Source organism: Papio anubis, chromosome 18 (assembly GCF_008728515.1).
Source record: "Papio anubis isolate 15944 chromosome 18, Panubis1.0, whole genome shotgun sequence".
NCBI lineage: Eukaryota > Metazoa > Chordata > Mammalia > Primates > Cercopithecidae > Papio > Papio anubis.
In genome coordinates, this window is record NC_044993.1 from 37,182,273 (window position 1) to 37,326,451 (window position 144,179).

Here is a 144,179-nt window from a genome sequence, read left to right on the forward strand (position 1 = left end):
TGTACTTATCCAATTTTGAAATGTTTGTTTTCAGTTTATGGACAATGATATTGGTACTCCGTATGTAATAGTACCCCAAGTTTCTTTTTGAAATTAAGTAAAAGATGTATGGGCCATTTAAAGATATAAAGCAAATAATGGCAACTCTTATAAAAGTGATAAGCAAAAGATGGAAGTTTGGGAAATAGTATAGAATGTTCTACTATTGTAGTCATATTGACAAAAGTTCATGCATACTTTAAAATCCACTTGCATCTGAGGCACACATTTTCTGCAGATTGTAAAATAAAGTATATAGCGCTGGGATTTGCCATACTTGAAATGATCAACGGTTCTAAAGCGTATATGTCTCTGAATATATAAACCTAAGATGATCAAACCAACGTGAACACTATGAGCATCTGTGACTTTCATTTTTGAAGGAAAGAGACAGGGGAAAGAAAGAAAAAGTTATTAAAACTTTTGACACCTTTGAGTTGGTTAAGACAATTTGGAACATTAGTTTTTGACTGTGTAACTCCTGACATCCACACGTCATGGACATTCTCTCTAATTTTTAAATAACCATCCAAAGGTAAGTATTATTAACGCAATAATGAATGAAAGGAGTGGCTTAGAGAAGTTAAGCAACTTGTCCACAAACATATAGTTTGTAAGTGGCAGAGTTGGGATTTAATCCTGAACTTCACTAATTGCATATGGTTGTGACTTCATCAGTTTTCCGTTTTTTTTTTTTTTTTTCCCTCCCTCCTTTAATTTCTAGGAAGATTAAAAGAAGGAAAAGAATCTAGTCTTTTATATTTACCCTCATATTCACCATTTCTGCTACTCTTCATGCCTTCCTATAGATCTGAGCTTTTATATGGATCATGTCCATTAAGCCTGAAGAATTTCCTTTAGTATTTTCTGAAGTACGGGTTTGTTACTTGACCAACTCTCTCAGCTTTCAATTATATGACAGTGTTTTTATTTCATTGTAATTTTTCAAGAATATATTTTGCTGCATATCAAATTCTGGTTTGACAGTGTTTTTCTTTCAGCATTCTGAAGATGTTAATGTATTGTTTCCTGGCTACCACTGTTTTTCATAAGAAGTTGGCTAACATTAATATCACCATTTCTCTGGATATAATGTGTCATTTTTCTCCAACTGTTTCAGTAAGTTCATTTTTAAAACCTTTTCATTTTCAGGAGTTTCAGTAAGATTTTCTAGTTGTGGTTTCTCTGTATTCATCCTGTGTGGGATTTGTTGAGTTTCTTAGATCTGTTTTTCATGAAATTTAGGAAATTTTATGCCATTACTTTAAAAAAAAAATTCTGCATCATTCTCAGTCTCTCCTTTCTTTTTGGTAGTCCAGTCACACATAGTGCTGGGATTTGCCATACTTGAAATGATCAATGGTTCTAAAGCTTATATGTCTGTGAATATACAAACCTAAGATGATCAAACCATTTGTGTCACGTCACACTGTTGCTATTTTCCCAAAGGTTACTGAAGCGCTATTATTTTTCTCAATTTTAAAAATACGTGATGTTCTTGAATTATTGCGTTTGCTATTTTTAAAGGTCAGTGACCATGCTTCCTTTATTATCTGTGTTGTCCAGCCCATCCACTGAATTTCAGATATTGCCATTTTCAGTTACAGAATTTCCATTTAGTTCTCTTTGTAGCTTCAATATCTCCAGAACCCCTGTGAGGTTCCCTTTCTGGTTATTCAGTAAGATCATATTTTAATTTAAGTCTTTGAGCATATTTATAATTGCCTATTTAAAGTCCTTACCTGTTATTCCAACATCTGAGTTTTCTCAGTGTCTGTTTCTATTAATGGCCTTCTTCTTAATTATGGGTGACATTTTCCTGTGTCTTGAGGGGATTTCCACATCTGTTTTTAAAAATTTTATCGCTGAACATAGTAGTTGATATATTGTATGCTACCTTCCTTTACAGACTGTTGAGTTTTGTCCTGGCAATCAACTTACTGTGTGATCTTGAGTATGTCCATCACTCTCAGTGCCATAACAATTGCTCTCTGCAAGGCCTTGTGAGGTTTTGCCTCGCTCAGTACAGTCTAGCTTTTGACCAAGCACACAGAGTTTCTCCGTACAAACTTCTGGAGCACTCCTCTTTGTGAAGGAGCTTCCTCTCCAGAACTCTGTTCAGCAAGTGTCAGCTGCTTCTTTCGTCTCAAATTCTAGTCTTTGTGTCCTCATCTCGGCAAGACCATCATGTTTGGCTTGAATTTTCCTGTGCTAGGATCAGGAAAAATGTGCCCATAGGAAAGCACAGTAAACATGGGATTCACTCATTTATATTCTTTATTCTTTACATTCTTATGCTATGTATTGTTCAATGTTTAAAAATAGTTGTCTTACATATACTATTCAATTTTATAGCCATTTATGGTGGGCAGACAAGCCCAGTACTGGTTTACTCTATCAACAAAAGCAGAATCTCCTCTTTATTCCTTCCTTCTTTTCTCTGCTATTTTTCCTCTTCCTCTCTTAGTTTTCTTTCTTATTCAAAGAGGTTGATGTTGCCAAAAGCCTTATATTTATCATCTTTTGTACTTTCTGAGACATGTCATCATCACATTTCCATCTTCCAATGCTTCTATTGATGGCATTCCCACTACCCTGACTTATTTAATATTGATCAAATAAAAACATATTAAGTTTTTATGTGGGCCGGTCACTGTGCTGAATGGTGGAGATGCCAAGATAAATCACAGTATCTGCCTTCAAAGAGTTCATGGTCTAGTGAAAGTGAGGCATAGAAATAATTAGTCACGTTATGCACATGTACCCTACAACTTAAAGTATAATAATAATAAATTAATTAAAAAAAAAGAAATAAAAAAAGAAATAATTAGATGTGGGTGGGATAATTGCTATCACAGGAACAGGTAAAATATGTTATGGAAGAAACTAACTGTAATAGGGACAGAATCAGAGACCTCTTCTTAGACAGGGAGTGTTGGAAAACAGTTCTGAAAAAGTAGTAGGAGATAAACAAGAGACAGAGAAGGTATCCCAGGCAGAGGATGTCATGTGCAGAAGCATGGTGGCATGACAAAGCATGCTGTGACAGGGCAGTCACAGTTAGTTACAGGGTCTTATACTTTTGTGGAAAAACAACAGGTCACTGGGTTGGAAAAGCAGACTTAGCCTCATTTTGAAGAACCTTTACACAAAGCCTCAGTACAATTATATAAATATAAATACTTATATTTTTCTGCTCTGGTGGTATGTTTCAGATAAACCAGAATTTCTCTCTCTATCCCATGCTGGCTTGCTAAATAAAAAAAAAATCTGCTGGTCTTACCTTAGGATTAAAACTCGACAAGTGTAAATTAGATATCCATATGGGAAAAAATGTATTTACCCTTATCTCACATCATACAAAAAATTAATCCCAGATAGATTGCAGGCATACGAATGGCAACATAATACAACTTTTACAGAAAAGTAGGATAAAGTATTTATAACCTTGGAATAGGCAGAGGTTTCTTAAACAGGACACAAAAATTGCTAACCCTGAAAGAAAGACAATTGGTAAATTGGAGTTTATTAAAGATGGAAAATGTCAGTCCATCAAAAGACACAATAAAGTGAAAAGGCCACCTCCAAAATATGTATATCCATAAGACTCATATAAAAATACACTTAAAACTCCTACAAATCAATACAGAAGAGAAAGATAAACTAATGGAAAAGTAAGCAAAACACTTGAACAGATAATTCAGAAAAGAAGGGATCCAAATGACCAATAAACATATGAAAATATGATACATTTCACTAGTCATCCAGGATACACTGATTAAAATTACAATGCGGTATCATCTATACACCAATCATATGGCTCAACTGGCTCAAGTGGAAAAAACAAAAAAATGCCAAGAGTTTGTGAAACCATGTGTCAGCTGGAACACTGCTAGTTAGAGTGTAAATGGATACAACCACTTTGGAGAACTGTTGGGCAATATCTACTAAAGCTGAATTTACATATATTCTATAACACAGAAGTTCCACTTTTGCATATACATATGTTCAAGAGAAATTCATACACGTAGTTCATACCAAAGATATGTACCAAAGTGTTTACAGGAGCACAATCTGTAAGAGCCAAAAAGTAGAAACTCCTCAAATGCCCATCCACAGCCACATAGATAAATAAATGGATATGGTCATACAGTGGATAAATAATGGATATGGTCACACAATGGATGAATAAATGGTATGGCCACACAATGGATAAATAAATGGGTGTGGTCGCATGATGGATAAATAAATGGTATGGTCACAAAATGGGATAGTATGCACTGAGTATGAATCATCCACAATCACATGCAGCAATATGAATGAATCTCATAAGCATAGGATGAAAAGAAGATACCATAGAAATATACATACTGTTTGATTCAAATTTCTATAGAATATAATAAAATGAAGCATAAAGAAGGGGAGGGGGAAATCTGTGTTGTTGGTTATGATCTACTTTTTTTTTTTTTTTTTTTGAGGCAGGATCTCTCTTTTGTCCAGGCTGGAGTGCAGTGGTGTGATCATAGCTCACTGCAGCCTTGAACTCCTGGGCTCCAGTGATCCTCCTGCCTTAGCCTCCTGAGTAGTTGGGACAGGTATATGCCACCATGCCTGGCTTACTTTCTTTTTACAGAGATGGGGTCTTGCAGTGTTGCCCAGGCTGGTCTGGAACTCATGGCCTCAAGCCATCCCTCCACCTCAACCTCCCACAGTGCTTGGATTATAGACATGAGCCCCTGCACCTAGTCATAGTCTATTATTTTTTATCTGGGTGCTGATTAGACAGATGTGTTCAGTTTGTAATAAGTTGTTGAGTTGTATACATATGATTTAGGTGTGTATATGTGTACATATCATATCCTTCTGTCTCTCTCTCTCTCTTTATTTATCTATTTATCAGATTATATTTTCTTTAAATTGGTTGGTGGCAGAACCGGCGAAGATTAATCTCTTGGTTTCTACTGATTGAATTGAGCTGAATGAGAATTTTACGGTTATGACTGCTCTTCTGTCTTGAGTGAATGATCCAGTTTATATTTTCTACAGCCCCTGTAAGTGCCATTATAAGAACCAGAGTGGCTTGCAGTGGGCTTGGCATCTGTCCCAGCTTCTCTCTTCAAGTGGAAGGTGTAATCTGAATTGCCAGCAAACATATCTTGGAAACAAGATTGTTCTTTGGCTAAGACCAATGAGCTTGAGAGCTGCTCAGCTCTGCAGAGGGCTTACTAGATGCACACAGACTTAGAGAGCTGTCATGTGGAGAAGAACTGGCTCAGATCTCCCTTTTCTTAGCGTTTTTAACTCTAGAAGGGTCCAAAGTTCCCCTCAAGAACTCCAGAGAAGTTTGGCTCTAGGTGCTGCCTCTCTTGAAGAATAATTATTCCAAAGGACGCAATTTGGAGAATTCTTCCCTAAGTTTATTTAGATCTGCCGATGACTTAAGCCATCTTTACAAAGCCATGGTCTATAGCTTTACAGGCTGTACTGGGCACAATTTTAGAGGACATCATTCATGGTGCAATCTGCCCTACAGTAAGTAGTGATCCTGGTTTTGTACCACATATTCTGTTTTCCAAGTAAATTGTAGTTCTTTTGAGGGCAGAGAATGTATTGCTCGTCTCCTCTTTCTACTCCTAGTACAAGACGAGCTTTCTTTGCACAATGTGGAAGCTCCTTTTGGACTTATCTTAAAAGATGATGGCTTCTCCAGTATACCAGAGCAGGTTGAATTGTGATGGAGGCAGATATTTTTGTACGTTTTTATTCTATGCCTCTCTTCCAATCTACTGCATGAATTATCCCATGACATTGCTATGGTTTGAATACCTGTGTCCCCTTAAATTTCATATGTTGAAATCCTAAGCCCAAAGGTGACGGTATTAGGAGGTGGGGTCTTTTGGAGGTGTTTAGGTCATGAAGGGGAAGGCCTTACGAATGGGATTAATGTCCTTACAAAAGAGATCCCTTGCCTTTTACTATGTGAGGTTAGAGTGAAGATGAGCCTCTGTGAGGAATGGGCCTTCACCAGACACTGAATCTGCCAGCACCTTGATCTTGGACTTTCCATCCTTCAGAGCTGTGAGAAATAAATTTCTGTTATTTATGGGCCACCTGGTTTATGGTATTTTGTTATAGCAGCCCAAATGGACTAAGACAGATACCTTTTCCTTTTTACCGTAATCAAAAGAAATGTTTGCATCAGCCATTTACACCTTAGTCTGAATTGACTCCTCTCTCCTAGAGGTATTTGTATCTTAAGGTTTATATTCTGTTATGAAAATAAAGCTTTTTCTAAAGTTATTTCAGGCACTGGTGAGTCAAGAGGGGGCCACATTTGGGGACACTGCCCCCACTTGCCAATCATAAGCAAGTTGCCAATTTTATCTGTGATTAGGCTTAGACGTGCAGAGGACATCTATTGTTTTTGCAGTTCTGCTTCCTTTTACCCTTCTTCTGCAAGCATACCCTGATCTTCCTTCCTTTACTTTTAGCCCATGTACCAGGATAGAGCTCCATGCCTGGTCATGAATTGAGCACATCACCAAGGCCAGTCTACAAATAAGATTCTTTTGGTCATAGCAATTGGTTCAGGGATGATTTTATCAAAGTCAATGGAAAACAATAAAAGCCAATGAGACATGATAAAGTTTATACTGGGAACCTTGGGAGAATTATGGGACCCTAACATTAAAGCAGAGAAGATATAGGGTCTGAAACAACTGGTACCATCTTGCTCCTAGGTGGAAACAAAGGATGAAGCCAATACAGCAAGGTACAGTTGGAAGAGAGAGAGAAACTGAATCTTCGTGACACATTTTCCTCTCCCCTACTGCTTGGATGTTTCTGTAGAAAGGTTTGAGCAGAAGATCTAAGACAGTGTTTTCCAAATGGTGAGTTATAGTTGTGAAATACATTCAACAGGGTATCACCAGCATTTAACAAATGAAGCAGAATGGAGAAGAATAACTGAGTTACAATGAAATGTATGTGTTGTTGAGGGTCAAAAAATATTTCAAAGCCACTGCTAGTAAGTGATAAATTTTGGTAGTCTTTTCTTGTATGTAAAACAGTTATTCACCAAAAAAATTCAGAAGAACTTGAAAGATAATAAATAACACATTTCTCATATACATATATATATATATATATAACCATGCTGCTACTATAGCCAGCCTTACCCCTAGTCTACAAAATCTAACTGAAATATTAGCCTAAAAAGGTGCTCCTGGCTTGTGGGATTTATGATTCCCCTACCTATTTGGCCTAGGGATGCATTCAGTTCATGATTGTTAAGGAAAAAAAAAAAAGAAAGAAAAGAAAAAAAATTGGAAAGACCTATCCAACTTCAGAACACAAGTGATACCTCTGGTGGAGATATAGGGGCTGACTTTTCTTTGGGTCTACAAATATTTCATCCCTAATGCTACTGCAGGAGCAGTACCATTTCCTCAGAAAAATCCAGAAGAAAGTTAATTAACTCTTGTGCATCAACACACATGTTCACACGTCCAGTCAACACAAGAGGGAAGATGGATAGAGTGAAAGAATGCCTCTGGCATGCTTGTAAAGCATGTGGTTTGTGGCTGAGTGGCTTCAATCACAGAAAAGTGTGGTCATTTGTCCTGAAATCTCCATCAGCAAGCCTTCATTGCTATTACCAACTGAATCTACCCAGATGGACACTGTTAAAGCGAACTAAATATGGCCTGAGAAGGACTCCCTACTTCTGTATTTGAGTCCTTGTGGACGAACCGTAACCTAAATAGGCAGACAAAATTGAAAACTTAACTTAGCCGTATGCATCTGTAATAATAGCTGAGTGTTGGCCAATCCTAGCAGCCATACTTCAACAACTCATAGACTGCTGAGGGTTCAAAGTGCGTTCAAATAAGGCAAATGCTGAACTGTAACTCATCTGTTTTGGTACCTCACTTCTGATTCCTGTATGTCACTTTATCTTTCTTGTCTATAAATTTTTTCTGACCATGAGGCATCCTTGGAGTCTCTCTGAATCTGCTGTGATTCTGGAAGCTTCCTGATTTGTGAATCTTTTTTTTTCCCTCAATTAAGCTCCATCAAATTTAACTTGTCCGAAGATTTCTTTTAACAATCTGAATGGCTGCCCCTGAAACCTCTCCTAGGAAAAGGTCACCACCCACCTAGAGACCAAGCCAAGAGTCTTCTGAGAGCTTCTCCATGTTCCTGTGTATGCAGTCCACCTTCGAGTTCCACATATTGGGGTGAATTCTTATAGGGGAGGGTAATGGGACCCCAAAGTATTAAAGAATTACCCCCTCAAGAGGATGTTAGGCTCAGAAGTATATACATGACTGAAAGAAGGGGGGTTTTGAAAGAAATACAAACAAATGAAAAACTCTGGGTGACATTGTCTTCTGTCTTGTCTGTGTAATGAGTGGAGGACTGGAGGATGGGAAAAGGGGCTATTTTTCTAGTTCCTCATTGAAAACTTCATAACACCAGCTCCTAAATACAAAGGTACAAAGTAGGAAGGAGTAAAAGGCATTTTGAAATAATTGGCAAGGAGCCCAAAGAATCAAATAATATTATTACAAAATCCTTCTCCAAGTCTAAGCAATATCCTGGCAGGGCCTGCGTGCTGCAGCTCTGTTTGTTCTGTAGTTGTTTTATTATGTATTTTTATAGGTTATTTTTTCCCTTTCTCTCCTGTTGATGGAGGGTACTTAGCTATTTATGGGTCTACTTTAAGGTGATGTTTTAGATTTTGTGCTCAGAATTCTCAGTGATTAGGGGTGAATGGGGCAAGAAGAACAGGTCACTAGTATGAACCTGTTGTGGGGCAGACTAGGGTCAGGCGACAGGAGGGTGCAGCTTCTGGTAGCATCTCTTGAGCCTGGTCAGTGCACACACATTATGTCACCCTACCCAGCTGCTTAAATGCTTTGGTGGTTCCCCACTGGTTCAGGATCTATACCCAAGGCCTTAGTACAGCCTATATGGTCCCCTGGGATCTGGCCCCACCTCTCTTGGCCACCTGACCCCATTGTTCCCATCTTCTCCCATGCTGCAGCCACTCTTGTCTTCTTTCAGTTTCTAAAAGCAGTCATGAGTCCTCCTACGTCAGGGGTGTGTATATGCTGCTGTCATTGCCTGGAACACTTCCTCTGACCTCATCAGATGGGATGAGTTTCCCATTCTATGGCCTCATAACTCCATTTCATAGCCCTTGGTTTCAGTTTGAGTTTCTCCAAAAGCAGAACCAAGACCAAGATGTGCGAGGCAACCCCAGCAACTGTGGAGACGGAGTGGTAGAAAAAGGCTGGGAAGGAAGGAAAGACAATAAGTAGTGTGTTGATGTGTGACTTACTGGTGTGGGCAGCTGGGTTAATTCCCCCTAGGCACCCTCTGAGCCACTCTAGAATAGAGGGCAGGGACTACCTGCCTATTTGGAAATAAAGTTGTATTGGAACACAGTCACATCCACTTGTTCATGTATTGCCAGGAGTATACAGTTGTGACAGAAACCATACAGCCTGCAAAGTCTAAAATATTTATTTCTGGCCCTTTAAGAAAAAGTTGGCTGAATCCTGTTCTGGAACATATCTCAGAATTGTCCTACCAAGAGGCAAGGAAGCCAGGGTATTTATCTACTCACTTCCTTCTCTTGTTGACTGCAAGCAGTTCCTGGGGCTATTGTTTCCCAGCACCTCTGAATGAATGGTTGGTAGTAGACATGGAAACTGAGACTCAGGGAGGTTATGTACTTTTGCTAAGATAAAAGAGATCTGTACCTAGACCTTTTAACTACAAACCTTGTGCATTTTCCTTTTTAGAAGACAAACTACGATGAATTGCCCAATGTGTATGAATGATGAATCAGGAAGGAGAAGGCTAATAAGGGGTTAAATCATCATGAAGGAGTGGGTCAGGTTGAATAAATGATCTTGTGCAGAAAGAAAAAAATCTAAGGGATCTATTGAATTGAATTTTCAGGAAAGACAGGAGGAGGCAGATGCAACTGCACAGAAGATAGACTGGACGGAGCACTATGTTCGTGGGGTCCTGGGGTGAGTCATCTCCAGAAAGCAGAAAAGGTATGCAATGAAGGTTGGATAGGTCAGGGAAGTCTGGCCACGGTGGGTCTTGCTTGTGAGACAGCACTGGGTGTTCATCTGAAGAATCAAAGTATCACTCTAGGAAAGTACTGCCCTTAGCTTGCTTTTTCAGCAGAGCTGGGATTCTACTGCGGTGGGCCACCTGGACAGGTGTGTATAAGAGGTACAACAGCAACAGACTCTAACCTACCCGCAAACTCATGCATCTTGATGACTCTGTGTAAATTACTGATTTGCACTGTGGTTCTGTAAATGGCAAAATGAGTCCTATAGGAGGAGAGTTAGGCAAACTTTGATTGATAACACCTTACATTTTTTGGGTGCTTATCCCACTGCCTCTTCCTCAATATGCTAATAATAATACTATATTAGTAATAATACTAGTATAATAGTAATAGGTAATACTTACCTAGTACTTTCTATGTGCCAGGCACTGTCTAAATACTTCATATGAATTAAATTGTACTTACAACCATCTCATGAGGTAGACATTGCTATTATCATTATTTTACTAAGGAAATGAAGTCACTAAGGGGTTAGAACTTAGTCCAAGGTCAAACAGCTTGCAACTGCTGGAGCCAGGATTCAAACCTAAGGAGTCTAAGGGCAGACTTAAGCTGCTCCAAATACCATAGAGACCAGTATTTCCTTCCGAAGGCTTCGTTTGGGTCATCACTTTAAGTAATGATGTTAATCATCGTAAAGTCATAAGGCGTTGTATTTTTGAGTCAGGCCCAGTGCCCTATGCTCCATATGAATGATCTTATTGTGTGTCCACAGCAGCCCTGAGAAGTCAGAGCTCTTTTCACCTCCATTGTATAGAGGAGGGAACTGAGGTTTAGAGAAGTTAAATAACTTGCTCAAGGTCAAAGTGTTTAAGTGGTGGAACCCAGGTGAAAATCCAGGTCTGCTCCTCTCCAACTTGCCTGCCATAGGTTACTGTAACACACTACCCTGAATGGATGGGGGTGAAACCTATAGGCATTGGTTTGGGTTCTCTGATTGCACCCTTTAGTGTATTAGGAAGTGCTAAGTCTATAACTTCCAGGCATAAAAATTCTCATGAAACAACTTTCCCTTGGGGAAGATTTTACCTGCAATAGCATTTTCTGCCAACACATGAAGGTGGTTGGGAATCCTTGGGTAACTAATGTTGGGACCAAAGGAACAGGGAATAGAATTACCAGAAGTCATTGTCATAACTAGGGAGCAACATGGATCATTCCAACAAACATCCTTCCCCAGTCCTACCGGCACAGATATCTCAATCCTAGAGAGAGTTTTAGGGAGCCCCTGTTTCAGTTTAGATTACCCCAGAAGTGTCTTTGAGCAGATTTAAGTGCAAGTAGTTCATTTGGGAGGTACAGAGGACACTAGTGGGGTAGTGGAGAAGTGGTACAGGGAAGACAAGGCAGCCAATAAAACGTGCATTGTTCATAAGCTAGCACAGTGGGTGGCTAGAGTCTAGCTCTAGAAGGAAATATTGAGAAACAGTGTACAACACAGGACTCAGAATTATCCCACTCAAGGGGCCAGGAAGCTGGCATGTTTATATGCCAACTCTCAAGACTCATTGATTGAGGTCTTCTTCTGGGTTAAATCCCTAGCACTTCTGGTCTGCTCTGCAGGGAAAATACAGCCTTCTGTAGACCCAGAAAAGATCTTCAGAGAGGCAAACCCTGGGAGTTGGAAGTTAGCTAGCAAATAGCTAGGGGCAGGTGATTCTCTGACAGTATCTGTGGTATCCTTTAGCTATGGCTGAAGACAAATGCTATTTCAATACTTCGGAGAGGAGCAGACCTAGTTTTTCACCTGGGTTCCACCACTTAAACACTTTGACCTTGAGTAAGTTATTTAATTTCTCTAAACCTCAGTTCCCTCCTCTACACAATGGAGGTGAAAAGAGTTCTGACTTCTCAGGGTTGCTGTGGACACACAATGAGGTCACTCACATGGAGCACAGAGCACTAGGCCTGACTCAAAAATACAGTGCCTTATGACTTTATGATCATTAACATCTTTACTTAAAGTGACGATCCAAGCGGAGACTTCAGAAGGAAATGCTGGTCTCTATGGAGTTTGGAGCAACTCAACACTCGCCAAACAATGTAGAGCTGTCAAAAGAATTCAAACTGCATGAGGCACCTACAAGCATTTTCTTCTTTTTCCTCCCCTAAAAGGTCAAACATATGCTTGGAGTGGGACATTTCCTTCAATCACTTTCAAAATAACAATTTGTTGGAACATTTGTATTAACCTTGAAACTTGTCCAATCTGCTGAGAAATAAGAAGCTACACTGCTATGTATGATAATAAAGTCCCCAACAAACCTGGCCAACAAATGACACATGAACCCTCTCTTTGCACATAATTAAATGATTTTTTAAATGCCAAATGTGATCGGCACACAGAGCTTGTCCTCCCAAGGGGGAGTGTTCATATGGCAAACTGCCACAAGAGGATGGACTGCTTTGCTTTAATGAAGAGGTAACCGCAACAATGTTTTCCTCATTAGCCATGAGTCAGGTGTGGACCATCATGTGGGAGGGTGATGGGTCCAAGAGCTAAAGGCCCAAAGGGGCCAAGTGCAGTGGCTCATGCCTGTAATTGCAACATTTTGTGGGGACGAGGCAGGAGGATCCCTTGAGTCTAGGAGTTTGAGACCAGCCAAGGCAAACAAACAAAAAAACCAAAATTAAATCAGGCGTGGTGGTGTGTGCCTATGATCCCAGCTACTGGGGAGGCCAAGGTGGGAGGGCACTTGAGCCTGGGAGGTCAAGGCTACAGTGAGCTACGATTGCACCACTGCACTCCAGCCTGGGTGACAGAGTGTGATCCTGTCTCGAAAAATTAAAAAATAAAAGATAAAGACACAGAAAGACCACCTGCAGGGAGACATTTCATTGGCAAAGACCTTATGTTCTCAATTAATCAGGTGTGAGAAGTTGGTTGCCTTGGACTTGGTCCCCTGGGAACAGATTTGTATGTTGAAGGCTGGTAGGGGAGTGTTCCTAGACGACATTCTTGTAAGGAAGTAGGGAAGACAACATCAGGCAAAAGGGGAAACCGATCTCCAATATGGCTACAACTGGTGCCTCTGTCATCTTATGGGGAGTTCTGGAGCTGAGATGGTCCTTCAGGGGTGTCCCACATTGTGGCAAGGCAGCATCAACCAATATCTTTTTAAATTTGTTTTTTAATATGTTGTCATTACATTTTGCCAAAGTAGGAGAATAGAATGTACTTTATTTAACAGCTTTTAGCTACATTATAACTTGCAGACATCCAGAAACAAGCTATGTGTGCCTCTACCTGTCATCCTGCCCTGGGACCTACAAATGTTGGAGGAAGTGTCAAGGAAGGTGCCCAATCTCAGAAGCTTTGAATTCACATGTGTGATTACCTGTGTGGAGTTAGCAAAAGCAAGGAAAGAAAGTTCTGCCATTTTCTGACTACGTGATTTTTGTCTGCCAAAAGTGGGCACTGTTTTTATGACCCTCTTTCTCAGACACAGAAACGGAGGATCAGAGTGCTTTATTCTCTTGTTCAAACCATGCAGCTATTGGTAAGTGGTAGAGCCAGGACTGAATTTAGACAAACTGATCCTGGCGCCTGTACACTGAATGACTCTGTGTCCAAGGCTGAGCAGGAATTTGGTCAATTCTGAAGATGCTTGCACTGGGTCTACCTCTCTACTTTCTGAAATTCTGTTAAATTTTAAGGCGCAAACATCACCTCCTCCATGAAGCCTTTTCTGATTTTCTTCAGCCGTATTATTTTCCTCCACTTTGCTTGTCTTTCTCAGATATAAGCTTATGTACCCTGACTAGTATTAAAATTACTTTATGTGTATCTCATCTCCCTCCAGGACTTGCATATAATTTCCTTGATGTCAGTGAACCTGCCATATTCCCACATCTGTGTCACTTTATATTAGTTTTTTCTTGCACCATGACAAATTCTCACAATTTTATCAGTTTAAAACAACACAGAATGAGAGAAAACATTTGCAAACTACACATCTAACAGGAGACACATATCTGGAATATACAAGGAACACAAACAACAGAAAAAAATAATTTCATTAAAAATAGGCAAAGGACATGAGTAGATATTTCTCAAAAAACATACAAATGGCCAACAGATACATGAAAATAGTTCTCAACATCACTAATCATCAGGGAAATGCAAATTAAAACCACAATGAGATATCCTCTTACCCCAGTTAGAATGGCTATTACTAAAAAGACAAAAAATAACAGATGTTAGTAAGGATGTGGAGAAAAGGAAATTCCACTTGGTTAACGAGAATGTAAATTAGTACAACCTTTATGGAAAACAGTATGGAGATTTCTCAAGAAAGTAAAAATAGAACTATTACACAATCCAGCAAGCTCACTACTAGGTATGTATCCAAAGGAAAAGAAATCAGTCTATCAAAGGGATGCATGCACTTCCTTTTTTATTCACAATAACAAAAATATCATCCATCAACAGATGAATGGACAAACAAAATATGGTAGACGTATACAATGGAATACTATGTGGCCATAAAAATGAATGCAATCCCTCATTTGAAGAAACTTGGATGGAATGGGGAGATATTATGTTAAGTGAAATAAGCCAGGTACAGAAAGACAAATATTGCATGTTTTCACTCATATATGGCAGCTAAAAACATTGATTGTGTGGAGATAAAGATTGTGTGGCGATAGAGGGTGAAATGATAGATACGAGACCATGAAAGAGGTTGGTTAATGAATACAAACATACAATTAGACAGAGGGAATAAGTTATAATGTTTGGTAGCATTGTAGGGTGAATATAGTTAACAACAATGTATTGCGTTTTTCAAAATAGCTAGAAGAGGAGACTTGAATGTATCCAACACATAGAAATGATAAATATTTGAGTGATAGATACCTCAAATACCCTAAATAAAATTACACATTCTTTGCATGTAACAAAATTTCACATGTACCCCATACATATATACAAATATAATATATCAGAAATAAGTAAAGGGTAAATCTAAATAATAAAAATAAAAGGTAAAAAAATAAAACAACACAAAGTTATTATCTCATAGTTTCTATGGGTCAGACGTCTGGGCTCAGAGTCCTCTTCCAAATTTGTTAGCTGGCTGAATTCATTTCCTTGCATTTGTGGGCCTAAGGTTCCCAAGTTCCTGCTAGTTGTTGGCCAGGAACTGCTCTCAGCTCCTAGAGTCTGCCCACAGTTCCTTGCCACGTGGCTCCCATAAGCAGTTCACAGCACGGATGTTTGCTTTATTCCCAGAGAGCTGGAGTGCAGCTCTTTGACTTTCTTTTCTGCAACCTGCTGAAGAAAATTTGATTTTAAAGCATTCACTTGGTTAGGTCAGGCCCCCAGGAAAATCTCCCTTTTGCCATAAAATTTGTGATATAGTTATATTCACAGGTTCAACAGGGATTTTACAAGGATGAGGGCCCTTGGGGATCTTATAATTCTCCTACCATACTATCTACCACCTGAAATGTATCCTGTGAAAGTTTGCAATGTAGTGAGTGATTCCTCATTTAATTTTCCTGGTTGATTGCACATGACATGGAAGCAAAGTGGCATATAAGCAAAGAATAACCCAGGAACCCTGCATTCTTTCAGTCTTGGAGATAAAAGAAGGAACTTACCTCAAAGGGGGCAGATGTGATTTTGGTCACTCTTACACCTCGAATTCAATGTTTCCACCAAGTAAGTACACAGCTGAGGGGATGCAATATGATTTTTACGTGTTGCATAGGCATGATAACAAATAATTTTGAAGCACAGGGTGAAAAATGTATTCTCTTCTAAATTCTTTCCCTGTGCCTCATATTACATTGAGAATAAAGCCTCAGTTTGGTGCCACTATTTCTTTTAACACCTCCTACATTTGGGAATCTCCCTTCTAACAAAGAGAAGGATGGCTCAGGCTCAGAGACTTATAAAGATAACATTAACAAGGTAGCACTGAATAGCATTTTTATTTATATTGTGCCCATTTTTAGCTCTTTTTAAATTATGGCCATGATACCAACTTTTACTTATAATACTGGTAAAGGTGCTGGTAAAGTATTTGCTTATTAAACTTTTAATTAATGAAAGAAGTCAACATTAATTTAAATACAATTTTTATGTAAATAATAGTATGGGTGGTTTATGGATATGGCAAAAGTCATTGATGTCAGATGTGAATGATGGAAGTTGGGAAAGGATGCTCTAATCCAGGGATAACACTGGCTGCAGTACCTGTGCTGGGGCTAAACCTGCAGGTGAGAGTTAAAGGGAGGCTCGATTGCTAGCACTTGGGAAAAGAGTGGGATGAGGCCTTATGAATAGCCTGGGAACTTGGAGCCTGGCTTCTTATCTTAGCTCAGCCATTTACCAGCTGTGTGACTTTGTGCAAGTTTGAGCATTCACTTTCCTGTCTGTACTTGTAGGGTGCTCATTGAGAAATAAGGAGTTTGGATCTCACGGTCTCCAGTGTTCCTTTGAACCATGACGTTTTATGATTCTGTGAATGAGGCAGGCCATAATAGTCATTTTGACCCAACTTTAATATGTTGTTACAAAAAAAAAAAAAAACCCTCTTCATAGCCGATCATGTAAAGCAGAGTTTTTCAACCTCTGCACTATTGACATTGGGGGCTCAATAATTATTTGTTGTGGGAGCTGTCCTGTATATTGTAGGATGTTTAGCAGCAACCGTGGACTCCACTTGCACATAACAGTAGCAGCCCACCCACGGTGGCAACCAAAAATGCCTCCAGATATTGCCAAATATCTCCTAATGGGCAAAATTGCCCTGGTTGGAGATCACCGGTTTAGTGAAAACTCACCTGTTGTTGTGTGGTATCTGTTCCCTGTTCCATTGGTTCTAATGCTACTCAAACCACCAGCAGTTCTTTTAGTCTGCCAGTTGCCTTTGATGTGGCAATAGAAGACACTAGGCCACTAGGTTTATCAATTGATTCATTGATTAATTCACTCATGAATCATTTATTTTGCATGTACATATTGAACACCAGGTGTACAATGGCAAACAAGAACTTTCAAGAACCCACAGCTGGCCACTATTGATTTATGCAGCATTTCTTGAAAAACATATTAATCTATTACTTGTGTGCCTATTGTACATCTAACACATATTTCTTGCATTTCTAGTTTTTATCAAGCACTGAGATGAAATACTGACACAATAAACAGAACACACATGCTACCTGCCTATAAGAAGATTCCAGTGTGCAAGGCATTCTGCTAGACATTGGTTGGCACTCGACTGTAGTGAAAAAATATGAATATGATGGATTGAACACTACTTCAAGTAGGCTTCAACGCAGCGAGGACAATCAGGTGCACATCTAATTGAGTCTTTAGGAAGACAAGAAATGGAGAGATTCCTTCTAGAGAGGAGAGAACTCTGCATACTCTGGCTGGTGAGAGTGACAGACATTTATGAATGCATTTGAACTAATTAATTAAATACAACATTTGTAAAGTGTTACTATATACCCCTTTGAGAGATGAAAAAACTTCTTCAGAAGGTTAAAGAAGTTGTCTAAGTTTATCTAGCGGAACGCAGTAAATGAAGGGAGGGGTAGGGGAAGGAATTGAAATCCAGGCCTATCTATCAGGCACCAAAGCCCCATGAATGTGTTTACATTGACAGCCAGATACTAAAGGGTGTGGGGAAATTTCTCAGAGAAAAACAGATAGAAGTTATAGAGCTGTGAGGAAGCAACATCAGTAACTAAACATCTACAGACAATCATCACTCAGAAGGCTGCGTAAGAGTAAACGTATGACTCTTCCTGGTTTCAGGAGTCTAGGCTTTCCAAAAAATCCAGTCCAGTGGGAAAGACATGACGTGGCTGAGATGGATGGAATATGAGGTGGCCACAGCAGAAAAGTTGAGCATAATTTGAAAGAAGGAAAATTTGTGGCCAAATTCAAGGTGAGCTGCATGGGACTTAGTATTCTCTTGCTTTAGTTGTGTTAGATCTTTGAAACTCTCTTTATGAAACCTATTAAAGTAAACTTTTTCTCATTCTTACTTTTTTAGTCTTGGTTTTTTCCCAAAATTTACTTGGAAAAGAAATCCAAATCTCAAAGACTTTGCCCATTACCGGAGAAAGAAATCTCTGCAAGCTCTTTACTAGTCTTACTACTGAGTGAACTGTCTTACCACAGAGGTCATTTTACACATTTGGCTGAGGAGCAGGGGAATATCTTCAGTACATGCTGTACATAAGTAACGCATGTGTTTCCACGACACGATTTTATGTCTATTTGCAGCCCTTCCCCAGTGATTTGTGATTTTTTTCATAAATAATACAAAATCTGAGAGCAAATGAAGTAATTTTTACCTTGTTCCATCAAAGGATTTCTGTTGAAGTTAGTCCTACTCTTTTTTATTTTGCTAATGGTCTTTAAATATCTTGAGAGACTAGTTATGTCTAGCCACAAATGCCATAATGCCAAAAAGAAATTACCCAAGAATCCTATTGCAGTGTGGATCTTTAAAATGTAATCAGGTAGAACATTTGGAAGAGATGGTATTATAGCTGCATTGTTACAAATTGTCAACTTTTCAATCTTTGAGAATTGAACCTTTGGAAAACTCACTGTACTTACTTTGATGGTTTCCAAAGAACAATAACTACCAACACTGATGTGGATTTCTTTTGGAAAAAAGGAAAACAATTAATCAAAATGGGTGTGTCTGTGTCTCTACTAGATTATAGGCTCAATGAGGTCAGGGAGAGAGACTTTAGTATCTCTCATAGCACCTGGCATAGTGACTTGTATTATGGAGTGCTGGTGCTGCCTGGGTACCTGTATTTAAGAGATGCAGTGATTTTCCAACCAGTTGCGAAACATTTGGTAGTTTGAAATTAGCCATAGTAGGAATATTTACTTCGTAGAAGTTGACAAACACTACCAACCAGGGTTTTTGTGTGTGAGTGTGTATGTGTGTATGCGTTTGTATGTGCACTTGGTTTGTTTTGTTTTGAGAGCTGGTTTACCAACACACTGAAGCATATAATCCAGTACCCAGGAACTGTTTGCTCATTTACAATTTAGAAGCCTCCATTTTGGGGAAATAACAACAATGAAATCCTAAACTAATGGTCAATTTAGTTAGAATTTTTTTCTTTGTTGCCTAGAACTCACTCTGGACCTCACTTCTCCCTCAATAAATTCGTTTCATAGTATGTGTGAAGAGACTAGGATAGAGAATTATCACAATTTTCCAAACATAAAAAATACTTGTCATATAGTGTATGTCTATGCAAAGAAAGCGTTTCCAACTTTACTGTATATTGTACTCTGTTCACACTGTCTTTCCTCTTCAGAATTAATACTATGATACATCCCTCATTGTAATTAATACTCTGATTCTATTTTGGAACTCAACAGTGCACAAATCACTTTCCCAGGAACCAAAGGATGCTTAGCATGACTAAGAACTAGTTTATGCTGTTTGATATTCCTTATCTGGCAGGAAGAAGAGAAGATAGCATTTGAGAGAATCTGGGTATGGCCACTCTATCTTATTACCGTGATGTGTGGAGTCAATATCCATAGGAAGTGATAGGTCAGAGCCAGGGTCACCTCTTAGAGCTAGAACAAAAAGCCTGAGACAAGGTGTAAAATTAAGTAAGGTATAGATCAGGGAGTGTCAATGCAAGAAGAGATTTGGTGGGGATGGTGGGGAGCTAGACCCAGTAATTCTAGAACTGAAGTCTGGGCAATGAGATAATTCCAGTATTGAGCTGTAGGCATGGGAATGGCAACTGTTCCAGTCCTGGTGACTGTGGGCACGGGCGTGTTGAGACCATGAAAAAGGACATTAGTAAAACCTATGACTGCAAGGGGCTTGCAGCTGACTTGAAGAGCCGTTAAATATGCAGGAAAATGGATCTTACAATGAAGTCAGAAGAAGAAAGTGTTAAGTATGTGGCAAGGATTGAAATGCAGCACATCTCTGGATTAATGACTTCAAGGATGAGGTAGGATTTTAAATGGTCTTCAAAAGATGGGTAGAAAAAGGCAGCAGGTGAAAATGGTTTGAGTCAGCACAAGTGAGGAAAATGCTTAATGTGATATTGGTAGATGAGGATGGTACCTGACCGACTGGAGTACAGGAATATTTACCATGGCTACATTTGGGTAGTTACCGATTTTGGTTAATAGGGTCACCAAAACGTTGATTTTTATTAAGAATTAAAATACCATAACATTTTTAATGTTAAAAGAACATAAAAACATATACTGGAGAATGAAACTGGATTCAACAAAACTGTATTATCTGAAGTCCTTAAATGTGTACACTTCATAGTGATCAACATTTTTTGTACACTTTACACATTTCTGAAGACTAAAGTGGAAGATACCAAGATAAACCATACATGGTTTTGCCTTAAAAGGGTAGGGGAGACAGCTAATATATGGGTGATGACAACACAATGAAAATCATAAATGCTTTTAAGAGGAATATGGATAAAGTGCTGTAGACATTATTTTTAAAATTCTTTAAATTGTCACATAATAATTATACATATTTATGGGGTATACAGTGATGTTGCAATACATATGATGTATAGTGATCAGATTAGGGAGATTAGCATGTCCATAATCTCAAACATTTATCATTTCTTTGTGCTGAGAACATTCAATATCCTCCTTCTAGCTACTTGAAGCTATGTATTATTGTTAACTCTAGTCATCCTACAGTGCTATTAGACACTGAAACATATTCCTCCTATCCAGTTGTAATTGTGCATCCTTTAATCAATCTCTCCTTATCCCTCCTCTTCCCCTACTCTTCCAAGCCTCTAGTATCATCTATTCTTTTTTAGTTCTACAAGATCAACTTTTTTAAAGCTTCTATATATGAGTGAGAACATGCAATGTTCAACTTTCTGTTCCTAGCTCATTTCATGTAATGTAATGTCCTCTAGTTACATCTATGTTGCCACAAATGGCAAGATTTTATTCTTATTTTATGGCTGAATAGTATTCCATTGTGTATATACAGCACAGTTTTTTTTTTTTATCCATTCATCTGCTGGACACCTAGGTTGATTCTGTATTTTGGCTGTTGTGAATAGTGATGCATGCAATAAACATGGGGGTGCAGGTATCTCTTCTAAGTACTGATTTCCTTTCCTTTGGATAAATGCCCAGTAATGGAATTGCTGGATCATATGGTAATTCTATCTGTAGATTTTTGAGGAACCTCCATACTATTCTTCATAGTGGCTAAACTAATTTACATTCCTACCAACAGTGTATTAGAGTTCCCTTTCTCTGCATTTTCTCCAGCACTTGTTATTTTTTGTCTTTTTGATAATAGCCATCCTAACTGGGGTGAAATGATACTTCATTGTGGTTTTGATTTGCATTTCCCTGATGATTAGTTATGTTGAGCATTTTTTTCATGTATTTGTTGGACATTTGTATGTCTTCTTTGGGAAGTGCCTATTCAGATAATTTACCCATTTTTAAATTTTATCGTTTGTTTTTATACTGTTGAGATGTTTGAGTTTCTTGTATATTCTGGCTACTAATCCCTGGTCAGATGAATAGTTTGCAAATGTCTTCCCCCATTCTGTAGGTTGTCTTTTTACTCTGCTGATTGTTACATTTGCTGTGCAGACACTTTTTGGTTTGATACAATCTCATTTGTTTATTTTTGCTTTTCTTCACTGGGCTTTTGAGGTCTTAGTCATAATTTTTTCCCCAGACCATGTCCTGAAGCATTTCCCTCATGGTTTCTTCTAGTAGTTTTATGCTTTTGGGTCTTAGGCTTAAGTATTTGATCCATTTTGAGTTGATTTTTGTATAGGGTGAAAGGTAGAGGTCTAGTTTCATTCTTCCGCATGTAAATATCCAGTTTTTCCAGCACCATTTATTGAAGAGTATCCTTTCTTCAGCATATGTTCTTGGTGCCTTTGTCAAGAAATCAGTTGGCTGTAGAAAGGTGAATTAATTTTGGGGTTCTCTATTCTGTTCCATTGGCATAAGTTACTGTTTTTATGCTAGTATCATACTGTTTTGGTTACTACAGTTCTGTAGTAATTTTGAAGTCTAGTAGTGTGATGACTCCAGCTTTTTTGTTTTTGCTCAGGATTGCCTTGGCTATTTGGGATCTTTTCTGGTTCTATACAAATTTTAGAATTTTTTCCCACTTCTCTGAAGAATGTCATTGCTATTTTGATAGGGCTTTCATTGAATCTGTAGATTGCTTTGGGTAATATGATCATTTTAACAATATTAATTCTTCCAGTCTATGTTTTTCCATTTGTTTGTATCCTTTTCAATTTCTTTCATCAGTGTTTTGTAGTTCCACTTGTAAAGGTCTTTCACCTCCTTGGTTAAATTTATTCCTATATCTTTTATTATTTTTGAAGCTATTATAAATCAGATTAACTTCTTGATATCTTTTTCATCTAGTTCATTGTTTGTGTATACAAATGCTACTGATTTTTGTATGTTGATTTTGTACGTGGCAACTTAACTGAATTCATTTATCAGTTCTAAGATTTTTTGGTACAGTCTTTAGTTTTTCTTTATACATAAGATGATGTCATCTACAATCAAGGAAAATTTGACTTCTCCTTTCCAATTTGGATGCCCTTTATTTCTTTCTTTTGCCCAATTGCCCTGGCTAGAACTTCCAGTACTATGTTGAATAGAAGTGATATTCTTGTCTTGTTCCAGTTCTTAGAGGACTTTTAACTTTTCCCCATTCAATATGATGTTAGCTGTGGGTTTGTCATATACGGTCTTTACTATGTTGAAGTACTTTACTTCTATACCTGATTTATTGGGAATTTTTATCACAAAGGATGTCAAATTTTATCAAAAGCTTTTTCTGCATGTATTGAGATGCATATGGGTTTTATCCTTCATTCTATTTATGTAATGTAAGATGTTTATTATATGTTCAGGCATCCCTGCATTCCTATGATATTCCACTCAATCTTGAACTATTATCTTGTGTTGACAGATTTGGTTTGCTAGTGTTGAAGATTTCTGGATCTATGTTCATTAGGGATGTCGAAGTTTAGTTTTCTATTTTGTTGTGGGCTTGTCTGGTTTTGGTATTGGGTATGTTAGCCCAGTGAAATGGTTGGAAAGTATTCCTTTCACTTAAGTTTTCTGAAATATTTTGAGAAGATTGGTATTAATTTTTCCTTAAAGTTTCAGTAGAATTTAGTGACAAAACCATTGGTTCTGGACTTTTCTTTTTTGGGAGACTTTTTATTACTTATTCAATCTCATGACTTGTTATTGTTCAGCTCAGGTTTTCTATTTCTTCTTGATTCAATCTTGGTAGGTTGTATGTGTCTAGGAAATTTATCCATTTCTTCTAGCTTTTCAAATTTATTGGCATATAGTTCATCATTGTTGTCTACATAATACTTTGTATTTCTGTGGTATCCATTGTGACATCTTCTTTTTCATTTTTTGTTTCATTTATTTAGCTCTTCTCTTCTTATCTTTTCCAAAAACCATTTTTTGTGTGTTTTTGATTTTTTGTATTTTTTTTTAGTTTCAATTTCATTTATTTATCTCCTGATCTTTATTATTTCTTGACTCCTACTAGTTTTTGGTTTAATTTTTCTTGCTTCTCTAGTTCCTTGAGATGTATCATTAGGTTGTTTATTAGAAATTTTTCTAGGTTTTTTTTTTTTAACGTAGGCATTTGTTACTATAAACTTGCCTCTTAATACTGCTTTTGCTGAGTCCCATAGGTTTTGCTATGTTATGTTTCTATTTTCATTTGTTTCTAGAAATTTTTTAATTTTATTTTTAATTTATTCCTCCACCCACTAGTCATTCAGAAGTACGTTGTTTAATGTTCAAGTATTTTTAGTTATATATATTCCTCTTGTTATTTGTTTCTAGTTTTATTACATTCTGGTTTGAGAAGATACTTGATATAATTTTGATTTTGAAAAACTTTTTGAGACTTGTTTTGTGTCCTAACATATGACCAATTCTGGAGAATGTTCTACGTGCTAATGAAAATAATGTGTATTCTGCAACTGTTGGGTGAAATTTTCTATAAATATCTGTTAGGTACATTTGATCGATAGTACAGTTTAAATTCAATGTTTCTTTGTTGATTTCTGTCTAGATGATCTGTTCAAAGCTGAGAATAGGATGCTTTGTTGAATAGGATGCTAAAGTCTTCAGCTATTATTGTATTAGGGTCTGTATCTGCCTTTAGATCTAGTAATATTTGCTTTATATATCTGGGTGCTCCAATGTTAGATGCATATATATTTAAATTTGTTATAGTCTCTTGTCTAATCAATCCCATTATTATTATATAATGTCCTTCTTTGTTCATTTTTACAGATGTTGACTTAAAGTCTGTTTTGTGTGATATAGATATAGTTACTCCTGCTTGCTTTTGGTTTTCATGTGCATGACATAACTGTTCCATCTCTTTACTTTCAGCCCATCTGTGTCTTTACAGACTAGGTGAGTTTCTGATAGGCAGCATATAGTTAGGTCTTGTTTATTTGTCCATTCAGCCAGTCTACATATTTTAAATGAGAAATTTAATTCATTTACATTTAGGGTTATCACTGATAGGTGAAGACTTATTCTTGTCATTCTATTCATTTATTCCTGATTGTTTTGTATATCCTTTGTTCCTTACTTCCCCCCTTATTTTTTATTTTTATAATGGGGTGGGGATTTTGTAGTGAAAAGATTTGATTCCTTTCTCTTTCTCCTTTGTACATGGGATCTATCAGGGAGTTTTATAGTTTTACATTCTCTCATGATGATGGTTATCATCTTTTCACTTCCAGATGTAAGACTCTTCTGAAAATTTCTAAGAAGGCCAATTTAATGGTGATAAATTTCTTTATTTTTTTATTGTGAAAGATTTTATTTCTCTTTAATTTCTAGAGGACAGCTTTGCTGGCTATAATATTCTTGGTTGGTAGCTTTTTTATTTCTTCCTTCAGTACTTTAAAGATATCATTCCCTTCTCTCCTGGCCTGTAAGGTTTCTGCTGAGAAATCTGCTATTAGTCTAATGGAGATTCCCTCATATATGACTTGATACTTTTCTTTTGCTGCTTTGAGAATTCTTTGTCTTTGACTTTTTTTTTTTTTTTTTGAGACAGGGTCTCACTTTGTCACCCGGGCTGGAGTGCAGTGGTGCTATCTCAGGTCACTACAACTTTGACCTCCTGGGCTCTAGCGATCTTCCCACCTCAGTCTCTCAAGTATCTGGGACTACAGGCATGCCCCACCATGTCCAGATAATTTTTTGTGCTTTTTGTAGAGACAGGGTTTTGCCATGTTGCCCAGGCTGGTCTCAAACTCTCGAGCTCAAGCAATCTGCCTGCCTTGGCCTCCCAAAATGCTAGGATTACATGCATGAGCCACCACACCTGGCTGTCTTTGACTTTTGACAATTTGACTATAATGTGCCTCAGAAAGAACCTGGTTTGGTTCAATCTATTCAGAGTTCTTTGAGAATCCTGAACCTGGATATCCGTCTCTCTCCCCAAACTTCGGAAGTTTTAAGCTAATATTTCCTTAAATATATTTTCTATCCCTTTTCCCTTCTCTTTTCCTTCTGCAACACCCATAATGTGAATATTTGTTTGCTTAATGGTATGCCATACATCCTGTATGTTTTCTTTCTTTATTCTTTTTTAAGTATTCTTTTTTCCTTTTTTTTTTTTTTTTAATCTGCCTGTGTTATTTCAAAGACCTGTCTTCAAGTTTAGAACTTTTTTCTTCTGCTTGGTCTAGCTGTTGTTGAAGCTCTCAATTTTATATTTTATTTCATTCTTTGAATTCTTCAGCTCTAAGGGTTCTGTTTGACTCTTTTTAAAAATGATATCTATCTCTTTATTGAATATCTCATTCAAATCATGAATTGTTTTCCTTATTTTGTTGAATTGACTGTATTATAGATAGACTTGTATCTCACTAAATTTTCTTAAGATTATTATTTTGAATTCTTTTTCTGGCATTTTATATATTTCCTCATGATTGGGGAATTATACTGGGGAATTATTGTGCTCCTTTGGAGGTGTCATTTTTCTTTGTTTTTTCATGTTTGATGTGCCGCTACCTTGGTTACTGTGCATCTGGTGTAAAATTACCTCTTTCAATTTATAGAGTAGGTTTCATAGGGAAATACTTATTTGTATAAATGGGTCTTGTGGCATCAGTTTGGTGAGGTTTGTCAGCTTTGGTTCCAGGTGGATGCAGTAATGTAGTCTTCATGTTGTTTCTTCAGCTGCAATTCATGCTACTGACATTTGCAAGTGTCTTAGTGGCCTAGGCTGAGAGAATTTGTGGCAATGATGGTGTGGGTTCATGAGGGTTAGGCTTGCCAGGCTATTTCTCAGGTTGGAGGTACATGTGTATACACAGTGGGTTGGCCAACTTGGAGCTGGGGTTGGGGAGCTGGGGTTATTATTCTGAACAGAACCATGCATGTACACGTGGTTGCTCAGTAGGCCTGGGGGCATGCCTGCCAGGAGGGGCCCTTGGGGCTGTTTCTCAGGCCTAGGACATGGGCACATACCTGCTCAGTTGTATGTTTCTTAGGCTTGAGACATGGGCACACAGCTGCTCAGCTGCTCAGGGCTGTGTTTGGCAGGGTGGGCTAAGGGGTTGTTTCTCAGGCCCAGAACATCAGCTGTCATGGGTACATGTCTTCTGGGGGTGGTCCTTGGGGCTCTTTCTCAGACCTCAGACGGGGCTGCATAACTGCTTGGCTGACATGAGATGTGTCTGCTGGGGTGGCCCATGGGGATGCTCAATCCTGGGACATGAGTGCAAAGCTGCTCAGCCTGACTTGGGGGCTGTGCCTGCTAGGGGTGGCCCACAGGGCTGTTTTTCTGGCATGGGACATGGGCTCACAGCTGCTCAGCCAGTGTGGGGCTGGCCCATTGGGGGCAGCCTGTGAGGACTGTTTGTCAGTCTGAGGATGCAGGCACACAGCTGCTTGGCTGGCCTGGGACAAGTCTGCCAGGAGCCGCCCACATAGCTGGTTCTTTGCTGCTTGCAGTTGTGGGGCCATTGGGCAGGCCAGGGGCATATCTGCAAGGAGTGGGACACCACAGAGCTATTTCCAAGGTCCTGGACATGGGAACATAGCTGTTCTACTGGTCTGGGAGCCTGTTGGTGGCTTGAAGGCTTGGGGGCCTCTCTAGCTTGAGAGAGGACATATAGCAGTTTGGCCCACTCAAGCGCAGGTTAGGCCTGGCACTGTCAGACTGTTCCTCTAGCTGGAACTGAGAGTGTCTGAAGTTGGTTTTCCTGTGGTGCGGGACCAGAGCCACAGCCAATCCTGGGCCCAGGCTTTGTGCTATGGGGCTTGTGGTGTTCAGCCACCAGTGTGGATTTGGCCGAATAAAGATGAAACCTCAGCACTGGAGAGGTAAAGTGGCTATTGTCCCCCAGAGGAGGGCACACTCCAGAGTGGGCTCTGGTCTCAAGAGAGTGATGTGCGGCAGGAGCTTGGCTCACAGAAGGTGGGTCGTGAGTGGGGAGTGTGCGCACCTTGCGCTCCTAATCTGGGACAATGCAGCCGCAACAATTCGTGGCAGTTCTTCAGACTGGGCTGAGGGCTTGTGAGGACTGTGGGATTCTCCTGTATTAAGGACTGTAGTGTTTGCAGTGGCAATGGGGGCTGGTAGAGTTCTTCTGCTTACCTTTTCCCTGCCATGGGAAGTCACTCCTGACTCTGGGCAGTTCCAATCCAGGTGGGAAAGATGGGTCTGCAGAAGCTGGGTGTCTTCACACTGCCCTCCTAGACTTCTCATCACCAAAGGGGGCTCTCTACTCCCCCACCCACTGCACTCCAATGCTCTCCCTTTAACAGTCCAGTCAAATCATATCTGTTTATTTGTTGCTTTGGTCTTTCTTTTGGTGAGCACCAGGCATCTTTAGTCAGTCATCTTGCTGACATCATTCTCAGTTATGCACTGTAGACATCATAAGAAGGAAGAGATTATCTGTGACCAGCAGGAATCAGAGATGTTTCATGGAGAAGAAGAATTTGTAATATTTATTCAGCTTAAAAGTCATCTCCAAAGAGAGGCTTTCCTCTGCCACCTTAGAATCTAAAGTAGGTCTTTTCTACCAAAACATGGCAAAAGTTTTTGCCATGGGGAAAAATCCAAAAAGAATGCAACATTAAGGGTCTTCCATGGCCAAGAGCTGTGTCTGGAGGTTACCACCAGCATTCTATATCCATACATATTGGTTGGTTTTATTGCATTAATCCATTCATTAAATATTTTCTGAAAGCCTTGTGCCAGTTGCAGCTCCAGGAGCTGGGGATAAAAGTGATTAACAAAACAGACAATGTCCAGGCACTCATGGAGTATATGTTCTGTGAGAAGACAGACATCAATCAAATAACCATATGAATACACAGTGTCAAACTGACAATTACTACAAGGAAAAGGAGCTATGAGAACATGGAGCTGTGATATCTGGCCAGGACTAGGGGCCCAGGAAGCCTTTGCAGATAACTAACCACAGTAAAAGAGTGAGTAGGACTTTATGTAGCAGTAAAAGACAGTGGGCAGAAGTTTTAGGCAGAGAGAACAACAAACACAAAAGCAGTGAAATTAGAAAGTCAGTGTGGTCAGTGCACAAGGAATGCGAGAGTGTGGGATCTACAAAAAACACACATCTGGCACCATATTTGGTGTAAGATTGAATGCTTTCAACCTAACATCAGGACTAAGACAAAGATCTCTGTTCTGGCCATTTCTATTCAACATTATACTGGTTCTAGCAAGAACAAGTGAGTAAGAAAAATAAATAAAGGGCATCATATTTGGAAATGAAAAAGTAAAGATATCTTCATTTGCAGATGACATTATATTCAACACAGAAATTCTAAGGAATCCACAAAAAACTTTTAGAAATAATGCACAAATTCAGGGAGATTGAAAGACATAAAATGAAGATATGAAAATCAGTTTTGATTTTCTAGAAATGAACAATCTGAAAGTGAAATTAAGAAAACAATTCAATTTATAATGGCATCAAAATAATAAAATACTTAAGAATAAATTAAACAAAAATATAAGAATTGTACATGGGAAACTACAAAGTATTATCAAAAGAAATTTAAAGACATCTAAATAGATGGAAAGATATCCCATGTTTATGAATTGGACTATTTAATGTTGTTAAGGATGGCAACACTCCCCCAATGTGATCCATAGATTCAATGCAATCTCACCAATATTCCAGCTGCCTATTTTGCAGAAATTGAGAAGCTGATTTTAAAATTCATATGGAAATTCAAGGGGCCCAGAATAGCCAAAACGAGCTTGAAAAAGAAAGAGTACGTTGGAGGACTCACGATTCCACATTTCAAAACTTACTGCCAAGCTTCAGTAATCACAGCAGTGTAGTACTATCATAAGGATAAACATGTAGGTGAGTGGAATAGCATTAAAAGTCTAACAACAAATTCTTATATTATGGTCAGTTACCTTTTAATAATCTTTTCCAAAAAATGGTGCTAAATTAAAAATGGATGAATGATATTAATAGATATTTCCCCAAAAAAGGTACAAAAATGGTCAAAACGCCCATGAAAAGATGCTAAACATCATTTTTGACTAGGAAAATGCAAAGCAAAAGTGGTATCTCATATGTCATTCACATTCATTAGGATGGCTAAAATTTAAAAGTCAGACAATGACAAATATTGGTAAGAATGTAGAGAAATCAGATTTTCTGGTGGTGGGATTGTAAAATGGTGCAGCTGCAGTGGAAAATGGTTTGGAAATTCTTCAAAAAGTTAAAAATAGAGTTACCATGTGATCTAGCGACTTTATTCTTAGGTATTTAACCAAGAGAAATGAAAGTATGTGTCCACACAAAAACTTATACATAAATATTCATAACAGCCTTATTCAAAACAGACAAAAAGTAGAAACAGCCCAAATGCTCATCAACTGAATGAATAGATTAAGAAAATGTGTGTGGCCATAAAATGGAATATTATTTGCAATAAACAGGAAGGAAGTACTGATACATTCTAGAGCATTAATAATCCTTGAACCATTATATAACTGAAAGAAGCCAGACACATATTATATGCTTTCATTTATAGGAAATGTCTAGTACAGGCAAATTAATACAGACAAAAGTAGATTAGTGATTGTCATGGGTTGGAGGGAGGGTGGAATAAAGAGTAACTGCTAATAGGTATAGAGTTTCTTTCTGGGGTAATGAAAATACTCTAGAATTAGACGGTGGCGTTAGCTTCACAACTCTGTGAACATTCTAAAAACGCCGAGTTGTGCTTCAAATTGTGAAATTTTTGGTTGTGAATAGTAGAGGGAAGCAGATAATGAAGAGTTTATTAGTGGGTACAAATATACGGTTTGATAAAAGAAAGACCTAGTGTTAGATCAACAGGGTGACTATTGTTAACAATAATCTATTGTACATTTAAAAATAGCTAGAAGAGAATAATTTGAATGTTTCTAGCATAAAGAAAAGACAAGTATTTAATGTGATATCCCAAGTATACTGAGCTGAGCTTTACAAATTATATAAATGTATTACATTATTATGTATACCTCAAAATTATGTACATCTATCAGGCATCAATAAAAAATAAATAAATACATTTACAAAATGGCAGTAGAAAGCCAGTCTAATGTAATAGTCCTGGTGAGAGACGATGGTGGCATGGAAATAGGGTGACTGTGAAAATAAAGAGAAATGAGACATATGATGGAAAGCTATTCACAGGAATTTCTACTCACTGTCACACCACCCTGTACCAACCTAGCCTAAGCCCCAGCTGTGGTGAGTGGATCTAGAATTGATGGTGGAGTGGGTTTTATTCTGGCAGGCTTTTTTCTCCAGCAGGTAACTGAGCAGATCATAATATGAAGCTGATACGAAGCTGAAGCTAAGCAGTCTCGGTGACATCGAAGGTTGATGCACAGCACAGTTGCTTTATTTAAGGTAATTTGGACATTGATTCAACACCAATAAGGCCAGGGTTTTGTTAGTATCCCCCTCCAACTCTCCGCTAAAATATGTCCCTTCCTCCTTCATGTCCTTATTTCACTCAACATGACTTGACTAAACAGCTAATGGTGTTCACTGACTGAGGCTGTGCTTCTCTTCAATCAGTGAGCGTGGTACAAACATTGTGTCATTTAATCTCATAATACCTCATCAGTTCAGTATCATTATTATCTCAGTTTTATAGATGAGTACACAGAAAATCAGAGGTTTAACTAACATGCTTAAGATCTCCTAACCAGTTAAGTGGTGACGTTAGAATTTTTACCCAAGTCTGTTTGCTAAATGTATGCTCTTCATCATTACATCTACATAGGACCAGCTACATAACTTGTAGCACCCAGTGCAAAATGAAAATGTAAATCCACTTGTTAAGACATTATGAAGAATTTCAAGGGGATATCATAGCACTAAACAGAGTTGGGACCTTCTGAGGTCCCTGTGTGACTGCATAGATTGTACACCTCTGAAGCCAGCCCTGCTTCCATATTTTCCAGTTTACCTAATGATAAGAATTACCTTGGGAAGGTGCATTGATTTTACAGATTTCTATGTCTTTCTCCAGGATAATCCAATAGAGGGGATTGGGGTGGAGCTCTAGAATCCCTTCCTTTTTTTCTTTTTATTAGAAATAGAGTCTTGCTATGCCACCTAGGCTGGAGTGCGTAGCACAATCATGGCTCACTGCAGACTTGAACTCCTGGGCTCAAGCAATCTTCCCATCTTACTTAGCTTTCCAAATAGCTGAGACTGCAGGTCTGGCTAATTAATTTTTTTTTTTTTTTTTTTTTTTTTTTTTTTTTTTTGTAGAGATGAGGGGGTTCTCGTTCTCGCTATGTTGCACAGGCTGGTCTTGAACTCTTGGCCTCAAGTGATCCTCCCACCTTGGCCTCCCAAAGTGCTAGGATTACAAGCGTGAACCACCACCCCTGCCCAGGAATCTGTGCTTTTAACAGGTGTCTTCAGTAATTCTTATTGCAAGCAAATTGGGGAAATTGCAATATGCCGTACATCCTGGCTGTTTTGGAGGACTTGTTTCATGCATAGCACTGTGCTAGGCACTGTATATGTGTGTGTGTGTGTGTGTATGTGTGTGTGTGTGTGTGTGTGTGTGTGGTGGGCAGGGGGGAGATGGTGGTGTTGTCAGGGAATTCAAATGTATACATTATGTGGGACAATCATTTTCCAAATTTGCCCTCTCTGACACCTCCAAAACCAGGAACGGGGCTCCTTTATTCCCCTGCGATTGGAACTGCTTGAATTTTAAAGCACTGCACAATTTATTCAGAGGAAGTCTTTCAAGAAGGAGTGGGAGCTAGGCCACAGGATTCTAATCTTGAATATTCAGGGAAAGCAGCATGTCCTATTCAACACGGCTGATCAATAATGAGTGCATTCACACTCTAAATGTGTGCATTATGTACAGATACAAAATATACAATGCCCCCAAAACGGGGAAAGACATTTCTGATTGAATTTTTTTGTTTGGGTTTATAAAAATAACTTGTGGTGCATCAATTACTCTCCATTTCCATGGATACAGGCAATACTTTATTATGTAACTCTACAGCTGTGCCGGTTTTTAATATAAAACCCAGATTTTTTCATCTATTTCTCTTTCATAGTTACTGAACTGAGATAATAACATCTTTTACCTATGAATGTATTCAATTCCCCTTTTTTTTCAGCATCCTGCAAACTATTATTGATTAGAATTTCATTTTGTGGCTTTTGTAATAAAATCTGCAGTAAATGTTACCATTGCAGGCAGTGGAAGGGCGGAGTGGGGGAAGGTCATTCTTTATGTATATTGTGTGTAAATATGTATGTATAAAAAATGCCGTTTGTGTGTGCACATTCTTCCAAGTCTAACAAGTGAACGCCTGGGCATTGTACTGACTTCCAATTTGCTCTAGGGCAGTTTTCAAATGCCTGTTTACAAAATGTTGAGAAAATATTCCTCTACACTTTTTTTTAAAGACCCCATCACCCATTTTTTTGTGAACAGAACTTTATTTCTGCAGTTCCACAATTTGCAATTCAGTGCCATTGTTTTCACCATCCTGGTGATGCTCAAAGTTGATTGATATCTTGTTCTTTCAGGGTCTCCCTACACAGAAATGGCTTCCCATCATCCTAGTGGGGATTGGAGCAGAGAGTGAGGGGGAAAGGAAAAAAATGACGTGGGATGAAAATCTGAGACAGGCCTAAAAGGGGCAGATTAGGGAAATGGAGCTGGAGGGGATTTGAGGGGCTATAGAAAGGGATTCTGCCTCTGCAAATTATCAACTATTAGGAATTCTTCTGCTAGCAATTCAAATCCTTTGTGTAAACAGGGTTAATCTCCAGGCCTGGAATGAGCCTGGAGGCTCCAAAAACTCCCTGGAATTTTATGAAAAATAACTGCACGTATGTGTGTCTGTGCACTTTTGTAGGTAGATTTGAGGGTGATGACCTAGCTTACAACAATTCTCAGAGAGGTCATTCCCCCTTTTGATGACAAAGCCAGCAAAGACGTGGGGGCATAGCTAAGCCAGTCATCACCATCCTGATCACAGTTCTTGACCTGAGGGATGAGCACCTGACTCCAGCGGGGCCAGTTAGAATCCTTCCCTGGGACATTTCCAACTCCACTTGGAGGAAAGAACATGCTTCCCACTCTAGTTGATGGTGTGAGGATTCAGCCATGCCTCTATGCCATGTGGAAAAGCACGTCTGTAATAGGAGGGAAGTAAGCTGTCAATCAGAAAAAAGCAGAGATGAGAATGAGTGCCAGGGAGCGAGAACATAAGAGATTGCTGACAGCACTCCACTGATTGGGTTACCCCTTGGACCAGCTCCACCCATGCCCTTTCTAAATTTGCATATTTGATTCACTAAACAGCCCTTTTTGGCAAAAGCTAATTCCACTTGGTACCTATCACCACAGCCAACAGAATCTTGATAAAACATAATCCACAGCTTTTATCAGATTTGTGTGACCGCCAGATGGGGTGAAAACAGCCATGTAAGACCTCCTCTCCCAGTAGTTATCTTAAATTGTCACAGCCTCTGGGAGGGATGGCTCAGAAAATGGTAAACCCTGGTACGATTGGGAAGGAGTTGATTAGGTACTTTCTCCATTGATAAAAGATCCTAGGAATGAAAGTGGGGGCCTCCAGTGATCCACTTACTTCACAATTTTGCATGGAATAATCCCTGGGTTGATAGTGCTGACTTTGAGTAGGCACTTATTAAGGACCACTACATGCACAGTTACTGTCAGATGCAAAAGACTGAGGCTATGACCCATGCCTCCAACTTATATGAGGTTGAGGCTCAGAGAATATTTTCCAGGTATGTTGCAAGTAGGAGTGTGAGATGAGGTACAGCAAAGAGTTCATGTGTGAAGGAGGAGGTGGAGCAACTAGCAAAGCCACCAGAATTATTGCTGGAATATTAATTAAATTATTTAATTGATTAATTCAAGATCTCATCATGGAATAGGACGGTAATAGAACATCATGAAATGCTCAGCATTGGGTCTTTCCCCATATTTGTGTGGTCTTCCTTCTCAGGAGGCATCAAATGCACAGGAATTCTGCTTCAGTGACTTTTCTTTTTAGGGGGCCTCCATGTCTCAGTCTTCCCTGTCTATCGAATGGTCATAATCATTTCAGTCCCACCTACTTCACTGAGGTGTCATGAGGACCTAATGAGATCTTTAAATGTTGTTCAAATGCCCCAAGTAGCTACATCTATATCTGAACTAGTGTGTCTTGGCTCTGGGAGAGAGACATTCCCATATAGAAGTCCATGCGTCCTTTCTACCTGTGGGAGACATCATCAATCGATCTTAGCACTCTTTTCTGCCTCAACTTGCTTGAGCTCAACCTCTCCGGCTCAACTTTAGAGTCTTTTTCAACACAACACTCCATGCAGCCTCTGCCACTGATAAGAACTGGCATGTAAAATGCTATTTGCAGTCCCTGACCTGGGTTCTCAAATGACCGGTATTAGGGTGGCAGGTTGGGGATGAATTTTCTAACTAATTATGAAGGAAAGATGAAGATATCATGATGTGTTTGAAAAGAACCAAATGGCGTGACTGTTAGGCAAACATAAACAGGAATTTAGGAGTTAGGAGAAGGGCTTGCCATTTTAGTTATTTAAACATCTATGGTATCACTAAAAACAGAAAAGAGGAGTGTTAGCTAAAATCAGCCTAATTACTTCTCCCCAGGCACCCTAGGCTGTGATCCTAGAACTGAACAGTCTGATGAGTCAATACAGGGCACAGAGTAGGTAAGTCATTATTACTTTTTGCTCCTGGGGATATAAGACAGTGATGTAAGAATAACCTGATGAACAGGGAACAGACACAAATTAGCAAATTTACTTAAAAGTAAGGTTCGAGTAGTAGAAGATGAGAGCATTTGCATTCTTATTGGCATGTTTATCCAGAAGTGAGCAACCACATGCAAAACGATAATTCATCTACCGCTGATTAAAAGACACAAGTGGCCTCTGGGCAGGGACTAGAAGCTTTAGCCAAACATAATTCAGAGACCCACAGCTGCTGCATTGCCTCGGGCTCTCCCCATATAGCCAGCGCCTTCTCAGAATACTCTGGACAGAACTAATTTCCTGATTTCCACAGTGACTGATAGGCCACTGAAGACTCCCTCTAAGGCTTGTCTCAATCTTAGGGATGCTTACCCCCAGGGGTCACACCCCTACTAGGGCTATGGTCAACTGAGTCAGGGCTGGATTTCTCACCCACCCTGGGCCAATCGGATTTTCTTTCCCCACATTCAGTATTAAATGACTGAATCTCTATCAGGTGTCACTAGACTTAGCAGGTCATTTAGATGTGAGGGATAACAGTCCAAGCTTGCAGGTGGAGCAGAGATGCTTTTCTGAACAAAGGGGTTGGGGAGAGAGTTGGCTGTGCTTTCTCAAGATAAAGCCCCTTTAATTTCATCTAGCTTAATTGGGCCTCTGTTCTCTGCAAGCAAACTTGCCTTGAACCAAACTGCTTCCCCAAATCTGGAATGTGTACCCCTGGGGTGCACAAGCTGATATTTAGGCAGCAGGAGAGATGATTTTTACACGGTGCATAGCTGCAGCCTTTTAAAACGTTATCATCGATATCCATTCTGAGAAAGAAATTCCCTTTCAGTCCTTTTGATTATCTCAGTTTGGTGCTTGTCTTTAACACCTAAGACTTGCTAATTTCCTATTTCAACAAAGAGAGGATAGGGCTTAGGTTAAGAGCCTTCAGCAATCAACATTATCTTGCTAGACTGGAATAATATTATTTTGCATTTATTTTTAGGTTGTCTTTTTTATGGTAGTTATCTTACTTTTTTCATTTCCCTCATTCTGACCCACAGAATCCGTGAGAGATATTAAAATGATCATTGTTGTTTAAAGCCACTACGTTTAGGGTGGTTTGTTATATGGCAATAGAGAATGGGAAGAAAATCCATACCAGATAATTAAATAGAGGGGAATTAATACAGAGAATCAGTTTTTAAAAAGCTGTGTTACCGGAAAGGGGTCCCAATCCCGACTCCAACTGAGGGTTGTTGGATCTCAGGTGAGAAAGAATTTGGCGCGAGTCCATAGAGTAAAGTGAAAGCAAGTTTATTTAAAAAAGTAAAGGAATAAAAGAATGGCTACTCCATAGGCACAGCAGCAGACTGAGATGCTGGTTGGCCATTTTTATGGTTATTTCTTGATGATATGTCAAACAAAGGGTGGATTATTCATGAGTTTTCTGGGAAAGGGATGGGCACTTCCCAGAACTGAGGGTTCTTCCCCTTTTTAGACCATACAGGGTAACTTCCTGATGTTGCCATGGCAGTGTAAACTGTCATGGCTGGTGGGAGTGTCTTTAACATGCTAATGCATTATAATTAATGTGTAATGAGCATTAAGGATGACCAGAGGTCAGTCTCATTGCCATCTTGGTTTCGGTGGGTTTTGAACGGCTTCTTTTCTGCAAACTGTTTGATCAGAAAGTTCTTTATGATTTCTATTTTGTGCCAACCTCCTGTATCATTCTGTGACTTAGAATGTGTAACCTCCTGGGAATGCAGCCCGGTAGATCTTAGCTTTATTTTACCCAGCCCCTATTTAAGATGGACTTGCTCTAGTTGGAACACCTTGGACAATTAGAAGAGTGCAAAGAGCAAACAGGAGATGGTGAGGCAACCCAGATTTAGCAATGGCAAGGAGGCATTACCGCTCATAGGACTGGAGGGACAAAGAGAGCAGGAGGTGTTACAAGTGTCCAGGAACTAGAGTCACCTGTGAGAGCTGGAGTCATGGTAGGGACTGCCTGGTGGGAGCTGGAATCCAAGAGATGATGTAGCCACTGCCAAAGAGAGATAGGGGCATATCAATAGTTTAGCTCTACCCCTTGTCCCACTCTTTAACCTCCTGTTGGGGCTCCTACCAAAAGCCTGTTGCTATGGAGCCTGGGCATCATAATTGACAGGGGCCAGTCCCCTGGGATACAGAAGAGGGCAAGGCCAGGGCGGGCAAAGGATTGAAGAGCAAATGAGGCAAGTGACCAACCAGTACACAGGACCATGTGACACAAAGCAAGGCAAAGTACTTCCCAGAATGACTGTGACCAGAATGGCTGGGCACAGAATTGAGGATATGAAAGGCATGTGGGGTTTCATAAATTGCCCTTCAGCCAGTTCAGATGGCACCTGCTCAATAGCCATGCCTGATTCCTGGAGATCGGACTTAATTCTTTCCACACAATGCTACTGTTCTAGTAACAATCAGGGCTCTTTTCAGTGGCAAGTGGCCCACTTTTTAAAAATATCCAAGGTAAAAAGGCTTCAGGCAGAGATGGAAGCAGATGTTCAACGATGTCATCAGGTAACTGTATTTGTCCATCTTTTAACTCTGCTCTCCTGTATTGTTTTTATTTTCAAACAAAAGCTCCTCATGTAGGAACAACACACCTACCAGAAACTCCAACTTTGCATCCATTGGCTGCATAACCCCAGTGAAAACTCAACGCCTCTTCCATAGGAACTTCAATAGTTCCAGCCAAAGTGCTGGAGTTGAGTTTCATTGTCCTGGCTTGGGTCAAGTGTCCATGCCTGAGCTGACCACTAGGGCCAGGAGAGTGGAGATGTTCTGATTGTTCAGACCTGGAACATGTGCCCAGCTCTGCAGCCAGAGCATGAAGTAGGGTGGTGTAGGAGTCAGCCTCATCTGAGTGGAAAGGCATTTCATCTAAAGAAAGTAAGGTTTTTGTTTCCAGAAAAGGGGATGCTGGGCAGGTACAAATAATAGACATCTTCCCTAATCCCTTCAGCACTTCTGTTACCAGCCATGCTCAAGTTTCCCTTTGGTCTTGACTGGTCAAACTGGTCAAACTAGTTCTGACGACACACATCTCCATATCCCCACAATGTCTGACATGGTGCCAGGGACATAGTAAGTGCTCAGTAAACATTTGTGGAATTGAATTGGGTGCAAGTGATTGGAGTCTGCATTCATTTCTCGGGTGCAATGGGCATTTCCATATCCTGAGGATGCAGGTTGTATTTCTCATACTTTCCCTAGGGTGGGTAGTGGGCAGAGGAGAGGGAAGCAGCAGTGGCCCAAGTGCAGCCTCCCTCCCACCTCCTGCTGCCTGATCTCTTGGGAACCCTGGCCAAACCAGCTGAGAGCTCATCTCCATTTGCTACAAATTAGAAAACTAGCATTTTCCCTTCAGTTGGCCTGAGGCACAGTCTTTCCCTTCCAATCTGAATTGCATATAAGTCCCATTTCTTCCTGTTGGACGTTTAAGAACAATCTGACACTTCAGTTGTTTGTTCTTTTCTTTCAGATTTACAGGAGAAAACACATTTTAGAGCCCTGTTTGGTATTCTAGCCCCTTTTATAAAGTTCCTTCAGCATTGCACCGCAAAACTGAAGTTCTTCAATTACTCTGCACAAATTAGCTTCAGACTCAATTTTTGCACAGGGCCACCACGTAAGCCCGGACTCCTTCAGTTACTGGCCTCTAGACCAGCCTCCCACTAAGCAGAACCATTATGGAGTCTGTTTATAACAGCGCCATTAAAAATGAAGAGCTGTCAAGAATCCCTTATAATGATGTTGGAAACCGTATTCGCAAAGATTTTTTAATGACTAGATGGTTTTTAAAAGGCAATAGAACACTTTTAATGAACCCTAATGTAATAAATCAATCACAGTTTCTCTGACTTGACTACACTGTCTTTCTATTTCTTGCAACTTATGGAAAACCACACCATTAATTCTTTCTTAATTTCCCTATCCCGCACCATACTCCTGCAAAACTCAAGCGAACATCTAGGTAAAGCATATTTATATTTTGAGAGATCTAGGTTTGCCATGAACATTGTTTACCAAACTCAATCTTGAAGTTACCTATTGGAACATGGGCTCTTTTAAATTTTATTTTTGGTGTTTGCTCTTTTGAGGGTCTAGTATTAACTAGAACATCCTAATCATAGGCAAAAGAAACTAAGTCCAACTAACTTAAGAAGAGAAAATTTATTGGAAGGATATCAGAAGCTCACAGAATTGTTGAGAGCTTTGAGCTTGATTAGAAATGGACAGGAACCAGGACAACTCTGAAGGGCTGGAAAGTAGGAATTACAGAAAGTATCTTGTAGAACACAGTGGCCAGAAACTACTACCACCTCCACCCACGAAAATACCTCTCTCCTGGTTTCACTCTCTCCTGACAGATCATGAGATTGGTTGAGTTTAAGTCATGTTCCCTGGTGGCTCCCTGGCTGTGCTGAGGTGGGGAGAGGAAAGATAGGGTCTTTTTGGCCTCCATCATGGGAAATGAGCACCTTATTTGCTATCCCATCCAGGTGACATACAATGGGCAAGGTAATTTCCCAAAAGGAAATCATGGAACCTCTCAAAAGTGATATTAATGAAAGGAATGTCAGCTGCTATACTAGACAATAACCTCAATTTTCTGTATTGGCTTAACACAGCACAAGTTTATTTCCAACTTACATAATAGTCCATTTTGGTTGTTTCTAATTAGAAGGTTTACTTTCAAGGGGTAATTCAGGGATCTAGGTTCTTTTGTCTGATACCTCTGCATCTTAACATGTAGCTCCCAAACTTACACTATAGGTCTTCTATATTCCTGGGGTAAAGAGTTTTTTGTTTTTGTTTCTAGAGACAAGGCCTTGTTCTGTTGCTCAGGCTGGAGTACAGTGGCACAGTCGTAGCTCACTGAAACCTTGAAAGCCTGGGTCAAGTGATCCTCCTGCCTTGGTCTCCCGAATAGCTGAGACATAAGCAAGGTGCATGGCATCATGCCTGGCTAATTGTTTTTTTTTTTTTTTTTTTTTTTTTTAATTTTTTGTAGAGATGGGGTCTCTGTATATTGCCTAGGCTGGTCTTAAACTTCTGGCTCAAGTGACCCTCTCACCTTGGCCTCCTAAAGCGCTGGGATTACAGGCATGAGCCATTGCACCCAGCATTTCTGCCTCTTTTTAATGCGTTACATCTGGAAGTGGTGGGTATCACTTCTGTTCACATTCCATTGGCTAGAACTCACATGATCCCTCTTGAATTGCCAAGGAAGTGAGAAATACAACTCCTCTTGGGACAGCTGTTTCCTAGTAATTCTCTGCATCATGGAATGGGAAGCAGGAACCTTTGGAGGATGGAGACTAACCTTTGCTGCAGCAGAGGAAATGGGAGATGGAGATGGATTGACAGAACCTCCAATGGATAAAGGTCCACTGTGGAGTTTGGGAAGGTAATGGACTTCCCCAATTTGAGCACAGGTAATTCCAGGAGAGAGAATTTTTCTGGTTTTGCCAATATATATTTCCCCCCTTCAACGGGATTCTGATGCAAAAGTTCCCAGTGAGACTGGAAAGGTATTGTTATTCCCAATTTTGCACCTGAAAATTTGAGGATTAGGGTTGGTGAGGGCTAGCATTTAGCTCTTTTGACACCTCAGAAAGTTCCCCTTTTACTACACAACCCTGTATCCGCAGCATTTTGACATCTTGTTGCTTCCTTGAGCAGAGCAAAACAGAAAGTTCCATACCGGCACTGGAACCAGAATGAAATCCCATTCCCCACTCTAACGGAAAAGACTGCTGCGTATTTGTAATATCTTAAAGTAAAACAAACTCTTCTTCATTTTCCTCTCCACACAGCTCCCCTTTAACTCCGCTCCCCCATTCAGCTCTCTATTTGGGCTTGTTTCATGAATTTATTCTTTTCCCCAGAGACAAAACTTCCTTAGAACAACAACAATTTTAAAACAAAGATCTTAGTTGTTATGCAAACACAGTTTCATTTCCACAAAAGAGCATTTCACAAAAAGAAAAATAAATGCACATTTTAAAATGTCAGTTAAAGAAATGGAAAACCAAACCGAACCAATAAAAAAAAAAAACCAATGTAAACCTGCCAGGGAGAATACACAGTATAATGCCATGTTGCCCAAAGAGCGATTTTTCCAATGTCGTTGAGGTGAGTGAAAGAGACTGGCCCATGAGCAGGAACATTCTGACAATTTAAAACACGTGTGTATGTGTGTATGTGTGTTTGTGTATGTATCTACATCTATGTCTATTACTATAATAGTGTGTGCATGTGTACACACATTGTAGATACACTGTGATATATATATATATAATATGAAAATACATATCATTTAAATCAGTGCAGTATATTGGATAGAATGGTAGGCTAGGAACGGAGTAAACAGAGTAAGTCAGAGTGATGAAGTTGTCTCAGCCACCACCACCATTACCCCATCTTCTAATTTCTTGCTTCTATATCATGGACTTTTAATGGTAACTCCACTTAAATACATTATTAAGCAAAGTAGTAAGCTGGAGATGTAATTCTGGTAAGTGCCATGCCATTTCATGGTGCGATGGAGAAGGTCATTATTCCTGTGGCTGCAGTGTGCCTGAGTGGTGTGTGTGCTGACTTTCAGGTTGGTAGAACTGGGTTCATGTCTCAGCTATGCCTGTGATTGTGTGCACAGATCTTTATTTTTCAGGGACTCAGTTTCTCCTACCATAAAATGAAGGAGTTAGAGGAGGTGATTTTAGCATCACCTTCCAGCTCTGAATTTGTTCCCTGATTCCCAGTTTCAGAAAGTTGTGGCAAAGCAAGTATGTTGTTCTTTTCCCAAATCACAGTTTGTGGCTAATTATATATCTCCCCGTTTCCTCTTGCCATAAATTTTCATTTCAACTCAGTAAGTTGTAGACCTTCGTCAACACTGGTGCAGGAACGAGTGGACATGTCTTGTTAGATTCGCTCGCTCCTGCTTCTGCCTGCTTCCTAGATCCACAGATCCACAGGATGGAAATCCTGCATTACCTGTCCTGTCTCTCACTCTACAAAAGAAGGAACGGAGGTGATAGAACGGCTCAGATACAGAAAGCTTCAGCATGGGATGGGGTTTCCCACATTACTTACTGAGCCTGTTAGTGTACAGTAGAGGATATGGAGGTGCCTCAGTCTCCACCACCATCACCCCATCTCCTAACACAGTTGGCTGCCTCCACCTCCCCTGGGGGTGAAGCTGCATTTCAGCATGACCTCCATTGTCCTTGTCTTTGCTCTACCCCCAGTGCTCAGTCTAACCAGTTTGGACCCACGGAATACAGAGAGTGGAATGCATGTCAGAAGTGTGGAGGAGTAAACACTTTGTGAAGCAAACTATCCAATGAGAGAAAAGAGATGGGAAAAAGTCTGCAAATAAACCCCTCCCTCTTCCTTCTTCCCACAGACAAGTTGCAAGTTGCAGGGGTTCCATAGTTTCTTGAGAGATGTCCTGCTTGACCAAGCAATGGGTTGTGTTTCTTGCAAGGCTGTGGCCAGCTCAGTAAAGCACCTTCTTGTATTTTTTTTCTTCTTTCCTCCCTGATGCTTATCTCTTTTTCCTCACTCTTGATGTCCTGGTGTTTTGTGCTCCAGTAAAGCCCCAGCCCATAAGCTTTGCCTCAGGCCATTCTCCAGGAAACTATGCTAGGACACCACCTGTCAGCAGCATCTTCCCCAATACTGGACGCTACCACTGGTGTTTGGGAGATGGTTTTAGACGCCACAGCAGGTGCAACGTTGAATCTGATGGCGAAGATGTTACTTCTGTCTCAATTTGCTTTCAATCTTCTTAATTGCCCCATGGAGAAAGTTTCTGTTTAGAGCTGTTTTGTCTTACATAATTCTATACCACTCTTAATAAATTCCTCTTCCACAAACAGACATCTGATCTCAGGAGGAAAGCTTTCAGTGAAAATCATAAGCACATATCATTTAATCACATTGTTTCATTTCCAGTTTATTTATTTTGTGCTTAGCTTCTCTTTAGGGGGGTACTCATTTTCTAGTTATAAGTGATACACATCTTTCTTTCAAATAAATTTGACTACAAAAAGTCAATTAAAAATAACTAACCAAATAACACAGAGAGGTGATCACGAATAGTACAGAAATATGCACATGGTGTATAGGACAGGGATGTGGTCTAACCCGTGAAGGTGAAATGTGATCAGCCAGAATTTGGGAAACTGCTTTAGAGCAAAGGATTTTTCTTCATGCTTTAGGAACAACAACAATCTGCCTCAGCCTTCACTTCCAAATCCGTTTTGTTCCTTGCTAGCCTTTCCCTGAGATCTTCACACACTCTAAGTGGCCCCTTTCCTCCCCAGGGTACAGACATCCCCTAGTCTTCAAGCAGATTTTGGCAACTGTGTTTTATACAGTGCAACAGTGAGATTCGCACTTCCCGCTGTCTAGAACTACAGGCACTGAAATAATTAACAAGATTGCCAGAGAACAAATAGGCCCCCACAGCCACCCCTGAGTTTTCTCCCTTTATTCACATGTTCCCCTACCACTCTGAACCCTAGCAGTTTCTCTGAAGTTGGTCTGGTTGCTAGTGTGGCCCCAGTCTTACCATCTCAGCTTACACTGCAAGGCCTACTGCAATCCATTCTTCATCTTTACTCCAGTTTAATAGACCCAGTGTTGGCCCCAAAGATGCCATTGTATTCCCATAATCTTTATTGCTCCACCATTGTTTGAGGTGGTAATTGATCACCTCTTAGTCTTTGCATACAGCTTTGTAGCATAGTTTGGATATTTGTTCCTACCCAAATCTCATGTTGAATTGTAATCCCCAATATTGCAAGTGGGCTGGTGGAAGGCATTCGGGTTGGGGGGGCAGACCCCTCATGGCTTGGTGCTGTCCTTGCAATAGTGAGTAAGTTCTCTCGAGAGCTGCTTGTTGTAAACTATGGCATCCCCCCACCCACCCAACTTTCTCTCTCGCTTCTGCCTTTGCCATGTAACATGCCTTCACCCACTTCCCCTTCCATCATGAGTAAAAGCTCCCTGAGGCCTCCCTAGAAGCTGAACCAATTACTGTCACATGCTTGCACAGTCTTCAGAACCATAAGCCAATTAACCCTCTTTTCTTTATAAGTTACCCAGACTCAGATACTTCTTTATAGCAATGCAAGAATAGCCTTACGCACTCTGAAGGCCATCTTCAAACCCTCCTTCCTGCCAGACTGCTTTCCCTAGACTTCTCCTATCTAAAAATTATGTAGATTCTGCTGAATCCTTCCCTCCCTTCCTGTGGCTCATTGCTCTAGTCCACCCCTGCTATCTGCCATTTCTCTAGGTTCTTTCCCTTCCCTCCCTCTCTCACTCTAGACCTCTCTCACCTGGTTTTCTTCTTTCAGGTTATTTGGGCCTCTTTTTAGGCTTACCCATTGTCCTGAAAACATGATGTTTGTATGCCACCTTTCTTCCATAATTCATGGAGAGAGGATTCTCAGGGCTTAGAAAATGCCATTGCAAAGGCCCTTCCCCTATACCCCATCACTTCTTTCTCCTGCACCCGTGCCTTGATCCAGATGCAGAGCTCCTCTTTGTGATTCAGGACAAAAAGATGTGTCCCCTGAACAACTCCCCCTCTGCCAGACCTGGAGAGGACTGTGGCCAGCAGGGTAGTGCAGTCTTACCTTCTGCTACTGCACACTGGGACTAAGGGGCCAGAGGCCTCACCAGACCAAAGGCCTAACTGGGACCCAACTCAGAAGGAGCTCATGTGATCCACAGACGGATGCCCACGAAGAACCATAGGCCGCATTCATATGTCTGAGGTGCCCAAGAGAGTCCTCAGGACATACAACGCCTATCCTATGGCCCCCAGTTCCTTTTTTGAGAAAGAAGTCAAAAAAGAAAAGGAAAGAAATAAAGGAAAGGAAAGAAAAGGAAAAGAAAAGATGACAGAAAGGAAGGGGAAGAAAGAAAATAAAAAGTAAAGGAGGCTTCGGCCTTGTGCTTCTCATGGGAAATGCAGGTCTCATGCAACATAATAGAGAGCTTTGGCTCTATCAGCCATTGCATCTAGCACCCTGGATTGACAGAACACAGCATCCAACTCCACTCTAAATCCAAGGGGAAATGACCTTGGTTGCAATTTGCTGAGGCCTCTGTGGAAGTTGCAACAACAACTCTGAACTCCAGGATTGGAAAGAATGAAGTCTTCCTGCCCTGGGATGGGCTCCCCATAAATCTGAGGACAAGAGCTGAGGGTACCTCTTCCCCGATATTCACATACCAAAGAACCTGGAAGGAAAGAGCCATTTTTCTATACCCTTCTTTTAATGTGGGCCCAGCACTACATCCTAGAAGCCTTCCTGGATAACCTTAGCTCATACTGAGTTTCCTTTTTCTAGGAATGGTACAACTCCTAATCTAATTATACACCATCCTGTCTTTCTTTCAGGGACATTGCCTTGTTTTTCTTTCAGCTCTGCCCTCAAATATGCATGTTTCTCAGAAATGCACATAGTAGGTGCTTAATAAAGACTATCTGTTGAGTAAACAAGTGAGAGAAGAACTGTGATCTAGGTAGGAAATACTGTGGAATTCTTTGGAATTCTTTGGAAATTTTCATCTACACCATTTATTTAGCTGTATACTCCCTGGTAAGACTAATTCTTTGACCTTGAGTTTTCTCTTCTGTAAAATCAGGATAATACCTACCTTACAGGGAAGTTAAAAAACTTACAAGTGTGGTATGCAGAATAATACCTTCCCTACAAAGATGTCCATATCCTAATCCCTGGAATTTGGGAATATGTTATGTTACATAACAAAGAAAGGGGAATTAAACATGCAGATGGCATTAAGGATGCTAATCAGTTAACCTTAAAACAGGGAGATTATCCTGAATTATCTGGGTGGGCCCAATGTAATCATGAGGATCTTTAGAAAGGGAAAAGTGAGACAGAAGAGAACCAGAGAGATGGCACTACAGGAAGGTGCTATAAGACTGAGATTGTTGGCTTTGAAGATGGAAGAATTAGGCCACAAGCCAAGGGATGTGGGCGTCATGGAAATTAGAAAAGACTGGGAAATGCAGCTTGGATGACACCTTGCTTTCAGCCCAGTGAGACCCATTTTGGACTTCCAGGCTCCAGAGTTGTAGGAGAATAAAGTTGTGTTGCTGTAAGCCTCTGAGTAGGGTCAATCACAGCTCATTGTTGCCTTGGATTCTGGGCTCAAGCAATCCTCCCACCATCATCCTCCCACACAATTTGGATGACAGGTGCACACTACTATGCCCAGTTAATTTTTTTTTTGAGAGATGGGGTCTTGCTATATTGCCCAGACTGGTCTTGAACTCCTGAGCTCAAATGATCCTCCCACCTCAGCCTCCCAAAGTGTTGGGATTACAGGTGTGAGCCACTGCACTTGGCTGTTTCTTACTTCTTTTGCATTCTCCTCAGCCCCTAACGGGTTACTGGGGACACACCAATCTCAAAGAAGTTTCTAGACTCAGATTGATTTTTACATTTGGGCATTGATTCTGGCAGGAAACATGGGAAAGAGATTCAGTGTAGAAAGGGGGCAAACGGGTTATAAAAGGCAAATCAGCTTTTTCCTGAAATATGGGTTTAGTGAGTGTAGGTTACCTTCAAAGGCATATAATACAGAAGCCAGGTTTAAATATACCCAAAGAAAAATAAATCGTGTACCCAAAAACACCTGCACTTCATGTTCATCACGACAGTATTCCCAATAGCAAAGGCATGGAATCAACCCAGGTGCCCATCGACAGTGGATTGGATAAGGAAAATGTGGTACATATGCACCATGGAATACTATACAGCCATAGAAAAGAACAAAATCATATTGTTTGCAGCAACATGAATGCAGCTGGAGGCCATTTTCCTAAGCAAATTGATGCAGAAACAGAAAACCAAATATTGTATATTCTCACTTATAAGTGAGAGCTAAACACTGGGAACACATGAACATAAAGATGGGAACGAAAGACACTGAGGATAGATGGGGAGAGAAGGAAGGGGGAAAAGGCTGAAAAACTACCTATTGGGTACTTTCCTCACTACGTGGGTTATGGATTCATTCATATACCAAACTTCAGTATCATACAGCATACCTTTGTATAACAAACTTGCACATGTACCCCTGATTTTAAAAAGCTGAAAAACATTACTGCAAAAAATAATAATAATACAAAATAAACACCACTGTGCCCTGAGACTCCAGGCAAAAATGTTTGGGGAAGACATGGGGGAAAGACCTTTCACTCTTTTCCACGAAACACAAGAGGCCATCTCTCTGGGTGAGAGATGCTATTCATCAGGGGGAAAACGTGCATTATGAGCAAGCCCGTTTCTATTTACCAACAATGTTTGCAGAGGCATCAGTTTGAAGTCACCAGTGTGTCCAAAGGGCTGGGCCCTGGCAAAGGCTATGACAGTGAAAGCCATTGCAGAGCAGGATTTTGCAAATTTTCTTCATGTATTTGGCTCCACCCGGAACTCCAGGTTCCAAATAATAAAATCTTGGTTATGGGGATACTGCTGATCAATTGATCAGTATGATACTGCTGCAAATCATTGAATGTCTTCCTTCATTTTTAGAAGAAAGGAAAAAATTCTATTTCAGTTCTGCATGCATGGGGTAAGAAACCCAGTGGTCACTTTCTTTTTCTTTCCAGCTCTCTCTCATTCTCTTAAATAAGGAGAAAGGCTATATTTTTCCATGGATTAAGTCCAACACAGAGAAAACTGTCACTGTGAAAACAATAGAATTTATCTCCACTGATATAGCTTGACACTGGGACAAGTGCCTGAATTGTTGCCATAGCAATAAATGTGTCGGACTTATGCATGCGTTTTCTGCTATAGGATTTTGATTAATGGCATTGACTAAATGGTGTGAAGGGGGAGAGGCCATTCAGAAGGCCCAAGGAGAGAGAGCCAGGCTGCACAGGACTTGCTTTGGCCCACTCTGGAGGGGTGTTGCATAGTGTTGGCTAGAAACCAGTTAAACAAGGTGCAGAATCTCTTCTGTGGAGCAGAATCCACTTGCCAGCAGTGTCTTGTGGCAGGGGCTTGGGAGGTGGGTTCAAGACACTGAGGCCAGAGCTTGATCAGAGCCAGGAAGCCATTGAAATCTTACAGGTATGGGTGCTTCCTATATGCCAGGCACTGATCCAAGGACTTCGTGTCTCAACTTATTTAATCCTTACATAACTCTATGAGTTGGATATTACTGTTTTTTTCTGATAAGAAAACTGAAGCACAGAGAAGTTCATTAGCTTTTAAAAAGTCACACAGCTAGTTGGTGACATAACCAGGATTTAAACCCAGTCAGCCTGGTTTCCGAAGGCAAGCTTAACCACTACACTGTGATTTCCTCTAGGAACAAATACTGCCCTCTTGACCTTGCTCATAAATGCTGGCAATGAGGGTGGAAGATAAGAGAGAGACAGAATGGCTCGGTGAAAAATTCCTCACCCCCGGAAAATCAACTCAAAGCCCACACAGCTCTCTGAGGGGAGGCAGCGTATCTTCCTCACTGCCGGCATTATGGGCACCCATTAAGTGTCTGGGCCTGCAGTGTGCTTCCTGGAATTCTGTACTGAATCCTTCACATTCATCAAGAAGCAGACTGGTGGGATGGTCAGAGCAAGGCCTGGGAGGCAGGAAGGCTTGAAACCTGGCTGACGGCTGTCGACGTGACCTTAGGCTGTTCACGTGACCTCTCTAGGCCTCCATTTCCTCATCTGCAAAATGGGTATAATAGCATGACCTTGCCTATGGTTGTGGGGATTAAATCAGATGATGTATTGTGACCATCGAACACAGTGACTGGCACATAGTAAGTCCTAAAATTAAGTTAGTTTTTTAAAAGACTCATTTTTACTAATTTGCCTGGTGTTCAGAAGACCTTTTCAGTCTGCAGATTCAGACTTTCCTTTAGCTCAAACAAGTTTTCTATTAATATTTTTTTTGATTTTTTTGTTTCTGCTTCCTCTATTCTTTCCTTTTTGATCTTCCTTTTACTTTTAAACTGCACCTCCTGAGGGTGCCCGCTCATCATTCTTCTCTTTTGTTTTCACTTTCAAACCCTTTGTTCTCTTTGGAGATGAGGCTGCTTTTGTCAAGTTTGTCTTCTACTTCACTCACTGGGTATTTTTCTTTGTTATTCATTATATTGTTCATGCCTTTGAAATTATTTCTAATTTTAGATTATTCCTTTTTGACTAGTCTAATTTCACAGATTCAAAAATAGTTTTGAAATCACTACTCAGAATTCTTTTAACTTTTTCTTTTCAATTTTTCAACAATAAATCTATATAGGAAAGGCTGCTTCTCCAAAATGTTCCTATTCTGTTGGACCTCTATGTTACTGATCTGATTTCATTCATTTATTCATTTGCTCCCTCAAGAGTAGTTTACTGTGTGTCTGTTACATGTCCACATCATTCGTCATGTCATGGGCATAAGCCCTCTGAAGGAAAATACAGCAAACTAAGGGAAACTGAGAGTGACAGGGGTAACTATTTTATGGGAAGTGGTCAGGGAAGGTCTCTGCACAGGCAACATTTGAGCAGACACTTGAAAAAAGTAAGGGAGTGAGAGATGTGGCTATTGGGAGGAAGAATATTCCATGTGGAGGGACAGCCAGTACAAAGACCCTGCTGTGTTTGCAGAAGCAAAGCTGTTTGCTGTGGAAGACAGCTCAAGTAGAAAACTCCAAGAGATGGTTTTCACCTGGGTACCTCTTGCTCTCTCATGATTTGCCTGCCCTATAGATGATTGTTTTTAGGGTTTTTTTTAAATTCCCAGAAATAAAATTCTTTCCAAAGAGGGGAAATTCCCATGATCTCTCCTACAATAAGATTCTATTTGAACTCTAGCAGAAATCCTTTGAGTTTGGCATGTGGGGGTCGTCTGTCCTACTTTCAGGGACTGTCACTGAAATGCTAATGGCCTGAAAAGGGGACTGTACCCCCTACCCCACTGCAAGACAGCAGGGATGGCAAAGGCATGATACAAATGCCTTGATTTCGGGGAAGATGGCACATATTGATTATAGTACTCTTTCCTGCTGAGACAAGATGCCACTTCAGAAACAATCTCAACAGCCTCAGTCAGTCAAGGTTGGCACCCAACATGAAACCTTTTGGCCATCCTTGATGATGATTTCTGATGATACACCTATAAATTAAATTTTTGTATTAGGTTGAGCCACAAGAAATTGCTGATAGACAATTTGTTTAACCTCAAAAATGGCCATTTTATATGGCTCAATTTAACGCGTCGAATTAAGTACAACTCTGTTCAATGGACCCTTGCTGGCAAATCTTTTGCTAAGCAAAGTTCCCTTTGTCTTCTCAGAACACTTAAGCCATAATATAAACTCACTTTTCATGTATTGAATTTTCTTGCAGTGGGACTCACCTGTATTCATTAATTTGCTAACACATCTACCACAGCAGCAGCTCCATTTCTGGACCTTGTCTAATTTTTTTCACCTTCTGAGACCATGAGGTGGCTGAACCTAAAATAAGGAGCCCCTGGGCCAGGTGCGGTGGCTCACACCTCTAATGCCAGCACTTTGGGTGGCCGAGGTGGGTGGATCACAAGGTCAGGAGTTTGAGACCAACCTGGCCTATGTGGTAAAACCTCATCTCTGCTAAAAATACAAAAATTAGCCAGGCATGGTGGCACACGCCTGTAATGCCAGCTACTCGGGAAGCTGAGGCAGGAGAATCGCTTGAACCCAGGAGGCAGAGGTTGCAGTGAGTCGAGATTGTCCCACTGCACTCCAGCCTGGGTGACAGAAAAAAAAGGAGCCCCTAACAGACATACCAATAGACCATAGCTTTCTCCCCTAGCGTCCATGTAGTTTCTGTGTTATTGTTCTCCTTTATTCACTCTCTTCCCTGTAGGAGGTTTATACTTTCCCCACCCACTGCCATGTGATTTGCAGTACTCCCTAAAGAAGTGTACTTTTCTGCCCTCTTGACCTCAAACTTGGTCATATGACTGACTTTTGTCAGTGGAATGTGACACACAATATCTGTGTGCAGTAGCTTTAAAAGACTTTGCACGGTTCATTCAGAGTGCTCTTTTCCCTGAGCCATGAGACCTGCATCTCAGGTTGCAGAAAACATGTGGAGCAGAGGTATAGAGCCTTCACTTTGCTGCAGCAACAAATAAAGTGAGTGAGAAATGGACCTCCATAAGGCACTGAAAGGTTGGGGAATATTTGTTACTGTAGCCTTACCTAGCCAAAGCTGACTGATACACCTTGCCAGCATTCAATACTATGTTAAGAAATAATTTTCCCCAGGGACTTGCCATGGATAAGGGTCATATAGCAGTAGAGCTTGCTGGAGAGTATGTTGGTTTTCATATATTGATATGAAGGCCATGGATGGTCCCCCTTTTCTAAACATAACATATGATGGATGTGTCAGAAACCTTTAGAAGAATGTATCCAAACCACAGAAGGATCACAGATGCTTTGCAAGAAAAAAAAAAAGAGGTTTAAGGTTCAAATAAGCTTGGAAACACAGGATTTGATAAAGTTAAACCGGTTTCTTTCCAGCAAGACTTCTCAGAGCCTTTAATCTGCTATCATGCATTGTGAAACTCCAAGAAAAGAGGGTACATATAAATTTACTGTTTTCCAAAATTGTTTGATCATAGAGAATTTCATGGGCTTAACACTCTGCAGAAAAGTTGGCAAATGTTGCCTCTGGCGGCAGCAGAATTTTGCATATTTCTCTTGTATTTCCCGTCTCTTCTAACCATATTTTACACTGCTTGTCGTCTTCTTCCCCTCATTTGTCTTCTCTTCTCTTCACCCACCTGTTCTTCTGCCTCTACCTGCTCTTCCACATCCTCTCATTACTCTACCTTTGCTTCCAATTTCTCCTTCTCTTTTCCTCCCTCTTTTCTTTCTTCTCACCTCTCCTCCCTTTCCTATTGTTCCCTTCTCCCCTCTTTTCACTTTCCTCATCCCTTTTCTCTTGCTGTCTTTGGCTTTTCAAGAAGCCAGTGAGTTTTCTTGGACTGGATGACCCAAGGGGATGTCCTGCCTGATTGACAGGTGTCATTCTTGAACAGGAAAGCCAGTGATGGTGCTGCCTGCTCTTCCCAGGTGTGGTGTCAATTTTAGAGTGATGGGCTTTAACATCGCATCAGCCTCCTTAAGGGCTGATCCTTTGTTCTAGATTCAGACAAAGCAGCACAGTCGGCCTTAAAAGGAAAAAAAAAAAGCTGTTTCATTTTGTATTGGAAAAATACAATGTGACATCTGGAGAATAAATTGTTCAGTCAGCCAGAAATACGCCTTGTAAAAATTGCTTAGGTTTCTGTAACAAGATTATTTACTGCGAGTGTTCACCTATAATACAGCACACTTTTGAAATGGACCTTTTATGAAACACATCAAGAACTGTAGAAATGTATTCAGTGCATTAATCTACAACACTGCACACTTTACCACACTTTTAGAGCAGATTTCAAAACTCAGACCATCTAATGAGATAGAAAAAAGTTATTCTCGTCCTGTATTCATTCCAGTCATGTTCTACACTGAGCCCTTGGGATATTTAACATAATGCAATAGGTTTTTCAACATACACACACCCACACACACACTCACACACACTGTCACACACACTCTCATGCACAAACAAAATATATGACTGTTCAGATGAGTATTCAGTTTAGAATGCACCAGGCCCATATTTCAACAGCCCACGTGCAAGGCAAAGGCTCGCTATTTCAGATACCAGAACTTTATAAATATTTAAAGAACTTGATTTAATCCAAATGAGAGATCGCTCAGGTGCTGTCAGTTACTTACATAACTCCTTCTTTTCTGATCAGGGGGTGACAGTTTGGATAGCGATCTCCTGGAAATTTGAGGATCTGACTCCGTTGGAGTCTGGCAACTGGGATCAGGCCTGAGGTAGCTAAAGCAGGTGGATTGTGGAGAAGTGGGTCAGGTGGGGGAGGCAGAGAAAAGACTGCTGCTTTTCTGACCTTGGCTCTTTTTTATGTATTCTGATGACAGCAATAAATTCTTCTAGCTGGGCAGCTCAGAATATGTGATTCAAGCCCTTCTACCTCAAGGTCAACTCAACTGTCCCTTTGGTTCAGTGGATATCAGCTCTAGAAGACAGAGAACAGAGACCCTGCAAACTGGTCCTCCACCAATCCAATGAGAGGCCCAGACTCTCCACAAAATTCATCTTGGCCTCTTGACCTTAATGTTGTTGCTGGGAGAGCTAACCTGAAGGAAAGGAGCTAGCACAGAAATTCAGGAGAGAAGAAATAGAACCATCCCCAAATTCTCTCTCTAGCATCAAAGATAGACTAATTTCTCTGCTACCACTTCCCATCCTCTTGTCATTACCATACTACAAAAGTTGCATATACTCAAGGTAGGGCTAGTGGCAGTTGTGCATCTTCTGCACCTTGGAGGATGGAGTGCTGGAGACGGCTTGCCTAGCCCTGCTTCCTAAGTCTCTCTCTCTCTCTCTCTTTGAAACAGGGTCTCGCTCTGTCACCCAGGCTGGAGTGCAGTGGCATGATCATAGCTCACTGCAGCCTCAATCTCCTGGGCTCAACTGATCCTCCCAACTCAGCCTCCTAAGTAGCTAGGACTACTAGGCCTGGCCAAATATTTTTTCTTTTCTTTTTTTTTTTGTGCAGAGACAGTCTTGCTGTGCTGGTGCCGACCTCCTGGCTTCAAGCAATCCTCAGCCCTGAGGGTCTCTTCTCTTCTTTAATTTATTAATTTTTATTTTAACAGTTTTGGGGGGTACAGGCGGTTTTTGGTTACATAATTAAGTTCTTCACTGCTGATTTCTGAGATTTTAGGGCACCCATCACCTGAGCAGTGTATCCAATATGTAGTCTTTTATCCCTCAACTCCCTTCCCTGCTGAGTCCCCAAAGTACATTATGACATTCTTATACCTTTGCATGCTTATAAATTAGCTCCCAATTATAAGTGAGAACATATGATCTTTGATTTTCCTTTTCTGAGTTATTTCACTTAGAATAATGGCCTCCAACTTCATCCAATAATATCTGAGAAAGGTATTATTTCTTTCCTTTTTATCACTGTATATAGACCACGTTTTCTTTATCCGCTTGTTGGTTGATGGGCACTTAGGCTGGTTCCATATTTTGGCAATTGGGAATTGTGCTGCTATAAACATGCACATGCAAGTGTCTTTTTCATATAATGACTTACTTTCCTTTGGGTAGATTCACAGTAGTGGGAGTGCTGGATCAAATGGTAATTCTACTTTTGGTTCTTTAAGAAATCTCCATACTGTTTTCCATGGTAGTAGTACTAGTTTATGTTCCAGAATAAAAGTGTTCTGAGAGCCTCTTCTTAATGGACTTCAGCATTTTCCATTTTTGTTTTTCTGAGTCTCACACTCTGGGAAACTACCAGCGTCCTTGAGAAACTTTCTTCTTCTCGTTGCTTCCATCCTTTCATGGAAATGTTATCTTCACTCTTTGTGGTCCAACTCAAGACACTTGTCCTCCTTCAAACCTTCCATGATCCTCTGGCTCCCCCTAATTTTTCATTTTTTGCTTTTTTTGAGGCAAGGTCTTGCTCAGTGTGTTGCCAAAATTGGAGTGCAGTGGTGTTTCCTATCATAGCGCACTATAGCCTTGACCTCCTTCAAGTGATCCTTCCACGTAAGCCTCCCGAGTAGCTGGGATCACTGGTACACAACCATGGCTGGCTAATCTTTAGTTTTCATAGAGACTGGGTCTCTCTGTGCTGCCCAGGCTTATCTTGAGCTGCTGGGTGCAAGTGATCCTCTATCCTTGAGCAACCGAAGTGCTGGGATTACAGGAATGAGCCACCACAACTGGTCTTCATTATTGATCCTCTCATGTAATCTATTGGACTGTGCAGTCTAGAAATCAATCAGACATACCCTTACCTTATTTTTTCTAGCACATTTTTTCCTGTAGGTTAAGCGGAGGCATAGGGGATAGAAAGACAAGTGCACCAAGAAGAATCAAACTGAGATTCTAATTTTCCCTCCCTTGCCATTTTTATTCATCTTGTGAACCTTGGGCAAGCACCTTAACCATTCTGAGCCTCAATTTCCTCACCTATCAAAAGGAGGCATTTCTTATATTGCTTGTCTCATCAAATAGTTATTAGTATTAAGTGAATTAATTGAGTGAGAACAATTCACAAACTGAAAATTCTGGAATGTATGCGAGTATCAAAAATACTTAGCTGCTTGTCTTACATTTGCTTTTATTTCCCCCACAGAAGCTAGAAAATGGTTGAACACACAGTAGGAAATCAACAAATATTTGTTAATTAGAATGTCTGTTCATTCTTCATACCCCAGGGCACCCTTCACCTGTTCTGGCTTCTGGAAGGTGTACGAAGATACACAGAGCAGGCCCTAATCAGGATGGAAAGGATTTGATGACTGCATCTGTACTTTTCACAAAGATTCAGAGAGGTGGGTTTAGGTTTTCCTTTACAATTTTCTAAGAGCCTAAGTTGAAAGCTTTGTTATGGAAGATTCTCTGGAAAGATTCTGGATGGGGCTTAAAATTAAAACTTTAACACAAACTCTGAGATGATCTTTTCCTTTCTTTCAGGAACAGAGAATACTAACAAATTAGGACCACTGTTTGATAAGCCAGATGTTATTTCCTGTAAGGTTGTGACAAGTCTGTGCTACAGGAAAGTGAGAAACATCGAACATTTTTGGGAGAGCCTGTCTCAGTCTGTTTCGTGTTGCTGTAACAGAATACATGAGACTGGGGAATTTATGAAGAACAGAAATTTATTGGCTTACAGGTCTGGAGGCTGGGAAGTTCAAGATCAAGGTACTGGCATCTTGTAAGGGCCTTCTTGTTTTGTCATAACCTAGCAGAAGGCATCACATGGGCTCAAGAGAGGTGGGGAGGAGGCTGAACTCATCCTTCTATAAGGAACCCACTCCTGCAATAAAGGTATTAATCCCTTCATGAGAGCAGAGCCCTTGCGATCTCATCACCTCTTAAAGGTCTCACCTCCCAACACTTCTGCATTGAGGACCAAATTTCCAACACACAAACTTTGGGGACACATTCAAACCATAGCAGAGCCCATTTGATTAAAAATTCAGTTGACTTACTCCTTGGTTTTGTATTTCTCCACAGATGACCCCTCCTTTGTGTTCTGAAGAGGGCAATGGATTTCACTGTGGACAACCTTATTTTCCTTCATTGCACTGGTGGTTTGGGAGAGAAATTTGGTTAAAAGGCCTTAACACTGGCCCTGAGGCTCAGAGTCACTCAGATGCTTGAAGATTTCATCTTTAGGCAGATGCTGAAATGTGTGTTGCGTCTGCATGTGGTTTGGCTATTAATATTTGGAGTAGTCAGGTGAATCCTTTCAGTCAATCTCAGCTGGTAGTTCTAGAATCTGCATCTCATTGTGGTATAAAAGAAATAATGTGCAGGCTGATCCAGAGAGAAGAGATAGCCTCAGGATTGCCATCCCCCATGGGAGATCCTGGGTTCTGCACCCTGGCTGAAGCAACTGTTTCCTCTTTTTCCCATGAACTGGCACATCTCTAAACATAAACTAATGTGGGGGAAGCTGCAGGCTCCAAACTGAAGCCCCATTCATAGAGTTCACTCCATTTTCCTTAAAATGATGTCACAAGGGGTTTGAGAAAATCATATCTTAACATGAGCCACATTCATTGGTGAAAATTTCCCCTAAAATTTTTTTTAAGGCATTCATTGAAAGGCTTGTAGTTTTAAGGTTTTGTAATAATAACTATGGGAGAAATAGAAGCAAGTAAGATGTGATCCTCTTTTCAAATGACTCACCATCTGCAGGGGGAGATAGCTGTACAAATTAAATGAAGGCTCTAGACTAACTGTTGTAAGTGTAGTAATACACGTGCAAGTGAAGTTCACTCAAAGAGCAGAGAGGAAGGGATATGGGAGGGCTGAGGGGTCTAAGAAAGCTTCTTGGAGGAGGAAGACAATCTAATGAGGACTATCCATGGTGATGAAACCAATAGCTTCAGCCATTACATTTTAGCCATGGTTTCAGCACCAGATTGATCAATGAGGCATTTGAGGAGTATTTGGCAAGCCAAGTTGGAAAAAAGGTCCTAGAGATGGGGTGTGTTCATGATATTTAGAAAAAGGAGTGGCAGGCACAGTGGCTCATGCCTGTAATCTCAGCGCTGTGGGAGGTCAAGTCAGGAGGATTGCTTGAGCCCAGAAGTTTGAGACCAGCCTGGGCAACAATGTGAGACTCTGTCTCTACAAAATAATAATAATAATAATAATAATGATGATAGTAAAAATAAAAAGTAATGTGGCATAGTGGTGCATGCCTGTAGCTACTCAGGAGGCTGAGCTGGGAAGATTTCTTGAGCCTAGGAGGCGGAGGCTGCTGTAAGCTGTGTTCACACCACTGCACTCCAGCCCGGATAACAGAATGAGACTCCGTCTCAAAAGAAAACAAAAGACAGGTGACTTGTTTCAGTAATATTAATACTTGAGAATTTTTCTCCTCTCCTCCTTCATATCTCCTTAGTCTTTATAATTCCTGGTGGCCACTAGCAGTTGGGGACTCTGATTTAGGTACTGTCAAAACTATCTGGGTTTCAAGTAACAGAAGCCAAATTAAGAAAGCTCAAGCAAAAAAATATAGATTTACTAAGAATATGAATGTCTCATGGAACCCAGGGTGAGGAATATATTTGAGTCTCAGGAGGAAACTGCTCTCAAAAACTGGGAAAGCAACTAGGAGTCCAGGCAGTGCTCCCACTCATCTCTGCTTCTCTCTGAGCATCTATGACTCTTCTCTTTACACAGCAATTCTTTCTGCTTCTTAGTCTATATAAAAGATACAATTGTTCCAGAGTGTCTAAGCTTTTACCATGTCCTTCAAAATCTCCCATTCACAGAGACTATGTGGTTATCTCTGAGTTCCTATTTTATTCACATTGCTGGTAAAGAGAATCGGTTTAAACTAACTTAAGCCATGTGTCTTGTCTCTCTTTGGTCCAATACATTTTGCCTATAGGGTGGCTGTCAAGATCCTATCTTTGTGGGCAGACATGATGTTCTTAAAACATAAAAGGATTGCTCAAAGCCTGGCCAGATCACCCCCTGCCACCCTCAGGTCTCAAAATAATATGCCATCTACCCCATCCTAAGCTCCTGTTCTGCAGGTGAATCACAAATCATCAGTTTAAGGAAAGCTCAGTTGTAGGAAGAAATAAAAAGAAAAAAAGAAGTCTGCTGATTTGGGATGCCATCCTTTAAGAAAACAGTGATATAAGCCTTCCTTTTTAATAAACTCAGCTTTCACCACATTGAAGTTGTGTTTCTGGTTGTTCCTGCTGTGCATAAAAGGCTATTTTGCTTGGTATCAATAACTTCATTTTCTACCAGTCTTATTATCCTGCCTTACAGATGTTTATATGATGCTTCTGAACAAGGCAGGTTCAGGAAGGCCCTAGTAAGTCCAAACTCTTGATATTACACACAAGGCCATTTAAACTCTGACTCCTGCCTACTTCTTCTGCCTGAACTATTACCACACATCCTCTTTCAATGAATGTTCCGGGCTTTTATAACTGCTTCTAATCCCTGAAAGAGTGCATGGTGTTTGTGACTCCATGCCTCTGAATATCCTGTTTCCTCTTTCTGAAGCCTCCTTCCCGTCTGAGTCTCCTTCCCATCTGGACCTCCTTCCGATTAACTCCTATTCACCTGTTAAGAGCCTGGCTTACATATACCACTCCTTCCCTCACTTCCAGAAAGCTCTCCCTGAGAATGAGACTTTCTTTCTTTTCTGTCTGTCTTCTGCACTAAAATGAGATGATGAAGTGGCTTAACTCAACACAAAGCAGTGCTCCGAGGCTGGATACCTCCTTGCATGGCACCATCTTCCATTCTTCTCTTTTTATTTACTCACAAGTTATTCCCATATGCTAGACAATACTCCGAGCTCCCTTAGAGTATCTCTGTTCTGTTTATCTTCATATTTATTCCTCAGCAAACACACATCTTTGTGCAACAAAGTGGTATAGCTTGGAGATTAAGCACAAGTCCTCTCATGCCAGATGAACATGCTGGGGTTCAAATCTCAGCTTGTCCAATCCTTAGCTGTAACCCTGGGCGATATCCTACCCTCTACATGCCAGTTTGTATGACTATAAAATGATTATAATCATAAGACTTACCTGTAAGTGTTCTAATGTGGTGATTTAGCAAGGTAATGCATGTAATATAGTAAGCCTCAACAAATGTTGGGTACCATGCAAAAGCCTTCTGAGCAGAATTTCTCTTTTACTTGATGATTTAGAAGACACTCTGTTTCAACAACCAAAAATGTCTCATGCATCTTGAGGTCCTTTACTAAAGACACTGATAAAATATTACTCAGTAGATGGGCTAAAGCGCTGGTTGCCAGAAGGTTCTGATTAATTAGAGAGTCTTTCTCTTACTACGTTTTTTAAAGGCTTTGATTCCATTGCCCTTTTCCTAGATGGAGAAGAAATGAAAATCCAAGCAGCTTTGATTTTGCATCTGGGGATCTCCTTCGACCACCATGAGACTGTTGGATGACATGTATACCTGGAGCTCAGGCGTCCCACTCCCTGCTTGCCAGTCAAACCTCTGCCCAGTTCATCCCAGAAAAATGCTCATCTCAGAACAATAGAGGAGCTTTTGCAACGTTCTAGAACTCTCAATTTTTCAAGCAGAACTCAGGACAGAGGGAAATAACCTATTATTCTGAAAGACAAAACAGAGGTTAGGAGAGGAAATCTGCCCTGCTCAACACACACATATGTTTATGAGCTATAGGAATTTTGGATTTTTTTTTTTTTAAATACACCTATTTTCTAAGTCTGTGGTGACGGCTCTTCTTTCCAGATCTTACTGAGGGCTGTTCTCTAGGTGTCCCTACATCCTAAAAGGTACAAGAACTGAAGGCTTGCAGCTCCCCTGCCTCCCTTCTCATCCACTTTCTTTTGCTTTCTCACCAGTCCCTCAGGCACTTGGTCTTTGTTTCTTCTATTTTTTCATCTCAGTTCTCTCTGCATTTCTTCTCTCTGTATCTCCTCTCCCCAACCCTCTCTTTTCCTCTTTCCTTCCTCCTACCTCCTTCTCCCTCGTTTATTCAATAGGCATGTTCATTCCTGGTCATATTCTATTCTCAATTTTAGGAGTTGAGATGCATTTTCAGTTCCACAAAACCAGCCCCGAGGGCTGTGTTCATCATGCGTGAGCACAGCTTTTGTGGTCAGGCACATGCCCAGAGGGATGCTGGCACTGGAACACAGCAGAGCAGCCTCTTCCCTTCTCTTTAGAATTTGGACAATGTTGCTCCATCCAGAAAAGCCTGCATTTCCAGAGCTGCCACTTTCAGCCCTAGCCAACTGACTCTTTGAGCTCTTTATTTGGAAATCATGTCTTGTGGCTTCTCCAACAGTCTGTTTTGAAAGAAAGAAAAAGAAAAAAGAAAGAAAGACAAAAAGAGAGAAAGAGGGTAAGAGACAGAAGGAGAGAAAGAGAGAAAGAAAGAAAGAAAGAAAGAAAAGAAAGAAAGAAGAAGAAAGAAAAAGAAAAGAAAGAGAGAGAGAAAGGAAGAAAGAAAGAAAGGTCTGATTGCCACCTTCTGATTACTGACCAGGAAACACAATAGATCTATAAGATGAGGCAAATAACTATTTTAAATCTGTTGCCACTTTTCTAAATATTAGCATTAGGATTAAACAGAAATTTTTCATGCTCACTCCCCCCCCCACCAAAAAAAGAATACTAGGTTTAGGATCAAAGAGAGTTGATTTTGACATTCATGATAGTGTTTAAAAAAATATTTCAATTTGGAGAAAATGAGATAGGGGATAACTGGGTACAGAAGAGAATTTTTTTTTTTTTTTTTTTTGTGAAAGGGGGTTGGGTCTGAAGCTGTGCATGTCAGAGAATTTACCCAGGGGGATGGCAAACCTGCGACAGAGTCAATTTAGTTACAAGATCAAAATCTCTTGACTCACAGGAGACAGTGTTAAAAGGTTGGGAACAGCTACAGATCTGTTAAAATCATGCTTTTGCAGCAAAATCAGATTCTGAGTTGCTTTACAGGCTCTCCATTTATAAAGCCCCTTTCAAGCTGGCAGTTTTTTGGTCCAAGCAGTCAGGATGTTTAGGAAGCTGTTGAACCAAGGCATTGACTGCACACAATCCTCCTCCTCTATCCCTGCCCCAACTCCCAGCCCCTACCTAGGTCAGGTTCAGCTGCTTAAAACACAAAAGGAAAAAGTAAAGGCCCAGGCAAGGACTGATTTCCTGGTGCTTATAGAATGAGAGGTTGCAAAACTAATGCCCAGTGCTCCCTTGTTAATGTTAATAGCAAACAAGTTAACAATAGCTAATGAACACTTACTGTGTGCCAGATATTGTATCAAATATTTACAGACAAGAGTGGGCAAACTATGGCCCATGGACCAAATCTAATCCACTGCTCCTTTTTGTGCAGCCGGCATGCTCAGAATTGTTTTGACATATTTTTAAATAATTTCTAAAAATTCAGAAAAAGAATATCTTATGACTCATAAAAATTACATGATAATCAAATCACAATGTCCATAAGTAAAGTTTCATTGGAACACATTTATGTTCATTCATCCATTCAATGAACTGTGTTCATCTCTACCTATTATTTATGGCTGCTGTGGGCTACGAAGGCAGGAGTAAGCAATTGTAGCAGAAATCTTATGACCTACAAAGCCTAAAATATTTACTGTCTGGACTTTTACAGAAAAAGCTTACCAACCCCTATTTATGTACAACACCTCATTCTTACAAATGCCTTCGAAAGTAGGGACTATGATTATCCCCATGGCTGCAGGTGGAGAGGAAATGGGGGCTAGAGAAGTCACTGCACCTTAAGTACTTTGCTTAATTTCCTCCTTGAAAAGTCTCTTTTAATGAGACTATTTTAAAAGGAAGAACTTCCTTAGGTGCTAGGAAGTAGTGAAAAGTGACTGGACAAAGTCAAAATCCACAAGAGTTTTAGTCTACAATGAAAGTCCATGGTAACTACAGCTAATGTAAATCTTCAAAGTCATAAACACTTTTTGATTTATTTAACAAGTACATGTATGGAACTTAGTATGTGGCAGGTACTCTTCTCAGTGCTTGGCAAATATTAACTAATTTCATTCTCTCAGCATCCGTATGAAATAAATCCTATTACTACCTCCATTTTATGGAAGGGGAAACAGGCACACAGGTGTTTGTAGGTAACCAGCAGTCACATAACTAGTCAGTGGAGAGACAGGATTTGCACTTGGTTGAACTTGGTTGGAATGCCATTGCTCTGCACCAATGTACTATGCTGTTTCCTCCTCTCAGCCTATCATTGGATCATTACAGCAATCCTGGGAGCAGAAGGCTGCTCATTATTCCCACTTAACAGATATGGAAACTGAGGACCTATGAGGTAAATGAGAGGCCCAGGAATGAACACCTATTTAGTTGCAAAGCCATCCCCTGCTTACTTCACTCCACACCACTTTCTTCTTGCTGTTTGCCTTGAAGCCACTTTTTCTTTCAGTTTTTTGCACCTGAGATTCCTTTTGCCTGCAGCACTTCCCCTTCACTTTTCATGTGCTCAGTTCCTTTTCAACTCTCATATTAGACAGTCTAACCAAAAATAGGTCCTGCTTCCTCAACGAATAGATTTTCAAATAGCAGTGTTTCTTTCTCTTGCATGCAGAAGTGTGGGTTAAAGGCTGTTAGGCAGCTACACGGTCATGAAGGACCAGGCTGCTTCTTCAACATGGCTTCTGACTTGAAGTCCAGAAATGTTGCTGTAGCTCCTGCCATCACATCTGACTTCCAACCAATTAGAAGGAAGAAAAGAAAGTAGAACAACCCCCACTTTTACTCATATCCTGTTGGCTAGGATTTAGTCAGATGACCACAGCTATCTGCAAAAGAGTCTGAGGGAATCTAATCTTTTTTTGTTTTGTTTTGTTTTTTAAGACTTTATATCAGCTAAAAAGTAGAGTTCTGGTGGTGAATGAGAAAGAGAGGATGGGCACGATACGACAATTCTCACAGAACTTTGTATTTTTCCTTTATCACACTTCTCCAAATTGTAATTAGATATTTATTTGTGTGGTTATTACTCAATGTCTTTCTCACTGGACCAAAACTATGACCTTCTGACTAATTTCTGCTGTGTCCCCAGCACTTAGCAGAGAGCCTGGCACATTGCAGCTGATCAGTAAGTATTTTTTAAATGGCTGCTGTATTAATCAGGGTTTTCCAGAGAGACAGAACCAATAGGATGGATGAATGGATGGATGGATAGATAAGTGCATAGATAGATAGATAGATAGATAGATAGATAGATAGATAGATAGATAGATGATAGATTAGATGGATAGATAAATTATAGATTAGATAATAAATAATAGATGAATAGGTAGATGTACAGATAGATGAATAGATAGACGAATAGATAGATGAACAGATAAATGGATGGATGGATATATAGATGAATAGATAATTAGATGGATAGGTTAGACAGGCAGACACATAGATGATACATAGATAGATAGATAGATAGATAGATAGATAGATAGACAGATAGACTCTATCATGACGAACAGACAGATGGGTAGCTTACAGGTTGTAGACAGAGAGACACAGATAAGGTGTGATGCATAGATAGATAGATAGATCTATTGCATTTAAATAGACAGATGCATGGACAGGGTTAGACAGATAGAGAGATGATAGATAGGTAGATGTATAGATAGATAGATAGATCTATCAGATTTAGTCAGATAGATGGGCAGAAGGATAAAATAGGACAGATAGAGAGATGATAGATAGGTAGATGTATAGATAGTTAGAAAGATAGATAGAGATACAGATGTGGCTACCAAGATAGAGCTAGAGATAGAGATAGATATGTGAGAGGGGATTTATTAGGGGAATTGGCTCACATGATTATGGAGGCTGAGAAGACTCACCATAAGTCATCTGGAGACCCACGGGAGCCAGTGCCAGCTCCAGAATCCAAAGTCGAGAGAATCTGAAGCTCTGATGTCCAAGGACAGGAGTAGAAGGGTATTCTGGCTCCAGAAGAGAGAGAGCATTCGCTTTTCCTCTGCTTTTTTGTTCTGTCCAGGCCCTCAGCTCATTAGATGGTGCCCACTCGCATAGGATGAGGGTGGATCTTCCTTACTCAGTCCACTGATTCAAATGTGTTTCTTCTGGAAACACCCCCACAGACACAACCAGAAAAAAAATGCTTTACCAGCTATCTGGGTATACCTTAATCCAGTCAAATTGAGACCTAAAATTAACAATCACAGACGCCAAGCAGAGTTGAGATGCCAGAGGCTTATCCTATTTCCCCAGCTTTAAGCCAAGGCATAGGCAAATATCACCTTATCCTTGTGGAGTTACAAGGTAAGAGAATTCCCATGGAGTATAAAGGTGAGCACTCCTCTCCTGAACCCCTGGGTAAAGTTGTTTCATCTGGCCAGTAATTGCCCACTTGGCGGGAGAGACATCCAATAAGAATGTGATGCCTGCCTGTACAGATCTACAGCGGTGGCCTACCTTGGTAGCAAGGCGGCTGGTTTCCTGTGTGTAACCCTCTGCCCAAGTCATGCTTGACAGTTTCATTTCGTGATCCCCAGACAATAGGGAGTGTAACCATAAGTCCATTATATGGGCACAATTAGCACCAATCCTCCTAGTTTTGAGTAAGATCTCTGCTAGCCAAGGTCATTTTTCTAGCTTTCTCATAGAGGAATACCTTTTAGAGCCAAAAATAATTTTCATTCTGCAGAATGTTAATTAGAGGCATCATTTGTCAACTGCTCTTATGTGCCTGGAGCGTCCAGTTCCTGGAACACACATGATCTCAGAGCCCTCAACAGATATGAGATTGCCAGTGTAGCCAGTGGAAGAAACAAGGTTATCTTTTCACTAAATCATTTCTTTTTTTCTCTTGGGCTCTCGGGAAGGGTATATTTTTAAGATATTCCTTTTGATGAGAGGATGGAAGTGTGTGTGACAAGATCTGGTCAGTGGAGTGTGGGTAGGAATGACATTTGCTACCTCCAGGCCTGGCTTTTTCTTTTTCTCCATCTTCCCCTTCCTTGGCATGAAGGCCATGGGTGAAGATGGTCAGGCTGTAATACGGAAGAAGCCTATACCCTTTGTACGTACCTCCCTGGGTCTCTATGCTTGAGACATCTCAAATGCACCTTTTCAGATTCTCAAGGTCTCACTTGGACAATGCTCCAGCCACTGCTATGGTTGCCAGCTCTCCATGAGAATTCAGTCATGGAACTCTTATGTACACCAGGGTTTCAGTGGTGTTGGTGAACATATGGATGACAGACATGGGGACAGGTAGGAAAGCCTCATTGGGGTAAAGTTTTGATCCATGGGGATGGGAGCCAATGGAATAAATGCTTCACCCTTATTCTACAAGACACATAGTCTTATGGCCCATTTTATGATTTTTTTGAGTCCGCAGGACCACACAGCCCACTGCCCTCAGTGGCAGACAATGCAACAAGGCATCCTTGTGCTCACGTTTCCTCTACCTGCTATACTCTCCTTGCTTTCACTCTTGTTCCATGATACCATACTTCCTAACAAAGCACTTCCACATAAGCCTTTGCCTCTTCTCACTGTGGGACCCTGTTTAAGACTACTGGGTAGAAAACTGTCTGGTAGAGCCACCCAACCAGGAACATCAATACTGAATTTTGTGTAAGTGAGAAATTAATTTTAATTGTATTAAGCTATCAAAATATGGAGTTTGTTTGTCACAGCAGCTAATGCTAATTACCCTAATAGATTATTCTCCTTTTACAGATAAGAGAGCTGAGTTCAAGGAATTGAAATAACGTTTGCATAGTCACACAGTTATGTTGGAGCAGGGAGTTCAAATTAAGGTCTGCTAGCTTGTAGTGATTTGTGGTAAATCACAATTTTCATGATCCATTTACAAAATGGTAATCTTTTGGAGGATGATTTCTTCATCTTTCTATCTCCCTCCCTCCAACTCCATCTCATTCAAAGGCTCAGGCCTGTATCTGCTTAGCTGAGCTGAGTCCAGAAAGTACTTGTATAAGCAGCCTTCCCCTTTCCATCAACGAATGTCCATTGATATACTTGGCTGCTTTTAAAAAAAATAGGTTGGGTAGGGGGAAAGACTTCCTTTGAGGACTACAGAAATAAGTGAGTGTGGCTTTGAAGGGGTGTTAATTCCTAATTTGCCATATTAACATTGTTCAGACAACAATCGTTATTTATTATGTGATAAAAATGTTCTTTATTTGACACATTCAGAAAAATAGCAAAAAGAAAGAAAACTATAATATCAGGGGTTAAATGAATTATTCAAAATGAGAAGGAAAGTATTGCCTTTCCACTCCTTACAAACTCCAGCATGATCAGATTCACCTTCCAAAGAAAAGCATTGTTAAAAGTATGGAGCAAAGTCATTCCTCTATCTATCTATCTACCCCTTATCTGCCCATCCATTTATCTATCTATTCACATATACAATTTTGAGCAATTTGTTCAACTACATGCATTTGAAGACAATATTTGGATGTTACTCAAAATGGCTAAATCTTTTTCTGTTAATTTTATATCATTAAAATGTTTCAATTACCATATATTCATTAATGTATTCAACAAATATTTAGTGATCACTGTCTATGTGCCTGGGGTTTTCTTAGTGGTGAACAAAACAAAGTTTCTACTCTAGTGAATCATACAATAAAAATTTATATTATGATGTAATATTCCATCATATAGATGTACCAGATTTTACTTAACCAATTCCCCAAAGATGGACATTCTAAATTGTTTCAATTTTATCTACTGTTACAAAAAAATACTGTAATGAGAACATTTGCATATTTACTTTACATATGCTGCTGTTAGTTTTGTAGAGTAGAATCCTGTTAGCTTTGTAGAGTAGAATCCCAGAAATAGAATTATTAGATCACATGCAACATTTTAATAGATACTGGTAAAATACCCTCCACAATATTGTACCAACGTTTTAATACAGCATGAATCTGCTCTCCTCTCCCTACTCTTTCCTGCACTTAATGTTACCAATGTTGGTTTCTGGTTTTTGGCCCATCTGGTTAGTGAAAAAAATACCATTTTGTCTTGTACATTTATTTAATATTAGTGGAACTGAGCATCATTTGACATGCTTGTTGATAAAGGTTTTTCTTCTGTAAGTGGTTGCCGATAGCATCTGTCCCTGTGTCTGTTTATTTTTCCTTATGAATAAATATCGAGCTCTTACCGTTGTGAAAGTGACAGGTATATTCCCTCAGGGAGCTTCCAATTCAGCTGGGAAGATAGACCTTGACCAATGGTAAAAGAGACCCAGGACGCATCCTACGAACGTGTGGTACCAGGTTCTATGGGAGCACATAACAGTCTTGGGTGAAAGTGAGCAGGAAAGGCTTCATGGTAAAGGAGATGTTTCACAGTAGGAGGAACTGGCCACATGGAGGTAGAGACAGGAATTAAATTACAGAATGAAGAAGCACTAAGCAGGAAGGCGATTAGGAGTCTCTGGTTTGGCTTTATTATTTTACATATTTATGTAAATGTAATTAATTGCTTGTATCCACCGACTGATGAGAAACAGGTGATATTAGGATTATAATAGCAATTGTTACTTTAAAATAATAGTAACTAACATTTTTGAATATTTGGTTTATTCTAGATAATCTTATGAGCAATTTACATATTTTCTCATTTAATCCCTTCTCCATCTCTTGCACTAGCCACTCTTATTAGTCCCATTTAACTGATCAGGAAATTGAGGCACAGCTAGGAAGTAGTGGGGCCTATTATTTGTACTTGTACAGCAAGTATTCCCTGCAGTTAGCAAATTTCTATTTATGTTATATTCCCCTTGGTGTCCACTTTAAAACGTGGGCCATCATTATGCTTCCATCACAAAATTGCTGTGTGATATTGAGACCATTACTCTGAGCTTTAGATTCCTCTTCTGTAAAATAAATTTAATGATACTTAACATTGATAGATGACTTTTTGCGTGGGTCAGGGGGGAAGTTGAGTTATACTTCAGTTAAAAAAAAACAAGCTTCTAGCAACAAAGTGTTATTTATTTCTCACTCATGTTACATCTTGATTGGGCTGGGAGCTCTGTTCCCTGTCTCCTTTCTCCAGGACTCCCTGCCTCCTTGCTCCAGCATGGCACATGTGTCTAGAATCTCTGCAGCAGAGGCAGGGGTCCCTTTCTTCCATTCAGCAGTGTTACATACTCTTCCTCTTTCATTGGCCAAGGCAAGTCACGTGGTCGTAACTGAGCTCCAGCAGGCAGAGAATTGCAGTCCTGTCCTGGACAGGAAAGAAGAGGAAAAGAACTGTTTATGAACTACCATAATCCACGTGCCAGTTTCTGTTCTACCTGCTTTACTGTAACAATCCACTTACTTGCCAATAATCCTGTGTAGTAACTATGATTGCTATCCCCATTTTAAAGATGAAGTGTCTGAACTCCCATGTTCTCTGAAGCCCCATTCACAAGAGCCAAGATATGGAATCAACCTAACTGCCCATCAGTGAATGAATGGACAAAGAAAATGTTACATATAAACACAGTGGAATACTATTTGGCCATAAAAAAGAATGAACTGTCGTTTGCAGCAAGATGGATGGAACTAGAGATCAATGTGTTAAGTGAAATAAGAAAGGCAAAGAAAGACAAATACCATATTTGTTAGAGAGTAGAGTGATGGTTATCAGAGGCATAGAAGGGTAGTGCAGAGGGTGGATGAGAAGCTGGTTAACGAATACAAACATACAGTTAAACAGGAGGAATAACTTCTAGTATTATAATATTAATATACTACATATTACTAATGTAATATAGTATATCTAGTATTCTATAGAATAGTAGAGAAATTATAGTTAATAATAATTTATTGCATGTTTCAAAATAACTAGAAGAGAAAAATTGTACTGTTTCCAACACAAACAAATGATAAATGTTTGAGGTAATGGATATCTTGATTTGATCATTCTGGATTGTATACAGGTATGAAAATATCACATGCACCCCCAAAATATGTACAACTATTATATATCATTTTTTAAGATGAGGAAATTGAGGGAAAGAAAGATTGAATCACTTGCCCGAGGTCACTTGGCTAGAAAGTGGTAGATCAAGTTTCTACCCAAGACACAGTCTCCAGATCCCATACTCTTAAACCACTCTATAAGGTATTTACCTTAAGGTATTTAACTCTATAAGGTATTTACCTTATAGAGTTATTGTGAGAATAATAGATTAGATGGGACTTGGAAAATGTAACTTACCATAAGGGAGCATTAGCATTATCATTGTTGCTGCTGGTCCCTCAGTGCGCTAGTGTCAGGGAAGTCCTCAGGTGAGGAGACTGATTTGACTCAGCCTCTCCAGTGGCCATCTCCCACCCCACTCTGCCAGAAAGACACACGTTTTTGAAGGAGGTGTCACTGCCTTTGCAGTGAATGATTCCCACACAAACAATCCTTTTCCAGTCCAGGTCCCATTAACCTAAAAATCATAGGCAAGTGCGGTGATTAGAATGAATCAACATCAGGCGCTGAAGGGCTGGCTCTGTGAATACGTCATGTAGCACAATGTAAAGTGGGATAACACGTTGTAAATTAATGTTGTTAAAATGAATACTTGATAGTAATCCCAAAGAAGGCTATTTACCATCCGCACTTGAAGCGACAGGAGGCCTGTGGAAGCCAAAGCAATTTGCATTGCACAGAAACACTCAGGTTTGCTGCTGCTGATGAATTATCAAACACTTTGGCTTCTTTCCATGTGCAGTGCTGTTTAATGTTTACCTAAAAAGCAATGGGGCAGGAATGCGCTCTGTGTGCCTTGGGAATGATGAGTGACAGAGGTCAGTGGGATGAACAAAACAAAGGAAATCTATTTTAGTAGCCACCACTTTCTCTGGGCTATCACAGCTGGCTTTCATTCTCTCTTGAATTTTGGATGGACCATTCCATCCTGGAGCTGGGTGAACGGAAGCACTGTCAAGACATCAGCAGTCACCTGCTCTTTCTGTCCAAGCTCACTTTCCTGGTCCGGGTCTTCTGATGTCCTGCCTCCATTTTTTAGGTGTTGGGATTTCTATATGCTTAATCAGACAGCTGATGAATGGCACTTTCCATCAGTGCAAGTCTTAGGAAAAAATTATCTTTGTCTCTTTTAAAAAGTATTCACCCCGGGATGCTCAAACTTACCTTGGATACTTTGAGTGCCACATAGAAAATAACACCCACTGGTTTTGACCTCCTCTGCTTCACGAAAAGTCAACATTACCCTGTACAATAGCTTCAGAATTCTGCTGCTTATGTGCATGGTTTATTTACATGATAGGCCCATTTATCTTGGAATTCAACCATAAAGGAGACAATCAAAAGAAGGAGGAGAAAAAAAAGTTTAAAGAGTCCTGATGAGTTTACCCACAGTTCTGCTCCATGTGAGGCTGAGAAAGGGAATAGGAACTTAGTTTCCACAGGACACGGCGCTTGCCTCCAAGCTAACTACTTTGTCAGGAACCAGACCAAAAATCCACAATCATTCCAGTGTTAGAAGCAGAACTTTATGTGTTGAACTCACTGAGCTTCTTCCTATGGGATTCGGAAAACCACAACTTGCTTTTTATTTTAAGAGGTAGAAACTATACTCCACTGTAATGGGAGAGTCCAATAATAAATTAACATAATTTAAGCCCATTCTTTTAAACTTAACTTAAACTTAACTTTTAGCAGATTCCTCTTCCTGGTACTCCTTCTTCCTCCCTACCACCACTGAAAAGCAGAATCGTGTAGTCTAGAATAGGACAGCTCATTGTTTCATTTTTTTGTTTTTTGAGATGGAGTCTTGCTCTGTCGCCCAGACTGGAGTGCAGTGGTGCGGTCTCAACTCACTGCAAACTCTGCCTCCCGGGTTCACGATGTTCTCCTGCCTCAGCCTCCCAAGTAGCTGGGACTATAGGTGCCCGCCACCACGTCCGGCTAATTTTTTGTATTTTTAGTAGAGAAGGGGTTTCACCCTGTTAGCAAGGATGGTCTCGATCTCCTGACCTCGTGATTTACCTGTCTCAGCTTCCCAAAGTGCTGGGATTACAGGTGTGCTGGCCTGTTTGATTTTTATTTCACTGAGACCAGGGTTTCTCAAACTTGAGTTATATAGAGACCGTTTTGAGAGGAAAATAATTACCATGGATCCCAATGAGGATATAAAAGACTTTTATTAAAATGTTAATGTATAAACATAAAGTCAGATAGAAACTCTTTGTGCTTATTGTTTTAGTCAATTATGAAACCAAAACAAATTAGAAATTAAATACAAACATCATTGCAGATCTAATAAAATTCAAATTAACAATATTAAATAAATATGATGAATCATGTTGTCTGGCTGAAATGGAATCTTCTCTTTAAATATGACTGTTGTACTTTGGGCTTTGTTGCAAGTTCTCTTGGGGTAGGAGACCTAGACCATCGTGTATGAACAATGCTCTCATCTCTCTTTGGTTCTCATCACTTGGCATGAATTGATCATTTCCTATGAGTTTTTGCACTGGATCTTTCTCTGTTCTTTTCTGTAGGTAACACAGGTAGTAGTATTAGGAGCCTACAGGATAGCAAATTACCAAAGCAAAGTCTTTTCTGAACTCAAAGAGAAGGTGGCAATGCAAATAATCCACAACATGCTTCCATTGATTTCTTCTTGCTTGTCGCTGCAATTTCATGTGACAATGAAAATTTATTTTGGAGAGAATGTGTGTGGACACTCAGGGGCTGTGGACTCTAGTTTGGGTGCAGTGTTCTAGATGTATTCTCTTCATGACCTTCTTATTTCCCCACCAATCTTCTTCCTTTGTCCCATATACCATCAAAGCATGGTCAGTTTAAAGGATACAGTTGGACAATCAGGAGACCCGGACTCTGGTTTTGGTTGAAGCCTCAACTACTCTCTGACTGCAGAAAAGCCTCCTCTTAGGTCTCTACCAGTCCAAGAAAAGCCATCATTATCTCTTGCCCCAACTGGAATGGCCTCCCAACTTGCCAACCTGCTTCCATACTTGGCCCCCTCCCCCATCCATTTTTCACCCTAGAGCAGAGGGCAATCTTCTTAAATTGTGCATTAATCATGTCACTTTCTTGTTTTATACCTCTCCACTGAATTTCCAATTTTATTTACAATAAAATCCATGACCTACTATGCTGTGGGTCCATTTTTCACAATCCCCTCCCCTCTATTTTTGCCCTACAGCAGAGGGTAATCTTAAATTATAAGTTAGTCATGTCACTTCCTTGTTTAATACCTTTTCATTGAGGTTCCAGTTTTACTTACAATAAAATCTATGACCTACCAACCAAGCTGTATGGGATCCAATCCCACCTCTCTCTCCAGCTCCATCCCCCACCTCACTTCTTCACAGTCTCCATGCCCAGTCTTAGAGTTTCATTTCAGTTCTTCAAATTGACTAGCTCTTCTTTAAATGAGGTTTTTGAAAGGGCTTTTTGCTCTTCCTGAAACAGTCTCCATTTCTACCAGTCAACTCCTCTCTTGCCGGTTTCTAATAATCCTTTAGAGTTTAGTTTAATTCCTACCTTTTCAGATCAGGCTCCTCTGATTATCCTACCTTAGCTAAATTTACCCCCAAACCTTGTTCTCTGTATCCATCTTTTGTTGAACTCCATCATGCCACGATTTAGTTGTGTGACGTGGGCATACATTCCTCTTTGTGTCTGTCTTCCTCCACTAGAATGTCAGCTCCTTGAGGGCAACAACATTGTCTGCTCTTTTATCAAGATATCCCCCTGCACCTAGGACAGTGCAGGCATGGAGACTATATTGAATTATTGAATTAATATTTGTGAAGGAATGAAAGCCCTCCTTCCACTGGGTTTATTTTCTGGGCTTAATTTTCCTTAGCTATAACATGCTAATAAGTGGAGCTAATAACATCTGCTTTATTTGACCTCCTTTATTTAACACAGAAAAGCCAGTTTTGTAGTGAGGCCCTGTGCTTGGTACCAGGGATACAAAGTGTATTGACAAAAGTTCCAGGGGTCTTGAAGAGAGTCAAGTGCTGGAGGTTTGGTATCAATAGCCAGGCAGAAGGTGTGGGGAGTCAGGCTAACTGCCTGGAGAGCTCCACACCTTGGGCTCTAATGGTCCAATGCCCCAGGAGCCTTCTCTCTCCTGCCAGGGATGGTCTGGCTGCCTTTGACTCAGAATGGAGCGCAGTTTACATGTATTCACTGAAGGATCGTGGTCAGGTACTTAGCAGCTCTAAGTCTGTCTACCATCTTTGCAGTTTATCTCTTGTTTAACATAGCTGCTTCCTACTTTTATTCTGGAGATCCTGATGGAGTGAGTTTAGCTAGGCTCATCAGTTCATTCATTCAGTGCACACATGAGCACCTTCTATGTGTCAAGCACTAGGGTTGTGAATTTTGCTTCTGCTACCATCGAGACAACACAGCTCTGGCCCTAACATTGGGGCTTGGTGTGCTAGTGCTTTTCTGAAGTCCATCTTCCTTATAGAACTCTGTGACATCATAACCACATGGTGAGCTGGAGCAGAATTTAGGAACTCAGTCTTCTTACCACATTCTACAGGAACAGTGTGACATTGGGTGGGTTTCTTAACCTCTCTAAATCAAGGATTTCCTAACATGTAAAACAGGGCTATAAATTCCTGCTCCACCTACTTCTTTGGGTTCTTTTAAGACTTGAGATAATGAGCATGAGGGAGCTTAAAAGAAGCATAGAGCAAAATGAAAATATAATTAACTCGATGACTGTAAAATGCCAAGAGAGGTAAAGATAAGGAAACCAATGCTGATTACATATTTACCATGTGCTTGAGGCTTTGCTGGATGCTTGATGTGCAATACTCAAACTGTCACAAAAAGCCATTTTTCCTGGAGAAGAAACTGGGGCCAAGAATGCCAGGTCACTTTTTCAAGACTGTACAGCCAGTAAGCAATGAGGTTGGCTTTCCAACCAGACCTGGGTGACTTTTAAGGCCAATATGCCCACTGCTTCAGGTTGTCCAAGATGACTAAACATTGTGTATCATTGTAGAGGGTGGTTCAGCCTCTACCTAAATGCTTCCATATGGGTGTGGTCTGATTTCTTTAGGGTCCTTACCCGGGGACAGATAGGACGGACCTAAGATCAGAATATCTCTCTGTCGGTAACATTAGGTTTTTTGTCCTCCCTCCATCCAACTGGAAGTGTGCTCTAGAAATCATGGGTTTGCTGGCAACCTGGGGAATGTCTTAAAATATCCCTTTTTGGGATGGGTGTGGTAGCTCATGCCTGTAATCCCAGCATTTTGGGAGGCCCAGAAGGCCAGATCACCTGAGGTCAGGAGTTTGAGACCAGTCTGACCAACATGGAGAAACCCCATCTCTACAAAAATACAAAATTAGCCAGTTGTAGTGGTGCATGCCTGTAATCCCGGCTACTCGGGAGGCTGTGGCAGGAGAATCACTTGAACCCAAAGAACAAAACTCTGTCAAAAAAAAAAAAAAATCCCTCTCCTTTCAAACAACCCAAGTTGCCCCAAGTCCCAGTGGTAGGCTATCATCCTCACAATTCCAGAAATGCCTCCTTATCTGCTGAAAGCTCCAGCCCATTGACAACTGCTTTCTGAATTCCGAGGATGCTCCCTATCCTGTAGGTAATAGAATAACAGGGTAGAGGCTGCATCAGGAGAGATGAAGCCTGCAGCAATTTGGTAGCAGCTATCACCCCAAATACCCTGAGCTTCATCTCTATTCATTTCCCCCAGTGCTGTGGACGGCTCCTGTGGACTCCAGTTTATCTCAGCCTCAAAGCTAATAGAGTTAAACCAGCTGGTCAATTTAAACAGGAGCTGAAGCAGTGAGATGTTACTGTATTCTGAGATGGTGCTAATAAACTTTAATAGATTTCAGCTAACAATTTGGTATAAATTAGACATTGCACTGCTGCTGAGGTAATAACTTTTGGCACTAAATAACAGAAAATCAAGCTCTGTGATGTGCTTCAAAAGCACCTTCATCGAGCCTCTGAGATTCAGGCAGATTTCACTATTGATTACTGCTTACTCTTCCCCAGGCTTTAAGAAAACAGCAAACTGCTCCAAAATACACCCCCTCAAAGGGGCCCAGAATTTTTCTCCCACCTGCTCAGTAACTCATTTACATTAAAGAGCTCTTGGGCTTAAAATGGGTACAAGGTGGCTGCAAGACATCTGAGGATGAGTCAGGAGCCAAGATGTTAGACAATTCCCTTAAGAACACTCAAGCACTTCTTCATATTTTTCTGGAATCTTCCAAAATGTTCACCAGCTGAATGAAGTCATTTCCGTTAGATTTTGTTTAACAATGGTTCAAATGTGAGCTCTGTGATGAGCATGGGTTAGGCACTAGAGTCAATGGAGCATGTGGCAAGAGGCCTGACATGGCATTAGGAGAACTTTCTCAGGTCTTGGCTATGACATTAATGATCTGCATGACCTTAGACAAGTCATTTAACCTCCCTGAACCAGAGTTCCCACACTCAGTTGCCTTAAAAGGATGTGAGGAGTCAGGAAGTTTGAAAACCCCTGTGAAAGTGCATTGTAGGCTGGGAAGTGCTATCCAAACATATGTTGTGAGATTCAATAGGTTATGGGATGTTTGGGTGGTCTAGGGTATACTAGGGTTCTGAAGCTCTGTGACATCATCATGAGTCTCAAAAATGGCCAGAATGTTCCTTGCTGCTGATGCATTGGCCTCATCTGGAGGTCCTCTTTGACACCTACCCTACTGTCTCCCTCCACTCACGATCTTAGAACTGTGCTCAGGGGCAGCGCTACAACTTCAAACACTGGTCTTCACAGGGCTTGAGTGATTCTTTCAAGAACAGAACCCTGTGTGGAGGTTGTTGTTACTGAAACCTTTACCATATTTCACTGCATCTAAGACACATTTTTGTGTGTGTGTGATTTAACATCTCTAAGGTTGGGTTATGTTTCTTCATCATTGTCAGGTTGGAGTTTAAATAGCAGCACTTTTTTTTTTCCTTAGTGTCACACACAGTAATGGTGATGTATCTCACAATTGAGATGGTCTTAGATCTGATGGAATATGGAATCGTGTGCCTGTTACAAGCCAGGCTCTTGTCTGGATTCTATAGACAGTGGAACCCAAGACAGCACCATCCTCTACTGGTGTTCACAGCCCACCACAGTGGAGTCAGGTAAGTCAAACAGGAGCAAGTCAACAAGAGGATTTCATATGGTATTACATTTTGGAACAACATAACAGGAAAAAGAGAAAAGACAAAGATGATCTAGAGTTTTAAGCTGCTATTAAGAGGATAGTCCATGGGGGCGTCCCAGAGGAGGTGAAATCTACACAGGAAACTGAATGCTTGAAGGAAGGTTACTTGGTAAGGTCCAGGACCAAAAGCTTTCCAATGTGAGGGACTAGCCAGGTGGTCCCTACAATGAGAATTGTGTTAGCAGGATGTTACTGGTAGAGTCTTTATGTGCATAATTGTCTAAATATGTGCAAATGAGAATAGTCATAGATTTTCCCAAAAAGATCTTGTGCCTCTATCTTTCCTTGATTTTTTTTGAAACGAAGCCCACAATTTACCCTCATCAAGGATTGTCTTCGTTTCCTAGGGCTGCTGTGGTAAATTACCATAAACTTGAGTGGCTTAAAACAAGAGAAATTTATTTCGTTATAGTTCTAGAGGCTACCAGTCTGAAATAAAGGTGTCTGTAGGGCCATACTCTCTCTGAAGGATGTAGGGGAAAATGTGTTCTATGCCTTCTTATAGCTTTTGGTGTTAGCTGGAAATTCTTGTAATTCCTCAGCTTGGAGTAGACACATTGCTCCAAGCTCTGCCTCTGTAATCACAGAGCTTTCTCCCCAAGCATGTCTGTCTCTTTTCCTCTTCTTACAAAGACACCAACTGTGCTGGATTGGGACCCAGTCTCATTCAGTATGACCTTGTCTTCAGTTGATTACATCTACAAAGCCACAGGTACCAGGGATTAGGACTTCAACATATCTTTTCAGAGAACACAATTCAACTCATAACAGATATCCTAATGATACATATCAAGAAGAGGCCTTAATGGAAGTCTGATGCCGCTTTGATAACATGAGACCCAAACCCTCTCACCATCAAACAGATCTCCCACATTTTGTTTACTGAGAAGAAAAGTCATGACCCCATCTTCAGGGTTCAGGATCCAAATGCCTGGCTTTCCTGTGAGCATTTTCCTATCTCTCTATTGGCCTAGGTGATTTTGGTGATAAGGTAAAAGCTTTATCTTGGTGGAAGATGGTCATCATCATAAACCTCCTTACCAGTAATCATTGATTGCAACAATTAATGACACTATTTTTGGAGTACATGGATGGCAGCCACAGCCAAGTGAGAAATTTCTAATAACTTGGAAGCCAGTTGTCATCAGGAGTATCAGTATTAAGATAGGTAGTTCATTCCTCTGTCTATTCCTGTTACGATCTAATGCCACCTTTGAAAGCCATCATAAAAAAATAGCTGGCATTTATTGAGTGCTTATCATGTGTTAGGTATTATGCCACATGGTTTAAATGTATTGTGAACCCATTTAATTATTGCAATAACCTCATGGAGTAGGTACTGTTATTCCCCTCACTTTAAGTTGTGGGGAACGAAAGTTAGAAAAGCTTATGTGTCTTGCATACTGTCACTAAGCTGGTGGGTGATGTAAAGAAGATTCAAATTTAACAGGCCAGGCTTGAAAGCTCGTGGGCGTAACCACTCTCTCTATCGCTCTTCAATGAGGCAGCCCCCTCATTTTACACCACACAAGGGAAATGATGTTCCCAAGGTCACACAGCTGAAAGATACCAGAACTGATCAGAGGACCCAGATTCTTCTGATTCCCAGGCCAAGTGCTTGCTCTGCTGCCCCTTGCTTTCCCAAGGCTTCATCAACATTCACAGCCCTGTGAAATTTCCCAGTGTGGTGTCTGACCCCGATCCCTAAGAGCAAGCCTAAGATAGCCCATGAAAAGACCCTGCCAGCAGAGGCTGGAGCTCTAACAGTGCCGCCCTGCGCAGTGGACGTCAGCTCCTGTGAAGCTCAGATGTTGTTCAGGAATGTCTTGATCATTGTGGGCAAAGTGGTGCCCCTCAATGTAAAGTGTTTTCTGGATCTCTGTCATTGCTACAGAGCTAAGTCTGCTCTATCTCAGCTCACTACTGGCTGAAGCACAGTGGGGTCACTCTTCTGAAATAGAACTAGATTCTAAATCTGATCAGTTTCACCTTTCAAAGCTATTGGTTTCCTAAAATGCTGCCTCACAAGAGATTCTAAGACAGGTACCTTGGTCTCCATTTGGGGAGGGCAACAGGGTGGTTTGGGGTCAGGGGTTGGGAAGTAGATTTCTCAAGTATATCTCTCCTTTTGTATTTTTTTGAATGTTGTACCCTGTGAATATATGGGGTGTTGAAAAGAAGGTCTGAAGTACGACCTTCGGTTGGTGAGAAAATTCTAAATACTTTGTGACCAATTAGCTGTGTCTGCTGTGAGTGGGGATAAAGCAGTGTCAGTACATGGGCTGACATTTCTTACCTCTGGATACTTGTCATGAGATTCATAATTTATAGCTCATGAGGATAGAACTTCTTATTTCCCGGGGAGAAGATCGCAGGGCAGTTGTCAATGTTTTGCACATTTCCAGTTCTTTTTCAAAGCTCATCATAGCTACGTGTCACAAAATTGGTTTTAACAGCTTCTCAGCTATGAGAGGGAGCAATATCGCAGAACCCCGGGGATCTATTTCATGTCTAACCTCACTCCCTCTTGTTGCCTGCATAGAAAATAAGGGGTGGAATTTTTTGTTTCCCCCCAGGGGTGTCCTAACCTCATGCTCCCTGGTGTCACCCCTTCCCCTTCTGCAGGAATTAGATAGCTCTTCTTCAGGTTCCTCCCACTACTCAGGCTGCAGCCTCCAGCGGAGGCACACAGGAGTGAAGACTCAAGATGATCCCGTTTGGGGCCAGGCGCAGTGGCCTGTAATCACAGCACTTTGGGAGGCCCTGGCGGCGGGCAGATCACTTGAGTTCAGGAGTTTGAGACCAGCCTGGACAACATGATGAAACCCCATCTCTATTAAAAATGCAAACATTAGCTGGGCATGGTGGTGTGCACCTGTAATTCCAGCTATTTGGGTGGCCGAGGTGGGAAAAATGCTTGAACTCGGGAGGCAGAGGTTGCAGTAGCCAAGATTGTGCCACTGTGTTCCAGCCTGGGAGACAGAGTGAGACTCTATTTCAAAAAAAGAAAAGAAAAGAAAAAGATGAGCCTGTTTTGATGTTTCTGCCTGGAAAAACTACCCTTGACAAACACATTTGTTGCTCATGCATTATCTGTTGGCTATCTACCCACATGCCCATCTGTTGAGATGGCAGTGTGCCTGATCCCAAGCCCTGAAGCCAGCCCCAGTAAACCTAGGTGCCAATCATCAGTGAGCTGGCTGCAGGAGACTTTGCTCTCTGGGGATCCTTCTCCCAACATTGCCTTGAGAAGACTGAGCCTGCAGGCATGCTTCCGGCTGTCTAGCCTGATTCTCGGCTGGGGGTATACTCCCCTTTGGAGATCCCCAGCTTAAGATGAGAAAGACTTGTCCTGTGGAGGATAAGGCCCAGTCTAAGCTGAGACTCTGTGTTGGAGGGAGAGGAGAGGTGGTGAACTTGAGACGTGTGCTTAAGTCCAATGGGATCCTGCTGGTCTGCACTGTGGAGAAAAGGCAGGGATGTCAGTGTAGAGTGGAACCACATCTCTTCCACTGAATCCCATATGTTTGAGTGTGTGAATATGTGGGGTGGGGGGAATAAGTTCATCTACATCGCCGGTGATAAATCAAATGTCTTTATTTCCTCCCTTGTTCCAAAATGGATTTGAAGAGACAGATAAAATATGCTAACAAGGGCACATTTCCATCTCTGGTGATACATTTAGGCTCCAAAATGCACCTGGCAGGGTGGAGGTAGAAAATTAACTATGGCTTATGTCTGGCATAGCATCAGCCACACAGTATGAATGAGAATATGAATGAATGATAGAGGTCTCCTCACAGATGGCTTTGTCAATGAAATGTGACGACCTATTTGTTTACTTTATTTTTTGAGCAACTTCTATATGCCAAGGACTCTTCTGGGCTATTGGGAGGTAGTACCAAGCAAGATAGACAAGCCTTCTGCTCCTAGAGGGCTTATGTTCTATCAGGGAACAGACAAAAACAAATAAATGAATGTGCGATGAAAACTGGGCAGAGCTTAAAAACTTTTCTCTTGCTCTGTGGAAAATAGCAGAATAGAAACTGGCATACATGTGTGTATTAATCCATTTTCATACTGCTATAAAGAAATACCTGAGAGTGGATAATTTATAAAAGGTAGAGGTTTAATTGACTCGCAGTTCCACATGGCTGGGGAGGCCTCAGGAAACTTACAATCATGGCAAAGGTGAAGAGGAAGCAAGGACCTTCTTCACAAGGCAGCAGGAGGGAGAAAGAGAGAGAAGGAGGAACTTCCAAACACCTATAAAACCATTAGCTCTTGTGAGACTCACTATCATGAGAATAGCATGGGGGAAACTGCCCCCTTGATCCAATCACCTTCCTCCCTCACCATGTGGGAATGACAGGTACCTCCCTCCACACATGGGGATTACAATCGGAGATGAGATTTGGGTGGGGACACAGAGCCAAACCATATCAACCTGTTAAGCCATCACCTGTATTTGCTAGATGGTTTCCAAAGGGCCCCCTGCCACAGCACACATACTCATGTATGTAAACATATACACTCATGTACACACACTGTCTTCTTGAACTTGGAATGCTGCTGAGAGATACATTATTTTTTCCTGTCAAATTTGCAAGAGGTATACCTCTATGACTAGACTGGGGGTCTTGCCAAGAATTCAGAGAGATCCTAGTTTGCTTAGATCAGTTGTCAGGTTTCTGTACCTCAAATCATAACATCTGGGCATCTCTTTGCAGGCCTAACACCTGTATGCTGCCTCTGGATGTGTGTGGGAAAGGGCCGTGGCTTCTGGGTCATGTCCCCCCATGTATCTACCCTGGAAAGCTGTGAAGGTGGGAGAATAGCTGCTGTAGAATCAGGGCACGTGAGAGGTGACTTGGGAGAGATTACCATATAGAATCCTCTACTTCTTCTAAGAGTCCATCTGCCTTTGAGACTGTGATTCCTGAAAGATTCCAGAGCTCTGACTTCCTTGGGTTGCTTAAATGCTCAGGGATTTGAAGAGTGATGGGAACCATGGCTTGGTTGTATGGTTGAAGATGTTTGGGTGTCAGGGAGACAATACCATCTAGATCTGAGGGATGGCAGTTAGAAAAATGTCATCTTCCATGGGATGGAGACTGGGTCTCCTTTTTAGCATACAAGGGCCACTCTGATTATGTCTAATAACCAAATTATTCACGAATAGCCTGGTTTTGTGCTCAGTCAGCCAGGGTGGTCATCTCCAATTATACCCAGTAGGATTAAGAACCCAATACCCATTAAGTTGTCCATGGCTGGTGAGTGAGTGCCTGTGAGAGAGATACAAGAGAATGTGATTATGGGACTATCTCATGTGCTGAGGTATGAGTAGACTATGAGCCCCAGGCAGTCTACTATGTAAATGGTGGGAGGGATGGTATTGTCTGTCCCTATATTATCAACATCTACCATAACAATGCTGGCCCAAAGTAGGATTCAATAATATTGGTGTGATGAGTGAATGAATAGTGGTTATAACTGTTTTTTTCCCTCAAAATTCAGTAAATGTGGTGGGAATATTTTTGATGCTAGTACCCATAGTGCAGAGAAATTGGTAGTGCTGGCGATGATGATGAGGGAGAGGGAAATTATTATTAGACTAAGAGACAACCTACTACCCTGTTGCTAGGTGCAAAATCCCAGCATAAATCAAATTGTCACAGATAAAAAGTAATAATCACCATTGTGGGTGACAGTATGGATGGACAGGCAACTTTCTGCAACTTTTGTAGGAGCATAATTTGGTGTACTACCTCTCTGGAGACGCATGTTGGCAATAAGTTTCCAAAAAAATTAAATATGTATGATGGTCCCGCTGGGCCCAGCTAAACTGGGACACATAAACTAGTATATAGGTTTAGCCTAAGATATCTAAGGATTTACATGGGTGCTTAGCTACTAGGGGGTTTCTTAATACTTTGTTGAACATAGCAAAATATTGGAAATAGCTTAAACATCCTCCAAGAACGGGCTGGTTGAGTAAATGGTGGCACTTCCATATCCTAGAATGCCATGCTGCCATTTAAACAGCATTGTAGACATGTATTTGTCAGCATAGAAGCTTGTGTATTTATTAGGATCTGGTTAGGCTGCAGTCAATAGAGAAGGAAAAAAGTGTTCCTTTAACAACAGAAAAAGAAGTTGGTTTCTACTGTGGCTTGAATGTTCCCTCCCAAACGTACGTTGAAGTTTAATTATAACAGTATTAAGAGATAGCACCTTTAAAAGGTGATTGGGCCATGAGGGCTCTGCCCTGATGAATGATTAACGCTGTTATCTCACGAGGGAGTTCCTTATAGAAGTATGAGTTTAGCCCCCTTTTGCTTCTCTCCCTCACCCTCTCTGGCCATTCCACCATGGAATGATGCAGCTAGAACACTCTTGTCAGATGCAGGTCCCATGATCTTGTATGCCCCAGTAGCTAGAACTGTAAGAAAATAAATTTCTGTTCATTATAAATTACCTAGTCTGTGGTTTTCTGTTTATGGCAAACAAACTATGACAGTTCCTCTCTTATGTGAGAGTTCAGGGTTATGTTGGGGGCTCTTCAGGCTTCTAGGATCAAGCTTCCAGATTTCTGCTGTCAGGATTGGTAAAATAAAATAAAATAAAATAAAATAAAATAAAATAAAATAAAATAAAAGCATTGGCATTGGGTAGCCATCAAAGTGTTATAAGCAGCACCTGGCTTTCCTCTGCCTTCTTTGCAAAGATGTCCTGATTCTTCTCAATGAAGTTGGGAGTTGTTCTAGTTTGTAGGACTCATGCAAACTCAGACAGTGCTTATAAGGACTTTAGACAAAGAAGTAAAGAATATGGGGCTCCACATAGTCATGACTCTGTATCCCTGATTAAGCTGCTTTTAATTTTTGTTGGCTGTTTCACTTCCATTACACTCTCAGTTAATAAATAGTGAAAGTTTAGAGAAACACCTCTCTATTTTTTTTTTTTGAGCTTTGAAGCCACAATAGCAAATGAAAGGTGTATGTGGAGGATAAATCAGGTTTATTTTAGTACTTCCCAGCATATCCCATGTGTAATTGTGTTGGGTGATCTCTAAGACACCAAGAAGTGTTTGTAAAGATTTTCTTTACAAGCCTACATTTGCAGCCTTCTATGAAAGTAAGGCAGCATTTGCTCATTAGGATGGACCCTGAAGCAAGGAAAACATCACCAGTCTTACTGGAACACTCAATTCAATCAAATTAGATAGGAGAGCATCACTTCAATACTAGCTTTGCAAGGCCATGGCCCCAAGCCAAAATAACTACCACTAAGTGTTGACTATGATTACTTCTGGGAGGCAATAGAGTTCTCGGAAGCTGGGTGGGGTATGAGAATTAGGGGGTCCCAAAGGACTGAAGTCAGTAGCGGAGGTGGTGACATGTTAGTGATGGGCAATAGTTTTACTGGGTTGGAAAGAGTTAGCACAGCATTGGTCTTGATAGAGGCCTTAGCAGTTTAGCAGTTTATACTTTATTTGATAGCAACTCCCACTCTGTTGTTTTTAATAGGCTTTGCATTTTCACCAGAGTCACTTAAAACTAAAATAGAGAGAAGTCAATGATGAGAGTGCTTTGTTATAGAAGGGACTCTTTGGGTTGCAAAAAATGGCAATGAACTTGAGTGAGCTAATGTACAGGGAAACTTCTATCAAAGAATCAGAGGTAGTCTATACACCCTGGGGCAAGACCTGGGTAGCTTAGTAACCCAATACATATTCTTTCCTTTTACCTGATAAACAAAACTCCAGTCTATCATTGGTGTGCCTGCTTAAAGACTACATTTCCCAGTATTCCTTGCAGCTGGAAAGTAGGCAGGGAGATTAGGTGGAAACCATTGAATGGTTCTTCTGCACTTCTTTGAAGGGCTGATCTGGCTAGGAGACATGCCCTTTCTATTTGGTGGGAGAACTATAATGCCATTAGGAGCCTGGTGAACTTAACTGACAAGTACTCTCTGATTTTTGGTAGGAATACAGGGTCCACGGTGGCTATCACGAAATAGCTACCTTGTCCACCTTCCAAGTTCGCATCGTCCTGTAGTTTCAGCATCCAAGGTTAACTGGTACTGTTTCTTCATGCTCTGATTCAGAACTCTGAAACAGTCAAATGTGACTGACCCAGCCTAGGTCAGGTGCTTATCCAATCAGCTGTGGTTGATGGGGGTGGCAGGCCATGTGAGGCTCATGAGAGCTGAGTCTTTGAAAAAATGAAAAGGGCAGATACTCTAAGAAGGAACGTGGAGTGGGTATAAATAAGCAGCAGAGAACATCATTTGTGTCTATAATTTATTTACCTAAAAAGAGAAGCAAAAATGCTAAGCTCACAGCCTACACGGTAGATTCTCAGGAGATAGGAAAACAATCTGTATGCTGTGCTCCCCCTCTCCTTGGACTTCTCTCCTTACTTCTTCACCAGTTTTCTAATTACTACCAGCAGAGCAATCAATACAAGGTTATCAACAATAGGAACAAGTTAATTAAGATGAGCGAATTAATCAGGTAATTAAATGGCCTTCCCTCAAAAGGTGAGCCTGTCGAGGTGTTAGTGACATTAGGTCACATCAAGTTGTCTTTCTGCAGGCATACAGGAATTGTGGTGACTGTGGATCATGCCAGCCTGAACCACGATTTATAATCCTCATCCGTGTGCACAGGATTTCTTTGGTCTTATCCAGAGTGAGCTCATATTCCAATGCAAACTCCCAGAGCCTTGATTTTGTTCCCAATGTATGAGCCCTTTGTTTCAGGGGCAGACCTGGGTAGCTTAGTAACCCGATACGTATTCTTTCCTTTTACCTGATAAACAAAACTCCAGTCTATCATTGGTGTGCCTGCTTAAAGACTACATTTCCCAGTATTCTTTGCAGCTGGAAAGTAGCCAGGGAGATTAGGTGGAAACCACTGAATGGTTCTTCTGCACTTCTTTGAAGGGCTGATCTGGCTAGGAGGCATGCCCTTTCTATTTCTATTGCATATTTTTCAGTTCTGTGGTTTCCTTTTTTTAAAAAAATAAAAAACTATTTTTTGCCCAGATTTTATATTTTTTCCATTTGTTTCAAGAGAATGTGTAACTGATTGTCGAAGCATTTCTATGTCTCCTTTAAAATCCTTCTTAGGCAATTCTAGGATCTGATTCATCTGAGCATTGCTGTCAGTTGATGGTCTTTTTTAGTTCACTTGTGTTTTGCTTGGTTCTTGGTGTCATGGCTTTTTACTGTATACTGGACATTTTGGTTATTATGTTAGGAGACTCTGGATCCTATTTTAATCTTTTATTTTAGCAGGCAGTCAGGCTGTTTAGGTTTAGCACAGAGGTCTTGGCATACTTTCGTGGACTGTGGTTCCAAAGACAGTTTAATTTTCAGAGCCTTTGTGATGTTGTTTTGGTCTGCTTGGTGTATCTGGTGCTGCCTGAAGAGACAGAGGAGATTTTGCAGGCCAGCAGAAAGGTGACACTTGGTGGGGGAGGAGAATCTCAGGCCCTGTGAGGAAGAACAGCACTTCTTCTGGATGCTTATTTTTGAGGAGCAAAAAAGTAGAACCCTGGTTCTGTGGACTGGAACCCACCATACCAGCTTTAGGCTAAATTAAGTTTTAGGCTGCTCTTTTCCTATGTAACAGAGAGAAAAAAAGGTATCCTGTTTTAGCCACTGTTATTTGAGTTTTCTGCAATATACTTGATATGATTTGGCTGTGTCCCCACCCAAATCTCATCTTGAATTATAGCTACCATAATTCCCAAGTGTTGTGGGAGGGACCTGGTAGGAGAAAAATGAATCATGGGGGACAGTTTCCTTATACTGTTCTCATGGTAGTGAGTAAGTCTCACGAGATCTGATGGTTTTATAAGGAGAGTTCTCCCTTTCACTTGGCTCTCATTCTCGCTTGTCTGCCACCATGTAAGACGTGACTTGTGTTTTCTGCCATGATTGTGAGGCTTCCCCAGCCATGTAGAACTGTGAGTCCATTAAAACTCTTTTTTTTTTTTTTAAATAAATTATCCAGTATTGGGTATGTCTTTATCAGCTGCATGAAAATGGACTAATACACAGAACTTAATCCTATTGCCATAAGAGAGAGGGATAGAACTGGGAGTCCTCAAAGTTGGCTAACTCTTGTTCTTCTAGGCTAAGCAATTTGCCAACCCCATGTCTATGGCCTATGCCACCATCCTTGGCTACAGGAATTCCCTCCTCCAAATCAGAGAATGCTTTCCTGTGTGAAGGGACAGAGTGACTATATTTAGAGATTAGAATCTGGTCAGCCTGAGTCTGAATCCCAGCTTTATCACTGGCTTTGTGACCTCACGCATGTCACTTCAGCTACAACTGAAAAAGGATAATAATAACTGTGAGTCAAAGTTGTTATGAAAACTAAAATATATAATGCACATTTGGCCAACACCATCATCTTCTACCTGTAGCAAATATTATTTCTTAAGAATTGGGTCATATAAAACACAGCATATAAATAATCAGAGCTAACATTTACAGAGCACTTACTATGAACCAGGCACTGGCTTACACACTTTGTGTTAACTCATTGAGTCCACACACTCCTATGAGGTAGTTATTTATAATTATAACCCTTGTTCCCCTTTAATAAGGCATGAGACTCAAAGGAAGCTGAGAACTTTGTCCCAGTTACACAACTAGCAAGCACTGGAGCTGAGATGTGATCCCAGGTCTGTCCAACTCCAGAGCAAAGTTTTAACAAAACAGATTATTAAACAGAGAGATATCTCTCAGATTTGGGGATATGAACAATTAATTCACTTCATTCATTCAGCCATTCAAGTAGTATGCATTGAGTTCTTATTCTGTATCAGTTCTCTGGTAGGCACTGCTATGGTTTGAATGTTTGTGTCTTTTTAAAATTTGTGTTAAAACTTAATCACCAATGCAATGGTATTAAGAGGTAGGGCCATCAGGAGGTGATTAGCTCATGAAGCTCTGCCCTTATGCATGGAATTAGTGCCCTTGTGAAAGATCTTGAGGAAGTCTGTTTGGTCCTTTTTGCTCTCTGTCATTTTGCTATGTGAGAATGCACCAAGAAGGCAACATCTTGAAAGCAGAGAGTGAGCCTTTCCCAGACATCAAATCTTCTGGTTCCCTGATGTTGGACTTCCAAGCCTTCAGGATTGTGAGAGATAAATCTCTATGATTTATAATTTACCAAATTTAAGGTGTTTTGTTATAGCCACAGAAATGGACTAAGACAGGCACTATACATACAAAGATGTATAAAACATGGTCATGTTTTCAAGGGCCTTCCAGTGTAATTGCAGGAGGTAGACATGTAAAGAAATGTGTGCCCTAAAAATTTAGAGGCATGATGAAGTATGTATATATGGAGTTCATTTGGAGCATACAGCAGAAAGCAGTCAGTTCTCAGGGAATGAAGGAATATTTGGCCCCATATCCCAGAAAGCCAATTCTGCAACATTTCCTGAAAGGTCTATTTTCTAATAGAATTTTGAAGAATCCCCAGTTTCTTGTTTTGCTTGTGACAAAGAAGCATGACAGTATGTGCCAAATATACCTGAACAAGGGCTTTTGTTAATTGTGAATGCAAAGATCCATGCTTCATTTAAAGCCAGAAAATACTAGAAGGTGCCTCAGCAGACAAGGCACTTCCCTTTCTAAAGCACATGGGAAGCTCCAGGGCAGGTTAGGTTTGGTTTCTGTTTCTACTGTTCCCTGACACTTCATCTGCCTTTACACACTCACAGCTTCCACCAGTAGGCACCAGATGGTTGGGTTGATGAGGAAAAGTCCACACAGCAAGAGAGATGGCAGCCAAGTTAAAAAAAAGCAGAGGCTGAGCAGGGGTTGAAAGATGGGTGCTCTTGAATCTTTTCACTAAGCACCGCAACATTTCCTTTTCTCAAAAGCAACTTAAGTTCAAAACTTCTGCACTTAGAAAGATACTATGATGAAGCCAGGCACGGTGGCTCACGCCTGTAATCCTGGCACCTTGAGAGGCTGAGGTGGGCAGCTCTCTTGAGGCCAAGAGTTAGAGACCAGGGTGGCCAGCATGGCAAAACCCTGTCTCTACTAAAAATACAAAAATTAGCTGAGTGTGGTGGCAAGCGCCTGTAATCCTGGCTGCTGCATGAGAATCACTTGAACCCAGGAGGTGGAGGTTGCAGTGAGCTGAGATGGTGCCACTGCACTCCAGCCTGGGTGATGGAGCAAGACTGTCAAAAAAAAAAAAAAAAAAAGAAAGAGAGAGAGAGAAAGAAAGAGAAAGAAAGAAAGACAACTATAAACAAAATGAAAATGAAAACCACAGGTGGGGAGAAAACATTTGCAAAACATCTGGCAAAGGGCTTATATCCAGAATATATAAAGAACTCCTACAACTGAATAAGACAGATGACCTAATAAAAAATAAAAGATTTGGATAGGCAATTCACAAAATAAAATACCCAAATGGAAAATAAGCACATGAAAAGATGCTCACATTCTTAATTATTAGGGGGATGTAAATTAAAACAATAATGAGATATCACTGCACACCTTCTAGAATGACTAAAATTAAAATGATTGGGAAACCAAGTATTGAGAAGGAGGTGGAGCAACTAGAATTTTCATACATTGCTGCAAGGTTGTAAAATGATATAATCACTTTGGAAACAAGTTTAGTAGTTCCTTATAAAGTTAAACATTTATTTCCCGTATAATCCAGCTTTTTCACTCATGGAGGGTTACCCAAAAGAAATGAAAACATCTATTTATAAAAAAGAAAAACTATACAATAATTTCATAGTAGCTTTATTCATAAAAGCCCAAATTAGAAACAATCTAAATGCCCTATGAGTTTTATTAAATGTAAATGTCCTAAATATTTTTAATAATTATATAAGTTGTGGACCATCATTTAATTAGCTGGTCTCTATTGTTTGACACCTAGGTCAATTGTGGTATTTTTGTCATATCATAAGTAAAACTACATTTTCACAGCTAAATTTGTGCACAAATCATAATTATTTCTTAAGATACATCCTAGAAGAACAATTTTTTGGTCAAAGGTTGGAAATGTTTTAAGGCTTTTGATATATTAATTTCATACATATATAGTTATTTGATAAATCACCTATAACTGGGGAAATCTGAACTATTTTCAAATGGGATATTTTAAAGCAAGCTTGTCCTGCATGTGGCCCAGGATGACTTTGAATGTGGCCCAACATAAATTTGTAAACTTTCTTAAAACATGATAAGAAATTTTTTGTGCTATTTTTTAGCCCCTCAGTTATCATTGGTGTTAGTGTATTTTATGTGTGGCCCAAGACAATTATTCTTCCAGTGTGGCCCAGTGAAGCCAAAAGATTGGACACCCCTGTTTTAAAGTGTTTGCCAGTTGAGAAGAGGAAGATGGTATCTCATTGGTGCCGTAGTATGCATTTTTCTGTTTGCTTCTACCACCCTTTTCTTGCTATTTTGGCTGTAACAGGATTGGACCCAGGAGTTTATCATGACTAAGTTCAAAGGGTGGAGCAGCAGCAAACATGGATGACTTCTGACTCTCTAAGTCACCCGACCCCAGGGTCAACCAGCTAATATTGGTCTTGACATTAAACAGATCCCTAGGCAAAGGAGTCTCTGAACCAAATCCTTAGCTCAATTGCAGCACTGGCCAGATGGGAGAAAAAAATGTCTCAGTGCCCAAGGATCATGGTCCAATTTCAGACAGCTGAGACCTGGAGAAAGTGAACTAATTCACACTAAAGGGATAAGTGCTACTATGGCCAACACCCCTCCTATTATTATCTCCTTCACAAGCACACAGATCTATTAAGACTTTGATCCAGTTACTAAGCTTTCCCTTGGGGAATCAACAAAACACCAAAAAGAAAGAAAAAAAGTAATACTTAAGGAGCATCTCTACTTCTCCATTCTCCTTCTAGATTTATCATAGATGGAGACCAAATAAGCGCTTTCTAGTAATTATAGAAAAACAAAGATCTTACTGGTAGAGGGGTGGATTTTTCTTTTCTACAACATTCCAAGTGTTAGCACATGCCCCCGACTTTTGTTCGATTTTTCCTGGCCAGAGAGAAAGTCTGTTTATCCTTCAGTCTGAAAGAAAACCTTGGGACAGGAATTCTCCATAAAGGCAGAATTGTCGGTGCTGGTAAAAGAACAATGTTGTGTATTGTGAACACGAAAATTGATGAGGTCAGAACCACCCTAGGGACATGAAAATATATATTTATGTAAGAGGCAACGAAATTTGTCTGCAATTAAGTTTTACCAAAACTCTCAAATCTGTTGTTTGGTTTTAAGCAGATGTTGAAAAGGTTTATCCTGGATTCTGTCTTTATTGATAGGATGTCTTTTGATCTGCAGCCAAATAAGAAATCTGGATGTTATTTTGGATTTGGAAATTTCTTTTAAATAAACATATTAGTTAAGTATGTAAATCTGCTTATCATCACTTCGGGCATATTGCCAGAGTGGGAAACATCTGGGGACTGGTGTCAACCGACTTATTAATTCACACTTAGAGTACGTTTCACCCAGGTTACTGCTGAATACTGTTGTCTTGATTGCCTAAGTCAGCTGTGTCTTGACAACAGTTGGTTACAAGTTTCAAGGCTTAAATTTTGACTCACGAGAAATTCATGGAGTGGGGTCTACCTGGACCTAGAGATTTAGGCTTCCAGCCCCCTTCAGGATTGATTTCGGAAATTAATTGTTAACGTTTTGGATTATAAATGACAGAGATCTGTGTTATTTATCTGAACCGACCAGCATGTAATTCCGGGAAGGGATTATATGGCCTGCTCCTGATAAGCACTGAAGTGGGGTCATTAGTAGAACTTTCTGCCATAAAACTCTCACCACTTTATGGAAGCGCCTCTCCCTCCAGTTCAAAGGATACTCAATTGACTTCAACCTGTAGTGAATCATTTTGTCTGGCAGGCTGGTAGATAATGAATGGATACAGCTTAGCATTCTTGTTAATATAGGTAACGTAGCATACAGCTCCGGGAGTGTGCTGCTCCTCATACGCTTCTATACCAAGAAATGAACACCATGGAATGAATGCGTTTGGAGAGCACCCTCATGAATGAAGACTTTGCACTCAACAGCAAAAATGATTCTAGACATTGGTTGACAGAGCAGCTGGAATTCATATTCTGAGGCCCTGAAGAAGTGATTGGTGACAAAAAGGAATTTCAGAGAAGCTGTGTTTATGTGTGTCTTCTGGTTAGTCCTTGCAAAGCATCTGAAAGACTTCTTTAGTCTTCCTTGGCATTAGCTAGGGTAAGTAATACTAGCTTCTATAAGGAAGAGTCCTCAAATTTCTGTGACATAAGAGAAATGAAATTGTGTTTTTATGTCACATTCCTGTGCAATGTCGGCCAGCAGGGCAGGCAGTGGGAGCTCTGCTCCACACTATCATTCATGGATGACATTCTTTCTCTCTTGTCACTTTGCCATCTTCTAGGACTTTGAAGTCCTCCGTTGGATCTGCTTGGAAGATGAAGGAAATGAGAGAGTATGGAGAGAGGTTTTGTAAGTCGTGTCTGGAAGAGGTCATTGTTCAGAATCCAGCCACAAGGCTACATGGAACTGTAATGTAAGTTGGAAAATATGCTCAAGTTGTATGCTCAACAGAAAACATTTGATATATGTTTAGTCTTGCAGTAGACATCTTTTTTTTTTTTTTTTTTTTTTTTAACTTGCTCAAACACACATGTTTCTTAACAGAGAACTAAAAGTTTACATGTAGTTTGGGGACATAAGAATTCCCAGGATTCTGAACTTTAATTTTGGGGTCACCCAAAAATGTTTTCAGGCCTTTTCAGTTTGAAGAGCAGTCACATTCTGCCCAAGCAATATCAGAGCAATTCTGCCTTAGTGAGCTGGCCCATTCGGCTCCCTGAATCTTGTGCAGAATGTCAGCATTGCTGAGCTAGTTCTGACAACTGGTGCTTCTGAATGTTTAGGTGTGGTGCTCAGAAATGCAGTCCCCCTCCTGTGATCTCCCACAGTTGATTATTTCTGTGCCCTTTGATTTGGGCTCTCAGCTTGGATTCCTGGTTGCCATACTGGGGTTTTTTTTTTTCTTTTTCTTTTTTTAATTATACTTTAAGTTCTAGGGTACATGTGCATAATGTGCAGGTTTGTTACATATGTATACTTGTGCCCTGTTGGCATGCTGCACCCATCAACTCGTCAGCACCCATCAACTCGTCATTTACATCAGGTATAACTCCCAATGCAATCCCTCCGCCCTCCCCCCTCCCCATGATAGGCCCCGGTGTATGATGTTCCCATTCCTGAGTCCAAGTGATCTCATTGTTCAGTTCCCACCTATGAGTGAGAACATGCGGTGTTTGGTTTTCTGTTCTTGTGATAGTTTGCTGAGAATGATGGTTTCCAGCTGCATCCATGTCCCTACAAAGAACACAAACTCATCCTTTTTTATGGCTGCATAGTATTCCATGGTGTATATGTGCCACATTTTCTTAATCCAGTCTGTCACTGATGGATATTTGGGTTGATTCCAAGTCTTTGCTATTGTGAATAGTGCCGCAATAAACATACGTGTGCATGTGTCTTTATAGCAGCATGATTTATAATCCTTTGGGTATATACCCAGTAATGGGATGGCTGGGTCATATGGTACTTCTAGTTCTAGATCCTTGAGGAATTGCCATACTGTTTTCCATAATGGTTGAACTAGTTTACAATCCCACCAACAGTGTAAAAGTGTTCCTATTTCTCCACATCCTCTCCAGCACTTGTTGTTTCCTGACTTTTTAATGCTTGCCATTCTAACTGGTGTGAGATGGTATCTCATTGTGGTTTTGATTTGCATTTCTCTGATGGCCAGTGATGATGAGCATTTTTTCATGTGTCTGTTGGCTGTATGAATGTCTTCTTTTGAGAAATGTCTGTTCATATCCTTTGCCCACTTTTTGATGGGGTTGTTTGTTTTTTTCTTGTAAATTTGTTTGAGTTCTTTGTAGGTTCTGGATATTAGCCCTTTGTCAGATGAGTAGATTGCAAAAATTTTCTCCCATTCTGTAGGTTGCCTGTTCACTCTGATGGTAGTTTCTTTTGCTGTGCAAAAAGAAACTTTAGTTTAATTACATCCCATTCATCAATTTTAGCTTTTGTTGCCGTTGCTTTTGGTGTTTTAGACATGAAGTCCTTGCCCATGCCTATGTCTTGAATGGTATTACCTAGGTTTTCTTCTAGAGTTTTTATGGTTTTAGGTCTAACATTTAAGTCTCTAATCCATCTTAAATTAATTTTCGTATAAGGAGTAAGGAAAGGATCCAGTTTCAGCTTTCTACTTATGGCTAGCCAATTTTCCCAGTACCATTTATTAAATAGGGAATCCTTTCCCCATTTCTTGTTTTTCTGAGGTTTGTCAAAGATCAGATGGCTGCAGACGTGTGGTATTATTTCTGAGGACTCTGTTCTGTTCCATTGGTCTATATCTCTGTTTTGGTACCAGTACCATGCTGTTTTGGTTACTGTAGCCTTGTAGTATAGTTTGAAGTCAGGTAGCGTGATGCCTCCAGCTTTGTTCTTTTGACTTAGGATTTTCTTGGCAATGCGGGCTCTTTTTTGGTTCCATATGAACTTTAAAGCAGTTTTTTCCAATTCTGTGAAGAAACTCATTGGTAGCTTGATGAGGATGGCATTGAATCTATAAATTACCTTGGGCAGTATGGCCATTTTCCACGATATCGATTCTTCCTGTCCATGAGCATGGTATGTTCTTCCATTTATTTGTGTCCTCTTTTATTTCACTGAGCAGTGGTTTGTAGTTCTCCTTGAAGAGGTCCTTTACGTCCCTTGTAAGTTGGATTCCTAGGTATTTTATTCTCTTTGAAGCAATTGTGAATGGAAGTTCATTCATGATTTGGCTCTCTGTTGGTCTGTTACTGGTGTATAAGAAGGCTTGTGATTTTTGTACATTAACTTTGTATCCTGAGACTTTGCTTAAGTTTCTTATCAGGTTAAGGAGATTTTGGGCTGAGACAATGGGGTTTTCTAAATATACAATCATGTCATCTGCAAACAGGGACAATTTGACTTCTTCTTTTCCTAACTGAATACCCTTGATTTCTTTCTCTTGCCTGATTGCCCTAGCCAGAACTTCCAACACTATGTTGAATAGGAGTAGTGAGAGAGGGCAACCCTTTCTTGTGCCAGTTTTCAAAGGGAATTTTTCCAGTTTTTGGCCATTCAGTATGATATTGGCTGTGGATTTGTCATAAATAGCTCTTATTATTTTGAGATACGTTCCATCAATACCGAATTTATTGAGAGTTTTTAGCATGAAGGGCTGTTGAATTTTGTCAAAGGCCTTTTCTGCATCTGTTGAAATAATCATGTGTTTTTTGTCTTTGGTGCTGTTTATATGCTGGATTACATTTATTGATTTGTGTAGGTTGAACCACCCTTGCATCCCATGGATGAAGCCCACTTGATCATGGTGGATAAGCTTTTTGATGTGCTGCTGGATTTGGTTTGCCAGTATTTTATTGAGGATTTTTGCATCGATGTTCATCAGGGATATTGGTCTAAAATTCTCTTTTTTTGTTGTGTCTCTGCCAGGCTTTGGTATCAGGATGATGTTGGCCTCATAAAATGAGTTAGGGAGGATTCCCTCTTTTTCTATTGATTGGAATAGTTTCAGAAGGAATGGTACCAGCTCCTCCTTGTACCTCTGGTAGAATTCAGCTGTGAATCCATCTGGTCCTGGACTTTTTTTGGTTGGTAGGCTATTAATTATTGCCTCAATTTCAGAGCCTGCTATTGGTCTATTCAGGAATTCTGCTTCTTCCTGGTTTAGTCTTGGAAGAGTGTAAGTGTCCAGGAAATTATCCACTTCTTCTAGGTTTTCTAGTTTATTTGCGTAGAGGTGTTTATAGTATTCTCTGTGGGGTTGGTGGTGATGTCCCCTTTATCATTTTTTATTGCATCTATTTGATTCTTCTCTCTTTTCTTCTTTATTAATCTTGCTAGCGGTCTATCAATTTTGTTGATCTTTTCAAAAAACCAGCTCCTGGATTCATTGATTTTTTGGAGGGTTTCTTTGTCTCTTTTGATCTTTGATGGTTTAAAGTCTGTTTTATCAGAGACTAGGATTGCATCCCCTGCTTTTTTTTGTTTTCCATTTGGTTACTAGATCTTCCTCCATCCCTTCATTTTGAGCCTATGTGTGTCTCTGCATGTGAGATGGGTCTCCTGAATACAGCAAACTGATGGGTCTTGACTCTATCCAATTTACCAGTCTGCGTCTTTCAATTGGATCATTTAGTCCATTTACATTTAAGGTTAATATTGTTATGTGTGAACTTGATCCTGTCATTATGATATTAGCTGGTTATTTTGCTCACTAGTTGATGCAGTTTCTTCCTAGCATCGATGGACTTTACATTTTGACATGCTTTTGCAATGGCTGGTACCTGTTGTTCCTTTCTATGTTTAGTGCTTCCTTCAGGATCTCTTGTAGGGCAGGCCTGGTGGTGACACAATCTCTAAGCATTTGCTTATCTGTAAAGGATTTTATTTCTCCTTCACTTAAGAAACTTAGTTTGGCTGGATATGAAATTCTGGGTTGAAAACTCTTTTCTTTAAGAATTTTGAATATTGGCCCCCACTCTCTTCTGGCTTGGAGCGTTTCTGCTGAGAGATCTGCTGTTAGTCTGATGGGCTTCCCTTTGTGTGTAACCCGAGCTTTCTCTGGCTGCCCTTAAGATTTTTTCCTTCATTTCAACTTTGGTGAATCTGGCAATTATGTGTCTTGGAGTTGCTCTTCTCAAGGAGTACCTTTGTGGTGTTCTCTGTATTTGCTGAATTTGAATGTTGGTCTGCCCTACTAGGTTGCGGAAGTTCTCCTGGATGATATCTTGCAGAGTGTTTTCCAACTTGGTTCCATTTTCCCCCTCACTTTCAGGCACCCCAATCAGAGGTAGATTTGGTCTTTTACATAATCTCATACTTCTTGCAGGCTTTGTTCATTTCTTTTTCTTCTTTTTTCTTTAGGTTTCTCTTCTTGCTTCATTTCATTCATTTGATCCTCAATTGATGATACTCTTTCTTCCAGTTGATCGAGTCAGTTACTGAAGCTTGTGCATTTGTCACGTATTTCTTGTGTCATGGTTTTCATCTCTGTCCATTCGTTTATGGCCTTCTCTGCATTAATTATTCTAGTTATCAATTCTTCCACTCTTTTTTCAAAATTTTTAGTTTCTTTGTGCTGGGTACGTAATTCCTGCTTTAGCTCTGAGAAGTTTGATGGACTGGAGCCTTCTTCTCTCATCTCGTCAAAGTCATTCTCCATCCAGCTTTGATCCGTTGCTGGCGATGAGCTGCATTCCTTTGCAGGGGGCAATGCGCTCTCATTTTTTGAATTTCCAGCTTTTCTGCCCTGCTTTTTCCCCATCTTTGTGGTTTTATCTGCCTCTGGTCTTTGATAATGGTGACGTACTGATGGGGTTTTGGTGTGGGTGTCCTTCCTGTTTGTTAGTTTTCCTTCTAACAGTCAGGACCCTCAGCTGTAGGTCTATTGGAGATTGCTTGAGGTCCACTCCAGACCGTTTGCCTGGGTATCAGCAGCAGAGGCTGCAGAAGATAGAATATTGCTGAACAGCGAGTGAACCTGTCTGATTCTTGCTTTGGAAGCTTCCTCTCAGGGGTGTACTCCACCGTGTGAGGTGTGGGGTGTTGGTCTGCCCCTAGTCGGGGATGTCTCCCAGTTAGGCTACTCATGGGTCAGGGACCCACTTCAGCAGGCAGTCTGTCCGTTCTCAGATCTCAACCTCCGTGTTGGGAGATCCACTGCTCTCTTCAAAGCTGTCAGACAGAGTCGTTTGCATCTGCAGCGGTCTCAGCTGCTTTTGTTGTTGTTGTTGTTGTTGTTGAGCTGTGCCCTGTCCCCAGCAGTGGAGTCTACAGAGACAGGCAGGACTCCTTGAGCTGCTGTGAGCTCCACCCAGTTCGAGCTTCCCAGCCGCTTTTTTTATCTACTTAAGCCTCAGCAATGGCGGGCGCCCCTCCCCCAGCCTCGCTGCTGCCTTGCTGCGAGATCACAGACTGCTGTGCTAGCAATGAGGGAGGCTCCATGGGCGTGGGACCCTCCCGGCCAGGTGTGGGATATAATCTCCTGGTGTGCCCGTTTGCTAAGATCCTTGGTAGAGCGCAGTATTGGGGTGGGAGTTACCCGATTTTCCAGGTGTTGTGTGTCTCAGTTCTCTTGGCTAGGAAAAGGGATTCCCTTGCCCCTTGTGCTTCCCAGGTGACGCAATGCCTCGCCCTGCTTCAGCTCTTGCTGGTCGGGCTGCAGCAGCTGACCAGCACCGACTGTCCTGCACTCCCTAGTGAGATGAACCCAGTACCTCAGTTGAAAATGACCTGTCTTCTGTGTCGCTCGCGCTGGGAGTTGGAGACTGGAGCTGTTCCTATTCTGCCATCTTGCTCCCGGGCCGCAGTAGGCATCTTGACTATAATACTAACAACAAAGATAATCATAACAATAGCTAACAGTTATGGTATATGTAATATATGCCTTGGTCTGAGCTAAACGTCTTGCAATGCATTATCTCATTTAACGTTTTAATTCCATTCTGTAGATGAGTAGTAAACTGAGGCTCAGGGAGCTGAAATGATCCTCACAGTCACATGACTGATAAATACTGCAGCTGAGACCTAAGCCCAGAGTACCCTTGACTTTGGGTCACATGAGCTCAGTTTTTTTTTCTCCCCATGCATGTCTTCAGACTCCTCTGTCCAGCACTGGGTCAACCCTGTCTCCCCTCTTCCTCTTTCCTTAGGCTAGCACAGGTCCTTTTACTGACTGAGGTCTAAAAACTTTTATTTAAATCCCCTGTCACTACCATGAACCTACAGTAAATCCTAGTGGGAGAAAGATACTTGAACATTCAGTCATAAACAATGCAAACTTCCTGCTCTGGGATGAGAAATGGATAAAATTGGTACCACAGACGTTTTAAGTCCCAAATATCACTCTAGTTAAAACTTTCCCCTTTATAAGTAGAAGTAGTGATGTTTAACAAACATTTAAGTGACTCATCAAACTCCTCATAATTCTAAAAAATAGGGGTAATTGTATTTTTTTATTCCAAACTTTTTTTTTTTTTCAAAATAAGAAACATATTTTTCTATAAACTGTTATTTCCTCTTTACTCACAGTAAATGTCCTAGCAGTTGAGTTTCAGGACAACTTAATTTCTTTTCTTCCTCCCTCCCCCTTTTCTCTAGCTCCCTCCTCCCTTCCTACCTTCCTCCTCCCTCCTTCTCTGTCTTCCTTTCTTTTAATATTTTCTAATCACCAATTTCTTACTAAATTTATTATAATAACAAAGAGAGCCAAGATTTCTCCTTTCGATGGGCTTACATCTGGCTTTCTACAACAAAATAAAGTTCTTAATTTCTGTAAGAGCTTTGTCCATGTGAAAAGAGATGAGGACCACAAAGTAGCTCACAACATGAGTATGAGGAAATTTCACAAATCTCCCCAGCAAAGCAACTTGCTTCCAGATATCACATATGTGGGATTCAAATTCAAACCATACAAAAGGAGAAATTTTATTTTTTGTGCACAAACAAATATATACTTTTGAATAAATGGAAAGTAATAATACAAAATTTGTTAGTGGGATAAAAGGAGTAGAGATCAAGGAAGAAATCAGATGGAGGTAGCATGGAGACTGGATCTTCACTGTGACTAGGGGACCCTACTGGGATGGAACCTAAGTGTCCGATGGCAGGAGGTAATGATGGATCACTCAGCTCAGTGCTATCCATGCACCAATTGCCATACTCTGTTAGGTGTGAAAGGGCCAGGGTAGAGATGAGAAGTAAATGTGACTGTCTTTAGGTCTTTTGCCATCACAAGGTACGTATTGCTGGGATAAAGAGATCAGTTCTCCTCCTACTCATTCCCTCCTCTATTTTATCCCGGGCCATGTGGCTTTCCTGGAAGTGGGGAAGCCGTGAGTCATTTGTTGGCATGGCCTGTGGACACGGATAAACAGAACTCTGCCTGCCCTCCAGAGAGTGACTGGAATGAGGGAAGAAATTTCTGCCAGGAGCAGGTGGAGACGGAGTTAGCAGGCACAGGACAATTTATTATCAAGGTGCTTTAGTGGCCTGAGAGCAAGAGTTCCCAGGAGCCAGGATAGATTCTAATTTGTTCCGTGTTTGTGTATGTTTGTGTTTGGGAGGACATGTGTGCTGTCATGGAGCTCGTCCTCCCTTCAAGGACACCTGCTCTTCCAGTGCGTGTGTTCACTCAAGAACGGGAAAAAAAACCAGTGGAGTGTGAGGGTGGGAGTGGGACAGATGTGGGAAAAGTCTCCCCACAGGGTGTAGGTAATGAAAGGGCCAGAGTCCCTATAGAATTAAAAAACAACAATCAACTAAAAGTTGTTTTGCTTTTTATTATCACCATACACCACCAATTCTGAGCCACTCGTCCCACCAGGGTGCCATGCCAGTGAAACCACACGGAGCCTGCAGGAACCCATGGGGCAGGTAACCCCTGCAGGCCAGATTGGTTCCCTGACCCCCTTCCCACACTAAAACCCCCACCCCCATTACTGGCCCCATGGGATGTGAAGATTTACAAAGCACAAACACCAATGACTAAGGACATACTTGTTGTAAAGACAATTAATATTTTATGAAATAAATTAATACTTAATATAAAATAGTTTAATACTCTATTTTATTAAATAATCATTTAACAGTTGTTTTCTCTCCCAAGGCTGTTTCTTCATTTTTCTTTCACTCAAGAAGTTTGCACTGAGTTCCTACAATGTGCCAGGCCAGGTACTGGGCATGGGTGGTACCACACAGCAGACCAGACAGTGACAGGAGGCCGACCTTCCAGAGCCAGAAACAGGCAGGGGGCAAGTGAGCAATGCACAAACAAGATGGTTTTAGCTGGTGTGAGCTATCATGAAGGGGCACATTGTAGGGTCATGAGATAGAAAGTGATGGGCAGGAGCGGGTCTGTGTTGTATAAAGGTGATCAAGGCTGGCCTCCCAGAGAAGATGTTGTTTGGGCTGAGATTTGGTGTTTGGGAAGGAGCCAGCTATGGCAGAAAAAACAGCAAATGCCAAGACCGGCAGGCAGAAACAAGTCGGGCCTATTAGAGGAAATGAAGGAAGGCTTGTGTGACTGGCAATAAGGGGGAGTCCTTTTGGGGAAGAGGCTGAAGGGATGCAGAGGCCAGGTGCAGTCAGTCTTGTAGGATCATCAGACTGAGTTTGCATTGGGTGAGCCATGAGAAATACACCTTTGACCACTCCCCCCTTATCATCCTAATGTGCACAACTGCTTGTTTTGTGTTGTGTCTTTCGTGTTTGCTAGCTTCTGCTGACTCTCCTTCCCAGCACTCCAGTCTCCCCACCTCCTCTGCACTTGCTTGCACCACCTTCACTCTGTTCATGCACCTTCGAATGTCTTTTCCTTGACACCCAATTCCCCAACATGGCATCCTCTTCACGCTGCAGCCTTGTCGTCTAATGAGGAAGGAAAGTTTGAATGGTTCTGACCACGAGCAATTGTCAGAACTCACACCCATTGTTCAGGTTGGAGGAGATAAACCAAATTAACCTGTGCCTTCCTTTTCTCATAAATGGAATTTCTTATCTTGGACTTTTTCTTGAGTCTTCTTGGGGAAAGATATGAGCCTGTGAATGAGAAGGAGGGAGAATGAAGAAAGATTAGGAGCTGTTGAGGACTGGGAGAGTTCAGAGAGAAGGGTAAATGTCAGTCTGTGATTCCCTTTCCTGACCTCTGTGCTGAGAGGAGTTATCTCTCTCTACCAAGTATATTTCTCTTTTCAGTCTTCAACAAAGTCTTCTTGGACCTTTGTCTGCAGATCTGAGAAACAAACAAACAAACAAACAAAAACAAAAAAAACAGCCGTGTAAGAATTTAAAATGTAAACTCACTTGGGCTGGAGAAAGCCTGGTTATCCTCTGATTTAAGAATAAAAATGCCGGTGTATATCTACATTTTCTCTCTCTCCTTCTCAACGCGCGCACACACACACACACACACACACACGCACACAATTTGCCAATAGTTGGGGATAATTGGCTGCTGGATTCCACTCTGACACACAGAATAGGTCAGGTGGATTCTACCTTTTTACTAAAGTAGAGGATGACTTCTATGGAATCCCTGCTTTAGTTTTTTCTCCTTCTTTTTTTTTTTTTTTTGCAAAAAGAAGAATATAAATTGCAGGAAAAATGCAGCAAGTTGTAGCAATAAGTGGATAGTGTCCTGGAGGACAGGAAAGGCAGATACATCTGGACCTCTTGCCTAGAAGCATTACATGCCTTTATTTTATTTTAGAAAGAAAAAGATGACGTCATCTCAGGTTTTTATAGCAAGGAGGGTAGAATTAAGGCCCAGATTTTTCTGGGTTCCCTTGAGGGAGATGGCAGAGTTTGGTTCCTTAGGTACGATGTCTCAGATATATTTGTTTACAGCTACTGTGATGGTTGGAGAAGCGCCTTGTATCTTCCAAATTTCTGTTGAGGATCTAAGTCAAATAAAGTACAATTCCCCTAGAGATGACATTGGAGACTCAAGAGCAAATATATTCTTTGCCCTTCAAAATGTGATTTGTGAATCTGTCAATATGTCATAGTCAATCACTAAGTAGTTATTGATCAATCACTCAGCTTTGGATCCAGATAGGGCAAGTGCTTTGGATAAGGATAAGACAGAATCCCTAATGATGCTGTCTAGTGGGGGAAATGAAGACACATCTTTGATGTGTTAAGAATTGTTTTATTTCAAATAACAGAAAACCCAATCCTAACTGACTACATCAAAAATAAAATTATCGGTTCATATAAGTTGAAAAATTCAGGGATGGGATGTGTATCAGTTATTGATGAATAATCACCTCAACATACAGTAGCTTAAAACAACTGTTTATTTTGCACAAAATCTGCAAGCCAGCAATTTAGGCTGGGCTCAGTTGAATGTTTCTTCTGGTCTGAGCTGGGCTCCCTTATTGATCTGCAGTTAGCTGTGGGTCAGCTAGGCAACACTGCTTCTGGCTGTTGGCTGGGATGCCTTGGCTCTCATCCACATTGTCTCTCATCCTCCAGCAGGCTTGCCTAGGCTTTTCTACATGGTGCAGGCTTCTGACATCAAAAGTGCACACCATCACTTCCACTGGAATGCATTGGTCAAAGCAAGTTACAAGACCAGCCCATACTCAAGGAGTAGGAAGTAGTTTCCATCTCTTAATGTTCTCAATGGGAGAATCTGCAAAGTCACATTACAAAGGGTTTGGATAACGGAAAGTGTGAAAACTTGTCTATATTTTTTTCCCAACCAATGCCAGCTTTAGGCATGATTCTCTGTGGGGCTTGAACAATGTCATCCTTCTACTCTACTGACTTCAGCCTCAGGCTCCTCATATATCCGCAATGGCTGCAGCAGTTCCAGCCCTCACATTCAAGCCTAGTGAGAAAGGACAATCCATATAATCACTTTCCTAGAAAGTCTCATTGACTCTAACTGGATCATTTGCCTATAATTAAACAGATCTCTCTGCCCTAGGGATACAGTGTATTAATTGGTCTAGGCTTGGTCACATGTTCCACCCTTGCCCCAGAGATGGAGCTCCACCAGAAGTGGAGAGTGTGAGGCTTTAAGTGTGAGAGTGAAGGAACCTCAGGTGCAAATGGGTGGCTTTGCCAGAAGGGGTAATGGATGCTACTTGCGATAGTCATAATGGTGGAATGACAGAGGACCTCTGCAACCTCACAACAGAACACACTGCATTTGTTACAGCTCTATTTGCTGCTTCCATGTGATAAAGCAGTAGGTTTGAAGTTCTATGAAGCCTGATTTGAATCCAGATCTTCAGATACCAAGCCCTGCATTTTGGCCTGAATTATCTTTCTCAGCATAAAGCATAATTCTTACATGATATAAGAAATGGATAGCCCTGCCTGGAAAGGCTTTTACTTTGTAATAGAAATATCACCCTGATTGATGGCAGCGTTGGCTCTTCGTGATCATCTTCTATGTGTTGAGGGATCAATACACTTTCAAATACTAGCCCATTCACCAGAGCATTATCTCCCCAAACTTCTTTGTCCCTGCTTATATTTGTCAACTTTACAATCCTTTTATTACCAGCAAAAGCTTTGGGAAGCTACAAATAAAAGCAGGGATTATAAAAGGATTCTTATTAAAGCACGCTTTCTTTGAGGTACAGAGTACAATGTCCTCCGTTCTCCCCTTGTGAAAAGATGTGTTTTCTTGTTTAATTAGAATAGACCTCCATTCCATTAGAAGAGGACAAGTAGGGCAGCAGGGTTGAGACTGCAGGACCCAGGAAAAAAAGGCTTATTTATTTCAGCTGCCATCAACTTTAAGAGTGTATTGCAACTTTGTGAAATATTCTATCATATTTGGGAATGGATGAATACATGTAAACACCACCCCTTCCCCGATACAGAGTAATTGGTTGTAGTCTCCATTTTTGTTGTTGTTTTTTTGTTGTTGGTACTCTGCAATTAAAGCCTGTGTTGGAGAAATGCAAAGCCAAGTGCATCAATTAGGGTCCTAGTAAGAAACAGATGGCACACTCAATTTGGATAATTTGAGGGGAGCTTAGTAAAGGGGCTTTTTGCAAAGATGTGAGCAGGATTAAAGGAAACCACAAGGGACTGTGCTGTCCCAGACTAAGCAACCGTGGGGAACTGTCTCACTTAGAGCAGGCGTTGGCAAACTATGGCCCATGGGTCAAATCTGGCCCAGTACCTGTTTCTGAAAATAAAGTTTTATTGAAACACAGCTGTGCCCATTTGTTTACATATTGTCTATGACTGCCCACATATTTCAAAAGCAGAATTGAATACTTGCATCAGAAACTGTTTGGCCTACAAAGCCTAAAATATTTATTCTCTAGGCCTTTACAAAGGAAGTTTGCATCAAGACCAGGACAAGGGTAAGGCAAGTGAGGTGCCCAGGGTGCAAAATTTAAGAAAGGATGAACTCTCGGGCCCTGCATTTGCACAACTCTGAGGGTAACCTTGGCTTCCTAGGCACTTTGCTTGCCACCCCGTAGTCCGGGCCTTGTCTGACAATCCCTGACCTAGAGAGTAGCTATAAAGAGAATGCTGCTTGACAAGGGCGGTGGCTTTGCCAGGAGAGATGCTGCCAACACTTGACAACTCTGCAGATAGATATATGGAGAACAAAACCCACAGCCTTCATCATGTCCTGCTTTCCAAGCCTCCTGGAGGCACAGGGTGAGGGAGGCAGTTGATTGGGTCTATAAAGGTCCACCTCTTGGGGAACAGAATAGGGTTGTAGTAGGGTTCTCTAGAGGGATGGAACTAATAGGATAGATGTATATATAAAAGGGAGTTTATTAATGAGTATTGACTCACGGTCACAGGATGAGGTCCCGCAATAGGCCGTCTTCAGGCTGAGGATCAAGGAAGCCAGAACTGAAGAACCTGGAGTCTGATGTTCGAGGGCAGGCAGGAAGCATCCAGAACGGGAGAAAGATGTGGGCCAGAAGACTAAACGAGTCTAGTCTTTTCATGTTCTTTGCCTGCTTTTATTGTGGTCACGCTGGCAGCTGATTAAATTTGCCCACCCAGAATGAGGGTGGGTCTGCCTTCCCCAGTCCACCGACTCAAATGTTAATCTCCTTTGGCAACACCCTCACAGACACACCCAGGAACAATAATTTGCATCCTTCAATCCAATCAAATTGACACTCAATATTAACCATCATAAAGTGGAGAAGGGTGGAGAGAGTATCCACGGAGCAAACTAAAATAACCTGCTCTAAGCTCCAAGGCACTCCAGCCACTATAGAATCACAGCCTGGAGCTGGTAAGGATGACCGTGATCATTTGGCCCAAAGAAACTGCATTAAAAATAGAATACAAGGAAGAAGGCTGGTGGCTCATTTATTCAGACACTTACTTTACCATTCAGAAGTAGGAAATCCATCCCAAGTCTGAGTTACATAAAAACAGAGTGAACTCTGAATTTCTCCATAATGCACATCACAGTTATTATTAAATGATGATTCTCTGATTATTTAAAGTCTGTTTTCTCTACTGTTGACTCTACAGTTCATTGGCCTATGCCCAGCACCCAAACCAGTGCTTGGCACATAGTAATTGTTTAGGAAATATTTGTTGAGGGCCAGATATGGTGGCTCATGCCTGTAACCCAGCACTTTGGGAGGCCGAGGTGGGAGGATTGCTTGAGCCCAGGAGTTTGAGACCACTCTGGGCAACATAGGGAGATCCCATCTCTTTAAAAAAATTTAAAAAATAAATATTGTTGAATGAGCTAATTGGATAAAGAAAGATATGTGAAAGACCTCGCACCTAAAGGTAGCACAGTATGTCTGTGGAAGGGGAAATGGGAAAATGGCAAACAGGAAAAGTAATTATGTGAAAGTCCTTCTATCAGAAGCAATTGGGACAAATAGGTAGGGTTTGAATTCAGAAATGATTAAAAATGATCCATACTTTAAATATTTCATTTTATTTTAACACAAAACCTATACATTGTTTTGGGGTATCGTTTTGACAATCATTTGATATATGACTTAGGCTTTTAAAAAACATGATTACATTCCATTGCTAAGACTTCTAGATGGCCTTTCTTATATAAATCACACTCACAATGCATTGTCCATGAATTTCAATTTGTTTCTTTAACACAGACTGTGAAGCCTTGGGAAACTTAAAGAGCATTCTGAGGGCAGGTTCCATATAGATCATAACTTTTCTCAATTTTTTGTTACAGATCTGCCAACACTCTTTTTAATAACTTGCTTTTACCAAATCTTCCCAAAGCATTCTATCCAGTCTTCACAGAAATATCTGTTTTTTTTCTGACTCACATTACATTAATGTGCATAATGACAATAAGAAATACAATGAGAATAAACAGGCCTGGGAATGAACCTAATAGACTCTTAGTAAACATAGCACTCAATGATGGGAGAGCAGGACCCTGGACATGCTGGACAGTAGCCTACTTGCCATGAGCCTTCAACCTGCATTAGAAGTGTGTTTTATAGGAAAAAGGGAGAACTTTGGTTTGTTTAGTGAACTGGTTAAAAGGAGGTTATTTAGTTGAGATTCTTCCATATGCAAACTAGGAGACAATGTTTTTAAGATCATATTATAAGGTCAATCCTGCAACTACTGACTTTTGCCTTTCTATCTTGCAAAAACAATCACATGAAAGATGAACTCAGGCCAGGTGTGTGGCTCACACCTGTAATCCCAGCACTTTGACAGACCAACGTGGGAAGATTGCTTGATCCCAGGAGTTAGAGACCAGATTGAGCAACATAGGGAGACCCTGTTTCTGGAAAAAAAAAAATAAATAAATAAATTTGCTGGGTGGAGTAACATGCACCTGTGGTTCTAGCTACTTGGGAGGCTGAAGTAGGAGGATCACTTGAACCCAGGAGGCTGAGGCTGCAGTGAGCAGTGATTGTGTCACGCACTCCAGCCTGGGCAATGCAGCAAGACCCTTTCTCCAAAAAAAAAAAAAAAAAAAAATCTCAAAATGGACAGTGGAGTTCCTTACAGTTGACGTCATTGAGGGTTATCATTGTGAACTTTCTCTGGTGGTTTCTGCCCCCAGCGAAGACCCAGTGTCGTCATCTGCTGGCAACTGCATGTACTTGTTTTTCCTTGGCCTGATTTTTACCCAATAACTTGGATTCTTCCTGAGTGGTGGGGGAAGAGGAGTGTGAGTACAGAGCTAGATATTCCAATCTGAGTATACCCAAGGGCAGGTAATGGTGCTCCAGTCCTCTTTTGGAGGAAGAGTTCTGCATTGAAGAAAGATCAGTCATTACAAGCCCTGGTGCTCCACACCTAGCCCTTCCACTTACAAACTTTGTGATCTTGCGCAGGACACTTAAACTGCTATGTCAGTATTAAATTATCTGTAAATAGTAATTTATAAATACATAATAAATAATAGCCATTCCTTACCTTTCTCATAGGAATGCTGTGAGTCTCAAGTGAAAAAGATGAAAAAGATGCAGTGTAGAAATGTTAACTGTTTCCCTTCCTACCACTTCCTAGCATCTGGAAGAGTCGGGATGGGCTCAGTTATGCTACAGTAGCAAGCAACCATCATAATTCAGGGGCTCAAAATAACACAAAGCTTTTATCACTCTCATTATGTGTCTGTCATAGGTTGGTGGGGGTCTTTGGTGAGCATATTCACTCATTATGGAACACAGGTTTATGATGCAACCACCATCTTGAATATTGGCAATTTTCATGGCAGAGGAAAGAGAGACAGCTCTTTAAGGTGTCCACAAGCAACTAAATATTTGATCTGAAAATGAAACATGAAACTTCTGCAGGCAATTCATTGGCCAAAGCTATTTACATGGCTCCCACCTACTTCTAAGCAGGGCAGGAAGTATAATCCTTCACATACCTCAGAAACTAAAAACAGGAGATACTTGGTGAACAGCACTAATGACTACCACACCACCCTTTTATCTCATCTTGATTTCCTTCCCTTTTTCCTTTTTTTTTTTTTAAGAGAAAATAGAGTACAGTGAAAGTGTAAACTTTGAATCCAAGCCAAATACCATTTCTGTTACCCAGCAGTGTGGGTGACTTTGGGCATATCACTTAAACCTGTCGTCAGTCACCTTATCTTAAAAAGGTGCTTGTTGTAAAGATTAAATGAAGGAATACATGGAAAACCTCCAAGAACAGGGTAGAAACTTAACAAGTGTCTGTTTCCTTCCTTAATTCATCCGTTTCTCCCCTCTCCTTTCTCTCTATTTTACAAATTCTCTTTGGAAGAAAAAGGGGAAGATTTACGGGTCTGCTGTGGATCTAGAAAGAGAAATCATTTCTGCTTTTACTACATCCACTACTTCCAGTCCTGTCTTCCGATAACATGAAAATGGAAGCCAGAATCAACCTTGATCACCCAAGATAATCTCAAGGTCATCTCAAGGTGTTGCAAATTGCAAGGAAATGCTTAACCAAGTAGTTGCTGGGAGATTTGCCTAAGTCACCCTTCTCTCAGTAAAAGGCAGTGTACTATCCAATAGTTCCAGTGCCTCTTAAATTTCAGTGTGTAAGACTCACTAGAGGATATTGTAAAATGTGGAGTCTTATTCTGCAGGTCTAAGGTGAGGCCCAGATTCCAATGAGCTTCCAGGTGGGGCCAATGCTCCTGGTCCCTGGACCATACTTTGAATAGCAAGGTTCTAGGGGAATGAAATGAAGATTTAGGTGTTGTAGACCTAAATTAGAATCCTGGATCTGCTTCTCATGAGTGGCAAGGCTTGGACAACATACTTTTCTACTCCATCAATCTGTTTCCTCATCTGTACATCAGGCACCCTCACAGTGTTATCAGGAGGCTTCAATGAAATCATACATGTAAAAAACTTTATTATCTGGAAAGCATAGTGGAGCGTTAGCTTTTAGTAGAATCTTTTCAGCTGTAAAGCACTGGGCTCTCTCTAAACCAAAAGTGATTCTGTCCTCTCCCCCTTTTTTGCATTGCCTTACATACCAGATGCTGGAGGATGCCTCTTTCCCATATGCTGTGGTAAGCACTTCTCACTTCCAGAGAGATTGACCTTGTGTAACTGACAAGTGTCAGGGAAATGTGGGAGAGGAGCACTAAATCTAGACCAGGTACGCGTACGTGTGGGCAGGGAGCATGACAGAGAGCTGAGGGGGTGCGTGGCCCCAAAGCTAAGCAAAGTGAGTATAAATGGTGGCCACAAAGGCATCTTAACCAAATAGAACCTGTTAAACCAGGCCATGAGCAGTGAGACCCTACTTTTTCTTATGGGATGCAGTGATAAAGAAATTACATAGTTATTTGAGAGGAACATAAATAAAGATTAATAGGTTAATGAGTTATTTTCCTTTCATTACTACACTATTGTACTTTATTATAATTGCTTTGCACTCATTTAATTAAATTTGAACTGGGGCCAACACAAGATAATTTGTTTTCCCTGTACTGAACAATGAGTATGCAGATTGGATGTACTGAAGCAGTAATCAGCCCTCTGTTTGCAACACTTTTCTACTCTGAGTAGACATTATAATTGATAATTTGATTGTTGCAGCACTCTGTGCAATATATTTTAAAGCAACATTAACATAATGGAAATTATGTTGTGAGCTTAATCTCAGCTTTTCACTGAGAGGCTATCTGGTTCCTCAGTGTAAACCAGTCAGGGTCTGACAACAGCAGGTTTCTCTCTCATTCCTTCTTTTTATCTCTCTCTCTCTCTCTCTGCCTCTCTCCCTCCTTCCTTTCTTCTTTCCTCTCTTTTCTGCTCCTTCCTCCCTCACTCCCTCCCTGCTATCTTTTGTCCCCATTCTGCCCTCCCTTTCTTCCTTTCTCTCCCATCTTTTTTCCCCTTCCCTTCTGCCCCGCTCCCTTCCCTCTGTCTTTCCTCCTTCCTTCCATAACTGCATTATTTTCTTTTCTTGCCTGTTTCTCTAGTGTATTGAAGAAAGAAAAAAGATGAAATAAGCATTGTTGTAAGCAACCATTCCCAGCTGCATTTCCTAATTTTGAGGCCTGTTCACATCCGGGACATCTGAGAAAAGCAAACAAGAGCCTTTCCTGCAAACACCTAAGTGAGAAATTATTCCTGGTGGTCAGTGTGGTAGTCAGCACCACACTTTGTGTTGTTGGTCAACAAAGGGAATTAATTCACAAGGCAGTCATTAGCTCTTCAAGGGCATTGCTGCCCATTTGAGCAGATGAGGAAAAAGTCACTGATGTTTCCTTTGTCCAAAGTCCATTCTTCCTTGGAGCCGCAAACACTTTCTTGAAAAGATGAGGCCTTTATCCTTATGAATACATTCTGCGGACTGATTCTCTTTGGCCCAAAGGTTTCCTGTCCCGTAATGGAAAGTAGGTGTGACATTCTGTTTGATAATCCCAGGCCAGAGATCTTGGACGCAGGTGAGGAAATTTGTGCTCCCGTGACTTCTATTGAATTTTCATAACTCTGTAAATATTTGTTTCTGTGTTTGTTTTGGGAAGAAAAACACCTGTGAGTGGTTGGAAATGACTGTGTTTGTTTGGAAAAGCTGAAAGAGAGGGGTCTGAGAATTCTTTGTTCTTCATTAAACTGTCCAGACCCTGAATTTGTTGCAAAAAAAGTCGAATTTATTTGAAGAAAAGCCTATTCTTTAATCTCTTTGTTCTAAGGCGTGGGCACCCACACTCTACTCTAGTCTGCTGCTTTATTTTCAAACTATCTGTCAGTGTGGAGGAAAAATGCTACAACAAGAAGAATGTTTTTTTGGAGGGGACAACATTTTGGAGAAGGCAGATTTTTCTCTGACACATATTAAATTTCTCCAGTGAACACTTGGATGTCATTGCTGCATCTGAGTGGCTTTTCTTTTCTCTTTCTGTGTTGTTATTTTTCATAGGAAATTGGGCTAGAACTTATTCATACATTAATTACTGAGTTGAGAAGTAGCACTCTTAAGTTTTACTTTTTAGCTCACTATTTCCTTATCTGTTTGGGGGAGAGTGTGTTTTAGTCTCTCCCGTTGTTTTGAGACAGACTTCTCTCAGCTGGGTCTACTGTTCTAATTATTATTATTTTAAAAAAATGTTTTTAGCAGAAACAGGATCCAGAGAGTTAAGTTGGGTTTTGCTTTGTTTTGTGTTTACATTTTAACCTCTGTTAAAGTTACAAGAAAGAAAACTTCAACTTGCCTGGATGGAGGGTGCTTCCTCTTGTGCACAGATGTTGCGTTTAAATTGAGAAGCCCACAGCTGGGATGCTGTCACAGCCTAGAGACACAACTACAGTCTCTTGCATCAGCCCACCCATGGCTCCCTGCCCCCAGGGACATTGCTAAGCAAGCCTGTTCCCAAATAAGAACTTGAGGGTAAATTCATGGAGCACAGGTATCAGACATACAGCAGTTTTCCACTGCAGGGAGCCAGGGAAAAGGACCTCTCTCCCAGTGGTCTCAAACGCAAATTCCTGGCACTTGCCACCTATCTGGACATCATAGCACTTTGAAACATTCATCTTGGCACTTCAGTTTGTATCTGTCATAATTTAGTTTCCCCAAAGCAGACCTTATGGCAAGGTTTCTTAAGGTCAGCAGCAGAAAGATGAGTCACGACAGTGCAAATGAGCAGCAATGCTGAGACCAGATGGGTGGCACGGGCAGCACTGATTACAACTTCACTGAGAAAAATCTCATGTGCACCTATTCTATCTAGACTGTCAGCTCCATGAAGGCAAGTGCTGAGCTTGAGTATCAGTCTGTGTTCCACAGTGCCCACTTGGATAATAACATCATCCAAGCATTGTGCTGAGCACATTATAAGATCCCTGCCAATCTTCACAACAGCCCAATGGGGTATCTCCATCTTACAGATGAGGCAAGAAGCACAGAGTTAAGTAACTTGCTGAAGTGGTAGAGTCAGGATATTTAAACTCAGGCAGCCTGGAGCCTACCCTTTTGCCACTGTGGGAACCATCTCTCATGGCTGTCTGGTTAGGAATCTGAGTCTGGAAGCTTTAGAGACCATCATCACCATAACTAGAGCTGTCCTTTGTTGAATACTTCTCATGTGCCTTGTCTTGGGATAAGTGCTTTACATTTGTTATTTTGTTTTAGTTTGCTCATTGAGGCTGCTACCCCCATTTTAGAGCTAAAGACAGTGAGGTTTAGAAAGATTAAACCACACAGCTCACGAGTGGCTCTGTCGAAACTCTACCCACCAGACACCAAAGCCATGACTTCAAGATGTGACATTTTCCACTTGAGCTGCTGCAGCAGTAGCAGGCAAGTGATGATGGAAATCAAGAAAGTTGTGTCCCCTGATTCATCTCAGAGGTAGCAGGTGGTCCAAGGGTCATTCAAGAAATGGAGGTCTTTGAGGACACCTCTCCCCCAGATTCCTATCACAAACCTGGCACAATCAGGTGAGGTGGTTGCTGTTTTTTTTTTTTTTTCCCCAAATAACCTTTGATAATATTCAAAGTATTTTACAGTCTGCTTCCCCTTCACCTGGTGCAGTGGCAAGGATACCGGAATACAGCCAAACCTGCCACACTTGAAGAAGTCACTAATTCAACTCACCTTTGAAAACTCTTTTCTCCCTATCTCTGCTGTATCTCTGCTCCATGCATGGGGGCAACAGTGAGGGTGCACAGTTGTTATTGGTGGTGGTGGGCTGGTGCAAGCAGGAGAAAGGGGTACCTACCTGTGTTCCTCTGAAAGGCTTGCTGGGCACTCCCTAGGTAATAACAACTGGGGACCTTCCTCTCTCTTCCTCTCTTTCCTTCACTAGCACTTTCTCCTCTTTTGTCACTCCTTTTTCCATGTCCTTTCTAGCAAAGAAAGTCCAGTGTGGTGGAACAAGGTCTGCCTAGGAAGTCAGGAGACCTTGCTAACCACAACAATCACGGTCGCCTTGTGCTTAGCAAAGAATGCTGAACACTGCATTTGAACTAGATGGCCCCAGCTCTGTGTTTCGATTGCTGACCAGCCAGGCAGCCTTTCTCTACTCCCTAGATTCCAGGCCCCAATCTGTAACAAAGGGCAGATGCATTAGATTATGGTTTTCAGCTCTTTAAAGAAAAACAGTAAAACTTGCCCTGTGCAGTGTTGACAATTATTCTTGAGCCTGTATTTTTTAAATGTTAGATTTTATATGGAAAACAATCGGTATCACTGGCATTCCTTTAGCAGTCAGATTTGGACATCCTGGACTCATGGCGCCTGTTCTTTGGCTCTGAGTTCTGGCTTCCCCTTCTACTAGAGGCATGCATTTCCCATCCAGTGCCCACACAGTTTGTCCTACAGTCACCTTGCTTTCAGGTTTGCAAGAGGCTAAGGAAGGATATAACCCCAAAGGGACCTTGGAAGTTCCTGAAGTGCACATAGATAGAGAATTTACATGTCTGCATTTTTACTTTGTGAGAAAGATGGAAAACATAGCAAAACAAAAGGCCAGCAATCACCCAGGATTGACCTTAGGGGATGGCAGAAACGATGTGCCCTGTATGTGCAATTTCTTTTTTTTTTTTTGGGACAGTCTTGCTCTGTCACCCAAGCTGGAGTGCAGTGGCGCGATCTCGGCTCCCTGCAACCTCCGCCTCCCAGGTTCAAGCAATTCTCCTGCCTCAGCCTCCCGAGTAGCTGGGACTACAGGTGCCTGCCAACACCCCCGGCTAATATTTTTTGTATTTTTAGTGGAGACGGGGTTTCACTGTGTTAGCCAGGATGGTCTCGATCTCCTGACCTCGTGATCCACCCACCTCGGCCTCCCAAAGTGTTGGGATTACAGGCGTGAGCCACTGCGCTCAGCCTTTATGTGCAATTTCAAGGTGCCATGTCATGTGGGATCCCACAGGATCCTCCAACCCAGAGAGGTTTTGCTTTCCACATTGCAAGATGAGGAACCTGCAGTGCAGAGAGGTGAAATGACTTGTCCAAAGTCACAAAGCTGTGATCATCCAAGCCCAGCTTCAAACTCAGATTTGCTCACTCTTGGCCTGGTGTTCCTTCTTTCTACCTTGATTTTAATACTACTTGATTTTCAAAATAAGTTTTCCCATTGTCTTATCTATCTGGCTTTTCTAACACCTTGGACAGGTGTGCAGGTCAGCTGTTCCTAAACACATTTCAACAGATGAGGACACTGAGGCAGTAAGGTCATTGATATAAAAGCAGAGTGAGTTGTTTTCACTGTGGCACAATTTGAGGGATAATAGGAAGGATTTTTTACCTCTCTCTTTCCCTCTCTCTCTAATTCTAGATGGGGCAGGACTCTAACACACTCATCCCCTCCCTTTATTTTAAGAAAAGGAGAGATCAAAGAGTACCAAACACCAATCTTGTTCACTTTGGAAATTTGAAAATATCAGTCCTGAATTCTTTTCTCCTTTTCTCCACTCCCTTCCTTGTTCCTTTCTCTTTACTATGAAAATAAAACAAAACAATCTAACAGTATTTTATATTTTCAAAATGCTACATGGGCTTCTCAGTTATTCTTATCAAAATACTTAAGGAGGAGTGGAATGATGAGTTCTACCTCCTAACTTAGGATACTGAAGTGAACACCAGAACTAACATGTCCATTTCACTCAATGGCTTAGAAATGGGTGGAGAGTGAACCCTAGATCTTTTGAAATTTCAGCCTGAGTCAAGCTAAGCTTCTAACAACTGTTGCTTTGGTTTTGGGCACACCTACAGTGTGCCAGGTATCTGCTGGGGACTTTATATACAAAATCTCGTACATCCATGCAATATTTCTAGGATGATGTATTCTCTCTATCTTACAAGCTGAAATGGGCCAAAGCTGCGTAGACTGCTTCCCAGGTCATCCTACAGGCCTGGGTTTGACTCCCAAAGCCCATATTCACTCTACCATGCCGATTCTACAGTAGAAACAAAATTGTCTATAATTCTCCATGCTGACCCCCAATAATACTATAAATCAGGCCATTTCCTTAATCCATTTGCTGCCAGTGACCCCTCTGGGTGCTTGGGGGTTTCCTACAGATCCTCTGGGATTGTCTGAAGGTTAGATAATGTGTGGGCCATGTTGCCATCGAGGAATTTTCAACAACATAAAAGGAAAGACAAAATCGCGCATGGTAGTCAATTGCGTACTGAAATCAGCTCCTGGTTTTCTGTGAGCTTAAAGGGCTGTCACTTTTATGTCACTCTGAAAGAGAGTAAAGCTGGTTGAAACTGGGTAACAAACATTCAGGAAGTGAAAAGCCTATGCCACACCCTTAATGTGGTGTGCTAGGGAGGAAGGAGTAAATATTAACCAGAAGGCAAATACGGAAACATCCCAGAGGCGGTGCACGGAACAAAAATCAGTGAAGCTGGGTAGCAACAGCTAAGTTTGTGGACTTGGAAACAAGCTGAGGCCTGGGTTCAAATCCCTTCTCTGATACTTACTAGTTGCAGTCTACTAGGAAAATTACCTAACATTCTTAGCCTTAATTTTCTCTGTGAATCTGGGATGGTAATACAGTTACCCTGTAAATCTGGGATGGTAATACATTCCTCTGAGTCTTATTATGTAGACTGAATGAGGTAATGTATAGAGCATGTTTAGGGGAGTTACTAGCATTATTATAGGCTTAATCAATGGTAGCTCTTATTAGATGCAATTACACTACTATTAACCTATTTTCAGGCTCTTCTGTCAAATGTCTTCGCTATACTCATATTTCAAGCAAAAGTTGCATCAGGGTTTTCATTATATTATATATTTTTAACTTCTAGAATATGTTCTGTGGACACTACAGATGCAGACTAAATCACATGCAAAGAGAATCTGTCAGCCCTAACAATAAGAATGGCTCTTGTATGATGAGCAGGTGAGACCAGGTAATCACCGAAGAAGGAGAGTGGTGTGTTCATTGAAGTCTACTCATGGAGGAAAGAAGGTAGGCAGAAAATCAACAGGTTTTCAAAAATATATGCAAAACAGGCTTTGGGGAGAATGCCAACCCTCAGTTAACCTAAGTCCCAGTCTTGGGTATGGGTATGCCGGTTAACTCATGTCCCACAAAAATGGAAACTTGGCAGAGGCTGGAAAACAGCAGCCCCAAGATACAGGTTCCTGGTTCATAAGAGGCAGGAGGAAAGCCGACACCAGCCCTTCCTGAAAAGAGAAAATGAGGGTATCCAATAGACAGCACGTGGTATCTGCGATGAATGTGGTGATTCTGGCCAGGTACAAAAGTCTACTGTGTCATGTGGGAGACCTTATTATGAAAAGGATATTGTGCCACTGGCGAGGCCTAGTGCAATACAGCTAAAGTGATTGGGGCACAAAGATCTGTGGATATTTTAAAAGGGAAGTGAAACCAGGCTGGTATTCTCCAGGAAAGAAGAGATTACGAGGAGGGGATTCACTGGTGACACTGCATTCTGATGTGAAAACAGAGAATAAAAGTGAAAAGGCTATTTGAGTTCATCGGTCCTTCTTTCTCCCTGACCCAGATCTGCTTTCCCAAGCAAGGCAGGACAGTCTGAAAGAACTGTGTATTAGCAAGGATTTATAATGTATGAGCATTTTTTAAAAGACTAAAAATTTACCTTGGATCAAACAAAGGAAAGTGAGAAAGAGAACAATGCAATATGTAATTAAGAAAAGGAGTGCCTACAGGAACAATTCTGATGATTTTGGCATAGCACCAAATAATTGGAGAAAAAAAAAAAAGAAACCAAGAAATACGCAATTAATATCCTGCAGAACTGGCTTTGGAGTCAGACACATGGGTTCAACCCTCACCAGTTAGCTTTGTGACTTCGGGTTGGTCCCTTTGATACTCTAACCGTTGGGAGCAACACAAGCCCCTAACTCATTGCATTTTTTGTGAAGATGACGTGGCCAGGTGCAGTGGCTCATGCCTGTAATCCCAGTATTTTGGGAGGCCAAAGCAGGAGGATCACTTGAGGCTAGGAGTTTGAGAACCAGCCTGGGCTGTATAGCAAAACCTCAGCCTCTACAAAAAAATGAAAAAAAAAATTATTTGAAATCTGTAGTCCCAGCTACTCAGGCAGGAGGCTGAGATGGTAGGATGGCTTGAGCCCAGGAGTTTGAGGCTGCAGTGAGCTGCGATTGCCCCACTGCACCCAAGCCTGAGCAACACAGTGAGACCATGTTTCTGCGGGGGGGAAACAAGATAATGTGTATAAAATTCCTAGAATCAGGCCTTTCATGGAATGGACCCCCGTGACAGGGTAACCATTATTACTGTTACTATCAGTCTTGGTCTAGATATCATCCCTGCAGGAGGGTTCATTTTATGCATGAGGAGAACAAGGCACCAAGGCTCAGAGAGGTTACAGAATTTGCCCAAGGTCACACAGGCAGCAAATGTTGAAACTGGTATTTGATCCCTGTTTTGTCTGATGCATTCAGTCTCCATCCTGCCTTGTTACAGGTGATGAAAGGAAAAGAAAAAAATCATACATGCTACCTGTGCTTAATCCATGCCTCCTTCATAGATATACATTTTTCTAGAAACCCAAATCATTAGCATATCTTTAGATGATTTCTATACCTGTGAGGGCTCTGTGAAAACCTGATTTATATTTGGAGATTCTGGGGAAATGAACATCCTCAAAAGCCAAAATAAGTGGGGCACGGGAGCTGCATGCATTGTAATCAGTTAAAAACAGCATTCAAGACAATGGCTCGGAGAGAGAGGCTTCAGGTGATTCACAAGTGACTATGGAGCCTCTCTGAAGATTCCTAAAGCTTCTGTGTGCATGGACATGTTTCTGCCCACAGCAAGATTACCGTCCCATAGGGGCATCTAGTTACTTAAGTTGCTCTTCTTATTCACCATGTAAGGGAAGTTGTGGCCATCCCCTCTTCTTTCTTGCCTATCGTTCAGAGCCTAGATTTTGCTCAGGACAGTCTAACCCCAACAGTGGCTCCTGCTTGGCCTTAAGCAATCTTGGTGACCCATTTCCCTTTGCCAATGATAGGTCAAGGATGTGCATGTGACCCAGTTCCAGCCAATGAGGTGTGAGGAAATGTCTGTAGGAAACTTCCTGGTTCTCCTTCTCGAGCAAGAGAGATATGGGAGAAGAACACTTTTCCTATGCCTGCTTTGTTCCTGCCTGGTATGCTGGTGTGAGGATGTGATGCTTGGAGCCATAGCAGCTGTTTTGCAACCATGAGGAAAGACATTGCTGATACATTGAGAATGGCAGATCAGGAAGAAAGAGCCTAGGTTCTTGGTGGCATCATTAAACTGCCATACCAACCCTGGAATAACTTATTTCCATACGCTTTGCTATGTGAGTTCCTGCTTTATTGCTAACACTGCTATTACTTGCAGTTTCTGTTTCCAGAGTAGCAATATGAGACCATCTTGGGATGGGACCTGGGCATGTACGATTTAAGTATTCTCAAGTCATCACTGATTAAAAGTTAGATTTGAGAATCACTTTTTTGTACCATAAACATCTTAAATACCATGAGAAGTGTTAAGACCATTCAGAAAAGGCAGAGAGACTTCTTTCTGATTGGAGCATCAGTGAAAACATCTTGGAAAAGGTAGCACTTGGTTTTCACTGGGTGGGATGGGTGGGGTCTAGACATGTGAGGACAAGGAGAATGGTCTATAAGTGAGCAAAGCCTTGAAAAGCAGGAGCTATGTATCACGTAGGACAGGTATCTCAAATTGGCTGGATAATCAGATGGGAAAGGTAGGAGAGAGGCTACAAAGATGGTTTGAGGCTGCACTGGGTGTTGGGTGATGATTTAATGCCATGCTAAAGGCTTGGTGCCTGATACCGAGCTAATGGCTATAAGCAATTCAAGAGAAATTTAAGACTCAGCCTGCAACATTGAAATGCTTCCAAAGCAATTAGGAAGACAAGAAATACTCATGGAATCTCTTAGAGACACAAAGAAGCCATATATAATTAGGTTCCCTAAGGAATGGCACAGAGAGTAAAAGCCTCAGGATGTCAGGGTCAGGAGGAAGAGTATGGGATAGAACAGGACTATGGAATTTGAGGATGTTACAGTAGGAAAGATACTGACTGGTTCAATCTCTAACTTTCCAAATAACACCAGAATTCCATCTGGGATGCTCTTGGGAAATGAGCCATTGAACTCTGTCTAATCCCTTCTGGGACAAAGACTTCAGTAATTTGCATCCATCCTTGGACAGTTCCAATGATCATCCAGTTTTTTATTACCAAAATCTATCTTCCTATAGCTTCAGACCACTGACCCTCGTTTTGACCTGCTACTCTGGAGTGGAATAAATTAAATTATTTATTCCACTACTCTGTAATAGGAACACATGCAGTTCCCTTCCCACGGCCTCATAGTGGCTGAAGCCCCTTAAATTTAGGATGGCTTAACTTGGGCAATGGATATTGGCAGACATGATATCAGCAGAGGCTTTTAATGCGTGCACCCTCTTGTGCCTCTTCTATCACTGTAAGAAAAATATTCCCATGGGCACCTACTGATTCCCAAAGAAAAAGAAATACATGGAGCAAACCTGAACCCCAGTCATGACCTGGAGCCAAGCCCAATCAAGCCTACATTAGATCAGACAAACTCCAGCTTATCTGCGAATGCATAAGAGATAAATAGATGTTGTTACAAGCCAACATAGTATTAATGTGACCATAGCTGACTAAAGCATAGAGCAAAAAGAATAGGTTTACTCCCTTTTACACCTGAATGCTCGTCAAATAGATGGAGGTCACTATTATTCCTGTAAAATATTATCATTTTGTTCGCATTTATCCCTGATAAATGCTGATAACCAGTCCTTGTGTGACATGCATTTGAAATCCCTCCTGTATGTAATTGCTCACTCTTTCACCCAGAACGGAGTACACAATACTCCAGATGTAGCCTCACAGAATCTATTAGGATCATCACTGCCCTTCAACTGAGAATAAGACTTTTATTACTGCAGCCTAAAATTGCTCTAAAAAATAAGCTGTTTTGTTGTTGGATCCTATTGAACTTTGAGTTAATTAAAACTCCCAGGTCTTTTCCAACTCAATTGCTGTCAATGCAACTCCCCAGTCCTGTACCAACACAACTGACTTTTTAATGTTAAATACAGATTCTAGTACTCTTAAATTGCATATGGTTGGTGTTGACCTAACATCCTGGCCGGTCAGTATAATTTGAATCCTGATTCTACCATCAAACATGCTAATGATTTCTTCCATAAATGTGAGTATGCCTGCTACACCTTCTTCCAAATCACTGAGGAAAGAATATCGAACACAATCAACATAAGAGTAAAAACAAGCACCTGTGGCATATCTCTAGAGAGCTGAGTACAGTTGATTGAAATCTGCTGTACAGTCGAAAAAAATATTTCACCTGTGTTTTGGCATGTTGTCCAGAAAAATATTATCAGTGGCATGGCCAGCAGCAATGCTTAGATCAATGTATGTCAGCAAAGTAATTTTATCAAAAATGGAAATTGGCTGGTACACTATGATCTATTTCTGGAGAACCAGTATTGGGTGCTAGTAATTACTTTTCTTTTCTACCTGCTTGCCAACATTCTTTACCTTATAATTGTCAATAAGCAATATTAAAATAACGTCTAGTCTTGAGAATCTACTTTTTAAAATGTTTATGAAATTTCTCCTTGGTGAAATAGCATAGTGTGGTACAATGTGCTCTATGACGCTGGAAACTGTCAGGGCGCTCCTCTTGGACTTGACATAGTCTCCTTTGTTAGGTCCTGGATTAGGTTTCATTTATTCACCACCCTGGATCCATCCTGGCCTTGCTTTTGGATGGGAGGCCCTAACATCAGCATGCACCCTTCCCACTGTTGCAAAGCCTGCTTACGACAGTTTCCGCCAGTGTTATAGATGGAGGGGCTCACTGGGGCAGCAGCTCCCAGACTCTCAGGGTTATCAGGCACCTCCTCTCCCCTCTCCTGCATTATGTACCACTCACTTCCTGCCCCAGGACTTTCCTGTTGCCACTGAGGTACAAAACACCACGATACATACTCAATAAGCACCTTCACATGGACAATGCAGAAGTGCAGAGGAGCTGAATTCCTTGGGAAATTCCTTTCTTCCTCTTTTACAGAGGTATAATGTGTAGACAAGGTAGCTTCCTATGGTCTCCTAGAGAACATCTGATAAGACTAAAAAAAATCAACTTGTCGGCTGGCACAGTGGCTTACGTCTGTAATACCAGTACTTTGGGAGGCTGAGGCAGGCAGATCACCTGAGGTCAGGAGTTTGAGACCAGCCTGGTCAACATGGCAAAAACTCCATCTCTACCAAAAATACAAAAATAAAAAAAATTAGCCAGGCTTGGTGGTAGGTGCCTATAATCCCAACTCTTTGAGAGACTGAGGGCAGGAGAATCGCTTGAACCTGGGAGGGAGATGTTGCAGTGAGCTGAGATAGCGCCACTGCACTCCAGCCTGGGCAACAAGACTGAAACTCCATCTCAAAAAAAAAAAAAAATCAACTTGTCATAAAGTAATGCACTTCCCTGACTTCCCTGTATGGTTCCCTGTATGGTTCGCTCTCTCTCTCCCTGCCACATAAGGACACGAGTTTTTGTCCGTGGCTTTGCTGTCTAGGTAAGCAAATGCACTGATGGTGCCCTGCCTGTATCTGCTCAGCACTCACTTCCTCTACACGCTGACAACTTCCCCCAACCAGCACTTGCTCTGGTGTCTCCGCCAGCAAGCAGAGGCAACTGGAAACGCTGGAGAATTGATGCCCCTGGGAGCAGAGGATAAATTCTCCAGATTCCTCCCACTTTGGATGGGCCACTTCTGAAACATGTCCTACAGTGTCTCCCAGAGGTCTCCAGTGGGACGAAACCCCAGTTGCCCACAATGGTAACTCACAGCCCCTTCAGTGACTTCCTTCCCTTCTCTGTGTCCTTTCCCCACTTCTGTTTTGGTGCTTCCTGGGACCACTTCCCGCATAGATTACTCTCATTAAAATCCTTCACTCTGAATTTGCTTCTTGGAGAACCCAACCTCAGGCACCAGGGAGGCCAAGAACTTTTCTATCGTAAGAACCACCTCCCCACTGCCGTCTTCCTTTCTAATAGAATAGTTGGCAAGGGTATGCATTAGCCAGATAGATTTTAAATTCTTTCCTCTATTCTTGTATTCGAGTCTGAGTAAAATTTAGGTAAAACCCGAATCATCGAGTTTAATATAATAGTGTGTTCCCATAGTGTGGTAGCTAGTTGTGTGCAACATTATATAAGCAGGCCTCACTTTTTTGTTAAAATGTTATTTCTATGATTTGAATAAGGAACACCTGCAAACAAGGTAAAAATATGTACAAAAGGATATACAATGAAAATATGCACAAAAGGATACACAGTCTCCCCTCTTCTTCAAGTCTTCCAGTCTGTTACTAATGTCTTAAGTATCTTTCCAGAAATCTTCTATGCATTTACAAATTTACAGTCACACACACATACACACGCACACGCATGCATGCACACACGCACACACACACACTTACCTTCCCTTTTTTATGCAACGGTAAATCCCATACTATACCCCACAGATTCTTCTGAATCTTGCTTTCTCACGTTAGAGTAAATCTTGGTGATTTTTTTTCATGTCGGTAAACATGGATTTGCCTTCTTCTTTTAATAGCTGTGCAGTTCTCCATTGTACAGATCAATTTTTTATGGCTATTTAGGGATCTCACATATTTAACATAATCTAAACTCTAAGATCATCTAAAAACCTTAAAACATCAACTGCTTTATTTGCTTACAATCTGCAATTTGAACTGGACTTGGCTGGGCTTGTGCTGGCCTGTTGGTGGTTACTCTTGTAGATGTGCTCAGTTGGCAGATGGGTTTGGAGTGGGGCTCAGCTGGGACACTGGGATGGATGGGTGTTCCTCTCCCTTGCTCCATGTAGTCTCAGGGTCCCTCTCTTTCTCTATGAGCTCTCCATGGCCTCTCTCCATGGCCTTCCCAGCACGGTAGCTGGACTTTCTTACTAGTAGCTCAGGGCTCTGGAAGCCATTGTGCCTTCTTTGAGCTTACGCCAGAAACCCGCTTATTCTCATCTGTGCATTCTATGGGTCAAATCAGGTCATAGGCCCAGTCCAGATTCAAGGTGAAGGACCTTCACAAGAGTGTGGATATGAGAAAATGTTCACTGGGGAGTCCCATGTGAACAGGCTACTACAAGTGGCTTCAGGGAAGACTAAACTAGTTACAGGATCAGGGTTCTCAACAGACTTACATTTCCTTTTCTCAGAATTTATTTGTAATATTTAGTTTGAAAAAATAATCACACTTTTTAATGTTGAAAATCATTGACTTATATCATGGAGTTACATCATGTCCCTCTAAAAATTTGGAGAGCTCGAACCCTTTGCCTTCATTTGACCAGGTGGGGGGTGTCTGAAAATATGTACAACATTCCTCTGACTTATGGTTCACCCCCAGTTCTCTGCCCCTCTTTTTACTCTCACCTGCCTTCTCTAATGATTTCCCATCTGTGGGCTTCAACACAGTCAGTTCCTGGATCAACAAACATTTATTCGGCACCTGCTATGTTCCAGGCATATGGTCCAGAGAGTTGCTATTCCAGTTACGTGGTAATTCTAGCCTCATATATAACAGTGGTGTGCTGGGGCCAGCTTGGACCATCTCACGAGACCTGATTATGCCTGTTCATCTCCTTCCAACTCCAAGTTCAGTGTCAGCACGTTGGTAGCTTGAAATTGGTCATGATGGGAGTATTTACATCACAACAATCGGCAAACACTACAAATTGGGACTTTTTTTTCCTCCCTGAAGAGTTGGTTGTTAAACATTTACCAGCACATCCTGGATTTAATCTTAGATCACATTCTCTTTCAGGCTCAGACAGGTTCCTTTACCACAGTCCATGATGACCTATAGGTCTCTGACTTTTCATTCATGTATTCATTCATTCAGCAAATATTTATTGATCAACTCCCATGCTATTTATACCATGTCTAAAGTGGGCAGTCCCTACTCTTTCCCAGCTAATTATTTTCAGGCAGGAATGTGGGCCTACCGTTGCTAGATGTTATTTTTTTAAGAGACACGAGTAATTCAGATTTTTATGTAGAAATTGTCCAATTTTTAAATGTGAACAACAAATTAAAACTTTTTTAAACTACTGCCTGGGTCAAAGTAAACACATCTTTAAGTTACCTTTAGGGCTGGGTGCAGTGGCTTATGCCTGTAATTCCAGCACTTTGGGAGGCCAAGATGGGAGGATTGCTTGAGCCCAAGAATTCGAGATCAACCTGAACAACAAGGTGAGACCCCATCTCTACAAAAAAGAAAAAGAAAATAAATTAGCCGGGTGGAGTGTCATGTGCCTGTAGTCCCAGCTACTCAGGGGGCTGAGGTGGGGGAGTATTGCTTGAGCCAGGGAGGTTGAGGCTGCAGCGAGCTGAGATCGTGCCACTGCACTCTAGCCTGTATGACAGAGTGAGACTCTGTCTCAAAAAATAAAAAAATTAAAATTAAAAAAGAAAATTAAATTTGCCATGGGGTCCAACAGTTTGTGACCTCTGTTCTAATCCTAACAAAAGTAGGTGACATCAAGGCCTTAGCCTCTCCACTCCTTCAGTCCCACCAGTCGTGCTACAGTTCAGCCACCTGGAAACCCAGGCACACACCTAGTACTCCACCCTCTGCCCTATGTCTGTCGTGTAAGTAGTGAGTTTTAGATGTGTGTTTAAAACAATGTCCTCTGCTTAAAGGCCTTGTAGGGGTCCCCAGCAATGCTCACTTCTCAACCTCCCATTCCACTCTCTCCTATATTCTTTCCATTAGGCTGCTCTGGCCTTCTTTCAGTTTCTTGACCATCCCACGTTGCCTTCTGCCACAGGGTCTTTGCACTTGCCACTCTTTTTCTGGAACATCGCACTTTTCTCTTGTGAATGTAAGACAAGAGACTATTTTCTGAAACAATCTTCATTGTCCTAGACCAGATCATGTCCCGCTAATTTATCTTGTTATTATTGTGTTTTGCTCTATTGTAGCATTGCAGTGGCAATGAGCATGTAATTCATAGATCTCTTTCTGATGGACGGCCCCAGCTGCTGTACTCCAAATCCATCACCACATGTCTGCAGAGACCACACTTCCCAATGGCTGTTCCCAGCTTATAGCTAAGCCCAGCAGGAAAACTAAGCCAGTTCCATCCTTGAAAAAGCGGGACTCTTCTGATGGGCAATTGTGCCTTTGCCAGAACTTCCTTAGGATGACACTGAATCTAAGACCACCCATCCACCCATCCTCCTCTCTCTTCTTCACAGAGCTGCTTCCCTGTCTGATGGCTTTCCTGGCCTTCTCCAGCCTCCCCCCACCATTTTCTTTTTTTTTTTTTTTCCGTTTATTTATTTATTTTTGAGACAGGGTCTCGGTCTGTTGGCCAGGCTGGAGTGCAGTGGCGTGATCATGACTCACTGTAGCCTCGAACTCCTTGGCTCAAGCGATTCTCCCACTTCAGCCTCCCAGTAGCTGCGACAACAGGCATGCGGCACCATAGTTGGCTAATTTTTTATGTTTTTTTGTAGAGATGGGGTTTTGCTGTGTTTCCCAAGCTCGTCTTGAACTCCTGGACTCAAGCAGCCTACTTACCTCAGTCTCCCAAAGTGCTGGGATTACACGCTTGAGCCATTGTGCTTGACCTCCAATTTTCACTCACAGGCATTTTCCCCAATAAATCCCTTACCTGTTTATTCCCGTCTTAGGTCTTAGTGTGCGTCACGGAGGACCTGAACTAACACAAGTATCTATTATGGTGGTAAATTTATGTTTATATATGTAATTTTTTTAAGTGACTAGTTTTTATTCCTTGATCTCATTTCTCAAAGCAAACCTCTTTTTGATCTTTTTTAAATTAAACAACTCAAAGCATTTAGTTTTATACATATATACACAATCATATATGTGCGATTATTTGACAAATGCTTACCTCCCAGACTAGATATGAGGGCAGAGACCAGATTGAGTATATGTTTGTCTTTGGTTTATCATTAAATCCCAAGACCTCCACCGGGGCGGAGCTCCCACACTGTGAGCTCCCACAGTGGGTGCTCATGAACATTTGTTAATTTCACAGTGATTGAAACAATTAAAAATATAATGCATTATAAAAAATGGAAGGTATGCTTAAATGTAATGTATGTTTGTCCCAACTGGAGGCTTTATAATTTTTCAACATGGGAAACTGAAATTGGGCATAACCTTGCAGAAGAAGGTAACTGTAAGGCAAATGTGGTCAGTCACAATAGTCCATGTTGTAATATAGGGACTTAGAATTGGATTACATTTCAGTGTGCTTGTAGGGTGGACCTCTGGTTTCTCCTTACCTAAGCCATAATAGTTTAGTAATGGAGAATACACTAAAAAGTGTCAATTCAAATACTGATCAAGATGGAGCAAGTGAGGTAGTAGGCAGTGAAAGCAGCTGACATCGTTTTGAGACCTGACTTGCTTGAAGTGGGCTAGCTCCGGATCTTGGGCAAGTCACTTTGCCTCTTCTGATTCAGATATTTCCATCTGTACCATGAGAGGAGTGGCCTGAGACTCTGAGGCACTTCTAGCTTGGATTCTAAGTGGAGAGGCGAAAGAGGTTGGGGAGGAGGGACCTCTTTCTTGCTCCTTACTGTGTTCCCAGTACCTACCTTGGTGCCTGAATTTTAGGAGGCACTCAAGAAATCTTGCCTGAATGAATGAATGAAAACCTTAATGGAGAATACCTCCTCTTTCGCCTGGGTACACACTGTTTCAGGGCCCCAATCTGTGCTAGCAGGGGAGGCAGGAAGCAGCTGTTTACCTTTGAGGGAGCGGCTGGGTGATCTGCCTGTGTAAACAGCCATTTACCCAGGTGTCAAGAGGAGCAACTGAAAGAGAACACACATTTATTCCTTTCCTCATGGTAATGATCCAGAAATCCTGGCTTGTCTCTGCATTTTTCCGGGCACTGCTGCAGTGGGAGCCTGGCCTTTTTCTAAAGCAGCCCCAGGCCAAGCCACGAACCCCATTACTACTCTCCCACACCTACCCCAAGTCACCTCTCTAGTCACCCTTCTAGTCACCTTTTTGCCCTTCAGGACAAAAATCAGTATCTGAAGTTACCTTTTAATTGAATGTTTTGGCCTGCCTGTTGTCTGTATCCTTTCCCTACAATGTAAACACCTTGAGAATAAATCGCCTTGTTCGATGCCCTGCCCCCACACCTGAAAGAGTGTCTGGTACTTGGTGGGGCTGTTCAATCAATGGACATTGACTGATGGACAGGTGAGGCTTGTGTCAAGCCTGGTTTAGTGCAGTCCCCGACCTGAAAGGGTGCCTGAAATTCCCATTACTAAAGTCACCTCTTGGGTTAAGTCTGCATTCTTCACTCAATCACAGCACACCACTTTTAGCTTTGTCATATTTCCTACTTTTACTTACTTATTTCCTTAATTCATCTTCCCTATTTAAATAAGTGTATTTAAAATGCAAATTGTATGTCATGGCTATAAACAGAAACTGACTGCACTTTCCATAAGTAGAAAGTAACCATGAAAATAAATACAACAATCACGAACTGTAGTGGCAAGAGAATGATGGATGGAACTCTATTTCAACATATTCTTTATCTTGTAATACTAGGTATTTTATCGTAAGTATTTACAAGCATTATTTTGATATAGGGTTCATAGACTTCACCAGATGTCCAAAGGAGTTCATAGCATTTTCCTTAAGAACACCAGAGTAGAGATACCAAGATATTGACTACCAAGCTTGAGATCTTTCTCTATTAAAAAAAAAAATTATCAAATAGCCTTAGGATGGTATAAAAGACATGTTAGCACCAAGCTGAGATTTCCTCCATGACACAATCAGAAGGACTAAAAGGAAACAGAAAAGGGGCCAGGTATCTCACACCTATAACTCCAGCACTTTGGGAGGCCAAGGTAGGAGGATCACTTGAGGCCAGGAGTTTAAAACTAGCTTGGACAACATAGTGAGAGCCTGTCTTTACAAAATTTTTCTTAGAAACTTAGTTGGATATGATGGTGCATGCCTGTAGTCCCAGCTACTCAAGAGGTTGAGGCAGGAGGATCACTTGAGCCCAGGAGTTTGAGGCTGCAGTGAGCTATGATTGCACTACTGCACTACAGTCTGGACAACAGAGTGAGAACCTTCTCTTAAAAAGAAAAACAGAAAAGAGAGTGACTTTCTCCATGTAACTTAGTGCCTGTGGGCTCCATTAAATCACCTCAAGGTACCTGAGGTGACTTAATGGAGCTCTCAGACAATAAGACTTAATAGGGTGTTCTGAAACTCCAATTGCCCATACATTACTTAGGGTTAAAATTGCAAATATATTAGTACCATTATTTTGTATTATCAGTTCATATCATTAAATATTTGTTGAGGGAGTATTATATACACAGCTCATGTTCCCAGTTCATGTACTAAGTATCTCTTGAGTAATGTGAGTGGAGAATGACCACGTAATCACGGTTATTTTAAAGTCTATGTCTAGTAACTCCAATATCCAGACACTCTTAGGGTCCGCCCCTCTCATCTATTTCTTCAATCATGTGGTCTTGTCTCCTTAAATGACTGGTAGTTTGAAATTAGATGCCAGATGTGTACATAAGATTAAGATAATTTGAGCCTCTTGGTAATTTTATTTTCTTTCAAAGAAGATTCATTTTTATTTTTAGTAAATGGTTAGCATAGAGGCAGATCACCTAATCCAATCAGGGATAATGTTTAATCAAAGCTAGACTTTGTTCTTTGTGAGGGTTGGTCTATTTCTGGTTCACCCCTACGTTCTAGGGTACAGCCCTTGGTGGATGTCAACTAAAACCTTAGGATGCTTATCACGGACTCTTTTCCTTATAGGGCTCTGAATTCTAATTTTTTCCCTTAGTATGATAAGACTGCAAGAAGCCTAGCTCAGCTTCTCTGCTCTCAGCCACTACTTGTGAATCAGCTAAAGACCTTGAGAGCAAAGCAGACTGAATGTTGAGCACACCTCTTTGTACTTCCCTTTTCTCAAAAATATTAGCCCCTCAAGTCCTTGCTGACGTGGTAGCTCTCTAATGCCTTCAAACCAAATCAATCGAATATTTTGTCAGACTTTTCGAGTTGCTCTTGGCTAATGGATTGTTCTGCAACAAACAAGTCTATGATTACAGCCTGCAGGCCATATTATTACATGGCAAAAGCAAATTACAAAAGAATATGTAGGGCATGATCCTATATTCATTAAAATAAAAATATTGATAATTTTTAAAGAAAATGCTTAGGAATGTAATCTGAAAGAAGAGTCACCTAATCATTTACATTGGTTATGTAGTATTTCATTTCACTTTCTATGCTACATTTTTTTTGTAATGTTTGGACTCCAGTTTTTAATAAAGATGTGTTTCATAATAAGAAGAAATTCATAAAGCCATTTCCAAAAGATGAAAGAAATAAAAAAGGCATAACAAAATAGCTGGAAAGTGAGCTTACCCTTATCTCTGTTTCCTGATTTGGGAAAGCCGAGCTTACAGAATATCCAGCAATATAGGGAAAGGTATGGTACCCCGGTTAGACTTATGCTATTAATTATGGTAGCCTTCCCTTACAGTATCAAGGGGCCTCTTGGTTCAAGGATTTTCAAGGTTGATGAATTAACTGTGGTGACTCCAAATTATTTACTGGGTCATTTAAACTACTTGATCTGCAAACAAAAGGGAAACTGGAATTATAGAAATCTTCTAACCCTAGGAAAACATTTACTTAGCCAAACTAACTTTAGCATGCGACTAATTAAAAACAAATTCCTTGGGCGGGAGGGGGCGCTCCCAAGATGGTCGAATAGGAACAGCTCCAGTCTCCAGCTCCCAGCATGAGTGACACAGAAGACGGGGGATTTCTGCATTTTCAACTGAGATACCGGGTTCTTCTCACTGGGGCGTGTCAGACAATTGGCGCTGGTCTGCGGGTGCAGCCTGATCAGAGAGAGCTGAAGCAGGGCAAGGCATCACCTCACCTGGGGAGTGCAAGGGGGAAGGGAATTCCTTTTTCTAGCCAAAGGAAATTGAGACACACAACACCAGGAAAATCGGGTAACTCCCACCATAATACTGTGCTTTACCAAGGGTCTTAGCAAACGGCACATCAGGAGATTATATCCCACACCTGGCCCAGAGGGTCCCCCGCCCACAGAGCCTCCCTCATTGCTAGCACAGCAGTCTGAGATCTAACTGCAAGGCAGCAGCCAGGCTGGGGGAGGGGCGCCCACCATTGCTGAGGTTTAAGTAGGTACACAAAGCCGCAGGGAAGCTCGAATTGGGTGGAGCACACCACAGCTCAAGGAGGCTGGCCTGTCTCTGTAGACTCCTCCTCTGGACACAGGGCATAGTGAAACAAAAAGCAGTAGAAACCTCGGCAGAGGTAAGTGCCCCTGTATGACAGCTTTGAAGAGAGCAGTGGTTCTCCCAGCACGGAGGTTGAGATCTGAGAATGGACAGACTGCCTGCTCAAGTGGGTCCCTGATCCCTGAATAGCCTAACTGGGAGACATCCCCCACTAGGTGCAGACTGACACCTCACACCTCACACAGTGGGGTACACCCCTGAGACGAAGCTTCCAGAGCAAGAAATTGCTGTTCAGCAATATTCTGTCTTCTGCAGCCTCCACTGCTGACACCCAGGCAAACAGGGTCTGGAGTGGACCTCAAGCAAACTCCAACAGACCTACAGCTGAGGGTCCTGACTGTTAGAAGGAAAACTAACAAACAGAAAGGGCACCCACACTGAAACCCCATCAGTATGTCACCATCATCAAAGACCAAAGGCAGATAAAACCACAAAGATGGGGAAAAAGCAGTGCAGAAAAGCTGGAAATTCAAAAAATCAGAGCGCATCTCCCCCTCCAAAGGAATGCAGCTCATTGCCAGCAACGGAACAAAGCTGGACAGAGAATGACTTTGACGAGTTGAGAGAAGAAGGATTCAGTTGATCAAACTTCTCAGAGCTAAAGGAGGAACTACGTAACCAGTGCAAAGAAACTAAAAACCTTGAAAAAACAATGGATGAATGGATAACTAGAATAATTAGTGCAGAGAAGACCTTAAAAGAACTTATAGATATGAAAGCCATAACATGAGAACTATGTGACAAATGCACAAGCTTCAGTAACCGACTAGATCAACTGGAAGAAAGAGTATAAGTGATTGAAGATCAAATGAATGAAATGAAGAGAGAAGAGAAGTGTAGAGAAAAAAGAGTAAAGAGAAATGAACAAAGCCTCCAAAAAATATGGGATTATGTGAAAAGACCAAATCTACGTCTGATTGGTGTGCCTGAAAGTGATGGGGAAAATGGAACCAAGTTGGAAAACACTCTGCAAGATATTATCCAGGAGAACTTCCCCAACCTAGTAAGGCAGGCCAACATTCAAATTCAGGAAATACAGAGAACGCCACAAAGATACTCCTCAAGAAGAGCAACTCCAAGACACATAATTGGTAGATTCACCAAAGTTGAAATGAAGGGAAAAATGTTAAGGGCAGCCAGAGAAAGCTTGGGTTACACACAAAGGGAAGCCCATCAGACTAACAGCAGATCTCTCAGCAGAAACGCTCCAAGCCAGAAGAGAGTGGGGGCCAATATTCAAAATTCTTAAAGAAAAGAGTTTTCAACCCAGAATTTCATATCCAGCCAAACTAAGATTCTTAAGTGAAGGAGAAATAAAATCCTTTACAGATAAGCAAATGCTTAGAGATTGTGTCACCACCAGGCCTGCCCTACAAGAGATCCTGAAGGAAGCACTAAACATAGAAAGGAACAACAGGTACCAGCCATTGCAAAAGCATGTCAAAATGTAAAGTCCATCGATGCTAGGAAGAAACTGCATCAACTAGTGAGCAAAATAACCAGCTAATATCATAATGACAGGATCAAGTTCACACATAACAATATTAACCTTAAATGTAAATGGACTAAATGGTCCAATTAAAAGACACAGACTGGTAAATTGGACAGAGTCAAGACCCATCAGTTTGCTGTATTCAGGAGACCCATCTCACATGCAGAGACACACATAGGCTCAAAATGAAGGGATGGAGGAAGATCTACTAACCAAATGGAAAACAACAAAAAAGCAGGGTTGCGATCCTAGTCTCTGATAAAACAGACTTTAAACCATCAAAGATCAAAAGAGACGAAGAAGGCCATTACATAATGGTAAAGGGATAAATTCATCAGGAAGAGCTAACTATTCTAAATATATATGCACCCAATATAGGAGCACCCAGATTCATAAAGCAAGTCCTTAGAGACTTACAAAGAGACTTAGACTCCCATACAATAATAATGGGAGACTTTAACACCCCACTTCAACATTAGACAGATCAATGAGACAGAAAGTTAACAAGGATATCCAGGAATTGAACTCAACTCTGCACCAAGCAGACCTAATAGACATCTACAGAACTCTCCACCCCAAATCAACAGAATATACATTCTTCTCAGCACCACATCACACTTATTCCAAAATTGGCCACATACTTGGAAGTAAAGCACTCCTCAGCAAATGTACAAGAACAGAAATTATAACAAACTGTCTCTCAGACCACAGTGCAATCAAACTAGAACTCAGGACTAAGAAACTCAATCAAAACTGCTCAACTACATGGAAACTGAATAACCTGCTCCTGAATGACTACTGGGTACATAACGAAATGAAGGCAGAAATAAAGATGTTCTTTGAAACCAATGAGAACAAAGATACAACATACCAGAATCTCTGGGACACATTTAAAGCAGTGTGTAGAGGGAAATTTATAGCACTAAATGCCCACAAGAGAAAGCTGGAAAGATCTAAAATTGACACCCTAACATCACAATTAAAAGAACTAGAGAAACAAGAGCAAACACATTCAAAAGCTAGCAGAAGGCAAGACATAACTAAGATCAGAGCAGAACTGAAGGAGATAGAGACACAAAAACCCTCCAAAAAATCAATGAATCCAGGAGCTGGTTTTTTGAAAAGATCAACAAAATTGATAGACCGCTAGCAAGATTAATAAAGAAGAAAAGAGAGAAGAATCAAATAGATGCAATAAAAAATGATAAAGGGGATATCACCACCAACCCCACAGAAATACAAAGTACCATCAGAGAATACTATAAACACCTCTACGCAAATAAACTAGAAAACCTAGAAGAAATGGATAATTTCCTGGACACTTACACTCTCCCAAGACTAAACCAGGGAGAAGTTGAATCCCTGAATAGACCAATAGCAGGTTCTGAAATTGAGGCAATAATTAATAGCCTACCAACCAAAAAAAGTCCAGGGCCAGATGGATTCACAGCCGAATTCTACCAGAGGTACAAGGAGGACTTGGTACCATTCCTTCTGAAACTATTCCAATTAATAGAAAAAGAGGGAATCCTCCCTAACTCATTTTATGAGGCCAATATCATCCTGATAACAAAGCCTGACAGAGATAAAACAAAAAAGAGAATTTTAGACCGGTATCCCTGATGAACATCGATGCAAAAATCCTCAATAAAATACTGGCAAACCAAATCCAGCAGCACATCAAAAAGCTTATCCACCATGATCAAGTGGGCTTCATCCCTGGGATGCAAGGCTGGTTCAACATACACAAATCAATAAATGTAATCCAGCATATAAACAGAACCAAAGACAAAAATCACATGATTATCTCAATAGATGCAGAAAAGGCCTTTGACAAAATTCAACAGCCTTTCATGCTAAAAACTCTCAATAAATTCGGTATTGATGGAACGTATCTCAAAATAATAAGAGCTATTTATGACAAACCCACAGCCAATATCATACTGAATGGCCAAAAACTGGAAGCATTCCCTTTGAAAACTGGCACAAGACAGGGATGCCCTCTCTCACCACTCCTATTCAACATAGTGTTGGAAGTTCTGGCTAGGGCAATCAGGCAACAGAAAGAAATAATTTCAGTTAGGAAAAGAAGTCAAATTGTCCCTGTTTGCAGATGACATGATTGTATATTTAGAAAACCCCATTGTCTCAGCCCAAAATCTCCTTAAGCTGATAAGCAACTTAAGCGAAGTCTCAGGATACAAAATCAATGTGCAAAAATCACAAGCATTCTTATACACCAGTAACAGACCAACAGAGAGCCAAATCATGAATGAACTCCCATTCACAATTGCTTCAAAGAGAATGAAATACCTAGGAATCCAACTTACAAGGGATGTAAAGGACCTCTTCAAGGAGAACTACAAACCTCTGCTCAGTGAAATAAAAGAGGACACAAACAAATGGAAGAAAATACCATGCTCGTGGATAGGAAGAATCAAAATTGTGAAAATGGCCATACTGCCCAAGGTAATTTATAGATTCAATGCCATCCCCATTAAGCTACCAATGACTTTCTTCACAGAATTGGAAAAAACTGCTTTAAAGTTCATATGGAACCAAAAAAGACCCTGCATTGACAAGACAATCCTAAGCCAAAAGAACAAAGCTAGAGGCATCATGCTACCTGACTTCAAACTATACTACAAGGCTACAGTAACCAAAACACCATGGTACTGGTACCAAAACAGAGATATAGACCAATGGAACAGAACAGAGTCCTCAGAAATAATACTACACATCTACAGCCATCTGATCTTTGACAAACCTGACAAAAACAAGAATGGTGAAAGGATTCCCTATTTAATAAATGATGCTGGGAAAATTGGCTAGCCATAAGTAGAAAGCTGAAACTGGATCCTTTCCTTACTCCTTATACGAAAATTAATTCAAGATGGATTAGAGACTTAAATGTTAGACCTAAAACCATAAAAACCCTAGAAGAAAACCCAGGGAATACTATTCAGGACATAGGCATGGGCAAGGACTTCATGTCTAAAACACCAAAAGCAATGGCAACAAAAGACAAAATTCACAAATGGGATGTAATTAAACTAAAGAGCTTCTGCACAGCAAAAAAAAACTACCATCAGAGTGAACAGGCAACCTACAGAATGGGAGGAAATTTTTGCAATCTACTCATCTGACAAAGGGCTAATATCCAGAACCTATAAAGAACTCAATCAAGTTTAGAAGAAAAAAACAAACAACCCCATCAAAAAGTGGGCAAAGGATATGAACAGATACTTCTCAAAAGAAGACATTCATACAGCCAACAGACACATGAAAAAATGCTCATCATCACTGGCCATCAGAGAAATGCAAATAAAACCACAATGAGATACCATCTCATACCAGTAAGAATGGCAATCATTAAAAAAATCAGGAAACAACAGGTGCTGGAGAGTATGTGGAGAAATAGGAACACTTTTACACTGTTGGTGGGAGTGTAAACTAGTTCAACCATTGTGGAAAACAGTGTGGCGATTTCTCAAGGATGTAGAACTAGAAATACCATTTTGACCCAGCCATCCCACTACTGGGAATATACCCAAAGGATTATAAGTCATGCTGCTATAAAGACACATGCACACGTATGCTTATTGCGGCACTATTCACAATAGCAAAGACTTGGAATCAACCCAAATGTCCATCAGTGACAGAGTGGATTAAGAAAATGTGGCATATATACACCATGGAATACTATGCAGCCATAAAAAAGGATGAGTTCGTGTCCTTTGTAGGGACATGGATGCAGCTGGAAAGCATCATTCTCAGCAAACTATTGCAAGAACAGAAAACCAAATACCGTACGTTCTCACTCATAGGTGGGAATTGAACAATGAGATCACTTGAACAGAGGAGGTGGATCATCACACACCGGGTCCTATTGTGGGGAGAGGGGTGAGGGATAGCATTAGGGGATACACCTAATGTAAATGATGAGTTAATGGGTGCAGCACACCAACATGGCACATGTATACATATGTAACAAACCTGCACATTGTGCACATGTACCCTAGAACTTAAAGTATAATAATAATTAAAAAAAAGGACTTCCTTCTTGGAAAGAGAGACAAATATCCACAGAGTGCTATGATTTATTTAAGAGTTCATTTTGAAAACTCCATTCCATCACTTTGCAAGTGAACACTGAAATCCAAATTTGGAAATTAATATTTATGTGAGCTAATTTTTATCTTACTGATTCTACCCAGATTTCTAGCCCTTTAAGATGATTTTGAGTCTGAATCTCATTTCTAACTATCTTAACTAATGTTTCCATCATTTTGTTAACTGAGAGTTCAGTAGGTATATTTTCTATGTCCTAATCTGTTTATTAAAATATTGAGAACATTAGAAATGAATCAGAACCGAGAGCAAGATAAAGTGGGACTTTACTAAAGATGTCCTCCAGCCTGTCAGTAATAAATCAACACCTTTGTGTATGACAGTTTCATCTGCTTCAAATCCATTTGACTACACTATAATTGTATCCACATTACCCTCTTCCACTAGAGTTGCTAAAGAATTTATTCCCATTCAAGTCCTCTGGGTGAGCTAACTTAGCCACAGATCACAAGAGGCAGCCCTTGTGTACCACCTCACCCATGCCCCTGGTCACAGCCTATTGGACCAAGGGTAGGCACTTGATGCAAACTGGGCCAATCAGATTCTCTATCTCAAGAATTTTGCAAAGAGGTAATGAGCCTGAGTTTGCTAGCTGGGGGTAGCCAAACGTAAGTGTCATGTGACTTAGGGGCTGAAGCTACCATCATCTGGCACTCATGATGAACTTTGTATAAGCAGAGGGGTGAGGAGAAAGAAAAAACCAAAGCATGCGTGCTGAGAGAAATATAAATGTGAAGCCATGAAGAGGGAAAAATATGAAGAGAACAGCTGCCTATTGGCTTCCCAGTTCTCTGGATGTTTGACTTTGATAATGTACACTTGGATTCTGTGAAGCTTTTTTTCTGAAATTTTAAAATAAACTCCTTTTTTTTTTTTTTTTGCTTGAGCAAATGTTATAGGCTGAACTGTGTCCCCAACAAAATTCATATTTTGGCTGGGTGTGGTGGCTCACGCCTGTAATCCCAGCACTTTGGGAGGCCGAGGTGGGCAGATCACTTGAGGTCAGGAGTTCGAGGCCAGCTTGGTCAACATGGTGAAATCTGTCTCTACTAAAAATACAAAAATTAGCCAGGCATGGTGGCATGTGCCTGTAATCCCAGCTACTCAGGAAGCTGGGGCAGGAGAATTGCTTAAACATAGGAGGCGGAGGTTGCAGTGAGCCAAGATCGCACAGCTGCACTCTAGCCTGGGTGACAGAGAGAGACTCCATCTAAAAAAAAAAAAAAACTGGAGATAGAGCCTTTAAAGAGGTGGTTAGGTTAAAATGAGGCCCTTAGTGTGGGCCCTAATCCAATCTGTCTTGTGACCTTATGAGAGAGGAAGAGACACCAGAGATGTGCACTCACAGAGGGAAGGTCATGTGAGGACATAGCGAGAAGGTGGCCGTCTGTAAGCCAAGAAGAGAGGCCTCAGGAGAATCTAAACCTGCTGCACCTTGATCTGGGACTTCCAGCCTTCATAACCGTGAGAATATGAATTTCTGTTATGAAAGCCACCCGGCCTATAGTATTTTGTTGTGGGTACCCTAGTGGACTCATATAGCATGTCTAAGAGGGTTTCACTGCTTTAACAGAAAACTAGGACTCAATTGGATCAAAAGATAAGATTATGAGTTATTTCACATAACTAGAAATCAGGACAGAAGGAGCTCCAGGGTTAGTTAATCAGTGACTCCTGACACCGTCAAGGATCTATGTTCTTTCCGTGTTTCTGCCCCTCCATTCTCATCTCAGTGTGTCAGCTCTGACCCCGGGCTAGAGATCCTTTCATGCTGATAAGCTGGCTGCAACATTTCAAGACATGACACTGTCCAGAAGAAGAAGTTATTATATGTTTTCTGAGTGTTTCTTTTTTAAAGCATGGAAACCCTTCTTAGAAGCCCTCTTATTACTCTTTTCCACATCTTATCAACCAGAAATGCATCAGAGTCCATGACTACAGTAATCATTGACAGTGAAAATAGGGCCATCATAAAGGATCCTCCCTGGATAAATATGGTCCCAAGGAGAAGGGCAGAACTTAAATAAAATAGAGGTAGGGTTAAGAAAAAAAAAAAAAGGAATGAATTTGGAGTAGGTAACTAACAGGGTCTCCCTGGTTTCTTTTACCATTTGTCCGTAGACAGCAATTCTCTGCAAGATTGTCATGGGAGATTTTGACAAATGTGTTACTGAAATGGCAACACCCTTTTTAATGTCACTCCTCTATTCTATCAATTTAATATATGCCAACAACAAGTACAAAATGCATTTGGATTTTCATAAATTTGCATAACTTAAACTTTTTGTATGCATTATGTCTTTTGCTACAAATAACAATTTTACAGAATGGGAAACTGAGGCTCAGAGACTTGAAATGATTTGCCTAAGAACACATGATGTTTGTCCCTAGAACAATGAATATAGTGACCAGGGGGCACAGGCCAGTAGTGATAGGTTAAATTGGATTAGAGCAATAAATTAGTAAAATTGTAGGGATCTAGGTGAGATTATGAGGGCCTTGAATGTCAGAGGAAGGAGTTTTAAATTTATTAAATATGTAATAAAGTCTTGATCTGAAGAGTGATCTGATGAAATGATATATCAGAAAGATTGATCAACCACTGGTTTCTAAAAGCAGTTAATAAGTGGTTTAAACAAATAATAGAGTCCAGACTCAATTTGAGATTTATTCATTTTCCTCTAATCAAAATTTATTAAGCATATATTATGTGGGAGGTCCTGTATTCAGCAGTAGGGATAAGAGGATGTGCAAGACAGGTACGGTCACTTTCCTTGTATCAATTAAAGTCAGAAGGATCTGTATTAATCAGGATAGGTTGGGCTATGCTGCTGTAACAAATAGACACTGGATATCTTGTAGTGCAATACCATCAAGACGTGGTTTGGCTCACGTGAATTCTGAGGCATGAATTGTCTTCTTACACCTGGTGCATGTGTCTTCCCAGGACACCACAGTAGGTCAAGAAAGATATGGAGGAAGAATACCAATTCTTAATTGCCTCAGCTGTTCCTCACCTAACAGCAGGAAAAACTGAGAAACACATAGTGGGGAGCATTATATATTTGGTTAGAAGTAACTGTCTCTGTCACAAAATTTTATAATAAATACCTTAGTTAACAATCTGTCTCTTTTTTATTCACTTATAAAGTTGTATTATGCAAGGAGTAGTCATATAAACATATTTTAATTGCAACTTCTGCTTGAGGAGAAAAAACATCATATTAACTTGCTTTCAGACTGTGTATATAAGGAGAAGATAAAGAATAACAAGTCAATACTAAAGAAAGGTGACATTTTAATTTCTTTGCCCTGCAGTGATGCAGTAGAAAGACCTCACTTTGCATCACAGTTCTATGTGCTGCTTTTGTGTCTTTGAGCAAGTCATTCAACCTCGGTGAGCCTCCTTCAGCTTAACAAAGAGAATAATACTTATTTAACCCAGAGAGGCATCAGGAGGATCAAAATTTAAAATATAGATCTATGCAAATGTCTACATGCCACCACAACTGACACACAGTATAAACTAATTAAATGTTAAATGAGTCTGCTCTATATGGGTCAAAACAAACTTTAGATCAGAACTCACAGCCGCGTTTTTTCATGCCATCATACATCCTCTTGCATCGAATCTAACTCAGCTGCCCGGCCTCCAAAACTTGGTAATGTTTCACTTCCCAGCCTGTCTCCTTCCCACTATGACTTCCCAGCATCTTATCTCACCAAGCTCTTCCCCTCCACACTCACTCACTCCTCCTGCTAAACAATTTTGCTTGCTGCCTGAAACTTTTGGTAGGTCTCTAAAACACTCTTTCCATGGCACCGACTACATTATTGCAAAATAGGGGGCTCCTCCTTACTCTTTACCAGGCCAGTCCCTCCAGAGGGATCATACTTTCTGCCCCATTGACATGGCGCTTGACCATCTGATTTGCTTTGCCCAGTGAAAAGTGAGAGGGAATGATGTGAGCAGAAATGATGTGACCAGAAACTTTGACAGCTGTAGCGGGTTTCCACTCTCTCTTTTTCCTCTGCTACAAGACCCACATGCCCCAGATAGAAGCTTCTTTTTCAGCTTTGGTCCTGAGATGAAGATGTGCAAATGAACAGCAGCTGATGAGTGGTGGACTGGAACGGGGGCTGAGAAATAGTCGTCTGTGCTGGTAACCCAGTAAGATATTAGAGGTTATTTGTTACTGAAGCTTAATCTGCCCAACAAATGGCTGATGCCACCCAAAATTCCCACCACGCATGGAATATTTTCTCTTTAATAACTGTGTTCAAAACCTCCCTCCGCTAGAATATTTTTTTATCCCTCTTGCCTCCCCAAAATGCTATCTACTTTCAAATGCCTTCTCCATGAAGTTTCCTCTGATTATCCTAATCATAAATGATCCCCCCTTTTCTAAGCAGCACACTAACATATTACCTGTAACAATTTCTGTAAATAAATGTTGTTGACTACTCTAGCCTGAGAATGCTTTTTCTATGGCATTGATTACAATATTTCATTATATTACTACTTTCCTCATGTCTTGTCATGTTTAGTATAAACAGGGATCATGCTTTTTCCCATTTGTGGAAACGTAGTACCATATAGTTAGAAAGTCACAGTCAACACTTGTTGAAAAATAAATGACACAGGTTTCAGCTGTGGGTAAGATGCGGTAATCACACTCTACTCTTTCTCGCTGCCGCTGAACACAGCTCTCTAACTTGGTGCTTAAGCACACAGGGGGAATTCAGTTAGTGATGGTTCCAGATTAAGAGGGCTCAGTCTTTCAGTTAAACGATAGTTGAAATGTGGTTTTGGACTGCAGAAGAAGTTTTAGACTGGTGAGATCCAAAAAATTCCTTAAACTCCTTTCTATGGGCCTGAGAATTGGCCAGTTACACAAGCGTTAACCAGGACATTGGCTCTACAGTGGCTATAATTGTGTTGTTGTTGTTGTAGGTATTTGAGACACCAACCAGAGTTCGTAATTCTAATGATCTCTCCAGATTTATGGCTGCAGCATCCCCAAGAAGGGGTAGGGAGGGGCATATAGTGAGCTACCCTCAGGGGATCAGAAAGAAAAGGGAAAGTGAGGAGGTATGATCTAGAATGCTGAGGGTGGTGTTTGCATGACAATCTGCATGCCTTATGAAACTGACTTTATTTCACAGTGAAGAAGATACTTTGAGGAATAGTAGAGATCCTTCTTAAATAAATAGTTACTTCCTCCTGGGGAAAAATTAAACAATTAAAGATGTAGTAGCACTGGGCAGATTGGCCAATAAACAAGCAACTTGGATGGAAAAAAATCAAACAGGGATTTTACTGTAAGGTTTAGACTAATCCAGGATGCTCATGGATTTGTTGTGGGTGAATGAAGGAGGAGACCAAATGGGGAAAGAGGAAAGAGGCAGTAGGGGAGGCCAACTTTAGAATCACCCACACAAGTTACTAGAGTGTCATTTTCAGTAGCCATCCTACCTCAAGATGTTCCACCCAAGCACTGGTTCTGAAGAGTCTTCAAAACTCCATTGCCACCTTCATTTCCTGCCTGCCCTGGGCTTCTAGGATGTGTGGGTTGGGATAAGAGGTGGAAGGGAAAACAGCAATGCTATTTCATCGCACAACTCTAGGGGGCATCATCCACACTGCATTTATGTAACAGAACATTGTAATTCTCCCTTTCCTCCCTGTGGCCTCAACAGGGAGGAAACACAATGTTTTCCCTGAATCACTTTCAAAGCCACCTTTCTATTTGATTTCTATTATATATTTAACCATTCCTCAATTCCCAAAGCACTAGTTCAAAATTTTTAAATCTTTTCCTTTCTTTCAACATGTTGTTGATATAGGATAGAGGGAGTGGATGAAGCTAAATGATTTTTACCTGCTCTCCTTAAAAAGAAAATCTCTCGTGCTAACTAACCTCAGTTTTTAAAACATGCATTTTAAAAAGCAAATCCTCTAATCTAACTCATAAAACATTTAATATTTTGGATATATGGCTTTAATGACCATTCAAAAGTCACGGTCGCTGGACAATGGGAGCTGCCAGACTATTGTCCATTGACCACAAAGCCATGAGGTGGCTCTTTTTCCAGGGTCAGGAGGTCAAGCTTCACAGCATTAATTTTGCTGAGTTTCTTTGTTATAAATAACAAACAAGGTCATTTATTTTCATTTTCTTGTTTCTAATTGCATGCATCTTCTCCCGAGGATGAACTCCATAAACAGGTGGCTGGAATGCTGGGGAGAAAACTTGAAACTGTTCCAGAAAAAGAGGGCATGTCCCACTCTAGCGAAACAGTTTGATGAGTTAGAGATTTAGTCACTGCAGGATACGCACCTGCACTATTACTCGAAAAGCAAACACTCATCTGTTTGGCACACACAGATCTATGTAAATTAGGAGAGATTATTTTGCTGCTAGTTCTTGGCTGTTCTGTGATCAGAGGCAATTGTTTCCCATTTCTTAAGAAACAGAATCTTTATTAGACTCCGTTCTTTTCTTGGTTATTTTTACAATTTTATTGTTCTATGGTTATTAAAAAATAACATGTCATATAAATTAAGCCTAGAAACATGGACGCTTATCAAAGAAAGGATTGTCATCCAAAGCTCCAACTATGAGAGATATTTATGTGCAATGGTCTACAGATCTGTTATAGAAGGGTTTAATTAATATCTGCCTAATGATTTTCTCTCCTTAATGCCTCTATAGCTGTCCCCTAGCAAAGAATAAAACTGTGGACTGACCCCCACCCATTTGCGAAGAAAGTACTGGGTCTTCAGCTTTCATTGTCCAGTCGGTGGTCTTTGTGGACACCAGGGGCCTCTCCTGCTGAAGACTATCTGGACTTCCTGATTTTCACTCCTGTATAAACCCCCTCCCCCATTAGTACCTTTGTCTCCTTGGCAAAAAAAAAAAAATGTTTTTCACTTAACTAAAATAAAAACTACCCAGTATTTGTTTCTGGAGTGAAATTATAAACTTCATTGTACATTCTTCCTGGTTTTGATGCTTATCTTGAAGAGTTCAGTGAAAATAAATTGTTTTTATGAAAGCAGAGAAACCATTTGATAAACACACTGTCTCTGAAAATTGTTCCTGCAAAAGAGGTCATTCTTTCACTTTAAAAGAAATAGAATATATTTCAGAAAACAGGCAGGACGACAGTTTAGGATTTCTGTGAATGTAATTTTTTTAAAGGCAGAGTATAAATACAGTGAAAATTGCACACCTCCTGATTGTGTTGAGTATTTTGGTTTCTAAGATAGCTTTACTGAAGAGCTACTTAGGTCACAAGCAAATACTTGCTGCATTTCATATTTGTGGTAATGAATTCTTGGCTTAATAGTATTTTGCTACCAGGGTGTTGGAGGTTACTGTTCCATAATTACTATATATCTGTCAGAACCTTTGGGTGTATCTATTCTTAGTAAAAGTAATAGTCAACTGACAAAATGATTAGTTTTCTAGAGCTCTTCTTGTGCCTGGTAATACAGAGACCAATAGGACTAAAATTGTTTGTAGTAATATGAGAAACAA

General features: G+C 40.9%; 1 protein-coding gene and 2 long non-coding RNA genes across 4 annotated transcripts; 1 reads left to right on the forward strand and 2 right to left on the reverse strand.

Annotated features, from left to right (window-relative positions):
- Window positions 1–32,053: 32,053 nt before the first annotated feature.
- On the reverse strand, window positions 32,054–37,640 carry LOC108583480. The gene is made up of 3 exons (XR_001898195.3): window positions 37,511–37,640; window positions 33,798–33,952; window positions 32,054–33,352 (listed from the first exon to the last, which is right to left on the reverse strand). It is a non-coding gene; the product is annotated as an uncharacterized LOC108583480 (long non-coding RNA).
- Window positions 37,641–56,430: 18,790 nt separating this feature from the next.
- Window positions 56,431–61,122, reverse strand: LOC103880443. The gene is made up of 3 exons (XR_641471.4): window positions 59,810–61,122; window positions 56,729–56,824; window positions 56,431–56,553 (listed from the first exon to the last, which is right to left on the reverse strand). It is a non-coding gene; the product is annotated as an uncharacterized LOC103880443 (long non-coding RNA).
- A 14,085-nt stretch (window positions 61,123–75,207) lies between these two features.
- Window positions 75,208–116,436, forward strand: LOC108583479. 2 transcript variants are annotated; one of them, XM_031658251.1, is made up of 3 exons: window positions 75,208–76,929; window positions 92,491–92,622; window positions 116,355–116,436. In XM_031658251.1, exons 1-3 carry the CDS (start codon window positions 76,772–76,774, stop codon window positions 116,386–116,388), a joined length of 324 nt encoding a protein of 107 aa, XP_031514111.1. In that variant the 5' UTR covers window positions 75,208–76,771; the 3' UTR covers window positions 116,389–116,436. The 2 variants fall into 2 exon arrangements, 1 of the variants encoding a protein (XP_031514111.1); XR_004179779.1 differs by lacking the exon at window positions 75,208–76,929 and adding an exon at window positions 89,404–92,306.
- Window positions 116,437–144,179: the final 27,743 nt, after the last annotated feature.

What these genes read in the sequence shown, in the direction of transcription:
- LOC108583479 (XM_031658251.1), top strand. Translation starts at nt 76,772, where the DNA reads ATGGTGATGTATCTCACAATTGAGATGGTCTTAGATCTGATGGAATAT. An exon ending in GCCCACCACAGTGGAGTCAG is followed by an intron (nt 76,930 to 92,490) that starts GTAAGTCAAACA and finishes GCCATCTTCTAG; the next exon opens with GACTTTGAAGTCCTCCGTTG. An exon ending in AGGCTACATGGAACTGTAAT is followed by an intron (nt 92,623 to 116,354) that starts GTAAGTTGGAAA and finishes TTTAACTTCTAG; the next exon opens with AATATGTTCTGTGGACACTA.